Below are 144,179 nucleotides of genomic sequence, written 5' to 3' on the forward strand. Positions count from 1 at the left end.
GAGCATATCATCTAACAGGCACTGCGTGAAAGGAATGTCCGCCAAAATTGCATCCATTTTTTGTTGCCAAATGGCTGGGGCGGAGGCTACACCAAACACCATCAGATTGTGTTCATACAGTCCCTTGTGAGTGTTGATGGTTAGAAACTTGCGGGAAGAAGGATGGACCTCAAACTGTAAATATGCTTGTTTGAGATCAAGTTTGGTGAACTTTTGACCCCCTGCAAGAGAGGTAAAAATGTCATCTACTCTGGGTAAGGGATACTGGTCTATCTCCAATTGAGAGTTCAGGGCCATGCGGAAATCGCCACAAATGCGTAAGTCCCCATTCGCTTTCTTAACTGGTACAACTGGTGATGCTCACTCGCTATGCTCTACCTTTGAGATGACACCTTGTTCCTCCAGCCAACTTAGTTCAGATTCTACTCCTGCTCTTAGACCCCTTTTACACCGAGGGCGTTTTGCAGGCGCTATAGCATTAAAAATAGCGCCTGCAATTCGCCCTGCAGCATTGTCTCCAGTGTGAAAGCCCGAGGGCTTTCACACCGGAGCGCTGCGCTGGCAGGACGGGAAAAAAAGTCCTGCCAGCAGTTTCTTTGGGCCGGTGAAGGAGCGGTGTGTTTACCGCTCCTCCACCGCTGCTCCCCATTAAAATCAATGGGGCAGCGCTGGGATACTGACGGCAAAACGCCGCTATTGCGGCGCATTGTGGGCAGTTTTAACCCTTTCTCGGGTGCTAGCGGGGGGTAAAAGCGCCCCGCTAGCGGCCGAAACGCGCCGCTAATCTGATGGTAAAATGCCGCTAAAAATAGCGGCGTTTTACCGCCGACGCTATGGGCGGCCCGGTGTGAAAAGGCTCTTAGTGCGAAAGGTACTGTCCAAGCTTTGAAGAACTTAGGTTGAGCGTTGGGTTTCAGCTTGAGTCTCACACAGTCATGCTTTATTTTCCCCAACAGGTTACCAAAGATCTTTGGCAACCGCTGCTTCAGGGACACCACCCATCCCTCATTATCTCCTAATGGAATTGTAACGGTGTTACAGGGGTTCATGGCAATGTCTGGCATACCAAAGTGAGCAATCCAGTCTCTCCCAAAGAGAGGGGGTCCCCCATTTTCTAGGATATATAATGGCAGTCTCTTTGTCTGACCCTTGTACAATACCTGTACTTTCTCATAACCCAGTGGGTGAAGTATCTGCTTTGAGTATGTCTGCAGTTTGATTGGTGTTGGGCGGACAGTTGTTCGGGTCTGAAGTTGTCTCCATTGTTTCTGGGTGATAACTGAAACTGCTGCTCCTGTGTCTACATCCATCTTGAGTTTCTTTCCCTCAATGGTTACCTCTACAGTCATTGCAGAGGGTGCTGAATGCATATGATGTATGTCTAATCTGTGGAGCACCTCCTCATCCTCTGACTCAGATGATGATGTATATCTTTCCACCATATATGTCTTTGTCTTGGGGTTCAGAGGTTGGTTATCTCGCACCTTCTTGCTACGGCACACTCATTTAAGATGGTCTGTCTTACCACAATTATGACAGGTCTGATCCTTAACCCGGCAGACTTTGTGGTCATGGTCTGTATTCCCACAACGGTAGCAGGCTGACTCCCGGCTTGGTGGGGGTCTGTATTTCCAGCTTGCGGCAGTTGGCTTGACTGCTGTTCTGAAAACCTCCTGTTTCACCTCTTCCCTTCTGTCCCGGGGGATTCAATCCGTCTGTATCCTTCACAGCCGTTTACAGTTAAAGTAGCACAGCGTTGAATAGCAAAAAATGCTCTCGCCATGGGGGGGGGTAAAACCTTTCAGTGGTCAAGGGGTTAATGTAAAAGTTCTGTCCCGCCCCCATCCACCACACTCGCCTAGGCAAATGATGTGCATTATGCCCGCTGTGCCTCCTGGGAAATGTATGTCACCTACCCCAGGGGACACAGCCCTTCATTAGGAAAGGTAGAGAGGAGTGGGCCTGAGGCCTCCCAATGATGTCATACAAGATGGCAGCACAGGGCTGAGCAGGGAAAGAATCCTGAGAGGATTGTGCAGGACAACCCTGGATCTGCTGGGCAGGGGAGTATCTGAAATGTTCAGAACCCACAAGGTGGGCGGGTGAAAACAAATGGGATGGCAGGCTGGAGATCATAGTAGAGTATTGTGGTGCATTGGTCAGAACTGAGCCCCAGGGACCTCACCACACACATAACTTTATTAAAACACTTTGGAAATAAGACACCAGAATTCAGGAAGAATCAGCTGGACTATGATTGGTTGATATCTCTGACTCTCGCCTCATCTTTATTCAAAAGACACTGAAAAGAATACTAATGAATTCTGCCAGCACAATTCGTCCCATTAATTCAAACGTTACCCTACCCTGATGTACCAATACACACTGCTACCAATGACTGCTCATTGTCTACATCGTATTAATAAAGCTATTGAGGGAAAAAAAGGAACGCTGAAAGAATCCACTACACTACAGGATGTTAGATATTGGCTGCTCTGTAGACACGCCTTCTTCCTAGGTTTGCGACATACGGCAGCAGTGGTGCACGCCCATTTGGCTGGACGTCACCGAAAGGAGGGGCTGCGGTGAAGTGCGGCTGCGCTCCGGTGTCGCTCTTGTCTCTGCGGTCGCTCATAATAACAGCAGCTTCATCATGTTGGTGTGCAGTGTCAGTGCTGGATACTACCGTACTATGGAGGGACAGCCAGGGTGCTGAGGACACCGCGGAGGGATTACTGCGGCCACCGCACAGCCTCTTCTATTACCTACAGCAGGAGGACGTGCCCGGGCACTGGGGGCAATCGTCTGAGCACCAGCTGGAGGGCTCTGCCTGGCCTCCTTCCTTCTACTACCCGCAGATGTAAGTGACTGGCACCCTCCTTCCTCCGTACTTGTGGGCAGCCCAACAGCCGCTACTGTGTGCACCCTCACCCCCCTACACTGTCCATTCACTGTGCCCTCCCTCTATACTGTCCATTCACTGTGCCCTCCCCTCTATACTGTCCATTCACTGTGCCCTCCCCTCTATACTGTCCATTCACTGTGCCCTCCCCTCTATACTGTCCATTCACTGTGCCATCCCCCCTACACTGTCCATTCACTGTGCCCTCCCTCTATACTGTCCATTCACTGTGCCCTCCCTCTATACTGTCCATTCACTGTGCCATCCCCCCTACACTGTCCATTCACTGTGCCCTCCCTCTATACTGTCCATTCACTGTGCCCTCCCCTCTATACTGTCCATTCACTGTGCCCTCCCCTCTATACTGTCCATTCACTGTGCCATCCCCCCTACACTGTCCATTCACTGTGCCCTCCCTCTATACTGTCCATTCACTGTGCCCTCCCTCTATACTGTCCATTCACTGTGCCCTCCCTCTATACTGTCCATTCACTGTGCCCTCCCTCCCTATACTGTCCATTCACTGTGCCCTCCCCCCTATACTTCCCATTCACTGTGCTCTCCCCCCTATACTGCCCATTCACTGTGCCCTCCCTCCCTATACTGTCCATTCACTGTGCCCTCCCCCCTATACTGCCCATTCACTGTGCCCTCCCTCCCTATACTGCCCATTCACTGTGCCCTCCCTCCCTATACTGCCCATTCACTGTGCCCTCCCTCCCTATACTGCCCATTCACTGTGCCCTCCCTCCCTATACTGCCCATTCACTGTGCCCTCCCTCCCTATACTGCCCATTCACTGTGCCCTCCCTCCCTATACTGCCCATTCACTGTGCCCTCCCTCCCTATACTGCCCATTCACTGTGCCCTCCCTCCCTATACTGCCCATTCACTGTGCCCTCCCTCCCTATACTGCCCATTCACTGTGCCCTCCCCCCTATACTGCCCATTCACTGTGCCCTCCCTCCCTATACTGTTCATTCACTGTGCCATCCCCTTTATACTGCCCATTCACTGTGCCATCCCCTTTATACTGCCCATTCACTGTGCCCTCCCCCCTATACTGTCCATTCACTGTGCCCTCCCCTCTATACTGTCCATTCACTGTGCCCTCCCCTCTATACTGTCCATTCACTGTGCCCTCCCCTCTATACTGTCCATTCACTGTGCCATCCCCTTTATACTGCCCATTCACTGTGCCATCCCCTTTATACTGCCCATTCACTGTGCCCTCCCCTTTATACTGCCCATTCACTGTGCCCTCCCCTCTATACTGTCCATTCACTGTGCCCTCCCCTCTATACTGTCCATTCACTGTGCCCTCCCCTCTATACTGTCCATTCACTGTGCCCTCCCCTCTATACTGTCCATTCACTGTGCCCTCCCCTCTATACTGTCCATTCACTGTGCCATCCCCTCTATACTGTCCATTCACTGTGCCATCCCCTCTATACTGTCCATTCACTGTGCCATCCCCTCTATACTGTCCATTCACTGTGCCATCCCCTCTATACTGTCCATTCACTGTGCCATCCCCTCTATACTGTCCATTCACTGTGCCATCCCCTCTATACTGTCCATTCACTGTGCCATCCCCTCTATACTGTCCATTCACTGTGCCATCCCCTCTATACTGTCCATTCACTGTGCCATCCCCTCTATACTGTCCATTCACTGTGCCATCCCCTCTATACTGTCCATTCACTGTGCCATCCCCTCTATACTGTCCATTCACTGTGCCATCCCCTCTATACTGTCCATTCACTGTGCCATCCCCTCCATACTGTCCATTCACTGTGCCATCCCCTCTATACTGTCCATTCACTGTGCTTTCCCCCCTATACTGTCCATTCACTGTGCTTTCCCCCCTATACTGTCCATTCACTGTGCTTTCCCCCCTATACTGTCCATTCACTGTGCTTTCCCCCCTATACTGTCCATTCACTGTGCTTTCCTCCCCTATACTGTCCATTCACTGTGCCCTCCCTCCCTATACTTCCCATTCACTGTGCCCTCCCCCCTTATACTTCCCATTCACTGAGCCCTCCCCACTTATACTGCCCATTCACTGAGCCCTCCCCCCTTATACTGCCCATTCACTGAGCCCTCCCCCCTTATACTGCCCATTCACTGAGCCCCCCCCCCCTTATACTGCCCATTCACTGAGCCCCCCCCCCCTTATACTGCCCATTCACTGAGCCCCCCCCCCTTATACTGCCCATTCACTGAGCCCTCCCCCCTTATACTGCCCATTCACTGAGCCCTCCCCCCTTATACTGCCCATTCACTGAGCCCTCCCCCCTTATACTGCCCATTCACTGAGCCCTCCCCCCTTATACTGCCCATTCATTGTGCCCTCCTCCCCCCTATACTGCCCATTCACTGTGCCCTCCCCCCCTATACTGCCCATTCACTGTGCCCTCCCCCCTATACTGCCCATTCACCCAGCCAAGTGTGCCCACCAAGCTATGCTCCCTCTTCCCTAGCTATTCAGTGTGTGCCCATGCATTCTGCAGTGTGTGCCCACTAAGATGTGCCACTCTAACTATACTGTCCATTCACCCTGCAGTGTGTGCCCACTAAGCCATTAAGATGTTTTCTGTTGTGCCCCCTCCTTGCACAGTGTGGCCACTAAGACATTTAGATGTGCTCCCTCTAATGCTGTGCATTCACCCAGCAGATTGTGCCCACCAAGATGTGCCCCCTCCCCCCTTCAGTTCACTCTGCACTGTGCCCCTCCTTCTTGGCCATTCAATGTGTTCCCACCCAAAAGGTGTGATGTGCCTCCCTTCTCCTGTACTGTCTGTGCATTCCGCAGTGTGTGCCAGACTGTGCCCGTCAAGAAGTGCCACCTCCTTCTATAATGTCCATTCACCCTGCAGTGTGCCCACTAAAATGTGTCATTTCCTCCCATACTGTCCATTCACCCAGCAGAATGTGCCCACCAAGATGTGCCCTTTTCTCCCTGTCAGTAAACCCTGCACTATGCCCCTTCCTTCTTATGTTGTCCATTCACTCTGCCCCCTCCTATACTGTGCATTCAGTGTGTACATACTGACATGTGCTCCCTCCTCCCTGGCACATTCACCCACCCATATCTTTGCGGGCAATGTGCCCTCAAATATATGCCCCTTCTCCCTGTCAGTTCACTCTGCACTGTGCCCCTTCATCCCTGACCATTCAGTGTGTACACACCAACATGTGCCCCTTCCTCCCTGTCCATTCAGTGTGTACCAACATGTGCCCCTTCCTCCCTGTCCATTCAGTGTGCACCAACATGTGCCCCTTCCTCCCTGTCCATTCAGTGTGCACCAACATGTGCCCCCTCCTCCCTGGCCATTCAGTGTGTACCAACATGTGCCCCCTCCTTCCTGGCCATTCAGCCAACAGTCCCCCCTCCTTCCTATACTGTCCATTCACCCTCCAGAGTGTGTCCACCAATATGTGTGATATGCCCCTTCGTCTCTTTGCTCTCAATGCATTTTGCAATATGTGCCAGACTGTGCCCACCAAAATGTGTGATGTGCTCCTTCCTGTATTGTTCATTCACACTGTAGCATGTGCCCACCAAAATATGCCCCCTCCTCACTGCCCATTCACCCTGCAGTGCACACATCTCCCTATACTGTCCATTCACCCTGCAGAGTGTGCCCATCAAGATGTGCCCCCTTCTCAGTATCTATGTACCCTGCAGTGTGTGCCCACCAAAATATTTGATATGCCCCCTCCTCCCTATACTGTCCATGCATCCTGCAGTGTGTGCCCACTAAGCTAGTAAGAGGTTTGATGTGCCCCTTATTTTATTCTCCATTCACCCTGCAGTGCATGCCCACCAAAAGGTGTGATGTGCCCTTCTTCCTGTACTGTCCTTGCATTTTGCAGTGTGTGCCCACTAGGCCAGTAGGATGTGTCCCTCCTCCTTGTATGCTCACCCTGCAGTGTGTACCCACAAAGCAATTAAGATGTCTCTTGTGCCCCCTCCTCCTTGTACTGTCCATCTATCTTGCACTGTGTGCCCACTAAGCCATTAAGATGTGCGATGTGTCTATTCTTTGTACATTCAGTCTGCAGTGTGTGCCCACTAAGCCAGTAGGATTGTTTGTAATGTGTCAGTCTTCCATATATTACCCATTTATTATGTGCCCCCTATTGCACTATGATGTGAAATGTTCCACCTTTTCCATATATTTGCCATTCAAACTGCTATGTGTGCCCACCTTGATCATTACATTCACTGTGCAGCATTTGCTAGACTATATGTCCACTAAGGTACTGAGGTGGATGATGCACCCATTTACTCGTGTAATGTCAGGTGTGCGCCCAGTAGGGCACCAAGATAAGTTATGTGATCATTTTCTTTATGTACGGCCCACTAGACCACTATGATGTGTGATGAACCCCATACTCCATGTACTGCTCATTCACTCTGCATAACCCAGTGCATGGCAGTGCTATGTGCCCAGTAGGACACATACATCTGATTTGTACCCCTAGCACTTCTCCATCTAGTCTGCAGAACCTTGTCCATACTAGTGCTATGAGCCCACTAGGTCACTAAGATGTGTATTTTACTCCTTCATGCATGTACGTTTTATTCAGTATGCAAATCTCCATTGTGTGTGCCAATGCTTTGTGTCCACTAGGCCTTCTATATCTGATTTACCCTACTTCCATGTACTTTCCATTCAGTCTACAGAACCCAGTGTGTGCCCACTAGGCGCTAAGATGTGTTCCTCTACCCCTCCTTCCTCCATGTATTGTCCATTTGTAGTGCAGAATCCTGTGTATGCCAGGGCTTTGCCCACTGACTCACTAGGTTGTGTGGCGTACCTCTCCTCGAAGGACTGTCTGACTATTCACAATGAAGAACCCTGGGTTTTTGCCAGGGTTTTGCCCACTAGGTCCCTAGGTTGTGTGGTGTACCCCTCCTCCATGGACTGTCCATTCACAATTCACAATCCTGTGTGCCATGGCTTTGCCAACTAGGTCGCTAAGGTATTTGAGATACCCCTCCTCCATGGACTGCCCATTAATAATGATGAATCCTGTTAGTGTCAGTGCTGTGTGCCCCCTGGGGCATAAAGATGTGTTATTCTCGCTTTCCCTATATCCATTCAGTTTGCAGAATCCAGCTGTGTGCCCCTGGAGGAGTAGCTGGGTTGATGTGTACCAGTGGTTGGGTAATTGTACTGCATAGCTTGTAGAACTGTACCTTCATATCACTGCACTGTTCACTTCAGTGATCCCAGTATGGCTGCAAGGAGAGTGAAGGCACTCCTAGAAATGGGTATTTGTGTTGCCCAGTCTATAACATGATATCCCCCCCCCCAGCACAGGGCATGAATTGTGTACTGATAATGTCTACCCACTAAAGCCATGAGATGGGTTAGATGACCCCTCCTCACTGTGTTTCCCAATCCTTCTTGTAGACCCAAGTGTGTACTAGTTAAATGTATCCACTAATGCCATGAGATAGATGATGAACCCCATCCTCTCTGTGTTATCTATTCCCCATTATGTAGCAGTAAAATGTACCCACTAAAGCCATGTGATGGATAATGGACCCCCTATTCCCTGTGCTGCCCATTTCCCAGTATGTACCAGTGCAGTGTACTCACTGATGCCATGAGGTAAATGATGGACCCCCTCCTCTGCGTTGCCCATTTCCCAGTATGTACCAGTGAATTGTACCCACTAAAGCTGTGAGATGGATAATGGACTCCATTCTCTCCTTCCTGCCCAATCCCCCAGTATGTACCAGTGCAGTGTACCCACTAAAGCCATGAGATAGATAATGGACTCCCCCCTCCCTATGTTGCCCATTCCCCAGTGTGTACCCACTAAAGCTGTGAGATGGATAATGTACCCCCTCCTCCCTGTACTGCCCATTCCCCAGTATGTACCAATGAAGTGTACCCACTAAAGCCTTCAGATGGATAATGCACTCCCTCCTCCTTGTGTTGCCCATTCCCCAGTGTGTATCCACTAAAACCGTGAGCTTGATAATGTACCCCCTCCTCCCCGTGCTGTGTATTCCCCATTATGTACCAGTGAAGTGTACCCACTAATGCCTTCAGGTGGATAATGGACCCCCCCCCCCGTGCTGCCCATTCCCCAGTATGTGCCAGTTAAGTGTACCCATTAAAGCCTTCAGATGGATAATGGACTTCCCTTCTCTCTGTGCTGCCCATTCCTCAGTATGTGCCAGTTAAGTGTACCCACTAAAGCTATTAGATGGATGAAGCCCCCCCCCCCGTGTTGCTTATTCCTTCTGTATACCCCAGTGTAAGAAAAGGGTGGGCGATCTGATCCCATGTGAGTAAAATGGGAAGCTGTGGTTGGTAAGAGCTGATTTGTATGTGAAGGGAGCCATCTCCATTCAGATAAGCCATTACACACCCATTCACACAGCAGGTCTCAGTTCTTTCCGTGTTCTCGGATTAGTATGTGTCATTTCATTCTAGATCTTGCAGGTAAGCCATGGCGTTGTAGGGAAAATCATGCCTGAGGTATGCACAGCCTGATAGTGATCTATGCAGGGAATGTGCCAATTATCTGTGCTGTTCGCAGCCCTTCATTAGTCACACCTGTGACACATGTGTACTTAAGGGTACATTCACAGGTTCCTGCTATGAATGGAATGCAGGCATGTATGGCTTTGTGTGGCGATAACAGACAATCATATTACTGTATCAGTTGTAATGTATAGGGGATAGGGACTGCAGCAGCAGCTTGACATGTAGATGCCGACATCCTTTTCTTTTTGTTTATTGTGTGCATATCTTTGCTTATTCTGCATGGCCAGGAGCATTTCATAGGTGTGGTGATCAGTGAATAGACAAATGTTTACCCTTTACATTGGGAACACATTTCTCTGCATACAGGTGGGATGTGTGAGATCATTTCTCTCCACATTTTTTTTTTTGTTTGATATTATTGCCTGGTAGCAGATTGTTATCCTGCTTGGGGCATTTTCTATTTCCCATGACTGCATATTTTGACGAAGACAGCCGAGCTGATGCAAGATTTCTGCTACTGTGTCTATATGGGCTGTAAATACCTGAGTATCATTTTCTGTGCACAGCGTGTGTGTGTGCTTTTCGTGACATGACTTTTACACTGTGCTTCTGTACAGATATGCTGTACAAGTTTATGTTCATATGCATGAGAGAGAATGCATTCCAATCATTGACCACAGATTTCACTGATCCCGGCTGGCACATGTACAGTAAATATGCTATCTGAGTAGCTGGCTTAAAGAAAGCTGCTGATCACTGCACTGTATATATTATTGCTCTGACCATATGGATGGATTTGTAATACATAGGTGCCAGTAGCTGTACAAACAAAAACTGTATGTGTGTATGTATGTATATATGTGTGTGTGTGTGTATATATATATATATATATATATATATATATATATATATATATATATATATATATATATATATATATATATATATATATATATATATATATATATATATATATATATATTCACAAAAGTGAGTCCACCCCTCACATTTTTGTAAATATTGTATTAAATCTTTTCATGTGACAACACTGAAGAAATTACACTTTGCTACAATGTAAAGTAGTGAGTGTACAGCTTGTATAACAGTGTACATTTGCTGTCCCCTCAAAATAACTCAACACACAGCCATAATTGTCTAAACCGCTGGCAAAAGTGAGTACACCCCTGAGTGAAAATGTCCAAATTGGGCCCAATTAGCCATTTTCCCTCCCCGGTGTAATGTGACTCATGTAGTGTTACAAGTTCTCAGGTGTGAATGGGGAGCGGGTGTGTTGAATTTGGTGTCATCACTCTCTCATACTGGTCATTGGAAGTTTCAACGTGACACCTAATGGCAAAGAACTTTCTGCGGATCTTAAAAAAACAAACAAAAAAAACTAAACTGTTGCTCTACATGAAGATTGCAGAGACCCTGAAACTGAGCTGCAGCATGGTTGCCAAGACCACAGGACAGGTTCCACTCAGAACAGGCCTCGCCATGGTCAACCAAAGAAGTTGAGTGCATGTGCTCATCGTCATATCCAGAGGTTGTCTTTGGGAAAGAGACATATCATTGTTGCAGAGGTTGAAGGGGTGGGGGGGGTCAGCCTGCTGGTGCTCAGACCATACGCCGAACACTGCATCAAATTGGTCTGCATGGCTGTCATCCCAGAAGGAAGCCTCTTCTAAAGATGATGCACAAGAAAGCCCGCAGACTGAGGACATGGATTACTGGAACCATGTCCTGTGGTCTGATGAGACCAAGATAAACTTATTTGCTTCAAATGGTGTCAAGCATCTGTGGTGGCAACCAGGTGAGGAGTACAAAGACAAGTTTGTCTTGCCTACAGTCAAGCATGGTAGTGGGAGTGTCATGGTCTGGGGCTGCATGAGTGCTGCTGGCACTGGGGAGCTACAGTTCATTGAGGAAACCATGAATACCAACATGTACTGTGACATACTGAAGCAGAGCATGATTCCTTCCCTTCGGAGACTGGGCCACAGGGCAGTATTCCAACATGATGAACCCAAACTCGCCTCCAAGATGACCACTGCCTTGCTAAAGAAACTGAGGGTAAACGTGATGGACTGGCCAAGCATGTCTCCAGACCTAAACCCTATTGAGTATCTGTGGGGCATCCTCAAATGGAAGGTGGAGGGAGTGCAAGGTCTCTAACCTCCACCAGCTCCGCAATGTCGACATGGAGGAGTGGAAGAGAACTCCAGTGACAACCTGTGAAGCTCTAGTGAACTCCATGCCCAAGAGGGTTAAAATGATTGTAAAGGCTGTTTGTTATTTTAAATAAATAAAAAAAAAACCATATACTTACCTCCACTGTGCAGCTCATTTTGCACAGAGTGGCCCCAAGCCTTGACTTCTGGGGTGCCTCGGCGGCTCCTCCTCGCTTCAGATAACCCCCTAGGAGAAGCTCTGTCCCGGGGGGTTACCTTGCGCGCGCTCCCAAGTCCAGCATTCGGCGTCCATAGACACGAATGCCGGACTCGGCCCTGCCCCCCACCCCCCGGCGCCTGCATCATTGGATTTAATTGACAGCAACGGGAGCCATTGGCTGCACTGCTATTAATCTATCCAATCAAGAGCTGGGACCCCGTGCAGAGAGGGAAATCGCGTCTCCGCTGAGGGAAATACTGGGCTCAGGTAAGTAAAATTGGGGGGGTGGGGCGGCTGGGGGCCGGTGACTGCCATAAGTTTTTTCACCTTATTGCATAGGATTCATTAAGGTGAAAAAACACGAGGGTTTACAAGCCCTTTAAGGCAGTGCTGGAAAATAATGGTGGCCACACAAAATATTGACACTTTGTGCCCAGTTTGGACATTTTCACTAGGCGTGTACTCACTTTTGTTGCCAGTGGTTTAAAAAATAATGGCTGAGTTATTTGAGGGGACAGCAAATTTATACTGTTACACAAGCTGCACACTCACTACTTTACATTGTAGCAAAGTGTAATTTCTTATACACACACACACACACACACACACACACACACATACATACACATATATATATATATATATATATATATATATATATATATATATATATATATATATATATATATATATATATATATATATATATATATATATATATATATATATATATATATATAATATAAATAATATTATTACAATTGTGACAAAATTTTAGTTGGTCTACCTGACCGTGGTTTGGTTTCAACAGAATCCCTCATTTTCCACTTCTTGAGTTTGAACACTGCTGATTGCTCATTCTCAATTCCTTGGATATCTTTTTATATCCCTTTCCTGTTTTATACAGTTCAACTACCTTTTCCCGCAGATCCTTTGACAATTCTTTTGCTTTCCCCATGACTCAGAATCCAGAAATGTCAGTGCAGCACTGGATGAAAGGTGCAAGGGCCTGTCAGGAGTCCAGAAACTCATTGACCTTTTACTCTCACACACACTCTCACACACACATTATAAGCAAACAGATCACAGGTGAGGATGGTTAACTTTAATGGCCATTCAAACCCCTTTGTGTCAACTTGTATGCATGTTATCAGGCCAAAATCACCAGGGTATGTAAACTTTTGATCAGGGTCATTTGGGTAGTTTCTGTTGCCGTTATGTTTTAAAAAGAGTAAACACAGTTGATTGATAATAAATGGCTTCAGCCAAACACTAACCATGAGTGAAAGAAATGTTTTTGTGTTATCATTCATATTCTCTGAAAAATGGCCAAGAAATCATAAATTCTGCTAGGGTCTGTAAACTTATGAGCACAAATGTGTGTGTGTGTGTGTGTGTGTGTGTGTGTGTGTATATATATATTTGTGTGTTTACCATGCAAAGGAGATACCTGTCTGAATATATTTACTCTTTTGATAATATTTGTATGTTCTGTATCACATAAAGGATACACGTGACTGAATATATTTAATATACATATTATCAAAAGAATCTTGTATGTGTTTTGTATTTAAGGGATAAACATGCCTGCTTTTTTTTTTTTTTTTTTTTTTTTTTTTTTATTCCCTGTAACATTTTGTTGTTCTACTACAAAGCTTTGTTGGTTCATTCATGATTCAAGGCCTTTGTGTTTATTTGTAATGTTTACAGCAGTATTTGGTAAATGTGACAATAATACATTTTGTCTAAAATTTACTCTAGGCAAGGCCTTTTTGGATGAAATTTGTTTACTACGTTCATGGTCAGTGCACAAAATTCAGCACCCTTTATCTGTTTTGATTTTGTTGAATGGGATGGAGAATACAGTAGTAAGATTTTATTCACGGGAAGCTTATAACTTGGGTTGGCTTAATGTTATTTAGGTTTACATGTGAAGGACTATATCGGTGGTCTCCAAACTGCAACCTGGGGGCTGATACACTGATACAAAGCACTATTCCTTCTACATCAACATCTGGCCACTATTCCTCCCACTGACCCCCCAACAATGGAGCACTATTCCTCCAACTGACACCAATGATGGGGCACTATTCCTTCTACACCAACATTTGGGCTCTATTGCTACCACTGACCCCAACAATGAAGCACTATTCCTCCCAATGACACCAATGATGGGGCACTATTTCTTCTCCCAATACCAACAATGGGGCAATATTCCACCCACTCGAACCAATGATGAGACATTCTTTATTCCCATTGATGCTAAGGCATTTTCTACTCGTGCTGATCACATTTCTAAAAACCTTGCTCTTGAGTATAGTTTGTACTTGTATTAGGCCAGGTTCTCACCAGTGCACTGCTGTTTGAGTGCAGGGAGTTTGTGCATTCTACATGCGATTTTTAGGTGTGATCCAATTTACTTCTATTAGACTGTGCATCAAAGATGCAGCATGCAGGGCTTTGATGTCCTTTCAAGAAAACACATGATCTAATGGATTGCACAAAGGAAAAAAAAATAAAAAATGTGTAAAATGCGCATGCAGTTATGCTGTGCTAAACCACAGTGCACAGGTGTGAACCTGTCCCTGAGGGTATGGAAGTAGCCATGTGGACTCAGTACATTAGTAGGTTTTATGTTCTGTTTTGTATATCTTCTCATCCCATTGATTAGGTCTAATTATGAATAATAAACTCTCTTTAGTCTATAATGAAGGCAAACGCCCACAGTGCTGTTGTTGTGTTTTTTTTTTTTTTTTCCTTTATTTTATTATTAGAAATGTGTCCACTTTAAAGATCAGGCTTTCTAGTGTATGGCCAGTATCTTTGTGAATTTTCAAGAAGTACAGAGGATCCATAAGTGATATGTTGACTGTAACTCTAGGTTGGTGTCATGTGTTAATGGCACAGTTTAAGAAGTCGACCGGTTTACAATGATTGGCAAGGTTAGGGAGGGCTTACTTTTGTGTTAGAGGGCAGACAGCCATCTGGCTTTTCTGAGCACGGATATAGTGCTAGAGCGACAGGATAACTTTGCTTCCTGCTATTGTAATAATGCAGACTGTGTCTTAGCTCAGTGTGATTCATTTACATAATTTGGAAGGAAAAAGAAGTGGAAGGGTTGTCTATGACAGCAAATTGTTTCTGTTCATTGTATAATGCAAGTTGGATAATAAGCAACTTGAGCAGTGCTGATTTAGTGTGTATATACAGATACATTGCCTTGCAAAAGTATTCACCCCCCCCTTGGCATTTTTCGTGTTTTGTTGCCTCGCAACCTAGAATTAAAGCAGAGTTCCACCCAAAAGTGGAACTTCTGATCATTTGTCTCCTCTCCCCCTCAGGTTCCACAATTGGCACCTTTTTGGGGTGAGGGGGGACAGGATACCTGTCTTTGACAGGTATCCTGTTCCCACTTCCGGTAGTCCAGGCCACGGCCCGTGACATCACTGCGGGGCTCCCTCGTCCTCCCCTGCTCCTCTCCCTGTCGCCGAGGCCAGTAGGAGAGAGGAGCGGGGCCTTGCACATGTGCAGTAGGGTTCCCGGGTTGAAGCCGTAAGGCTACACTGCCGGGTACCATTACCCGCAATGGCGGCGGCTGCACCCAATAGTTGACAGAAACATCAGCTGCGGTGCCAATATCGCTGGACTCCAGGACAGGTAAGTGTCCTATTGTTAAAAGCCAGCAGCTGCAGTATGTGTAGCTGCTGGCTTTAAAAAATTATTTTTTCGGGCGGAACGCCGCTTTAACATGGATTGTTTGAGGATTTGCATCATTTAATTTACAGAACATGCTCACAACTTTGAAGATGTGTGTGTTTTTTTTTTTTTTTTTTTATTATTGTGAAGCAAACAACAAATAGGACAAAATAACAGAAAAAGTCAGTGTGCATAACTATTCACCCCCCTAAAGTCAATACTTTGTAGAGCCACTTTTTGCGGCTATCACAGCTCCAAGTCGCTTTGGATAAGTCTCTATGAACTTGCCACATCTTACCACCAGGATTTTTGCCCATTCCTCCTTGCAAAACTGCTCCAGCTCCTTCAAGTTGGATGGTTTGCGCTTGTGGACAGCAATCTTTAACTCTGACCACAGATTTTCTATTGGATTTAGGTCTGGGCTTTGACTAGGCCATTCCAACACATTTACATGTTTCTCCTTAAACCACTCAAGTGTTGCTTCAGCAGTGTTTGGGGTCATTGTCCTGCTGGAAGGTAAACCTCCGTCCTAGCCTCAAATCACACACAGAGTGGTACAGGTTTTTGCTCAAGAATATCCCTGTACTTAGCACCATCCATCTTTCCCTCAACTCTGACCAGTTTCCCAGTCCTGACTGCTGAAAAACACCCCCACAGCATGATGCTGCCACCACCATGTTTCACTGTGGGGATGGTGTTCTTTGGGTGATGTGATGTGTTAGGTTTGCGCCAGACATAGCGTTTTTCTTTGATGGCCAAAAAGTTAAATTTTAGTCTCCTCAGACCAGAGCACCTTCCTGCATACATTTTGGGAGTCCCCCACATGCCTTTTTGCAAACTCAAAACGTGCCATTTTGTTTTTTGCTGAAAGGAATGGCTTTATTCTTGCCACTGTGTCATAAAGCCCAACTCTATGGAGCGTACGGCTTATTGTCGTCCAGATACTCCAGTCTCTGCTGTAGAACTCTGCAGCTCCTCCAAGGTTACCTTAGGTCTCTGTGATGCCTCTCTGATTAATGCCCTCCTTGCCCGGTCCATGAGTTTTGGTGTGCGGCCGTCTCTTGGCAGGTTTGCTGTTGTGCCATATTCTTTCCATTTGGTTATGATAGATTTGATGGTGCTCCTAGGGATCATCAAAGATTTGGATATATATTTTTTTTTTTTTTTATAAACTAACCCTGACTTGTACTTCTCAACAACATTGTCCCTTACTTGTTTGGAGAGTTCCTTGGTCTTCCAGGCACTGTTTGGATAGTGCTTCTTGCTTAGGTGTTGCAGCCTCTGGGGCCTTTCAAAAAGGTGTGTGTATATGTAATGACAGATCATGTGACACTTAGTTTGCATACAGGTGGACATCATTTCACTAATTATGTGACTTCTAAAGGTAATTGGTTGCACCAGAGCTTTTTATGGGCTTCATAACCAAAGGGGTGTATACCTACGCACATGCCAATTATCAGTTTTTTATTTCTGAAAAATAGTTTTATGTATATATTTTTCAAATTTTACTTCACCAACTTAGACTATTGTGTTCTGGTCCATCACATAAAATTCAAATTTAAAAAGGCTGACCAGAAGATACTAGGGAACATCCTACTATTTGTATAGCCAGTGGCATCTATAGTTGGACACCTAAACCAGACATGCTTGTAGCCTGCTGAGTGATCTTTTCATGTAATTTGCTGGAATTGTAGCATGACCAGTTGTCATTGTTTAAATGATTGATGCTTGTGAGGTTTTCCTGTGTGCATGCTGCAGGCCACGTTCACTTTAGTATAACCTTTTGGGCCTCCTCTTTGTCAGGGGGAGTCTTAAACTCAAACTTATTCTGTCTGCCGAAAAAGGGAAAAGTGGGATGTTTGTAAGCATTTTAGGCCCTAAAGCTTCCTACTGCACAGCCTCTGGAAGTGCCAGGGCACCTGGTTTTCTTACATTGAACCTGGGTTCACACTAGTGTGATCGGCATCACAGGTACTTGTTTTTTCCCTGCACTAGAATCGAATCGCATGGGTGTTCTCACCTTTGCGATCCGATTCCTGTGCCAGTTCACAGTTCGCACTGCACTCTGAACCAATCTGGGGGTGTCATTAACACTGTATTGACACCTGCAGCAGTTCGCAGAAGGAAGTGTGAACTGCCCGCGGGAGAGGAGCGATGCGGAAACCGGCGCTGTAATCGCTGTAATTGTTTTTTTTTTTTTTTCCCCTTCAATGTGTTGTGGAGGATATTATATTATATTTATTTACTGACGAACCGATTTGGTCCACCTGTCAGTTTTTCAGGTGAACCTGATCAGACCATCCATAGCTCTCTATGTAGTGGCGAATGTCAGCAGACGTCTCCGCTGACACCCGCCGGCATCCGATCTGGTCCACTAAAAACAGATGGGCGAGGATCTGTTCCCCATCTATCTGGGTCGGATTCCCCATCTATCTGGTGGGTCGGATGGGTTCCATCGGACTGCCTCGTAGGGAAGAGCGGGCTGTGTCCGTGTTCGTTTTGCATAGCGGAGCAGACACAGACCTGTCATCTGCCTGCTCAGTGGGGATCAGTAGACAGATCCTATGCTTAGCAGGCAGATCTGCTTGGTGGAGTCCGCCCATCTGCAAGGGGCCTTTGGATGGAAAGGGTTCAGTTGCTGGTAAAATAACAATATTCTTCAGAGCTTCCTTTCAAACCATAACATACCAAACGTCTGTTAAACATAGAAACAAGGGAAACCTTAAAAGTTTTAGGATCCACAGCGTTTCAATACCATGGACAGCAGTAGTAGGTTATCCTGTTTTTAACAATTGACCTTGGTTTTAAAATCCTTTAAAGTGTATGTAAACCCTTACAATGAACATATCTTATTTGCTCTGATCTATTTCTGATCTGTTAAATATAACATTGAAAGTGTTTGGTTATATTTGTTCAATAAGACCTCATTCACACTTTTGTGACATGACCTGTAACTTTGGATATCAAAGTTGCATGACAAGTTGTACCCCATGTTTTCCAATGATAACCATTCATATGTGCGACTTAAAGTCGTGGCTTCACAGCCGGGTGACCACTGCGCGAGCGGCTCTGCTCTCCGTGACTGGTCCCGAAGTCTTCTAGGACCTGTCATATGTCCCAGAAGACTTCGGGAAGGAAAACTTCCGCTTCCACTCGTCTAAGGTGACCGAAACAGAAGTGGGAGCAGGTGCCTGTCAAAATCTGGTACCTGCCCCCCCCACCCTCCTCCTCCCATAAATAATCTGTTTTACAAACAGGAGCCAGGAAGGGGGCCTTAAAGTGGGTGGAACTCCGCTTTAAAGTTGCAGCGACTTCAAAGAAGTTCATACACTACAAAGGGTCCAAATTTCATGCAACTTGAGGGCCATAGACTTCAATGTTAACCCTCAACAGTTGCATGAAACGTATCTGAACATTTTACATTTACACTCTATGCATTAAGGTGAAAAGCCTTTTGTAGTGCAGCAGCCCCCCTTTTACTTACCTGAACCCGATTGTTCCAGCAATGGGGACGATCAGAGCAGTTCCAGCCTCTGTCTCAGGTTCGCATTGGCTCCCGCTGATGTCAATCAAAGCCGGTGCCGAGTCCTGCTGTCTGTGTCGCTGGACACAGCAGCAGGACTTGGGAGCATGCCTGCAGGAGTGCCCCCAGGGAATACAGGTCTCCATGGGGCACTCAAGAGGAGGAGCCAGGAGCGCCGCTGAGGGACAGCAGAAGAGAAGGATCGGGACCCTCTGTGCAAAACCCTTGCACAGAGGTGGCAAGTATGGCATGTTTGTTATTTAAAAAAGCAATGCTTTACAACCACTTTAAAGTGAGCCTGTGCTTTGCCCATACAACAAGGTCACTTTACCTGGAGCACCACCAATTACCTATATATGGGTTTCTATCTGCCTCCTGCTACTGGGAGGCAAGAAAAATGCTGGTATGTGGATCAGATGACTCACCCCTTCATCTCGTATAATGGTGATTGGCCATACTGCCTTGTGGGTTTAAGAAGAGAGTCCTTAGGCCCGTGTAAGCTCCAAATGGCTTCCTCTCTTTCATGGAAACAAATGATGTATATTTTTACAATTTTGTTTTCCTTTGTCATTCTAACTTGTAAGCAGAATCTTCACAAACATAGGCACAATAGGGGTCTTTAGTTTTTGCTAATAAGATTATAGCAAAAGGTGTTACATGGATGATTCCCCAGGGCTGTCTGGGTCTGATCTGTAAGGACAAGTTCAGGAAGCTGCATGTCGCCTTCAGTGACTTGGAAGTTGTCTTCCAGTTTTTAATCTTCAAAGACAGGGCAACGCAGCAAAGGGTCATAATGCAGAGCAGCAGTTTGTTTCTAATAAAAGCAAATTGTGGAGACATTGCTGCTGGGTGCAGAAGTACCTATTAAGCCAGCATCCTGCTGGTCTTTTATTCCCTCTACCTTTAACTTCTCTGACGTGACTCCTGGCAATAAATCCATGTAATTTAGCTTGTCAAGCTATGCAGTCAAAACTAATCAACAGAAGTGTTTTTAGCTTAAAAAAAGGCATGTTTTTCATGCAGAAGAACCAATGTGAACTGTTTGTTCTTTTATATACAGTATACCATCGGCACAAAACTCAAACTTATCGCTCCCAAAGACCATACCCCATGCATTGAGAGCTGCACATGTGTACGAATAAACCTATAAAGAGGAATTGTGCAAATGTATTTAGTGTGTGTGTATATGTATGTGTATATATATATATATATATATATATTATAAATTCTAACTATTTTAAACTAAATATTCTAGGCTCAAAGTGTCTCACTCTAATCAGCTAATTAAGCCATAACACTAATATATATTATTATTATATTTTTTTTTTTTTTTTGAAGGTGTTTTTTGGTTATTTAGACCTGCAACCTACCTACCCCCCATTATCTATTGATCTTTACTGTGCTTGGCTGCCTGCCTTTCCAGCGCCTGGCTTTACTCTCCAATGGTTAAGGTGGATTCCAGCCATTCAGTAAAATAGTTTTCTTTTGGTGGTATTTGATCACCTCTGCAGTTTTTATTTTTTGCTAAACAAATTTAAAAAAGACAAAATTTTGAAAAAAAAAAAAGTTTTTCTTAGTTTTTTTTTATAAAATTTTGTAAATAAGTACATTTTCTCCTTCACTGATGAGGCTGCACTGCCGGGCACTGATAAGGTGGCACAGCTGATCACGTGGTAAAGAGTCTGTCAGAGACTCTTTACCCAGATCGGAGTTGCGGTGTGTCAGACTGACACGCCGCAACAATGATCACCCCAATGCACGCCCCCGGGGGCGCGCAACAGCTTGTTATCCTGACCACATCATTTGATGTCCGGTCAGGATAACGCAACCACTTTGCCGACGTCATTTTGCTATATGGTGGGCGGCAAGTGGTTAATCTCTTCCCGCCCGGCCTATAACAGAATAACAGCCGGGAAGTGGTTCTGTTATCCTGACTGGGCGTCATATGACTTCCAGCAGGATAAGATGCTGGCGCGCGCCCACGGCGTGTCAGCCTGACACGCCACATCTCCGATCGTGATAAGAAGCCTCTGACAGAGGCTTCTTACCACGTGATCAGCTGTGACCAATCACAGCTGATCATCGTTAGAACCAGGAAGTTCCGGTAAACGGCATTCTTCTGTCGGTCAGCGGGAGAGCCGATCGGCGGCTCTCCCTGTCGGGGGGGGTGTCTGTGCTGATAATCATCACATTGATTGGCACATCTAATGGGGCTGTGCTGATAATCAGTGCCCAGCAGTGCCCCAAAAATAAAGTCTGCCAGTGCCAATCAGTGTCCATCGCAGTGCCAATCAGTGCCCAGCATTAATACCTGTCAGTACCTGCCCAATCAGTGCCATCTATTAGTGTCCATCAATGCCACCTGTCAGTGCCCATCAATTCTGCATATCAGTGCCACCTCATCAGTACCCATCTGTGCCACCTCATCAGTGCCCATCGGTGCCGCCTCATCAGTGCCGACTCATCAGTGCCTGTCCGTGAAGAAGAAAACAAAATTTTATAACAAACGAAGAAAAACTTTTTTTTTTTTTTTCAAAAATGTCGGTCTTTTTTCGTTTGTTTAGCAAAAAAATTAGAACCGCAGAGGTGATCAAATACCACCAAAAGAAAGCTCTATTTGTGGGAAGAAAATTATAAAAATTCAGTTTGCGTACAGTGTTGTATGACCGTGCAATTGTCATTCAAAGTGCAACAGCACTGAAAGCTCAAAATTGTCCTGAGCAGGAAGGGGCGAAAGTGCCTGGTATTGAAGTAGTTAGACAAGACCTTCTAGATGAGACAGTAAGTCCAAATCGATAAAGAATTCAATTTATTACACTACAGTGGAGAGATACAACAGAGACCCAGCTCAGGTGAGCCGAGCAAAGAAATTAAGTATCTGTCTTCCAAACATCAAGTTAAACCATTTATAGTTATGAATATGCATAAGGACTAGGCGTGTTTTGTAATCTAGGTGTGACTGTATAGTTAGTCCAATCGGCATTCATATCTTCTTAGTAGCAAGCGAACAGTTAAATGGGTATATACATTATGTGACTGATAGAGAGTTAAACTGGACATGGATGCCGCCATGACAGTTCTAGTTTAGTTTAAAATAGTTAATAAATATATATATATTATTCTAATATAATACATTTTTCTCTCTATCAACATTATCCTACTCGCTGGCATGTTTGTTACCTTTCAATTAACTGTCAAGCCATCGATTTTAGCTGGTGTCATAACTGATCACATGTACAGCACTATGAAAACTGCCGATCAAACCGAGGCCAAGGTGGCAACTTTCTCGGTGTATAGGTTAGGAGGGTTTAGTTCCGCTTTAAAGTGGTTGTAAAGGCTGACGTTTTTTTTTTACTTTTCTTGCATTCTATGCATGCTGTGTGCAGCATCCCCCCAATACTTACACAAGCCCCATTTAGATCCAACGATGTGCACTAGACAGGGGCGGATCCAGAGTCTAGTCTCGGGAGGGGCACTGCCAGAAAATATATTTTTTTGGGGTGCATCTATCGGGGAAATGGCTGGTGTTGGCGCTTCAATCATCACGGCACCATGGTTGTTATGGTGTCAGGATGATTGAAGCGCATTATTACTATTGCATTGTTATAAAAAATTAAATAGTTTAACTCACCATGATGCAGAATCAGTGGGAGCCCTGAGTGTGTCACTTGCCACGTCACCTGTCACCAGATGCAGATTGTCACTTGCCACGTCGCCTGCCACATGTTGCGGATTGTCACTTGCCACGTCGCTTGTCACCAGATGCAGATTGTCACTTGCCACGTTGCCTGCCACATGTTGCAGATTGTCACTTGCCAGGTCGCCTGTCACCAGATGAAGATTGTCACTTGCCACCTGCTAAGGTGGTCTCTTGTGTCCCAGAGACAGGCAGCTGAGAGATTATGTAATCTCTCTGCTGCCGCAGCTGCCTGCATGGTGAGGGGGGAACTGCAGGGATGCCGGGCGGTGAGAGATGATGTCATCTTTCTGCTCCCCCACCCGCCGGCTCCCTGATTGGCCAGCAGCCACCAAACACATCGAGCGGCGCCGGCACATCTCACCAACTGAGCCGCCGAGCCAGCCCACTGTCTCTCTCCTGCGGAGCCGCTTGGCGGCTCTCTGACTCACCCGCATTTCTCGGAGGGGGCAATTGCCCCGTTGCACCCCCCCCCCTGGATCCGCCCCGGCACTAGAGCAGCAGCTATCTTGGGTCTCTACATCCTCATTGGCTGAGATGCAGCAGCGGGCCTCTTGATACTTTTCTGTCGTGCCGTTTGCAGAATGGACTGGACACTACAGTTCTGCACCACCTAGCTGCTGCGTTCAACTGTTCAAACTGCACTGAGCAACCCCCTTCTGTCTTGCCGTTTTCAGGATGAACTGGAAAATACAATTGTGTGCTCCTAAATGGCCACAAAGGACTGGTGAAATTTGTAGGAGAGTGCACTGCGCATGCGCAAAATTAATGGCCCACAGTGGCCGCTAGCGATGGGAATTGTGGGGCCAGTGGTTTTTGCAGAGAGAGGCTCCCCACAGCTGCATATGCAAGCACCATTTGAAAAGGGAGGAGCAACGGTGTGTACTATTTGGAGGATTTGGTATCATGTAGGGGGCTTTTTGAAAAAAAGCTGCTGAGAGTAACTTGCTTTTTACCTTCCTTTTCATATGCTGCCACATTGAGAAGAGCTTTGCGGAAAGCTACAACCATACAGGTTTCCTGTGTATTTCCTTTTACATTTTTTTTTTCTCACTGTACTCCCTGTTTTGCCATGTACCCTATGTGACCTAGTGAGTGTTGTCAGGAGTTGCAGACTGGCCTAGACTTTATCTTGTTTGGATATGGGACTTTTATTAATGTGCTCCTTTTTATATAGCACAAGTATGACAGAGTACTTTAGAGAACATTTTGTCCATTTACATGAGTTTCTTCATCAAAGAAGCTTACTATCTATCTAATGTGCCTACACAGTCATTCATGCACACTCTTTAGTTTTGATGGAAATCCGGCCTCCACCCAACCAGAGACATTATATAAAATTCATGCAGATCATATCTGTGGTGGGAATTGAGCTTTGAAAGGCCACATTACTGCCTAAGGTCTATTATTTCCTGTATCACTCTACATTGCTATGCCAACTGGTCTAGCCTTGCACCTGTCGCACATGATGCTTTTGTTAATTTATAAGATCATTCCTAAAATATAGATTGGATGTAAGGAGGCTATAGGGCCTTTTTTTTTTTTTTTTTTTTTTTTTTTTTTTTTTTTTGGGGGGGGGGACGGACTATTGCAACTTCAGGCTGTTCCTGGGGGATTTCACTCCTAGGACAGCTGGCAAATCCTTTTAGCTTTTCTTTGGTCTACTCTGGGTTCTCTCCTGTTGTGGTTGTGCCTGGAACACAATGGAAGCTTTCCAGGGGTCATACATACAAGTTTTCAGAAAAACATTGTTGGACTTGAATGTCACTTTGCAATGTATCTGAACTTGTCCAACTAATCATAATCTTTTATTTGTTTATAAACCTATTGATAAAATCTGTTTGTTATTTAAGAAGGAAACGAGATATAATTAGGATTTTCATGTTTGAATTCAATTTTTTAGCAGATAACCTGTTTAGGCCCCCTTTTTTTTATATGCAAGTGGTATTGAATTAAGATTCACGGAGGTCCAGTCAATAAAATTTTCTTTCAGCAAAAGTTTGAATTGCATGTTTGTACGATGACTGCAATATATTTTTCACATCACAGCCTCCTTTTCCTCCCAGGCTAGGTTCCTATCTCTGCAGCTAAGGAACTCACTTGAAATCGCACATGCTCCTGACCTGCAGAGGAGCGTGCTGCTCTTTAGCAGGGGTGCCATAAATTCTTAATGGTATCTCTACACATAGTCACCCGTGGCACATTTCTGAGTACACCAAGCCACATGTTGCCGCAGCACCATGTGGCCTGGTGCGGCACAATTTTAAAAAAGGGAAAGATTTCTTTCCCCACTTTTCTCAAGGGTAGTGTAGCCTGTGAGAAAGTGAATGGGCTGGCTTACCCACAATGTGCGCATGCACAGATCTGAACCAAGCCTCCTATCCCAATCCTGTTCTTACATCAGTGTCCTCAGTCCCCACTGCACAGCACAGTTCCCTCCCCTTCACATCAAGACCCCCCTCCCTTTTCACAGCAGAGTTCTCAGCTCCCCCTCTCCACCCCTTTTTACACTCCCTTGATATCAACCCTCCCAACAGTCCTGCCCTCTGCCCCTCCCTGCAGTGTACTCTTCCCCTTTTCATTACATCATCCCCCACATATTACTGCCCCTTTTCACTTCACTATCCTACCTGGCACAGAAGGTCTGGACATATGGGAGCTGCAAGCTGGTGATTCATTTCTAGGACTGCCCTGCATCCTAGCAACCAATCAGCTGCTTGTAACTCTGGCAGCTCCCACCCTCCATCCAGAACTGTCCTGCCTCCCACTGTTAGCTCTGTGAGGATGACAGCGGTGATGTCTGGGGAAGTGCTGGCTCCTAAATGGCATGAGTGTGGCAGTCCAAATGGGACAGTGACTGGACCACGGTCCGCCATTTAGTAATGCTTGTTTTATATACTGTAGTTTGCTTGGTCCAGTGGTGTCCTGTACTGGGGCCACATTGCTATTGCTATAACACATTGCTATTTTGCAATAACTGCAGTTACAGTATTGCATCTTGTGGACAACTTGGTAGTCATGCTATCTGATAAAGCATTGTGCTGCTTGTATAAAGCAATGTTTTCAGCCACTTTGCTATCCGCTCGATGCTGCTTGTATTTAAAGGCCCAGTTCGCCTTTAAGAAAAAAAATAAATGCACATGTGCATTGGACGGGTGATCTGTCTATCAAAGTGCCCGGACAAGGGGGAGGGGCTGAATGTGACGGCACGCAGCGGGGAACACGCAGCTATTGAAATGAAAGCTGTGATGTTCCCGGCGCTGTAATCAAAAAGGCGGCGGCACCTGGGGCAGGGCGGAGCCCCGCCCCTGCCCAGGCCCCACCTTGTTCTGTATCGGCAAAAATTCTCTTTCGGCTTTTTGCCAAAAGGGCCATTTTCGGCCGATATGTTGCGGCGGCCAAAATTTTGGTGCATCCCAAATATAAATATAATATATAATATTCTCAAATATACACCATGTGTTATGACAAAAAAACAAGTAAAGTTCCATTGTGCTCTTTAAATCAACTATACATACAACATTGTAATCCTCAATTCATGTAATACATTAAAATACTATAGAAAAAGGTGAAACCTAGCTTTACCGCATGTGATAAGGGTATCATATTACTCATTTGCATAAATTATCGCATGCGGTAAAGTAAGTCCAATTCACAAAAAAATAACGAATATACGGTATTTACCAAAAACAATATATATTATATTGTGAAAGATAATGTTACGCCGAGTAAATTGATACCAAACATGTCACGCTTCAAAATTGCTCCAGCTCCTGGATTGGCGACAAACTTTTACCCTTAAAATCTCTGTAGGCGACGTATAAAAAAATTCTACAGGTTGCATGTTTTGACTTAGAGGAGGTCTAGGTCTAGAATTATTGCTCTCGCTCTACTGATCGCGGCATTATCTCACGTGTGGTTTGAACACCGATTTCATATGCAGTCGCTACTCACTTATTTATTTTTTACCTTTTTTAATTTTTTGTTTTCACACTGTTCTTTTAAAAAAAAAAAAAAAATGTCACTTTTATTCCTATTACAAGGAATGTAAACATCCCTTGTAAAAGAAAAAAAGCATGACAGGACCTCCTTAAAGATGAGATCTGGGGTCAAAAAGACCTCAGATCTCATTTACACTAAAATGCAAAAAAAAAAAAAAAATTGTCATTTGAAAAAATAAATAAAAATGGCTCTTTTAAAAGCTATGGGCAGAAGTGACGTTTTGATGTCGCTTCCGCCCTGCAATGATATGGAGACGAGTTGGGACCATCTTCCCCTCACTCGTCTCCATGCCAAGCCAGGAGAAGGATCCAATCTCCTCCACTGCTACCGATGACTCTGGTAAGTGGTGGACAGCACCGGAGTGCGGCACGAGCAGGGGTCCCTCTCCCGCCACAAATTAAAAGTGATCTTGTGGTGAATCCGCCACAGAGACCACTTTTAGCCTGAAGGGGACTGCCCGCTGAAAAGGAGGATATCGGGGTTATGGCAGCTAGCGACGTATAAAGACGGTGGGCTGTCCGTAAGTGGTTAATAAAAACTGTCTGTGTGTTTTATTAAGAAACTTTTTTTGGTAAATGGCTAGGGGTACGATGTCTCTTCTTAAAGGGGGCTTCCAGATTCTGATTAGCCCCCTGCCCACAGACCCCCACAATCACCGGCCACAGTTGTGGGGATGAGGCCCTTGTCCCCATCAACATGCGGACAGTGTGCTTTGGGGTGTCCCAAAGCACCCCCCCCCCCATATGTTAAGGGCATGAATGCAATGTATTCTCTGACTGGACTGAGTGGATGTGATGTCATGATCTCCATCTTGTCCTGTCAGAGAATGCCTTGTGTTCATTGAGAAAAAGGCATGGCGCTTAGTGAAAGGCACCTGGCACAGGACCCAGAAAACTGTTGTAGAGGCGAGCACTACTGTGATTCTCCGTTTCCATAGTGATCCCTCAAATATGGTATTTGTATACTTCCACTGGTCCACACTGGACAAATGTAGCTATGCAATAAAAACTATACCCTGAGCTCAGCTTTACACGTTTATTAGCAAACCAAAGATTGTGTTAGTAAATATAATAATAATAATAATTATTATTATTATTATTAAAAAAAGGGATGATCGTTCGTCCAGTGATATCATTGTGTGTACCAGGCATAACTTTGGCAAAGCATTAGAAAGTTGGAATCCTGAAACTGATGATGCTGGGTTCAGGTTTTAATTTTGTGTTTCAGTCTCTAAAATGAACTTTAATGTAAATTGCAGTAATGCCCCCAAGGTGAGTAACTGACAACTGAAGCTTTACATTGCTTGGTATTTCCTACAGGGCCATTGATTTCATTACCAAGAAAGGCTTGCTGCATTGATGGATATAAATTGGAGTGAAAGCCCAGGCCATCTGTTGCAATGTTTTACAGTACTGCATTAAGTATTGCATAATAGAAAACCTATTAAATAGACTTGCTTTTAAAAGGGAACTTTTATGTGTACGTTTTTATATACATATTGATATAATTAATTTATATAATCTTTATTTGTCAATTTTATACAAATAACTTAATCTTGTCAATGTGTGTTTAAAGTGGTTGTAAAGGCTAAAAACAGATACTGTTTTTTGGTGTATGTAGTCCACTAAGTCTCTGGTCACTGGTGTCCATAGCAGCTACTACCTGTAGTAAGCTGTTTCCACTCTATGGTGATTGAGGTAATGTTGTGTAAGATTTGTGTGATTTATTATTAAAAAAAAAAAAAAAAATTCAGAATTTTTTTCCACCTTTTTAATGTGACCTATAAACTGTACAACTCAATTGAAAAACAAACTGAAATCTTTTGGGGGGGGGGTAAAAATAAAAAACGAAAATATTGTGGTTGCATAAGTGTGCACACCATCTTATAACTGGGGATATAGCTGTGTTCAAAATGAAGCAATCACATTTAAACCTATGTTAAATAGGGGTCAGTACACACCTGCCATCATTTTAAAGTGCCTTTGATTAACCTCAAATAAAATTCAGCTGTTCTAGTAGGTCTTTCCTGACATTTTCTTAGTCGCATCCTACAGCAAAAGCCATGAGAGCTTCCAAAGCATCAGAGAGATCTCATTTTTTTAAAGTTATCAGTCAGGAGAAGGGTACAAAAGAATTTCCAAGGCATTAGATATACCATGGAACACAGTGAAGACAGTCATCATCAAGTGGAGAAAATATGGCGCAACAGTGACATTACCAAGAACTGGACATCCCTCCAAAATTGATGAGACAAAAACTGATCAGGGAGGCTGCTAAAAGGCCTACAGCAACATTAAAGGAGCTGCAGGAATATCTGGCAAGTACTGGCTGTGTGGTACATGTGACAACAATCTCCCGTATTCTTCATATGTCTGGGTTATGGGATAGGGTGGGAAGACTGAAGCCTGATGCAGCTGTAAATCATAGAGTTTAATAAATAAGGATAAATAATAAGGAATGTTTATATCGAAATTGTGTGCCAATGAAATATAATAAAACTTCTAACAATTTATATTAACATATAAGAAAACGGCACTCTGATTTTAGATTTTTTTTTTTTTTTTTTTTTTTTGGGCGTTTGGATAACCTTAAACTTTTAGCCATTAAGTCCTTTAGGCACTTGAGTTGGGGTGGGGTCAATTGCGTTTTTTAACCTTTGTTAGTTCTCAGAATGTGTTGTGAAGCAGTCTGTAATGTAGGCCTGTTTAAAGTTTGTTATAATTGCTCTTCTGTCTGTTCCCAGTAGCAAGTAATTCCCCAAGCAAAGCAGGACTGCTATTTTTATTGCTGGAAATTTCCACTTGGCCACCTGGTTCAGGTGAGCAAAAAATGTGAAATTGCAAACTCACTTAAATGAGTGCTTAAACACTTAAGCACGAATGTTTTTTTTGTTTTGGGATAAAAAAGTTTTAAATGATTCTAAAGGCTCTTATTTAAAAAAAAAAAAAAAAAAAAAAAAAAAAAGATTATGCTTTCCTGCTCTGTCCCATTGCTATGGGGGCATCTGTGCTGGTGTGATCTCAAGCGCTGTGCATTCATAGACACACACAGCACTGGTCATCCATACTCCCAGCTCCCTCCTCACATGAGTTTGACTGACAGCAGCAGGAGCCTATGGCTCCCATTGCTGCCTGTGTCTCTAGCATGCAAGACCAAGAAGTGGTAGAGCCGTGCTGGAGTGGTGACTGGAGCCAGATAAATGTTTAGGGATGGGGGTTACAGTGGGATATTTTTACAATAATGCAGGGAATACATTAAGGTAAAAAAAAAGTTTAGAACACTTTAAGAGAATCTCCAAGCAGAAAAAATTATAACTATTGCCTATTGGTAAAATACTTGTTTTTTTTTCTTGACAGTTGTGTGTTTTTTTTTTTTTTTTTTTTTTTTTTTATGTTGATTCTCTCACGTGCAGTACGGCAGCTTCTTTTAGCCAAGGTTTGAGGCTTTATTCTAATATACATAGATCAGCCATTACTTAGCCAATGGTATTCATATGTTAATGGTCAATCTCATGACAATGGCAACTGAAAAGTGGGTGGGATATATTTGGCAGCAAGTGAACATGTCTCTGAAGTTGATGCGTAGGCTGCAGAAAAAAAATGGGCAAGCGTAAGGAATTAAGCAAACTCGACCAGGGCCAAATTGTGACGTTGACGGCTGAGTTCAAAACTGCAGCTCTTGTGCAATATGTTCAATCTGCAGTGGTCAGGACTTGCCAAAAATGGTCAAAGGAAGGAAAACCAGCGACAGGGTCATGGGCATGCTAGGCTAGCCTGTGTAGTCCAGTCCAATAGGTTCCAATAGAAGGATGTCAGAACACACAGTGCTTTGCAGTTTGTTGCGTATGGGACCGCATAGCCAAAGACTGGTCAGGGTGCTCATGCTGACCCTTGTCCACAGACTGAAGTGCCAGCAATGGGCACGTGAGCATCAGAACTGGACCACAGAGCAGTGGAAGAAGGTGGCCTAGTGTAATGAATCATGCTTTCTTTTACATCATGTGGATGGCTAGGTGTGTGGCCATCACTTACCCGGGGAAGAGATGGCATCAAGATGCACTATGGTAGGAATATAGGCCAGCAGAGGCAGTGATCTGTTACTGCTTGGTGCCAGATACCACAGCATACCTTCAGAGGTCTAGTGGAGTCTATGCCTAAATGGGTCAGGGCTGTTTGGCAGCAAAAGGGAGACCTACTTAATATTAGGTGGGTGGTTATAATGTTATGGCTGATCGGTTTATCTGTGGACTCACCTGGTCTAAACACCTCCCACTCTGATGAGCAGTGCATTGGCTATGACTAAAATTGCATAAGCTGATGTTACTCTGGCTTTTCTCATCTTTTGCAGATTCAAGCAGGGCTTTTGCAGGTAAGACGCACAGCGTTTTCTAGTGTAGTGTTCGGATGATAATATTTTAAAACTCTTTGGTCAGTTCATCATCCAATCTACCAGTGTGTAGCCCTGGCTCTTGTGTACTCAACTAGCAGAGGACTTTGTGCAACATTCTACAACCCACTGGATGATATAGTAATTTAGGTCACTCATTTGGGTTCCATATGTAGGTGTGAGTTGCATGATTTCACCAACATAATCTAATTAAAAAAAAAAAAAAAAAGGAACTGCAGTCTTTTAAATATCATTTTAATACAATAATATCTTAGTACTGCGCAAAAGTTTTTTAGGCAGGTGCGAAAAATGCTGCAAATTTTTAAGACTGCTTTTCAGAAATAGAAGTGTTAATAGTTTATTTTTATCAATAGCATATTGAAAAGTAAATGAACAGAAGAGAAATCCAAATCAATATTTGGTGTGACCATGCTTTGCCTTCAAAGCCACATCAATTCTTTTAGGTACATTTCCACAAGTCACCCAACCATAGAAGACTCATCAGAGGATCCAAGAGGACCCCAACCATAGAAGACTCATCGAGGAGCTTCACATTAAGCTCTGGAACAGGACAGCATCAGCCTTTATGTCCTTTCATAGGGAATGAGTGAACATCATTTCGTACAGAGGATACCCTGATTAGAGAGTCCGGGAACATCTAGTCATCCAAGCACAAAGACCCAGGGCTGGGAATAAAAGCCACAGGCATTTACGATCTCCTTAAACAAAGAGATCTGAGAAGCTGGTAACTGTATATTCAGTGGAACTTCTTTTTAAACAGCTCATCAGAGTGGAGTAAGGCCTCTTTCACACGGATGATCCGTATGTCCGTTTTTCATCCATCCGTTTTCGGATGAAAAACGGACATACAGTCATCCCTATGGAGCGTCGGATGTCAGCGGTGACATGTCCGCTGACATCCGACCCCGCTCCGATCCGAAAAGTGTAACGGAGGAAAAACCTACTTTTCCCTCCGTTTTCGGATCGGATCGGATGACGACGGACACTACGGACCGTCATCATCCGATCCCCCCATAGGGGAGAGCGGCGCTCTGACAGGTCCGTCGCTGCACAGCGTGCAGCGATGCACCTGTCATCTTCCTGCTCAGCGGGGATCGGCGGAGCGATCCCCGCTGAGCCAGCGTGTGTTCACGGGGCGGATCATGACTGATCTGCCCCGTGTGAAAGAGGCCTTAATCTTTTTTTGGAGAACTGTTGCCAAAATCATTTTTCTTATTTTTTATTTATGTTATTGCACATTTCATTTGTGGTTGCGTACAATATATATGTATTAGTTATATCACTTATATGTCATATTTTCTGATCACCATAATCATACAGCACAGCTTTCTTTGTTATATGATATTTTAGTGTGTGTGTCTCACATTATAGTTGCAGCTTTTTTCTAAATATTAGGATATCGCAGTAAAATTACTTTTTCTGATTTGTGTCCATAGACACAGAATTCTGGACTCGGCCCTGGCGTCATTGGATTTGATTGACAGCGGCAGGAGCTAATGGCTGCGCTGCTATCAATCTATCCAAGAGCTGAGACAATGGGCAGAGAGGTAGAGCGTGTCTCCGCCGAGGAAATGAACGGGCTCAGGTGAGTAAAACGGTGAGTAAGACTTTTTTTCACCCAAATGCATAGGATGAATTAAGGGGGAAAAAACAAGGGTTTACAACCCCTTTTAAGGGTGTGCACTCTTATGCAACCATATTATTATTTTAATTTATTTTTACTTTCTCCACCTAAAAGATTTCAGTTTGTTGTTCAACTGAGTTGTACAGTTTATAGGTCACATTAAAGGTGGAAAAAGTTCTGAAATTATTTATCATTTTCACAGGGGTGTGTAGACTTTTTTTTTTTTTTTTTTTTTTTACATCCACTGTACGTGAAAGCAGTTAACTTACAGGAGAAGTCCAGCCAGCCTCCAGCTTTTTAGGCTGGGCTTCTCCTATGAGTCACAGGAGTGCAATTAGTTTTGCACTCCTGTGACCCGTTTTCAGCGGAGAGCAGTCTGAAGTACGCTCTCCGCTGACGTCATTGGTAATCAGTCGAGGCAGTGCATCATCCCAACTTCCCAAGTCTGGATCCACCAGCTGCAGCTCAGTTTTAAGATTTTGGCAATCTTCTTATAGCCTAGGCCATCTTTATGTAGAGCAACAATTCTTTTTTTCAGATCCTCAGAGTTCTTTGCCATGAGGTGCCATGTTGAACTTCCAGTGACCAGTATGAGAGAGTGAGAGCGATAACATCAAATTTAACACACCTGCTTCCCATTCACACCTGACACCTTGTAACACTAACGAGTCACATGACACCGGGCAGGGAAAATGGCTACCCTATTAGATTGTAAGCTCTTCTGAGCAGGGCCCTCTTAATCCTATTGTATTGTATTATATTATAACTGTATTGTCTCCCTTTTATATTGTAAAGCGCTGCGTAAACTGTTGGCGCTATATAAATCCTGAATAATAATAATAATTGGGCCCAGTTTGGACATTTTCACTAAGGGGTGTACTCACTTTTGTTGCCAGCGGTTTAGACATTAATGGCTGTGTGTTGAGTTATTTTGAGGGGACAGCAAATTTACACCGTTATACAAGCTGTACACTCACTACATTACATTGTAGAAAAGTGTCATTTCTTCAGTGTTGTCACATGAAAAGATATAATAAAATATTTACAAAAATGTGAAGGGTGTACTCACTTTCGTGAGATACTGTATATTTAATGCTGCTGGGCTTTCCAGATAAGATGGTGCAAAGCTTATTTCTGATTGCTTACTGTGGGTCACAGCACCCTATGGCTGTTTTCATTATCTTATTTAGGCCACTTATTTGAGAACAGTTAAGTCAGCTTGGTTCTTCTTTAGAGTATTAAAGGTTTTGTGGTTTGCCTGCTGGGTTTTTGGCCTTGAGCAGAATGAATCATAAGTAAACCAGCTGTGATGTTTGCCTTTTTTAATTTTGCATGTTTTGGGGTCACAGTTCAAGCATGACTTTGTTGACACAAAAAATCATACATAGCATTTTGTTTTATTTAGTTGAAAGCATCTCCCAAAAAATGTTCTCTGCATGGATTTAATTTTGTTCCAGTAGTGTTTGTGTGGGATTTCGATCACCTCCCAAGAGCATTCTAGTTGTTTGACATCTCACCCAATTGACCATAGCGTGTATCTGTGTAATTGGTTGCAAATTCTAGCAAATGTGTTTGGTCTGCATTAATACTGGAAATGGTAACTATGTATGTAAAAACTTCAGGGAGCAGCAATTTTATAAATGGCCAATAAGCAAAACAAAATGTGCATCTAGTCTTAGCATATGGCACTGGTTGGAGATGACAGGCAATCCTATTTCGGGCTGTGCATGCACAGCAAGAATATGGGAAGGGTTACTTTTGGGTTCAAAAATCTGTAAAAATCCAATGCACTGTATTTTTACCTCTGCATCTGTCACAGCTCTCTGAAAATCTCTGGTCCGTGAGCCGTAGAGTGGTTCCATCACTGGCTCCACCTCTCATCTGTACACCCCACCTCCCAGCAGGAAGTGACGCGCACGCTGCTAAGCCAGTGCTAGTGTGTGAGGGTACAGCTGGGAGGTGGTGGGGCCAGTGAAGATGTCATGACTTTGCCACCCAAGCTCCGGTCCAATAATAAGCCCACGGACCAGAGATTTTCAGAGAGCAATGCAGGCTTAGAGATAAAAATACTGAGGTAAAAACGCAGCACTTTGCATTTTTACAAAAAATGTCTATAGACTGGTGCATGTAATTGAAAACTGATGCAAATGAGGTTTACAACCACTTTAATGAATCGTTTTGTTACTTCATGTGTGAGTACTTTTAATTGTGGCCAGTATGGCAACAACAGGCATATTTTACAGTTCTATTCCCTGGGGACACCTTAAAGTGGTTCTAAAGGCAGAAGTTTTATTTATCTTAATGCATTCTATGCACCAAGATAAAAAACCTTCTGTGTGCAGTAGCATTCTCATCACCCTGTAATACTTACCTGAGCCCCATCTCTATCCAGCGATGTTACACAAGAGACTTGGCTGTCCGAGACTTTTCGTCCTGATTGGCTGAGACACTACAGCGGTTGCCATTGGCTCCCGCTGCTGTCAATCAAAGTCAGTGAGCCAATGTTTTTATTTTTAAGCAAAAACAAAAAAAAAAAAAAACGAGACTTTAGTATCACTTTAAACCCTAAGGCCCCTTTCACACATTCGGACCGTTCAGGTCCACCTGTCCGTTTTGACGACGGACTTGAACGGGCGCTCCATGTTAGCCTATGGAGCGACGGATATCAGCAGAGACATGTCCGCTGACATCCGACCCAGTCCGATCCGCAAAAAGCAGACGGATGGCCCTACGTCCGGATCCATCGCTATCGGATCGGGTGAGGTCTGATGGAAACGGACATGCTGTCCGTTTTCATCCGATCCCTCCATAGGCAGCAACGGCGCCTGACAAGCCCTTCCCCGCTCTGTGAGCAGAGAGGGACCTGTCATCCGCCAGCTCAGCGGAGATCAACGGGGAGATCTCCCGAGGCGGACTCCGTGGAAGCAGAGTCTGCCTCGTGTGAAAGGGGCCTTGGAGATGACCATACAACCTACAATGAAAAGTTTACAAACAGTCTTAGCACTGTAGTATGGAGAAGGCTGTTTTTCACCACATGCAAGAACATTGATGAAGCACTGCCGGGCAGATTTTGCCTGCTGGCACCAGACTCCACCCGATGCATATTCAGGTAATGAGAGATCCCAAGAAGTCTACTATGGTGTCTCCACGAAGAGCTTTCTAGAAGCACCTTCAGCCTCCACTAGCAAATTCCATTTGGCCTGAGCTGCTCTTGTCGTGAATATGGGATATATCTAATATTAATATGTATTTTTTTTTTTCTTCTGCACAGTCTTGTCTCTCCAGTGTGGATTTCTAGCTTTCTCCTGTCTATTGTATTTTCTATGTTGGCAAAGAACTGCGTATGGCTGGAGAATGGTTGGGCAGCCTTTACTTAACATGTGTATTTGTCTCTATAACTTGTGTAACCCAGATGTGACAACTCTTAACTATCTGAGTCCATGTTCTTTTCCAAATGAAGTCTTCTTAAAAACATTTAAAAGGCAATGGATACTAGAGGCTAAGAGTAGTTAGGGAGTGTCATATAAATGGATCCTCTCCATTTTGGGCTGCAAGGTGTGATTACAGCGAGTAAATTAGTTGAAAGCTTTTATTAAGGGGAACGTCTTTCCAATAGTGATGTTTGAGTTATGGTAGAAGATGGGGAGTTATACCACCTGACAAGTTCTTCTCTGAAAAACGGACAGGCAGATCTGAGCGGGCCTGCCGTGTGAGAGGGGCCTTGGGGACACTGTTGGCCCACAGACAGGTCTGCACATGTTTTGTGGCTGCCATGAAGCAGTTCCACTTTCTTACTGTTTTTTTTATATGACGTGTGTAGTCGTAGTACAAGACTATGCAGTAGATTGGAACTTGCGCTCGGGGATGCTGCATTTATGCAATATGCATTTAGGAAATATCAGGCTTTATGGCAGTAGAATGTGTATTTCGCTTTTCTGTACTGTTATAGAGCTGCACAATTCTGGCTAAAATAAGAATCACGATTTTTTTGCTTAGAAGATAGATCACGATTCTCTCACGATTTGTGCGGCGTAACATCATCTTTCACGTTTAAAACAGAAAAATTGGGCTAACTTTACTGTTTCGGGGTTTTTTTTTTGTTTTTGCGTTTGAAAGACCGCTGGGCAAATACAGTGTGACATAAAATATTGCAGCAATTAGCAGGGTCTCTTACATTATATATAATTTTTGGGGGTTCCAAGTAATTTTCTCGCAAAAAATATTGATTTTTAACTTAACAAACAAGTGTCAGAAAAAGATTTAGACTTTAGGTGGTTAAACGTCCTGCATTTACAGGTTGTTAAAAACTTGGCAGATTGCCTGGATTTTTTCTTTACACACAGAAGGTTATCCCTTTGACCTAAGAAAGAAGAGTTAGTTATAATGTTTCATGTTAAAAACTTGGCAGACTGCTGGGATGTTTTCTTTTGACAGCTGAGTGAGCAGATAAGTCTCTCCACTTGTATATGAAAGAATCTGCAAACTCTGCAATAGAGATCATCGGGGGGGGGGTTGAATCGAGATCACGATTTTTTAACGATTAATTGTGCAGCTCTACTGTGCTATACGTTATGTTAGAAGTAATGCAGTGGGCAACATTCATCAAAGTGTCTGAAGTAAGCATGGGTACCCATGACAAGTAATACAGTAACTGAATTCTCATTATTCCTTTCTTAGAAATCATTTTTGGGTTGCTACAAGCAACACAGGCATTTCCTCACCCATACTACCCATGTCCAGTCTATTGGTTGAACTGGATGGAATTTTGCAACCAGACCCACCATGTACCATACAGAGGATGGTGGGTTCACATAGCCTGTGAAAATAATAATTGGCTGACCAAAATGAATTTAAAATGCAGGCTGGTAAAATTTTCCTATCAAATTTTTTATTTTCCTTCTCTTTTTGAAGCAGTTGTTTTATAGATATAGTATATTTCTTTTCCTGCATTTAATGCAAAAAGTAATGTGATTTGCATGGTAATGCAATCTGTAGTTTACAGCAAACTGGGCAACGTGAGTTAAATGCCAACACAGAGATGTCTTCAGTCCACATACACTAATTGTTAGACTCCTAAAAACACAGGTAGCTCCGTATCCATAAATGACAACAGTTAATAAAACTGCATTTGATTCCATCCCCCACCAACAGCTAGGGCCTACTTTTGGTTGATGAGGTTGCCATCATTGCATTTTTAACAGTAATGAGGTGCTAGAGACAAAGTAAAGTCGGTGTTTGCAAATACGACTCGCCCTGGGTTTTGGGCCGTGTGCAGCACTGTAATAATTACAGCTTGCTGACAGTTTAAAAAGGAGTGATCTTTAGTACAGGTCTTCTTCTTACTTTTTTTTTCCCATGCATGTTTTATGATGTTTGTTTTGTTTTTGTTTTTTTGTTTTTTTAAATCGGTGAACAAACTTTACTGCAAAAAAAGGTCCTCTTTATAGAAGATTAGTATTTTTCTTTCTAAAAAAGCGATATAGCTAAAAAAAAAAAGAATGACTACCTCTTCTTTGTGTAGGGAAATTGCTTTGGTTCCCTGTTGATCTGAGCAGCTTAAAGCCATTTAATCCAATTTAAGGTCAGGCAACCTTGCTGAGATCCATAGTATAAATGGGTCAAAGCTTCATTTGTGTGTCATTCATTGCTTATGGTTTTTGCATGCTGGGTGCATGTCAGTAAAATGTTTTTGTTATCCCATTGGTGCACCTTAAATGATAAATGTTCTTCTCAGGGTCTGCAATGAAATGGATCTAAGTGAGATTGGCATTATTGCCCTTTAGATTTTCTTTCAGGTTTTACCAATTTTGTTCTTTAACCAGCACTGGGAAATGAGACCTGGACTCTTGGTCCTATTTGCTTTACAGTGCATCACTTTTTCCACATTTTGTTATGTTACAATCTTATTCCAAAATGGATTAAATTCATTATTTTGCTTAAAATTCTACAAACCATACCCCATAATGACAACATAAAATAAGTTTGTAAATCTTTGCAAACAAATTTATTAAAAATAAAAAACGAAAAAAATCAGAGTTACATAAGTATTTAACAGCTTCTGCTCAATACTTCGTTGAAGCACCTTTGGCATCAATTAGAGCCTCAAGTCTTTTTGAGTATGATTCTACAAGCTTGGCACACCTATTTTTGATGTTTCCCCCATTCTTCTTTGCAGGACCTTTCAAGATCCATCAGGATGGATATGGGTGGGGGGGTGGGCGTCGGTGCACAGCCATTTTCGGATCTCTCCAGAGATGTTCAAGTCTGGGCTCTGGCTGGGCCAGTCAAGGACGTTCACAGAGTAGTCACTCCTTTGTTATCCTGGTTCTGTGTTCGGGTTCGTTGTTCTGTTGGAAGATGAACCTTCGCCCCAGTCTGAGGTCCAGAGCACTCTGGAGCAGGTTTTCATTGAGGATGTCACTGTACATTGCCACATTCATCTTTCCCTCGATCCTGACTAGTCTCCCAGTTCCTGCCACTGAAAAACACCCTCACAGCATGATGCTGCAACCACCATGCTTCACTGTAGGGATAGTCTTTGCCAGATGATGAGCGGTGCTTCGGTTTTTCTAGACATGACCCTTGCAATTCATCAGACCAGAGAATTGTGTTTTTTTTTTTTTTTTTTTTTGTTTTTTTTTTTTTGTTTTGTGGTTTTTTTTTTTTTTTTTTTTTGACAGCGGTCAGCTGTAAGCAGTGAATGACTCTGCACTGAATCGTGGAAATGCCAGATTAAGATCATGAGGGGGAGTTGAATTGAGATTGTAATTTTTTTTTTTTTAAACGATTAATCTACATCTCTTTAGTGTACATGTGATTGATAGATATATATATATATATAATACATTTACAAAGATTTTAAACAAACTTCTTTCCAAAGGCAGTACCTTGTCTTTGCACATTACAGCAGAAGCACTAAGCCGGATTCTAGATCAAAACACTAAACAAGCAGGGCAGTGCTAAAGCCGTAAACTCTGTTTCAAGTACAGTAAAACCTTGGTTTGAGAGTAACTTGATTTGAGAGCGTTTTGCAAGACAAGCAAAATGTTTTAATAAATTTTGCCTTGATATACAAGCAATGTCTTGATATAAGAGTAGTGTCATGTCACAACTGAGTATAAAAAAGAAGAGAGGAAGCCTCTAAGTGTAGCAATATGGTTACATTTAATGAAGGTACAACATTTAGCAACTTATTGCTACACTTAGAGGTGCTTTTCTACTCTTTTATACCATGTAAAAAAAATGCTTTGATATACAAGTGCTTTGGATTACAAGCATGTTTCTGGAACGAATTATGCTCTCAAACCAAGGTTATACTGTACTGTTTATCTGCCTGTTTACTTTTTTAAGGTAAGGTGGTTACCCTTTATAGACATTGTAGACCTTTTCTGTGTATTATTTTTAATAATCTATGCATGAAAGGCTTCAATATTTGCTCATTACATATCAGGGGTCTACTTCCTTCTTAGCAGTGCTACGCAATGGTTGTGCTTTACTGCTCCTCCTCACAATAGAATCCTGAGCCATTGACCCATTAGAGATGGTGTGCTCTCTATGCGATTGATATCTCAGCAGATGGTTAGAGAATAATTGCAGTAAACCATTAAAAGCTCCCACTATTTGCTAATCTACATATCTCTAATGCAGTAACAAGACTATAAAAGAGCAAAAGTCTATAATAAATCAAAAGAAATGCTCCCTGAGAATATACTATTCTTTCCATTTATGAAAGATATCTGGTCCCCGTGGAAAACATTCAATTTTTTTTTTCTTTGTGGTGGAGAATATCTTCTTTCTGGCAATATAGCATGTATGGAAAAGCTTTGCATAAAGATAGAAATATCCTAATGTTGTATAGAACAATTTCAATAATTAACCAGTATTTGCAAAATCATTTCAAAGTGATGGCTGTTAGGCTTTCATCTCTGATGTCCAGACTGCTTCACTCCAATAGATCGGGCTTCTTTGTAAAAGGGATATTTGTTATAATTTGCATTCGTAGAATTGTAGTGAAGAGAGGCTTTACCCTACGAATGGGAAAAGTGATGTCTGTAATCCTTGTTGAGAAGACATTTTTAATACTGTCACCTGGGTGCGTCTGAAGAGAGTGTTAGCCGATATATAGCAGGTTTTTGCAACCAGAATTCAGCAGAATCCTAGGGTTCCTCCACAGGTTGCTAGAGGATTGTTGAGCGATTTCTGTCTCTCCAATAAGTAACCGCAGACGTCGGTGGTCTTTTTAACTGCCAGTAAGGGGGGAATCTAACCACTGGTCACATATTTAGGACTATGTTTCCTACTGATCATCACATAAATGAGATGTAGATATAGTAATTATAAGCAGAGGTTCCCCAACGAAGGGTTCCTCTGTGGTTTAAAAGGTTGAGAGAGGCTGCAGTACAGCATTTAAAGTGCTTCTAAAGGCAGAAGGTTTTTTTTTTTTTTTTTAACTTGAAGCGTTTGTTGCCCCCAACACTTCATATTCCTGATATGTGCCTGCTGTACCGTGTACTTGTATGAGAAAGTATCCTCTTCACTTTGTATTGCTCCCTTTATGTGAATTTCCTGCCTATTAAAAACTGACCACACTAAGCAGGAGAGCACACCGGTGGTCAGTTCTCAGCCTGCTCTCCTCCAATGATCGGACCTGTCCTGACACCCCCAAACCCCCCTATCCCGCCCGCTGCACAGCCATTCACTGGGAAGCTCAATGTGCTGCTGCTTCAGCACCCCGCAGCTCTGTTGCACCTGAGAACAGAGGAAATGTGATCACTTGTAAAAAAAGGGGAAAAAAAGTATTTACACACGTTTTGTCTTTCATTTCCATTTTAAACTGAATGGGTTATTTTACAAGATGATTGTTTACAATCACTTTAATGCATTCTCTGCATTAGGATCGAAAAACCTTCTGCTTTCAGCCCCCCCAAATACTTACCTGAGCCCTCTCGAACCAGCAATGCGCACAAGAGAAGCGTCTCTCTCCCTCCCTATTGGCTCCTGCTGCTGTCAATCAAAGCCAGTGAGGAGGGAGCGGAGGCAAGGCCGAACGGCACTCTGTGTGTCAGTGGACCCACAAAGTGGGGCTTGGGAGTGAGCACACAAGAGCGCCCCCCAGAGCAAGCGACTGGCTTTGGGGGCACTCAGCAGAGGGAAGGAGTGCTGGCAGGGGACCCAAGAAAAGGAGGATCTGTGCTGATTTTTTATTTATTTAATTTTTAAATTAACCACTTGCTTACTGGGCACTTAAACCCCCCCCCTCCTGTCCAGACCATTTTCAACTTTCAGCGCTGATGCACTTTGAATGACAATTGCGCGGTCATGCTACACTGTACTCAAATGAACGTTTTATCATTTTTTTCCCCACAAATAGAGCTTTCTTTTGATCACCTCTGCAGTTTTTATTTTTTGTTAAAAAAATTTAAAAAGACCGAATTTTTTAAAAAATTTGTATTTTTAAATTTTGTTATAAAATATTGCAAACAGGTAATTTTTCTCCTTCATTGATGTACGCTGATGAGGCAGCACTGATAGGTGGCAGTGATGGGTTACACTGATAGGCGGCAGTGATGGGTTACACTGATAGGCGGCAGTGATGGGTTACACTGATAGGCGGCAGTGATGGGTTACACTGATAGGCGGCAGTGATGGGTTACACTGATAGGCGGCAGTGATGGGTTACACTGATAGGCGGCAGTGATGGGTTACACTGATAGGCGGCAGTGATTGGTTACACTGATAGGCGGCAGTGATAGGTGGCAATGATTGGCACCACTGGTGGGCATTGATAGGTGGCACTGGTGGGCACTGGCAGGTGACAATACGTGGCACTGGCAGGGGGTACTGGTGGGCACAGATGAGGCATAATTGCCTCTTCCTCTTCGGGACCGATGTCCCTTGCAGATGAGCCGGTGATCGGCTTTTTTTTTCTCCTCAAGCTGTCAGCGTGAGGAGAAAAAAAAGATTACCGAGCTTTTGTTTACATCATGTGATCAGCTGTTATTGGCTGACAGCTGATCACGTGGTAAGGGGCTGCGACCAGCCCTTTACTCATCTGTGTTCACCCTAGTCTCAGTGAATTGGTGATCACAGTGCGTGCCCTGCAGTGGGCGCGTGGGGCATGTGCAAAGGGGAGGACGTCATGTGACGGCCTCCCGGAAATTCAGGTCAGTGCTGTGGCCGTCATTCGGCTATAGCGCGGATGGCAAGAGGTTAAATATGTTCTACTTACCTGCTCTGCACAGAGCAGCCCTGAACCACCTCTTCTGGGGTCCCCCACTGGCAATCTTGGGTCCTTCTCTTTTGTGTCTGCCCCCATAGCAAGTGCTTAATACGTGGGCTCAATCCAGAGCCAGGCTGTGTGTGTCTATTGATGCACGCACCACTTCTCAGCCCCCTGCTGCTCTCAGCCAAGCTTGTGAAAGGGGGGCGAGAGGAGCGAAGAATGGCAGACGGGCACAGAGCTGAATCGATAAGGACTGGGGGTAAGTATTTGGGGGGGGGGGGGGAGTGGGGAAGGGCACGGCAAGTGGCAAAACATTTTTTACCGTAATGCAGGGGATATATTCAGGTAGAAATTTTTTTTACTTTTAGAACCACTTTAAATAAACCCGATCATAAGGATTTTCCGTTTAAGCCTCCCAGATAAATTATTCTGGAACAATTTTTTCAGTTTTGTCCAACATTTCTACTTTTTATGTTTTAAGTTTCCAAATGACCTTTTAAGGCATGACTATTTGCTTACCTTTTATTTTATTTTCACGGTTTTTTTCTTTTTTACAATTTTTTTTTTTTTTTTTTTTTTTTTTTTTTATACTCCCTTGAAACATGTTGGCTCATAACAAATAGGTAATAGAAATGGCCTGAAGGTATCTGTGCATTGCTTTGAATGTTTTGTATCATTAAATAAGGTGTGGTGCCAAAAGGCATTTTCTGCATATGTTCTGTGATAATGGTTATCTCCCCAGGATAATGTGATTTATACGTGATAAAACTGTTAAAACATGCAAAAGAATAGTTGCTGTTTGCTGTTCGGACAGTCTTTTATGCATGTTGTGAAACTTCGAACAATACAAAAGCTTCCAGTACTATGCTTGTTGAAGTTGATCATTATGGGTATTGGAGTGGGCTGTTTTATGAGCGTGACTTTTGATGTTGCTGGGTAACTATTCTCTTGCCCTTGATTTTGGCATTTGAAGCAGATGTTAACGAGCATGGCTTTGCTCTGCAGGCTCCAGAAGCCAATGATTATTTACCAATGATGGCACAGTGACATAGTTTATAAAGTGGCGGCAAGAAAGATAGGCTTTTCGCCACGATAGAAACATTTCTGAAATGTCACCCAACATTTCGAGTTTGGCGGGGAGGTTTGTATAACATTGACAGCTCTTGGCATTAATGGGTTATTGCAGCAGTGAAGACTTACTGTAATGTATAGTCACTTGATGCAGGTATAGGTGAAATCACTCAATATTTATTTTTGTTTTTTGTGCACTACTTCGCCACTGTTTGGTATTGCTGCTCCCTCAGGCCTAAACCATGGAATTCATGACTTTGGTGGCTAATACTGATAGGATCCTACAACCTTAAAGTGGTTCCAAAGTTTTTTTTATCTTAATGCATTCTATGCATTAGGATACAAAAACCTTCTGTGTGCAAAAGCTGCACTAATCCTTACCTGAGCTCCCTCTCGATCCAGCAAAGTTTGCATGAGAGACTTGGCTTGGGACTCTCCCTCATTTGCTGAGACACACAGCAGACACCATTGGCTTCCATTGCTGTCAATCAAAGTCAGTGAGTTAATCAGGAGAGAGGGGGCGGGGCCGAGCCACGGTTCCATGTCTGAATGGACACACAGAGCAGCAGCTCGGCTTAGGTGCCCCTATAGCAAACTGCTTGCTGTGGAGGCAGGAGGGAGGGGCCAGCAGCACCAGGGAGGGACCCGAGAAGACAAGGATCAGGGCTGCTCTGTGCAAAACCATTGCACAGAGGAGGTAAGTATAGCATGTTTGTTATTTAAAACAAAAAACAAGACTTTAAAGTGAAACTAAAGTAGAACTATAGGCAAAACTTTTTGTTTTCATTTTGGATAGAGTAAGGAGGGTTATAACCTCTGTCAGATTTTTTTTTTTCTTCTCCATCTGTGTCCCATTGTGGAAATTTCCCTTCATTTGCTGCTGTCCCGTAGCCAACCAGGAAGTGAAAGGAAATCCATGAAAATTTAGGGCATTTTTTGGGGACCCCCAGGTCACCAGAACTAGTGTCCCCATTGGAAGATTTCCCCACTATTACTTTTCTGGGGACAACTCAAAATGTGGCTTTTAATTTTTATTTTTTTTACTTTCAATGATCATGGCAAACAGGACAACTAGAGAGGGAGAATCTCCTAAACGGGGGAACAGACAGCAATAAAAACGGACAGGTGCTCTAGTTCCTCTCCACTTTATCCAAAACTAAAAAAGAACAAAAGGCAGAACATTTTTTTAAATGTATTTATTTATTTAAAGCAATTATGCACAAGTGGAATGAATGACTCTCTTCTAAGCCTGGCCATACACATTTAGATTTTCTTTCATACAGCCTGCAGATTCCTCTAACACTATGCAGCAGGAATGAACACATTTCCCACGGGAGCAATTGAACTCTGACTGGCGCCAGCTGCTCTCAGAATACCCAGACATCAGCTGCATCTGATTTGCTGTAGCCACTGTTCAGCCGGTAATTTTTCACCCAACTCCTTCCATGTTTCAGTCAAAGGATATTGGGCCCACCTACTAAGTGAGTTCATCAGGAGCAGGATGAAATACAAATGGTGTATGGCCAGCTTAAGGTTGTATCTGCAAAAGACAGCATCAACAAATCCCAAAAGCAAATTCTGTTGTCAAGATACACACCTGTTCCTTGGTGCATGGAAAGTCTCTGCTGGTTCCTAAAATGGACTTGCTGGTACCTAAGTTTTATGTTAATACATCCACATCTGCAATAAGGCGCTAAATTAGATAGTTGCATGTTTATTCTAGAATCTTCTCTTGGATTATGTTTTACAGTGGAAGTGTTGTGTACTTAAAGAGACCCCGATAGGTTTTACTCCCTCTTTTGCTCCCCGCAAGGCCTGCAAATTAAAAGCATATGGGCTAGTATGCATGGGCTAGACGTAGAAGTGCCTGAGATCAGTCCAGTAGTCTGTATGGCTGGTCGTCCACAGATGGATGTGCAGCAGGCAGGCTGGTGAAGGTTGGGCAAACCAAAGCTGTGGCAGGCTGGGATCACAGCTGGAGCAGGAACCAGATGAGATTTGCAGAGCGGAGCTGTGGTAGGTTGGATGAGCAGGTGCAGGGACAGACAAGCCAGGTCGGTAATGTGCTGGTAGATAAGAAGAGCAGCAGGCAGAAGAGAAGTCCAAAACAAGCCGGGGTCAGGGTATCAAGTAAACAAGCGTTGGTAAAAGCAAGCCGGATCAAGATCAGAGGTCAGCACAGGTAACGGGTCAGAACACAGAAGCTGCAGACCAAACAAAGAATCTCTGGTGCACTCAGTTTAAATAGCCCTTTTGGCGCCAGCGTTGGTGACAGGTGTGTGTGCGTGTATGCCATGCAATTCTTCATGTACGGACATGCCTTTCCTGCTAGCCACTATTGGTGTGAGAGACAGTCATTCCGACCTCCTGATATTAGAAATGACAGTGCATATGTTTGCTAAGAACAGCCTTGATGCAGGTATAGGTGAAATTTCCGTTTTCTACTTACGGCCAATGGGCACTTCAAATGCCTTTTACCTCTTAAAGCAAAACTTTACCCATAACAACTTGATAAAAAAAATGTTCTTTAGCAAGGAACATACATTCCACATTATTGTGCTACCAAAATCTAATCTAAATTGCCATCAGCATTGCTCATGTCTCTTCTTGCTGGAGGCTGGCATTTTGCTGAAGCCCAGAGCCCCTGAACAGCAGTAATTCATAAAGCGGAACTAAACCCATCAATTTAACGGTTTCAAAAAACGGTTGCATTCCATTGCTGTCTGGCACATTTCCTTGTGTCCTCTACCAAACTATCAAACCATCAAATGACTGGTGTCATAACTGATCACATGTGCAGTACCATGGCAGTTGCAGATCAAACCGAAGCAGCTTCCTTGACTGTAAAAGATAGCGGGGTTTAATTCTGCTTTAAAGCTAGCAGCAGCTGACAGAGGCACTTATATTAATTTTTTTTACATAGTGATACCTGCAAAAGGGGCCATACTGAAGTGATCTAGCAGGACTTAATTTTCTGACTAAAGTTCCACTTTAAGGAAAGAAATGAGCTTTAATTTTTATATCTATATCACACACACACTCACACTAGAAAAAAATGAAAATCTGGATAGAATCTTCTTTTGTGTACAGAACCTTTTTACAGTGTGTGTGTGTGGTTTTTTTTTTTTTTTTTTTTTTCTTGGCAACCTTGCATTATAGCAACTAATGTGGAAACCGTTTATTTTTTTTTTTTAGTTGTGACAAATGCTAATGTCCAGCTAATTATAAGGCCTTTTGCACATGGTTCTTTTGATTGAGCGTCTGCTTTTTTGAAATTACTTCAGGCATTTTGTTTTGCATGTATTTATGCGTGTTCACGCACACGATACATTCATAGGGAAAATAAACTATTTATGCTCCATATGTGCGTATTTGTGTGCATTTGCGTGTACCGGCGCAAAATACTGACCAAGAACGCTGATTTTTAAAAAAAAAAATTTTCCCTCAAGAATATGCAGCGCTTGTTTACATGCCTGTGTGTACAGGAACATTGTAAACAATGGGCTGCATTTTAGATCAGTAAAAAACAACTGCTGTTTCAAGCTGCAGTGTAAAAGAGGCCTAAGGCCCCTTTCACACATGCGGACCGTTCAGATCTGCCTGTCAGTTTTTTTCAGGCGGATCTGAACGGTCGCTCCATACAGCTCTATGGAGCGTCGGATGTCAGCGGTGACATGTCCGCTGACATAAATCCAGACGGATGGATGTCCTATTTTCCATCCGTCAATTGGATCGGATGAAAACAGACAGGAGGTCTGTAATCATCCGATTTCCCCCCCCCCCCTATAGTGGAGAGCGGACTCTGACAGGTCCGTCCCTGCACAGTGAGCAGAGACAGACCTGTCATCCGCCGGCTCAGCGGGGATCAACGTAGCGATCCCCGCTGAGCGAGTGGAGTAGTGTAAACGGACAGCCCCGTGTGAAAGGGGCTTAAGGCTTGATGCACACTGGCTTAAAAATCACTGCTTCTACAGGCGTTGTGTTCTGCCTGTAGAAGCAGCTCAATGTTATCCTATGTGTCCATTCACATTAGGACGATTACAGGCATATTTTAAGCTCAACATTTAGAGGCCGGGAAAAAAAAAACCTGGTGGTTTGTGTATTCTGATTTTTAGTTTACTGGCAGAAAACGCAAAACTTGTCTAAACTCTGTACAAAAAAAATGCTCTATATGAGCGTTTTTTTTTTCCCTGCCAGGACAACTGTTGGTTTTTTAAGCCCATTGTGCATAGAGCCTAAGGGTGTTTTTAAACTCTCGTTTCCTGATGAAGAATTTTAATATTATTGTTTTTACATGTATTTACTGTAGTATACATTTTGATGTTGTTGTAAGTAGTTTTTACATAATATTCAAATTTATTCAATCGACAGTAAACTATGATGTTCAGTGTAGAGTTTGTGTATTAAAGTGGAACTAAACCCATCTATTAGAACTGCTTCCCAAAGCAGTTGCATTCAAATGGATGGGGGGAGCGTTGACCCAATGAATAAGGAGAACAAAAAGTGTAAAACCCTCTGAATCAAATGAACACGTAAAAGCAGGTTACACCTGGCAGCAGAGGAACAATAAATGTTATTTTAATAAAAGTTTATACCTTAGTGTTACACAACCTTATAGGCTGATGTTAGGAGGGCAAGCAGCAAATGGGTATATATATATTTTTTTAATGTAAGTATTCTGGGGTGTGTGTGTGTGTGTGTGTATATACTATTAAAATCGAGGTAGCCATACACATGATGTTATGTGTATGGGTTATAAGTGAATCTAGTAAAGAACATCTGACAGTTTGTATGCTAATGTTTGTACCAGACTCATAATGGTGAATCTCAGGGCTTTTTTTTCAGGGGGAACTTGGTGGAACTCAGTTCCACCACCTCCGGTTTAAACCTTTGGGAGGGGGGGGGCTGCTCACCATAATTACTTGTAAACAACGAAGTTCGGTTTCTGTGTTTACAAGTGACAGCTCTGCACTCTGTGTGTAACCTCCCTGAACGTTGCATTCTGTATGTAATGCAATCCTGGTATTTAATGCCCCTTTTAAGACCCTTCTACTGTTCGTGAAATTGAAACTGACCACACCCACTATTTGATGTGATTTGGAGGGTGTGTGTGGGTGGAGGGGATTTGGGGGGTCGTGGTTGAGTTCCAGCACCTATTGTTTGAGAAAAAAAGCCCTGGTAAATCTAATTGAGTTTTGAATTCATTGGAATAATATCAAGATCTCTTGTGATTATGGTTTATTACCAAAAAAAACAAACCAAAAATATATATGTACAATTGTTTATGTCTAAAAAAGACTTTTTATGTGCAACGATCTGTACTCGTGTTTAGTTCATCTCCGCCAGTTGGCCATTTATGTACTGCAGCAATGACATCTGCTGTCACCACCCTATCTGAAAAAACACAAGAGTGTTTGAAGGGATGTTTTTGTGGTTTCTAGACCAAAAGATGTGAATGTATGTCCCAAAACCTCAGTTTTTGTGCACAATATACTTTTGGTTCCAAAGCAGAAGAGTTGTCCACATAGAGCCCATAAATCTACATAGAGCCCTGGTGACATTCAGGGTTAATAGCTGATGATAGATTTAAACATGGCCAAATGTAAAGCTTGAAGAAGTATTATAGATAAAATACATCCTTCCTGTAGACTGTTTTCTTTTTAGCTTGACATGCTACATGAGATAATTTGGCAATTATTTCCTTTTGGTTGCTGCACCTCCTTACAAATGTTCTACAGCCGGGGCCAAAGTTTTGAGAATGACACAAATATTAATGTTTACAAAGTCTGCTGTTCCAGTGTTTTTAGATTTTATTTTTTTGTCAGATGTTACTATGGTATACTGAAGTATAATTAGGCATTTCATAAGCGTTAAAGGCTTTTATTGACAACTACATTTAGTCTATGCAAAGAGTCAATATTTGCAGTGTTGACCCTTCTTTTTCAAGACCTCTGCAATTCGCCCTGGCATGATGTCAACCAACTTCTGGGACACATCCTGACTGATGGCTGCCCATTCTTGCATAATCAATGCTTGGAGTTTGTCAGAATTTGTTTTTTTTTGTTTTTTTTTTGTTTACCCTCTCCTTGAAGATTGACCACAAGTTCTCGATGGGATTAAGTTCTGGGGAGTTTCCTAGCCATGGACCCAAAATTTCGATGTTTTCTTCCCCAAGCCACTTGGTTATCACTTTAGCCTTATAGCAAGGTGTTCCATCATGCTGGCAAAAGCATCGTTAGTCACCAAACTGTTCTTGGATGTTTGGGAGAAGTTGCTCTCAAAGGATATTTTTTGTACCATTCTTTATTCATGGCTGTGTTCTTAGGCAAAATTGAGTGAGCCCACTCCCTTGGCTGAGAAGTAACCCCACACATGAATCATCTCGGGATGCATTACTGTTGGTATGACACAGGGCTGATGGTAGCGCTCACCTTTTCTCCAGACAAAGGTTTTCCGGATGCCCCAGACAATCGGAAAGGGGATTCATCAGTAAATGACTTTACCCCAGTCCTCAGCAGTCCAATCCCTGTACCTTTTGCAGAATATCAGTCTGTCCCTGATGATTTTCCTGAAGAGAAATGGCTTCTTTGCTGCCCTTCTTGACATCAGGCCATCCACCAAGGGTCTTCGCCTCACTGTGTGTGCAGATGCACTCACACCTGCCTGCTGCCATTCCTGAGCAAGCTCTGCCCTGGTGGTGCCCCGATTTTGCAGCTGAATCAACTGTAGGAGACGGTCCTGGCACTCGCTGGACTCTTGGGTGCCCTAAAACTTTCACAAATGCAGTGGAAATGTTTTTTTTTTATGATATGGAGTTCATTTTTCATGGCTAAGAGGGACTTTGCAATTAACTGCAATTCGTCTGATCACTCTTCATAACATTCTGGAGTATATGCAAAGAGAGATTGATAGAGTGATTGATTGAGAGCCTCTCCTCTCTGGTGTCCCGCTAGTCTTTCAAGTGACCCCCGCCTTTTCCCTCTCAAGTATCCCCCTACCCTCCTTTCAGTGCCCCTACTTATCTCAGGTGTCCCCCTTTTCCTGCTCTCTCTAGTGATCTCCCTCCCCCTGTCAGGTGCCCCCAATCCCAGGATCCCCCTTTGTTAGGTTTCACCCTTGCTCTCAGGTGTCCTCCCCCTCCCTGTCTCTTCCTCTGTCATGTGTTCCCCCTCTGTCAGGTGTCACCTCACCTGCTGCTGGATCTTGCCATCCTCTGTCCCCACCCAGTGTGTTGTGGCCCCAGTAGGACACACCTGGCACAGCAGGCAGAGCACCCTGAGCAGAGAAACCCCTATCCGGAGGATCCGGGCGGTGCCAGTCAGGGCTCCGGTCTCGCGGGGGGGGGCTGTACAGCCCGCTCCTGCTCTCCGCCACGTTTCCCATTGACATCACACGCTCGGATGCACACAGGAAGAGGAAGCGCCCACCGCCATCTCGATAGAGGCAACGTCCCCTACCTACCAACACCGGAGGGTGGGGCTGTCACTCTGACATACTTACCGACCAATCACATCCTTCTTTGCTGACGTCAGACGTTTCATGCTGGCTCAGACAGCTTCCCCTCCGCTCTGAAACAGGCGTGCGCTTTGAATGGTCAGAATCATAGAATCGTTCAAATCCGGAGTTGCGATCCTGGCGGGTGGAGAATCGCGATAACGATTGTCCGCGATTAATCATGCAGCTCTAGTCTGTGGGTAAGGGGCTTATCGGAATCTGGAAGCCCCCTTTAACAACGGCGCCCCCTATGTGAATGGGTATTGGGTACATTGTACCCCTACCCATTCACCAAGAAATAAAAACCACAAGAGACCATTTTTGACAAGTACTTTACAAGTTCTGTGGTGTAAATCCGCCCTCAATGGATGCAACCAGGTGACACCGCCCCCTCCTAACGTGATGTCACCGGGTGGCCCTGCCCTTGCCTATATAAGAGCTGTCAAAGTGAAGAGACAGTAAAAATCAGTGGGAGGCCTCCCGTGGAGGCGGAGCATTTTGCATTTTTCAGGTCCGTCGGATGGCGTGATTGACGGTTGATTTATATTGCGGGGGGACTTTTTTTTTCTTTCTTTCGTTTTTAATACAGGACTTGTCAAAAACTGTCTCTTGCGGTTTTTACCTTTTGACACACTTTTGGTGAATGGCTAGGGGTACAATGTACCCGATACCCATTCACATAGGGAGGTGGGATCTGGGGGCCCCCTTCCGGATTCCGCTAAGCCCCCCCGCCCGCAGACCCTGATAACCACTGGCCAGGGTCGTCTGAAAGAGGCCCTTGTCCCCATTAACATCAACAAAGCACCCACCCCCCATGTTGAAGCAATGTGGCCTGGTGCGGTTCGGGGGGGGGGGGGGGGATGGCGCTCGCTCGTATTCTCCCCCCCCCTTTCCTGAACCGGCCAGGCTACATGCTCTGATGAGGTTCAGGTATGGATTTTGGGGGGGACCCCATGCAAATTTTGTTTTTTTTTTTTTAATTTTGAGGTGGAGTTCCCTTTACAATCAATACCAGACCCAAAGGGCCTGATATGGCCTGGGGCGGTGGACCCCACGCAATTTTTTTCATACTTCTTGTTTTTTTCCATCTATATTGCCGGGAGCCGGAAATACGTTACAGCCGCAAGCAACTTTCATTATTGCTGTGGCTTGTTCTACACATCGCACAGATGTGGCACTTTACAGGCAGACTAATGGGACCCCCCCCCCAGGCTATTTAACAAACATTTTATTTTTAGTGTTTCACTTTAAGCATCTTTAAAATCACTGCTCCTTTAAAAACATTTTTTTGCATTGATGCATGGTCCCAGGTCCCCATACACTTTTTTCTTTTTATGGCAATAAGTTGCATATAAGCCTTTAAAATGAGGACTTTTGATTTCTCATGTTCGTGTCCCATAGACTTTAATAGGGTTAGCATGTTCACTAGAACCTTTTGCCTGTTCGAGGTGTTCTGGTACGAACCGAACCAGGGGTGTTTGACCCATTCCTATTTTTCACGATTTAGGATCCCCGTTTTTACAACACTGTAAATGTCTGGAAACTGAGGAAGACCAGTTGCTCGAGTTTTAGGAGATGAATGTTGTCCCATTCTTGCCTCATTTAGGATTCTAACTGCTCAGCAGTCCTGGGTCTTCTTTTGTTGTATTTTTCAATTCAAGATATGCCCGATATTTTCAGTTGATAAAAAGTTTGGACTACTGACAGGCCAGTTAAGCACCTGCACTCCTCCTATAAAAGCCATGTTGTTGTCATAGATGCAGGCACCAGGAAAGAACACAAGCGTCAACGAAGTGAAGCTTTGTGGACTTTAATAAAGTTAAGAATGTTACTAACACACTAATACACTGGTCATCAATCCCGTCCTCAGGGTCCACTAACAGGCCAGGTTTGCAAGATAACTGAAATACATCACAGGTGATATAATTTGCTGCTCAGTGATTACAGTATTCTAGTCTGCATCTCGCCAAGGTAATACATAAAACCTGGCCTGTTAGTGGGCCCTGAGGACAGGATTGATGGCCACTGCTGTAATAGATTCACAGGCTTGTAGTGAATGACATGCACGTCTGGGTAAGTCATGCTGGAGAGACAGGCTTTCTGTATGCGCAGTGTCATTCACTATATGCCCGTGTATCTATTACGGTGTGAGTAACACTCTTTTAACTTTATTAAAATCTGCAAAGCTACACTTAGTTGGTGCTTGTGTTCTTTCCTAGTGCCTTCGTCCTGAGCCACTTCTTGCTCCTACACAGAACTGCCACTCCAGTGGGCTTTATATAGACTATATCAGATTTATCTGTTGCCCCATTGAATCTTCCCATCTAGAGCTCCAAACTCAGGCATAGTGTTTACATTTGCGCCAATTGTTCACCTGTCGTCATAGATGCAGCATGCACTTTAGCATTGTCCTGCTGAAATATGCAAAGCCTTCCCCGAAAAAGACATCATCTGGATAGGAGCATATGCTGCTTTAAAACGTTGATATCTTTTAGCATTGATGGCGCCTTTCCAGATTTTTTTGTTTAATACGTTTTTATTAAAGGAAAATATAACAAAGATATAAATACATCTCAAAATAGGTAACATTTTCATATTAGCAATAACATGGATTACAGTACTCATACAGGCCAGCGAATCTGTGTAAGTCAGATACAGTATTTATCAGTATAAATATACAAAGAATCAAAGTTCTGCCTTATTAAACAGAAGATTTTTAACATGTGAGCACTATAATCCAAACACATTTGAAACCAGAAAAAAGAGAAATGTAGTTTTGGTTTAATGAAAATAATGAATATGGAAGGAAAACAGGGGAGAGGTAGAGAAAAAGAAAGAATAAGGAAGAGGGAAGAAGGGAAGGAGGAAAGAGGGAGAAATAAAGAAAAAATGTTAGAAAGGAAAAAAGAAGGGGGTAGAGGGTTGCCAGCATGCAAAACTGCATAATGAAAAGGTAGGCAAGGTATCAGAAGTCCAAGGTATGATAGCTAAGGTTGATTAACAGTTTTTAAGGGGTTTGTGCAATGAGGTCTCTATATGAGGAGGTGGTTTGAAATTTTGTCCAAGGATCCCATATTAATGAATGTTTCTGGGAGGTCCCTCTAACATTGTGGGTGATATTCTCCATGAGATGAACATTGTCAACTGCTTGTAGCCAGACTTTTATGGAAGGAGATATTGGTTGACCCCATAACGTGGGGATTAGGGCCTTGGCGGTATTTAACAAATGAGGTATGATTGAGCGTTTATACACCCTTATAGGAGTGTTTGTAACATGAAAAAGGATAGCCCAGGGGTCATCTGGTATATTGACATCAGTAATCTGGACAATCAAATCGCGTATGTCATCCCAATATGATCGAATCAGTGGACAAAACCATGAGTAGCTTTGTTCTCACAGTTCCTCCAGCACAATGGGGAACTGGCGGGGAACATTTGGTGCAATTTAACTGGTGTGTAATGCCACCTAGTGACCAGTTTATAATTTACCTCTGACATTTTTGAGACTAAGGATGAAGTGTGGGCTAATTGTAGGATCCTATCCTTTTGGTTATCAGTCAAGGTCAGATCTAGGTCGATTTCCCATTTAGTCAGGAAAGGTGGGAAGCCGGGGGTTTGGAGAGCAATGAGGGCTTTATAAAATAAGGAAATACTATGTAAGGGGGGGTCTTTGGGATGAAATATTACCTCTATATCGTTTAGGTCGCTGACACCCCTAAGCGGAGTAGGAAGGGTTCTTAGGAAGTATTGTAGTTGGTGGTATCTCCATTTATCTAGAAACGTGACTGGGTTAGGAGCGAGGATCCTATGTAATGGTTTAAGTTTGTTGCCGTCCAAAATATGATGAAGCAAGAAAGGCTCTTCAGGCCCCCATGTTTTAAAGCCTGTGTCTAGAAGGCCTGGCAGAAAATATGTATGGTTAAGGAGAGGAAGTAGGGGGGAATCATAGTTCCAGGAAAATTTTTTATGTATGGCGTCCCATACATCCAAAGAGGATATGGTAAGAGCCGAGGTATTACGATCAAGGTTCCTGTGAGAGCGGGGTATCCAGGGAGCCACTGAGAGATCCACTCCACTTAGGAAATACTCTAATTGTACCCATAACTTCGAGTTAAGAGCATATTTCCAATCAGCTAGTCTGGCTAATACTGTCGCTTGGTAGTATGTGCCAGACCACCTGAGCATTTAGGACGAAACAATAGCCCCCTGGATATTCTTGCGTGACCGTTCCTCCAAATGAAGCGGGAAATCATGGATTGTAGAATAGTAAAAAAGCCCACTGGAACACACAATGGGAGCATTTGAAAGAAAAAGAGGACGCGAGGTAGTATGTTCATTTTAATTATATTTACCCTCCCTAACCATGTGTGGGACAGGTTGGACCATTTTCGCAGGTCACCTCTAATCTTGTTTAGCAAGGGAATATAATTATATCGGAAGAGGGATTGGAGATTAGGGGTAAGATAAATACCTAAATATTTCAAACATTTTGTTTCCCATTTAAAGGGGAAGAGGGGCTTGAGAGAGCGAGCATCGGACTTAGGAATATTGATGTTTAAGATTTCGGATTTGGATAAGTTTATTTTGAAGTTAGAGATTGAATGAAACGTGGAGAATGCAGACATTAAATTGGGAATCGAAATGCGTGGCTGTTGGATGAAAAATAGTACATCATCTGCGTAAGCTGCGTATTTATGGGATCTGTTGCCTATTTGTATACCTTTTTAATATTAACATTATTCCTAATTGTAGCTAAGAAGGGTTCTAATGTTATAGCAAATAGGAGAGGGGAGAGGGGGCATCCCTGTCTAGTACCATTGTGTAAGGCAAAGGGGTCACTTAACGTACCATTAATTCTAATTTGTGCTGAGGGATTGGAATACAGGGATGAGATACGATGAAACATTTTAGGACCCAGCCCCAAGTGTCGTAAAGTCAGTTTAAGATATTCCCAGTCCACCCTATCAAAAACTTTTTCTGCATCAGTGGAAAGGAGTAGGGTGGGCTGGGAGCATCGTTGGACATATTGGATTAGAGAGATTGCACGAAGGGAATTATCTTTTGCTTCTCTATGGGGTATGAAACCTGACTGGTCAGCCGATATCCATCTGGGTATAAGGAGAAGTAATCGGTTTGCCATTACTTTGGCGAATAATTTAATGTCGACATTTATTAGTGATATTGGCCTGAAACTATTACACAGGGTAGGGTCCTTATCTGGTTTGGGAATGACAGTAATATGAGTTAAAAGTGACTCTGGGCGTAGTCCGGAGGATTGAGAAATAGAATTTGCATATGCAGCAAGACGGGGAAGTAAGATGTCACTGAATGTTTTGTAATATAAAATAGTGAACCCTTCTGGTCCGGGGGCTTTACCAGATGGGGAGGACTTTAATGCTGCCTGAAATTCCTCAACCGAAAAGTCTTCCTCCAATTCTTTAAGGATAGAGATGGGCAATTTAGGGAGATTGGCATCTTGTAAGTATGAAAGCATGCGGTTTCTTCTCTCCTTGTGAGGAAGATGTGAAAGGTCGTTTTTAACATTGTATAGGTCAGAATAATATGCTCTAAAGGCTTTAGCAATGTCCGGAGTCGCATGAGCCAATTCACCTGTTGAGAGTTTGATTTTGGGGATAAATGACTGCGACTGTTTAGTCTTTAATGATCTAGCTAATAATCTACCTGGTTTGTTCCCCCATTCATAGAATTTCTGTGACATACGTTGGAACTTTCTTTTGGTGTCTAAATTAAGAAGGGATTTTAATTCCTCTCGCTTAAGTGTAAGGGATTGGAGGTGATCAATATGCAAAGAGAGTTTATGTTGCTTGTCAAGAACCGCTATCTGTTGTAACACCTGGTCAATTTGTTGGCCATATTCCCTTTTCTTCCGAGCACCGAGCTCAATGATTCGGCCTCTAATAGTAGCCTTATGAGCTTCCCATACAATAGAGGGGGAGGTGTCAGAGGATTTGTTTTCCTTAAAGTATTGCGACAGGTGAGAGGCCAGCATGGAAACCTCAACTTCATTAGGGAGAAGGGAATCATTAAGTTTCCAATTGGTGGAACGATGTGGTAGGGAAGGCATGGTCAATGTCATCGACACAGGTGCATGATCTGAAACGGATGCGGTACCAATGTGAGTAGATTGCAGAAGGGGGAGATGGAAATGGTCTAAGAATATATTGTCTATTCTAGAGTAAGATTGGTGTGCTGAGGAAAAATGTGAAAAATCCTTCTCTTTGGGATGAAGGAGATGCCAAACATCCATTAATTGGAGATCTAGAAGCCTTTTTTTAACAAACTTCAGCCGTTTAAAAGAAATGTTAGAGCGGCCCTGTGACGTATCCATAGAGGGGTCCAGTGACATGTTTATATCCCCCGCCAAGATAGTAAGTCCCTTAGCAAAGTGTGACAATTTAGTCAGTATTTGGGAGAAAAAAGCAGGTTGATTATGGTTTGGACAATAAATATTTGCAAGGGTGCATTGGGTGTTTCCAATAAATCCTCTAAGAAAAAGAAAGCGGCCGTGATCATCGGCCAGCATTTCAGACAACCTAAAGGACACATTTTTGCCAAAACCAATGGCTACACCCTTGGCCTTATTGGTGTCCGATAAGCTATAATACCACTGTGGAAAATTAGGTGATGTTAGTTTAACAGGTGTCGTGTGGGTTAAATGCGTTTCCTGAAGAAAGGCAATGGAACATGTGGCCCTCTTCAGTTCCCGAAAAATTTGATGTCTTTTAGCAGCGACATTGAGACCCCTAACATTATAGGATACAATCTTTACCGTAGCCATTGATAGGATAATATATATGCTTTCAGCCTATCCTGCCATGCATGCCAGCCAGGAGGGGGAAGTAAAGGGGAGAAAGAGGAGAAATAGAGAGAGAGATGAAGAAAGAAATAAAACAACAAGCGTATACATAGAGTATACACATAAAACAAAAACCTTGTGGGAAACATATGAACATCACGCAGGAACCTGCAGTGGTCCCATTGGGGGAAGAGAGAGCGAGAGGCCATCCCAATCCCTAAGCAGGGATTAAATAGGATAACTACAGGGCCCCTCACGCTCACCAGCCCCAGAAGGAGGTGGGGGCGGGGTTATGCTGTAGGGGAGAGGCAGCGAGGGAGGTGCACCTCTACAGCACATGGCCTGTAAAGAAAAACAGTTAATTTGTAACTACAAGTAAACAATTAGTGCCAGTTAGGAATATGAGACACTGTTCAAGTGTATCTAGGATCATTATAAACCGTATACATCCTACAAGAAAACAGAGGTAGACCAACTGGGAAAGAAAACAGAAGAAAAAGAAAAAATTTTGAACATTGTCGGTATAATGATAGGTCTGCTTTGAGCATATAAAAACAAATAAAAGTAGAAATGAAATAAAAAAAAAAAAAAAAATTAAACTACTGCCAAAACCGGACTCTATATTAAAGTTCTTGTAGGAGAGAGGTCGCGTTCATTATTGACATTGGTATGGGTAAAAGATTAAATGTTTCAACCATGCTTTTGTGCAGATCCTGGAAGTGAAGTACTCCCCTTCTTTGAGGGGGACTTTTTCCAGAGAGGATCCATTGGGCATGAAAATTTGGGGATTGGATCCTGCCAGCCTGGAAGCTCCATAGGTGAAAGATGAAGATCCTGCAAGAAAGTTGGGAGTTCCTCAGGAAACCTTAGTGTATGTGAACGGCCATTTTTCGTGGCGATCAGGCAGGCAGGGAATCCCCATCTGTATGTGATCCCATCAGAGCGTAGGAGGTCAAGAAGCGGCTTTAAGGTTCGGCGACGATCCAGAGTGTCTTTAGAGAGATCTGGATATATGGTGATGGTAGCCCCGTCTAAGTCAATATTAGGTAGACCCCGCATCTTCGTCATAATAGCATTTTTATCTTCAAAGTAGTGTAGGCGACAGATGACATCTCTGGGTTGGTCTGAATTAGCAGTACGGGGTCTCAGAGCCCGGTGCACATGGTCAAAACGTAGCGGAGCAGTAACAGAGTTACCCAGAATGGTATTAAAAATGCCTCTTATGGAAGGTTCAAGATCCGAATCTCCAGTTGCTTCCGGCAGACCTCTAACACGTATATTATTTCTACGGTTACGGTTCTCGAGGTCTTCAAGCTTATACAAAGATGCCCGATGAGCAAATGCTAGTTGGGTAACAGTGTCCTGTAATTCTTTAATGGCTACCGCCTGTGTGTCTTGCCGTTGTTCCGTCTCCTCCACTCTGGCCAGGATATGTGACATATCAGTTCTGACAGCAGTGATTTCTTTTTTGATGGATTTCTCCAAGCTATGAAACATACCAGCCAATTCTTTTTTTAGACCGCTCATGAGTGTAGACATTTCAGAACCTGCGGGGGAACCAGGATCATCAACAAGGTCCGAACAATAAGAGGATGCCGGAGAGCTCTCTCTCATCGAAGCCGCGTGGGACGAAGGAGAAGCACTTGTTCTCGAGGTTCGGGCTTGGTTGCCACGTGCGTTGGCTAAGTATTGCTGAATGGATCCTGCGGAAACTGGAGTAGACTGTGATCTCTTACTTGGACGTTTGACTGTGGCAGACCGGAGTTTCTGCGTTTTGCTGGGCATAACTGGAGCTATATGGCCGATAGCTGCAAAGGGCACCTCTTACTCACATCCAATCAATATTGTGCCAGCATTATAATGTTGCTAGCATGTAAAGGAAATCTCATAGAGATTAGGAGCACGGAACTTTAAATGTTCTCCAGCAGCTTTTTTTATTTTTTTTTATTTTTATTTTTTTTCCCCCCCTCTCCCCTATAAGCTGCTGCGTAGGTGATGCGTCTGATAAGGGTGAATTAGGTAGCACTGGGAGCAGAAAAATGGCCGCTGGCTTCCAGGATTGGGCTGAAGCTGTGGGTTCTCCTATCTGTAATGGCCGGCTGTGAGTATCAGTGCTTCTAGGTTTCAGCAAACAATGAAAAGATCCAGGTGCAGATTCACAGCAGCAGGATTAATGTACAGTGGTGTAAGAGAGGGATTTTGCTGATGCAGGAGTGTTGTGAGAGGGCTCTAGTGAGGCAGGCAGCGGAGCAGAGCAGAAGGGGGAGTGCTTGGAGTACCAAGATGGCCGCCGGGCTCCAGTAATAGGCCGAAGCCGCGGACTTTCCTAATGGCCGTGTCCGGCCGAGTGAGCGCCGCCACTGATGTGCCTAGAGCGCTGTTATAGGGCCCAGAGAGCAAAGCTCTATTAGTAAGGCAGTCCGTGGGCCCCTCCACTAGAGCCGTTTGGGGGATGGATGTGTGGATGGAATGATACTCAGTGTCCCAGTGCTCTCGAGGCCGGTGCAGCAGGCCACTGAGTGACTTCCTGATGAGGGGAGCCGGCGGCAGCGGAGATGGACCTCAAACGATGCGGCGCCGGAACACAGGCCCTCCGTGCAGCTTAAAGCAGTCCGATCTGGTAGGCAGTTTAGATAAGCCTCTCCGCTCCCCTAAGCCGCGGGAGATAGAAGCGGCAGACCCCGGCCTCCTAGTAGGCCTCAAGATGGCGGCCGGGTCGTGGGGCCTGAGTCTGCCTGTAGGCCGTGGTCCAGAAAGTGCACCAAATACCATTAATATCCTCCAAAACCAGCTGTATAGGGGAGCCAAGCACTGAAGGCAGTGATAAAAAGCTGGAAGAGCCTGAGATGGCAATGGATTTGGATGTACAGGACGGAGCTCAGCTTCTACACGTCCTCTTCGTAGCTAGGTTGGACACGCCCCCGGCGCCTTTCCAGATGTGCAAGCTGCCCATTCCATATGCACTAATGCACCTGCATAGCATAAGATATGCAGGTTTTTGAACTGAGCACAAGCCGGAAGGTCCATCTCCTCTTTAGTCCTGAGGACGCAGCACCCATGGTTGCCAAAAATAATGTCAAATTTTTATTCATCTGACCACAGAACAGTTTTCCACTTTGCAACAGACGATTTTATATGTGCTTTAGCCCAAGGAAGATGGTGGCATTTCTGGATCATGTTCAGATATGGTTTGTTTAACCTGCATTTTTGGATTGCATGGTGAGCTGTGTTCAGACAGTGATTTTTAGAAGCGTTTCTGAGCCCATGCAGAGATGTCATCACAAAACCATGCCTGGTTTTTCATTCAGTGTCATCTGAGGGCCTGAAGATTTCTCTAGATTCTTGGAATCCTTTGATATTATGTACTGTATAGATGATATACTGTATTTAAAGTCTTTGCAATTTTATTTTTGGAGAACATTATTCTGAAATTGTTCAACAATATATAAACACAGCTTTTCACAAATTGGTGAACCTCTACCCATCGTTACTTTTGAGACACTGACTCTAGGATGCTTATTTATACCCAGTCATGTTACGGACTTGCCAATTTACCTAATTAGCTGGAAAATCTTCTTCCAGCTCTTCTCTGTTAGTACCATTTACTTTGCCAATTTTTTTTGTTGCCCTGTCCCAAATTTTTGGCGACATGTTGCTACCATCAATTTCTAAATCGACTTATTTTTTTTTCTTAAAATTGAACATATTAAGTTAAACATTTTGATATGTTTTCTATTCTTGTGAATAAAATATGATTTTGTGAGATTTTCAAATCCTTGCATTCTGTTTTTATGTGGATTTTACACAGCATCCCAACTTTTTTGGAATTTTGGGTTGTAATTAGGGGTTGACCAAGATTTTTTTTTACAGGTCCGATTCAGATTTTTTTTTTTTGGCTGCTTTTCAGGCCGATAGCCAATATCAGGTGCCGATATTCTTTACATGACCCTAAACCTCTCTTCTGTACTTCAAAGTATTCAAAACGTCAAGATTGTCATTTTTGAATGTTTTCTATTTTTAAAACTGGCGCCTTTGGGATGCCAGTAATCTGTAAGTGATGTCATGACATTGCTTCTGGGTTACTAGACCCGAGACCCAATCCTGGCTTTGTTTGGGTTTTCCGCCAGCCAGCGGCAGAAGGTGTGGGGGGGGGGGGTTCCCTCCTGCTGCTGCTTGTAATAACAGCCGAGTGGCTAATAAGCTGCATCGATTGTTTCAAGAAAGTTGACCGTCTGCTCTAAAGAACAGTACTGGGGTAATGCCTGCAGCTGCAGGCATCACCCCAGTACGGCCCTTTGAAGCAATATCGGCAACATTGGCAAGTTTGTTACCAATGCTTAAAAAAAACAAAAAAAAAAAAGTAACTATCGGCCGATTAATTGGTCGACCCCTAGTTGTAGTACAATAATGTTGTCTGGTATTTTAAAAGGTTGGATGTAAAAATACACACACATACAATTGCTACTTTTTTTTTTTTCGTCTTCTTCTGCCAGTGGTTTCTAATAGTGAAGTTCATGCTCTTAGATTGCTGGACATACATGTCCAATAAGGAGGTGGTGTTATTGAGAATGTATTTAGTAGTGTACATATGGACATGCATACAGCAAGCATTTAGCAGCTTTGTTGACGCCTATTAGGCATTCTTCAGCTCCTGTTCCAGCTCCATTGTGGACGGTCACTTTTTAAACCAGCAATTTTAAATGTTTCGTTAATCTTCAGCATGCTCTGATATTCATCATTTCCCGTTATGATCTATGTATACCATTCCCAAACTGGAGGCTTGCTTTAAAGTAGTGTATGTAAATACAAAACCTTCTTGTAAGTTTTTGTTGCACTAGATTTCACCTCTGGTTTTCGTGACCATTTTCACTGATAAAGTAAGGGATAATCCAAATGTTGTCACCAGAGTAAGAGATTGGGGCAAGTCTCACAAAGTGGACTTCAGTTCTGAAGACCACTGTATAAAAGGAAAATCCCCCTCACTTTGGGGAGACTTCCTCTTTGTCCTTGACCTGTCAAGGTTTTAACCCCCCCCCATTCAATGTGGGGGGGTTTGAGCTATTCATTCACGTATGCATTCACATTCAGTCATTCCCAAAACATATATATTTTCAGAAAGCAGACACCCTGAAGAATAAAATATTAGTTGTTCCAATTTTTATGTTGCAATAAATTTTTTTGTAAAATATAGAAGATGAGGTTGCGCCGAGTAAATGGATACCCAACGTGTCAAACTTAAAAACTGTGTGCGTCCGTGAAGTGGCAACAAACTTGGGTACCCTTAATTTTTCATGGGTGATGCATTAAAAGCCCCTACAGGTCATCCGTTTAGAGCAGGGATATGCAATTAGCGGACCTCCAGCTGTTACAGAACTAAAAGTCCCATCATGCCTCTGCCTCTGGGTGTCATGCTTGTGGCTGTCAGTCTTGCTATGCCTCATGGGACTTGTAGTTCTGCAACAGCTGGAGGTACGCTAATTGCATATCCCTGGTTTAGAGCAAACCGCAAATAATGGCCTAGAATGATTGCTCTGACTCCAGCATGCACAGCGATATGTGTAACACAATTGATAATTTTTTGCGTAGGCGCCCCTAATGTGTGTTTATTCATTATTATGTATGTGAAGGCGCAGGCTCACTTATGCAATACATCGATGGCAGGAAAAGGTTTAAATGGTTCAAAAAAGTTGCTTGCAATACATTCTAAATGCTTACTGCACACATTGGGGGGGGGATTTACTTAAACTGATGCAGATAGACTCTAGAGCAGCAGGTGTCAACCAGTGGTCCATGAGAAAATCTTGGTGGTCCCCAGGGTTTCTGCAAATTGACATTGTGGTGGATTTATAATGTTTCCAGTGTTCTCAATGCAGACTGAGTCAATACTGTCAGTGCGCATTGATACCAGATATCTCCTCTGCATTTCCAGCCTCCTGTGAACTCAGAGAGAGTGGCCGGGACTTCCAATGGCAGCTCTGATTAGACTGTGGGAGGGAGCATGAAGCACAAGCACATGGCTGGATAAGGAGTTCAGATCCAATGATGAGTCTGTAAGGCAGCAGTGTGATGCAAGGCAGTGTGTGAGTGTGTGTGTATAAAGTAGCAGTGTGGTTGGGGGGAGGGCAGGGAGCCGCAGCAGTGTGGTCCGAGGGGGCAGAGAGCTGGAGCATTGCGTATATAAAGCAGCAGTGTGGTCCAGGGGGAGGGGGGCAGAGCCAGAGCATTAGAGCATTGTGGGTATAAGGCAGCAGTGTGGTTGGGGGGGGGGGGGGGGTCAGCAGAGAGCTGGAGCATTGTGTGTAAGGCAGCAGTGTGGTCCAGGGGGAGGGGAGCAGAGCCAGAGCATTGTGTGTGTGTATAAGGCAGCAGTGTGGTCCAGGGGAGGGGAGAAGAGCATTGTGTGTATATAAGGCAGCAGTGTGGTCCAGGGGAGGGGAGAAGAGCATTGTGTGTATAAGGCAGCAGTGTGGTCGGTGGGAGGGGTTGGCAGAGAGCCGGAGCATTGTGTGTGCGTGTATAAGGCAGCAGTGTGGTCCAGGAGGAGGGGAGCAGAGCCGGAGCATTGTGGGTATAAGGCAGCAGTGTGGTCCGAGGGGCAGAGAGCCGGAGCATTGTGTCTGTGTGTGTGTTTTTTATAAGGCATCTACAATTCATGTTAGTGGTCTGCAGAAATCAAAATTGTGAGTTTATTGGTCTGAGATCTGAAAGGTTGGCGACCAGCTGTTCATAGTAATCAATCAAATTCTTAATTCAGCTTGTTTAGGTAAAGCGTAACTGAACTCTGAATTGATTTTAACTGCTTCCAATACTGTTAAAGGCATGCCGTGAATACCTGTCACAGTTTCTTGTGCTCTCAACCAAACTGTCAAGACATCAAATGGCTGGTGTCGTAATTGATCACATGTGTAGCACTATGGCAACTGCAGATCAAACCTAAGATGGCAGCTTTCTTGGCTGTAAATGATAGGATGGTTTTGTTCCACTTAAAGCTTTGAAAATGAAGGATAGAAGCCGATCGGTTGCCATGCACAGCTGCTCCAGATTCTGTCTAATGGCATTGGTTGATATTGACTATTGCATTATGCACATCATTACGTTTTACTTTACTTGAGCTATTTGATATGAATAAATGGGGTGAGGAAGTGGTGGTTTACTCTTTTTCACTTAAACAAAAAAAAAAAAAAAAAATACACAAATCGAGATGTCAAAAAGCTACAGCATTACGGTATGTAATTCTAAAACATGTCACGCAAAGTATACTTTTATCATCCATTCAGCTAATATTCTTATGATAGCAAAATTATACACTAATGTATTAGATTTAATTATAAGATTAAAAGAGAAGTATGGCATTAAAAAAAGTTATACTCCCCTGTATGGCTGCACCATCCATCTGATGCTACAGTTGTCCCCTGCCAGCTCTACACTAGGGAACTGGGTGATCAAAAACCACTGATTGCTCAGTTCTCGGCTATGCTCAACATTTTTCACTTGAAAAAACGTATTCAACAAGTCTTAAATTCTTAGTTACAGAAGATGTATGGCCAAAGCTCTTTTGGCCATTTTTCTCCTGTGGGTCAAAGGAATGCGCTCAGCAGACAGCTGTGTAAAGTCCGCTGTCGGCTGAAGTCATGGAGCCAGTCCAGGCTCTGCAGGAATCCCAACAATAATGTCAGTATCCACCCAGATGCCTGACCGGCAGCTGGCTTAGCCTCTCGGCACACCTCTGAAAGCCTGAGCCAGCCGCTCCTGCCCCCTCATACAGTCCAGCGTTCAAGTGAGTGCTGGAGGGGCAGAGCACAGAGCCGGCGACTCTCAGCTCAGCTCTGAGAACTGTCAACTGAGCAATCAGTGGTCTTTGATCGCCAAGTTCTCAGTGTAGAGCCGGCACGGGATAGCTGCGGCATCAGATCGATGGGGCAGCCATATAGGGGAGTATGACTGACCGTGTTTTGGGTTTGTTTTTTTTTTAATCTCATACTAGTTTTATTCTAATTGGTGTATAATTTAATATCTGAACGGATGTTAAAGGTAAACTTTGAATGACATGTTTTAGAATTACATAACGTAATGTTGTGGCTAAGGTTTCGATTTGTGTGTTTTTGTTTTTAGTTTTTTTGTTTTTATAGGTTTTGAAGTATACATTTTATAATTTGCCAATCGAAATAACTAAATATATACATTAGTACTTCCTGTGAATGTTTGATGTCCACTCACTCTTGGCACAAATAGAGTGACTCTTGAAGAATGAAGCAAATGTAAAAATAGCAGTTAAACAGGATGATATGAATTCTTAAGTCAGTTGCCTTTATGTGTCAGCAGTCTGCAAACATTCTCCCTGTTCTGCAGCTAGTAAATGTTAACCCACATGGTTCCAAAGGTTCACTCCATTATGGAATCGCTCAGATGGAAAGTCTGTACTTTATATATATTTTTTCTAGTTAATATTTGTAGATTAGCTCAATTTTCAGTGATTTATGGAAATCTGCAACAGTTTGTTGAAATATTGCATAAAAGATAACAGGATGCAAGAATGTTTTTAGTTTTTTAAACCTGCTTTTCCTGTTGCTAAGTAATGTGAATCCTAATACAGCAACTGTGATCCATTAGCATGGAAGATCTTTATTTGCATCAGGCCCAGTGCACAGCTAGCGCCAGCGTGTAGAGTTCTTTATTAGCACTAGGCCTGTGCACAACCAGTACGGGGAATATTAATTAGAGTTAGGTCAGTACATCACCAGCAATAGGGAAACTTCATTAGCGTTAGGCCTGTATACCAACATGGGGGATCTTCAATGGAATTATGCCTGTAATATAAAAAGAAAAAGGCAAAACAGCAGAACTATGTAGAAACCTTAGCTAATGTTACACCTCCCTTTTTTTTTTTTTTTTTTTTTTTTTTTTTACGTGGTGTTTAATACTTATTTTGGTCCTAAAAAAAAATAATATAAAATAAACACTGACCTACTAAAATTGAGACTTTTTTCGAAGATTTGGACAGTTTAGGAGGAAGGAGGAATGCAAAAAAAAAAAAATTACTATTTTAACACAACCCTGATTTGTGTCAAATGAGGCAAACTACCACTGTGGCATTAATAGTGTAGGTATTCTTAAATATTAAAACCGTATAGTGTGTGTTTATTTGGTTTTTTTTTTTTCCTTCTTCTTTTCGGCAGACATCCATGAATACTTGCATTCATAACAATAATTACTTTATTACTAGAACATGGGACATCCATGCATAATGGGAGCTCATCTTGAATGACCAAACCTGCTTATTATAGAAGAACAGACCAGCGTTGATGAAAATAGAATCTCTCCCTTTGTCTTCATGGCTGGTACAGATTTGTGTATTTTTATAAAGAGACCAGCTCCATCAAAAAAACACATATTTTGTATGAACTGTATTTTCTTGTCCTGTGTGTTTGTTTTTTTTTGGTTTTTTTTGTTTTTTACAACCTGGGTTTTGAGAAATGACCTTTCTTGTTGATGTTCATAGAGGATTTTTATTTTTCGGCCTGTTAAAAATATCTAATTATTCTTATCACATGAATATTCAGATGTTAATTAAATATACTTCCCTACCAAGTGAAATGAGTAGATAATAATGTTGCATTTGCATGGTATAATTGTGTATTTTAAATAAATATCCATAGTTATTAGGTGATGGCACAAGGGTTGCGGAGATCTCAGTGGTGACTAAGCCTCAGGGATGAGGCACTGTGGTGTTGCTGTCTCCTTTGCTGTTGCTCTGACTGCTGAATGTGATGCCACCATTTGGTAGATAATGTGGAACATCCTCCTTCAGTTGTATTTAATTTTTAACGAAGAGATGCTCAAAGCCTTTTACGAATCAATGGTCAAAAGGTCTGAATTTATCTAGTAGCTCTGTTCCTATAGGCCACAGAAGCAAAAAGACAGATTTTCTCTTTATAGTTATTGGCCTAAGTTTTTTTTCTTTTTCCTATCATATGCAGAAATATAGTTCTCTTTTATAAATGTATTTACACAATGGGGTTTATTTACTAAAGCTGGAGAGTGCAAAAAGTAGGCTCACTTCTGGATAGAAACCAATAGGCTTCCATGTTTTATTACCAAAGCTTAATTGAACAAGCTGAGGTTAGAACCTGATTGGTTTCTATGCAGAAGTAAGCCTGATTTTGCACTCTCCAGCTTTAGTAAATAAACCCCACAGTCACAATGTCCTAAACTAATTGCGTAACAAGTCGGGGGGGGGGATTCAGTCATAAAAATCCCAGCCCTGATGATCAGAGATGTTAAGAAGCACTGTTGCTGATTGCGCTCATGTAGTGTGGTCAAAGCAGGAATGGCGTGTCGGGCCAGCTGATTGTGTAGAATTTTTATACTACTGTACGGGGAGCAATAAATCCTAAAGCTAGCAATACACGATTGAACCGAATGGAAAATTATCGGTAAAACAGTAACTACATCCAATCAGATGCTTACTGATTGGGTATTCGGGCAACCACGGCTTTTTATACAGTAGCAGCAGAGGAGATTTCTCTATCCATGCTGTTTAGCAAAAATGGAGGAATCGATTGATTTTTCTCGTTCAGCACTCCAGGCTGAACGAGAGAAATCTGTGTATGGCTGATCTATGACTTGTTCATTTGAACTTTTGGCTTATTAGTAAATGTTTCTCTGTACTTTCTGGTAAAGCTTCATTTGGGCTTTTATTTTTCCTGGTCTGCAGCATAGCAGGAGTGTGTCATTTGCATATATAATTTGTTTTTTTTATAGGTATATTTTTCTCCTAAAGTTGGGAGGTGTGTAACAACACTAAAACTAAAATGGAGGATATGAAATGGTATGTGCTCCCTAGAGCCCAAAAAGTGAGAGTTGTATTTTTATAGCCATGTGGTATAGTTGCATGTATTCTTAATGGGTGTCAAATACCAGCTTGTAAATGGATCTTCCATTGCAGTACTGGTTTTCATGGCTTCCTAATTTTAGTGATTTTAACATGTATTTATTGTTGGTTTTCCTGTAACTTTTTTTTTTTTTCTCTTTCTCATTCAGATGTGCCTAGCGGCAATGAAAATGCATTCCTTGTTGGCATCAGATATTCTTTTATGAAAGTCATCTAACGGTTACAACCTGAGGACCTAGCTGCCCTTAACAGCATGGCTGGTTTCAAGAGAGGATATGATGGGAAGATTGCTGGACTTTATGATCTTGATAAGACATTGGGCCGAGGACATTTTGCAGTTGTCAAGCTTGCTCGTCACGTCTTTACAGGTGAAAAAGTAGCCGTGAAAGTCATCGACAAGACCAAATTAGACTCCTTAGCTACTGGGCATCTTTTTCAAGAAGTTCGATGCATGAAACTGGTGCAACACCCCAACATAGTTCGTCTGTATGAAGTGATTGACACACAAACCAAATTGTATCTCATTCTAGAACTTGGAGATGGAGGCGATATGTATGATTACATAATGAAGCATGAGGAAGGCCTCAGCGAGGATCTGGCCAAAAAATACTTTGCTCAGATTGTGCATGCGATATCATACTGCCATAAGTTACATGTGGTGCACAGGGACCTCAAACCAGAGAATGTTGTGTTCTTTGAGAAACAGGGCCTTGTGAAACTGACTGATTTTGGCTTTAGCAACAAGTTTCAGCCTGGGAAAAAGCTGACCACAAGCTGTGGATCATTAGCTTACTCTGCTCCAGAGATACTTCTTGGGGATGAATATGATGCTCCTGCAGTAGGTTGGTATATAAACAATTTAGTTTTTTTTACCTAATACTTGTTTTGTAATGATGGTTTTCCTCCTCTTTTTTTATTTTATTTTATTTTTTTTAAACAATTCCATAAAAAAATAATAGGATAAAAATAAGCAGCCCATTAAAAGATATAAAAACCAAAGCCAGGTTTTACGTGACTATTTAGCTTCAGTACAGGGATTCCCCTCATGGTACTTTTTCTCTGATTCTTGATGTTCTCAGTCTGATGGCCAGCATCATGATGAAACCCACTTCCTCTAAACCAAGGTCATCCTGCACCTGTCCCAGCTTGTTACTCAACAGTGAAAAAGAGAGAAGCCCATCTCTCTGTCACTTTGCTTTCTCCTCCTATTAGCATGCTTTTTGTCAGTACATTAACTGGGATGGCTTGTACTACTACTTCCTCTTCCAGTCCAGCTCTGATGTACAGGGACTGCAAGAGGCTGGTACCAGGTCAAATCTGTTTATGTACACTGCTTGAATATAAACAATAGATTTCATGATGTAATAATGTTTACATAGCTGCATTACTAAGGCCCCATTCACACCTCAGCGTTTTGGAGCTTGAAGCTCCAAAACGCTGGAGGAGAAAAAAAAATCAGCAATTCTCAATGGAGATGGTTCACATCTCCACTTCATGTCGCGTAAAGCTTAAAAAAGTACTGGAGCTTTTTTGTAACTCAATTCGGGTAGATTTGGGCATTTTTCTGCTTTTTACATTGGTGACCTTTTTGACCTGTACAAAATCACGGCAAAAACATGCGACTTTCCGCCTGAAAACGATACGCTCAGGTGTGAATGCAGCCTTAGTCTTTTTTATGTCTACCTAAAGTTCAGCTTCACAGGGCTGTATGTAGACCCTTTTTTAAATTTTTTTATTTAATGCATACCTTTCTGCGCTCCCCTAGCTATGTACCAGCCTCATCTGTATATCAGTAAATGGTATGCTGTACCTTTTTTATTAAATGCAACCATGGTCTTTGGACCACATGGTTTGAACCGTCATTGTGTTTTGTTTACAGTGCATGCTCCTGTCACAATCACTCCTACTCATCCCTACTCTTGGCAAATAGGCTCTGTGATTGGGTGTCAACAGATCTCTCAATTTCTCATCTGTTTACTAGAGGCAGACAGGAGCAATGCCACTAGTTTATGGAACAATGCTTCTGGTCAGGTTTGATGCAACATTGCAAGACTTTTTTACGTACTTCATTGCACGCTCTTACCAGATCCTTCCCTGTAGATACTGACAAATGCATTGTAATCACTTCCAATTATTGCTATAGTCCTTCCTGGGAGGTACCTACTAAAATCATATGGCCAGTCCCATTGTCATAATGGGGAAAAAACAAACATGGAAAATGTGAGCAGGAAATTACAATTCTAGGAACATGCTGTAAGCAAATCCTTGCTGGCTGCAGACTGGAATAGGTAGGACATTTGTAAACATCTTGTATTACATAATGTATGTACCAGTTAATATATGTTGTATGTTGACAGGTTAATATTTTAATTTTTTTTTTTCTTTCTTGGAATCGTAGTGGATTATTACATTTTTGAGCAAAACCTTCCATTTTCAATTTTATCTTAAAACCGGATTATGGTAAAGTTCAATGTCCAAAGGAAGGTCTTTTTTTTAATAATAAATTACAAATTAATGCACCAAGTGAGGTATGTTTTCCTTTTTAATGAAAGAGAATTTTAATTTTAAAACTTTCCAAAGCAACATCCTAATCTTTACTGCATTACTCCAAATTGATAGGCCAGATTCTGATCTTCCTTTTTAAAGAACAGCAGGAATTCTTTTTGGAAATGATGTAAATGTATTGTGGTAATTACATGTAACCTCTTGCTCTCCTATCTGAGAAAAAGCCCCTCAAAAACTTTGATGGTACTTTTGGCTCACTGTCCAAAGCAGCAATATGCCTTTCCTGAGGCCTGTGTGTTGAAACACCACTGCTTTGCTTCTCCCCAGATGCTGCAGATGCTCAAAATTCCAGGTGTCTAACACTCCCCAACAACACATTTTGGTTCCTCTTGCTGGCTCGTACTTCAGTACACAAAGTACATGCTAACAGGACATCCTCAGCTGTGCATGTTTCCCTGTAAAATTGTGTAGCGGGGCGAGTCCATTCCCTCCACTTAGGTTTCAGATTATACTTGGCTCCCTGTTCTATAACGTGCAGTGTGTTGTGTCTGATCACTGTCCACTGCTTACTGGAGCTGAGAAAGCATTTTATCTGTGTTTTAGAATGCTGTAGAAAAGAGAGGGCTGCAGGTAAACAGGCACAACCTACGTAGGAGGAGTTGGTTCAGCTTTGTGTTGCTTGTCACGTCAATGGGTCTATGTAAGGGATTACAACAGCTTTAAATGCCTGAAGTGGCTGGGCTGGGACAAAGCGATGGTGTTGCAATGCATGTGGGCTGCTGGAAAGGTAAGTATTTTATCTCTCCTTCGTTTTTTTTTTTTTTTTTTTTTTGAAAAATTTTTTTTTTTTATTGAGTTTTAATTTCATTCAAAACAGAACTAGCCCACGCAGGGGCCAAACTTTCACAGTAACATGCCTTAACATTGATACTATGTTCAACTTAACACAAACCTCAAACACTACTACCCCAAGGTGGGGAGAGGCTCCAACTCAGGGGAGATCTGTGCTCTCCTTGGTTTTTATTGTGTAGCTTTGACCTTGTGTTGACAGCCACGTTAACCATTAGCTTTAATCATTCTTTTGTTATATTTTTTTTTTACTTTTATTTTTATTGTTGGGATAGAGTTGATGAGGCCCCTTTCACACCATAAGCCCGCTCGGATCCGCCTGTCCGTTTTTCAAGTGGATCCTAGTGGTCCACCCATTGACTCCTATGGGCAGGCGCATTTCAGCGGAGATGTGTCCGCTGACACCCCTCCTGCCATCCGATGCGCTCAAGACAGACTTATGGCGATACGTCTGCCATCCGTCTTGGCGGATCGGATTGGATGAGATCTGATGAAAACGGACATGCTACGTTTTTCGTCCGATCTCCCCATAGAGATCAGCGGGACTCTGACTGGTCCCTTCCCGCTCAGTGAGGAGAGACAAACCTGTCATCCGCCAGCTCAGCGGAGATCAACGGAGCAATCTCCCGATGAGCTGGCGGACTCCACTGAGTGGATCTGCCCCGTGTGAAAGGGGCCTAAGGAATAAATCCTTTGTATGGCTGTTATTGGTGTCTATGTCCCAGCTAGGTAATATTACCATCTGTATTTGAGCTGGTGACAATTGTTACTGAGACACAAAGGGATGGCAAACACAAAGTTTTTAACACCAGTACAAAATCTTCCGGTGGGGACACCTATTCCAGTGCCAACCGTTTTTCAGAGGTTTCCTCTCACTTCCTGTTGGCTATCTAGGGCACTAAAGGCTCACGTTTTTTAGAAAACAGCCTGTGTAGTCAAAGGGGCCCCAGTAGGTATTAAACAACTGTTCAGCTATGGAAAATGTTCCTTTAATTTTATTGTTGTACCTGTAGGCCATAACCTACTTTGTTGCTAAGGCATTACATTTGTTGAACTCCCAACATTCGTTTTCACATTCTAGCAAAAAGGCAGGGCATGGGGATTGCTAAATGGAAGCCTTCAGTAAGGTTTTCAGAGGAGGGTCGAAATGTTCTACAGCTATGCTAATAAAATAAAATGAATGCACATTAATACAAAGCTGCACAGTCCTTTATTACCTACTGTGGCGGGGCCCCTTTGACTGCATAGACTGTTTTCTGGAAAAGGTGAACTTGGCCTTTTAAGTGAAGGAAAACTTTCCTAAAGGCACACACCGCAAACAATAGATGGTGGTTTTAACATTTTGTGTACATGTGTGACAAGTACAGTAAAGGCTGTTTGAGCTTCCAGTCAGGAATGTTTAAAGTCTTTTCCTGTGGAAAGCAGAAGTCCTCCCTTGCAGTAGAGCTGCCAATGCACCACAAAGTTTAAATTATTGGATTCTTGTCTGTCCCCACTCTTCTTCCCTACTCTTACTCATGGGTGCTCAACCATTGGCCCTCCAGCTGTTGTGGAGCTACAAGTCCCTTCATGCCTCTGCCTTTGGGAGTCATGCTTGTTGCTGTCAGCCTTGTGTGTAATGCTTCATGGGATTTGTAGTTCTGCCAAAGGTTGAGCACCCGTGCGTCTAACTTGTGCACTGCATGGTTAAGGGCCCTGCAATGTACTTGATAACATCAGAGGGAATGCGACCACTGGAATGTAGAAAAGGATGTGGGCAAAGGTCCTAGCCTTGCACTGAGCCTGTGGGAGCAGGGGATCAGTTAGGAGAATGTGTTTTATTCTGGTACCCTGGATAAATACGCATTTAACCCTTGCAGTGGGGGAGAAACCCCACTGCAAGGGGAGGATTTTTGTTTTTCTCCAAGATGAGTTATAGCATTATGAAATCTCCCGTTGATCAACATAGCTTACAAATGTATATCACAGATGATATTGGATTGTATAATGTTACCCGTTCAAAGTACGTTATTGACTGCTTTATAAACAAAAAGATATGCACATGGGTCTGCCAGCTAAGCTGTATCCTATGCGAGATTAAGTATATTATCAATATATATTAAGAATATTATCAATATATGTCCTTGCATAAAAGAACAATATAGGACATTACAGTTTTTGAAATTCCAGTAAAAAAACTAATGACAGTATAGCCATCTTTATTCTGTTTTCTGCAGATCACAGTATTGATGAGTTTGCGAATGCATGTAGACTGATATAGTATACTTTGCCACGCCACTTTTTTTTTTTTTTGTGATACCGCAATGCTATTTGTTCATCGCTTGGCTTTATTCTCATGAGTATTTTTCAGTCCATAAAATTTATTCCAGTGTTTATTTTTTTTCCTTTTTGATTGTAATATCATGTTGGCCTTGCAGATTTCCATCTCCTTAAAGGAGAAGTCCAGCCTAAGCTCTTTTGGCTGGGCTTCTCCTATGGGTCACAGGAGTGCAATTCATTTTGCACTCCTGTGATCCGTTTTTAGCAGAGAGCGAACTGAATTCTGCTTTCTGCTGACGCCACAGGAATCAGTCCAGGCACTGCGTCATTGTTACAGTCTGGATCCGCCAGGTGCCTGGACTTGATTGTTGCCCATCTTAGCCTCTCAGCGAGCTGCAGAGAGCCTGAGACGGCCGCTCCCTGCCCCTCCACAGCCCAGGCGATCCAATCCATTGAGTGTGGAGGAGCAGAGTGGAGAGCTGCTGATTGACAGTCAGCACTTACCGCTCGGGGAGCTGTAAAAGCCGAGCCATTGGCGACGTTCGATCACTGAGTTCTCAGTGTAGAGATGCCCAGAGGACATTCTGCATCCACCTAGGTAAGTATGATGGGGGGGGGGACCCCAGACCCATACTTCTCTTTTTAAAGCGGATCTTCACACTCTGTGTTGACTTCCCTCCTCCCCTCCTCTATAGCAATAAGGCAGTGTTTGTGTTTTGTTTTTTTTGTTTTGTTTTATTACAAATCGTGCCACCCAGCCCCTCCATTCATAGTGCTTGCCTGGCCACCAGGGATATTCACGTCGCATATCCCAGGAGGCTTTTAGTCTTTCAATTAGGAGGGGGTTGGGCCTAGAGAAGCATCATCGCAAGGCCCCACCGGGTGAACCCAGAAGAGCTAGTGTGCCTCTCGATAACATTAGAAGTAAGATGGCAGCGTAGGACCGAGTGGTGTCTGTTGACAGAATAATGTCAATGCAGACATTGCCTCCCAGTAAGTAGGGGTATTATTTAAAAAAAAAAGTGGATTGAGGCTGAAGGTCCTCTTTAAATTAATGCATATTGTTTTCTATTGAAACTGTGCTTGGCAAGATTCTGAAACTTTCTTACTTTCCTGTATAAAGAACAATAAATATATATGTGTGTGTGTGTGTGTGTGTTGTTTTTTATGTTTGAATGCGCTGCTCCCATCTATACACCCTTTTTAATATTCACATACCCTACCTATTAATTATAGAACTAACCTATATAAAAAACATATACATGTGAAAATTCACCACATTAAACCAAAACCATATAACAAAAATCCGATGACATATATCACATATGTAACAGAGTCCCCAAATATATGCTTTCAAATCTTCTATCAATTGGCGTGATCCACCACCACCTGTAAGATTGGCCACTCACCAGATACTTCTTTAATAATACACCTTTGGTTCATTCATGGGATAACCACTCCACTTAAGAAAACCTCTTCAACGACTATAATTGGACTTTAGTGTTCCTCATATAAAATATGGATAAAACAATCATCGCGCGGAGCTTCCTGATGACGCATATTATGATGCGAAACGCGTAGAGGCTGCTGGGAGTTTTTTTTGCCCACGTGATCGGAAACGGTAGTGGCTGGTGAGGACGCGAACGGATACGAGGGGTGGAACGCAAGCGGAACACGGAGGTCGCATATTGCACATAGGCGAACCAGGCTACAGTTCCCACACCCGTCCCTAACTGCTGGATAAGCTGTGTGCCGGCTCGAGGGCACTTTTAAATGTGAGTGTACACTTCTTTTTTTGTTTTTACATAATAAACAGTTTTAAAATGTATTGCGCGATGATCGTTTTATCCATATTTTATATGAGGAACACTAAAGTCCAATTATAGCCGTTGAAGAGGTTTTCTTAAGTGGAGTGGTTATCCCATGAATGAACCAAAGGTGTATTATTAAAGAAGTATCTGGTGAGTGGCCAATCTTACAGGTGGTGGTGGATCACATAGTCACTTTATGAATATTGAAGGAACACAGGAGCACGCCAATCACGGCAATTGATAGAAGATTTGAAAGCATATATTTGGGGACTCTGTTACATATGTGATATATGTCATCGGATTTTTGTTATATGGTTTTGGTTTAATGTGGTGAATTTTCACATGTATATGTTTTTTTATATAGGTTAGTTCTATAATTAATAGGTAGGGTATGTGAATATTAAAAAGGGTGTATAGATGGGAGCAGCGCATTCAAACATAAAAAACAACACTTTTAGTCCTTTCCTATGAAAGGTTTTTTTTGAATGCAGCAGCCAAAAAAATCACTATTAAATTGATTGAAATATTGGTTTTGCGCCGGTGACACACACATATTAGTTTATATATATATATATATATATATATATATATATATATATATTAAAAAAAAGAACCCTTTTAATAGACGCCTTTCATTACGTTGTGTTTTGTGTTCTGTCATTGTTGCTTGCAGGCTGCTTGCCCATTTTGTCAGCCAACTTCCAAATAATACAGTAATCATGCAAATCTAAACACTTTCATATGAATATAATGAACATTTTGTTAGCTTTATGGTGTAAACATTATATTTAATCTTCATTTATGTATCACTTATTAGCACGCCTTCAAATGTAATTGATTTTTTGGCTTTCTGTTTAGCAAGTGCAGTTTTGTTGTCTTTTGGAGCAGAGCCTAGCTAGATAAGCAAATGCAGAAAAACCAGTGCATTCATATTTTTCAGTCTGCTTTGCATGACTTTTCTGTGCTTGCTGTTAATGTAAGGAGAGTGACATCATTTGTTGCCATGACAACAGCTGCTGCATGTGCTACATTAGCTGATATCATCTGAAATGATCGCATTGGAGTGTGTTTGTGTGTGTGTGTGTGTGTGTGTGTGTGTGTGTGTGTGCTTTGTTCTGGAAACAGTGTTTAAACATTTGCATTCAGGCTCCTAGCTTTGCAGGTTTTAAAATCTGACACTTATACAGATGTAAGATATAAGCACATATAACTAGGAGAGGTCCCCAAATAGTATTCTGTAGAATGGGATGAGCTTATGATGTATGGTTTCCATCCCTACCACACATCCTTCCCCAGGTCCAATCCCAATTACCCTCACGTTAAAATTTCCATAGGCATGTCGTCTGCCTTGATGCTGATGTCAACTGTGTATGTGTTAATCTTCTCATCTAATTCAAGAAATGGTGATTGAGTTGATGGAATCCCAGGAGTATGTAGTGAGACCCATCACATGAGTGTATGTATTCATGTCCCATGTCAGCCTTTTTTAACCAGGGTGTCTTTTTGGATCTTCAAGGGTGCTTTGGCAAATTGCCCAAAAATGGTCCACAAGCCAGCAAGTGGATCGAGCCTGCCCAAAGCCACAGGGTTTTATTGTGAAGCATTCCAGCCAGCCATCGGTGTCCTAACAGGCAATGATGTCATCGGTTGATAAGTAGCATGTCGGGGGCTCCTTGTTTGCTCCTTCCCTGCTCTTCGCCTTCAGTATTGGGGTCAAGTTATTAGAGTAAGGGAGAAGAGAAACACTGGAATACTAATCATATTTGCTTTGTAAAAATAAATATCTTCTAATGTTGTTTGTCCTACATATAACCACATAATTTCTGGCTTGTGATTTCGCCTTTTTCAACCTTCAAAAATGAATGCCTCCCCAATTATTAGGATGTACCCTTCTAATAAGTACCTTGGTTTCCTTTTGGGCTTTATCTAAATTGCATTTTCTACATTCTGCAAACAGATGTGAAGAATTAGGTGCTATATTTAGAATGGGAACATTAGAGTCTATCATTGAGAGAGACATTCTTATAAAGCTTTCTGACTATACACATTCATTAATTTTAAATTAATCTTTTTGTTCTGGCTTCTCTGAGAGCCATGCATTTTATAGCCTTGTGGCTATTTTTACAGCCAGGAATTGAGCTATATAGGTGGTTTGTATGATTTTTGTGGACATAGTTTGTAAGGCTTTACAAATTATAAAATGTACTATGTGTTGTACAAAATAAAAAGTTGTATTACAATAACCTCCCCTCTCATTAGACACCCCTACCCTTGATTTGTTAAGATCATCCCTGATACTCTTCTTGCCCTCTTGAACTTCAATGATATGTCTTGGAGCAGAGACATTCTACTTTTTCTTTCTCTTCATTGCTGAAGTAATTACGAGGGCAGAGTGGGAGGGGTGGGGGTGAAATGAATAAAACTCTTGGAGTTTTGTTTGGGGCATTGTAGGAGGAAATGGACCCCTTGGTCATACGACTGCCATAGTCTACTCTTCTTGGACTTGTAAGTCTGCCTGTTCCACCTTGAGTCAATTTCCAGTCTGTGTGCAATCAGTCTGTACAGGCCCAGGGTCTTTCTGTCTTGCAGCATTTCCAGGTATGGGACCACACTTTGTAGTCTCTCTGTAGTGACCAGTAAGAAATTAGTTTCTGGAAGTTTATTTCAATTCTCTATTCTGTGACCTATTCTTCTTCTTTGGATTTGTGTCCTTTTACTTTAGCTTGGGTGCGTTGTTGAAAGCTACATGATTAGGCTTGTCCTTGTTGGTCAATAAGGTGGTCCCAGTACGATAGTGCTGTTTCTCTGATGCAAGCAGTAAAGGTAGTTTGCCCAGCCAGCATTGTTGGACTGGCTTCGATAGACTTTGAGTAGTTGCTTGCAAAATTCCAGATAGAATATTTCTGTCGGGCTGAAATCCATTTGGGTTGGTCTGGGTAGGTTACAGGATCCCATACTTCATTGCCACGAAGGAGGCATGACAAAGATTTTAAGCCAAACCCTTAGGCCCCTTTCACACAAGCAGACCGTTCAGGTCTGCCTGTCAGTTTTTTCAGGCGGACCCGAACGGACACGCCATGCATCTCTATGGCACGATGGATGCCAGCAGTGACATGTTCGCTGACATCCGATCCACTCTGCTAAATCCAGACGGATTGGCGGTCCTTTTTTCCATTCGTTTATCGGATCGGATGAAAACGGACAGGCGGTCCGTTTTTTTATGCAATCTCCCTATAGAGGAGAGCGGAGATCTGACGGGTCCATCTCCGGACAATGAGCGGAGATGAACCTGTCATCCGCCGGCTCAGCAGGGATCAACAGATCGATCACTGCTAAGCAAGCGGAATCCATATAACAGATCCCCATGTGTGAAAGGGGCCTAACTGATTTGGTTTTGTAGTTTTTGTAGACGCTTTCTTTTGCGCAAACCAATCAATATACGCGTATTGTGATTTTTTTTTTTTTTTTTTTTAACCAAAAATATGTAGAAGAATATATATCAGCCTAAACTAATGAAGACTTTTTTTTTTTTTTTGTATATTTATTATAGCAAAAAGTAAAAAATATATATTTTTTTTTTACCTTTTCAAAACTGTCAAAATGATAGCGCAAAAAAAAAATTTGTCGACCACGCAATTGTCAATTAACCGCTTGCCGACCGGCTCACGCCGATATACGTCGACAGATGGGCACGTACAGCAGATTAACGTACCTGTACGTTGCCCTTTTAAGAAGCAGTTTGCGGGCGCACGCCCGCCGCGACCTCCGTGAGTGTGATCGCGGGGATACCCGCGATCGACCCATGGAGAGAAAGAACGGGGAAATGCTGATGTAAACAAGCATTTCCCCGTTCTGCCTAGTGACAGGACACTGATCACAGCTCCCTGTAATTGGAAGTGGTGATCAGTGTCGTGTCACACATAGCCCCTTCCCCCCACAGTTAGAATCACTCCCTAGGACACACTTAACCCCTTCACTGCCCCCTAGTGGTTAACCCCTTCACTGCCAGTCACATTTACACAGTAATCAATGCATTTTTAATTGCACTAATCGCTGAATAAATGTGAATGGTCCCAAAATCACGACAAAAGTGTCCGATCTGTCCTCCGTAATGTCGCAGTCACGATAAAAACCGCTGATCGCCGCCATTACTAGTAAAAAAAAAAAAAAAATATTAATAAAAATGCCATATAACTATCACCTATTGTGTAGACGCTATAACTTTTGTGCAAACCAATCAAACGCTTATTGCGATTTTTCTTTTACCAAACATATGTAGAAGAATACATATCGGCCTAAACTGAGGGAAAAAAATGTGGTTTTTTTTATATATTTTTTGGGGATATTTATTATAGCAAAAAGTAAAAGTAAAACCGCAGAGGTGATCAAATACCACCAAAAGAAAGCTCTATTTGTGGGGGAAAAAAGTATGTCAATTTTGTTTGGGAGCCACATCACACGACCGCGCATTTGTCAGTTAAAGCGACGCAGTGCCGAATCGCAAAAAAGTGCTCTGGTCTTTGGGCAGCCAAATGGTCCGGGGCTTAAGTGGTCAAAGCATCGCAGTGCCGTATTGCAAATAATGGCCTGGTCATTAAGGCGGCAAATCCTTCCGGTCCTTAAGTGGTTAATGTAAAAACTCTTTGGAGCGCTGACGCTTTTTTTTGTGTCCACAGGAAGTGTCCATGTCACATTGTTTATCTACAGCGCTTCCAGGCTTTGTAGGCGTTTCTCTGTTGGTGACAGTAATAGATCACCTGCATACAGCAGGAACTTCATCTTGATATCATATATAGAGTTAGTTTTAATGCTTAGGAGAATTCTAGGGTTGTATCCAGTTCATTGATGTACAGTGAGCGGAAAAAAGTATTTGATCCCCTGCTGATTTTGTGTTTGCCCACTGACAAAAATGATCAGTCTATAATTTTATTGGTAGGTTTATTTTAACAGTGAGAGACAAAATAACACAAATATCCAGAAAAACACATTTCAAAAAAGTTATAAATTTATTTGCATTTTAATGAGTGAAATAAGTATTTGATCCCCTATCAATCAGCAGGCTTTCTGGCTCTCAAGTGTCTTCTATACTGGTAACAAGCAGAGATTAGGAGCACTAGCTTAAAGGGAGTGCTCCTGATCTCAGCTTGTTACCTGTATAAAAGACACCTGTCCACAGAAGCAATTAATCAGATTCCAATCTCTTCACCATGGCCAAGACCAAAGAGCTGTCCAAGGACGTCAGGGACAAGATTTTAGACCTACACAAGGTTGGAATGGGCAACAAGACAATTGCCAAGCAGATTGGTGAGAGGGTGACAACAGTTGGTTTCAATGATCATGAGAACGGTGAGGAATCAGTCCAGAACTACATGGGAGAATCTTGTCAATGATCTCAACGCAGCTGTGACCATAGGCACCAAGAAAACTAATGGTAACACACTACGCCGTGAAGGACTGAAATCCTGCAGCGCCCGCAAGTTCCCCCTGCTCAAGAAAGCACATGTACAGGCCTGTCTGAAGTTTGTTAATGAACATCCTAATGATTCAGAGGAGAACTGGGTGAAAGTGTTGTGGTCAGATGAGACCAAAATCAAGCTCTTTGGCATCAACTCAACCTCAAGAACACCATCCCCACCGTCAAACATGGAGGTGGCCAACAAGGGTTTTGCCACCAGGTACTAAGTCAGGTTTTGCGAAGGGGTCAAATACTTATTTCACTCAATAAAATGCAAATCAATTTATAACTTTTTTGAAATGTGGTTTTCTGGATATTTTTGTTTTGTCTCTCACTGTTAAAATAAACCTACCAATAAAATTATAGACTGATCATTTAATTTGTCAGTGGGCAAACGTACACAGTCAGCAGGGGATCAAATACTTTTTTCCCTCACTGTGTATGTTACCCCTTCCCACCAAGTGTACGCATATGTGGCATCATATATACATATCGTGTGTGTCAGCACATAGACAGTGATCTAAGCGCTCCACATCTAATATGAACAATCGGGAGTCTGGGGGACTAGCTCTCGATTACTGTGATAGGCTATCACAGTGATTGGTCACTGTACAGCCCGTCCCTGTCTTTCTCCTCTTGAATAAAGAAAAATATACATTGGGTCTTCTCCTTGCTAGAGGAGAAGGTTATAAACAAAAAAACTTGTGTAAACGAAATAAATAAGGCTAGGTTCACATATCTGTGAGTGTGGCGCACGCACAAAATTGTGCGTGTTCCTTAAATGCAGAGAAATGTTGTGCACTTTGAGGAACACAATGGGACAACCCCATCTATCTCCAACCACGACAGGCGATAAACTGCATGGTCCCACAGCATCATGCGAATCAATGTGGTGTGATTTTACCCATGTTTCTGTGGTTAGGGCAGCCCATTGAAATTGATGTACTGCTTACATGCAGAACACAGATCTGAACTTTAATAAAAGATAAAATTGCCAGATCAGAATCTGATCTGGGTTAGGGTCAAAGGTCGGGGTACATATGTTTTTAGGTATGATTTAAAAAATAAAATTGTGTCAGTGTGTTTTAGGTAGGATAAAAAACCGTGAAACAAACCACAAATAACATACACGTGTGGTATTACTGTGATTGACAGCAGGAGAATGTTTTGGGTTGTTTTTTGGTAGTTGGTAATGGAAAGATATATACAGCTAAATGTTGCAAAATATTTATTTACAATTGTTGGCCGGTTACTAACACATGCCAAAGTTTAAAAATTGGGTTCAGGTGTTCAGATTTGTTTTTTACCTATGTCACAAAGGTTTTAAAAGGAGTTGGTTCTCTGCAGGCCTGCTGGAAGTATTTTTCCCATTCACCTTCATTCTGAAGCTTTTCTTACAATGTGAGATGTCTTATGTTAATGTGTTTTCCCTCCTGTTCCAGTCTCCGGTATTTTGAGGAACAGACCTGGGCGAAATCAAAGGCGTTCTTAAAGTTCACAAAGCAAGCAAATGTTGCCCCACGTTTTTGTACTGTGGACATGGTTGTTGATGAAACTATACAAGGTATATATGTGGTTTTGTGGTGTGATGGTTTAGCATGAACCTTGCTTGGCTTCTCCTACGGACATTATGCTCTGGTAGGATAGGTGAAGGTTCTTGTTCAGAATACTGTTGTCGTTTTCCCAGAATGCTGCTGACAAACATCTAGTAGTTGGCTGGATCAAACTGGTTTCCAATGTTTTTTGGATTGGTTCTATGAAGCCTTGGCTCCATACCTGAGGGTAGTAACCTACCCTTTTCACCAAGTTGAACACTTTACATATTTCAGCATGTGTATCTGGGGGACTGCGTTTAATCACCTCTGGCAGAAATCAGTCAATACTGTTGGCTTATTACTCTGCATGAGTAGAATATTCCCAGTTATTTTTTAAAAAATGTAATTGTATATCTTGTGGGCTTTTATGTTACCTCAACATTTCCTATTCCTGATATGTACCTGATGTACCATCTATTTGTATGAAAAGGTATCCTGTTCACTTTGTATTGTTTCCTTTATGTGAAATACCTGGTGATCCTGCCAGTCACTATGCTTTCTTACGAAAAACTGACCACACCAGGCATAAGAGCACAGGGTGGTCAGTTTTCTGGTTGTGCTGGGAATTCAGCCTGTTCCCCTCCAAAGATTAGACTTGTGCTGACAGGCCTCCACACACAGCCATTCACTAGGAAGACTAGTGTTTCTCCTCTTCTGGCTCTCTGAGCTTCTTTTGCAGATGAGAACAGAGATTGTGATCACTTCTCAAAATGGGGGGGGGGAAAGGGGATTTACAGTTTAGTTTTTTCTTTTTAAGGATGTATTTGTATTATGTTTGTAGGATGCCATGAGCTATTATTTGATTAGTGTTGTTGGGTCTCTAGCTGTATTTTAGACTGTCTGTAAGGTGTCTTAGCACCTTGCGGTCTTTGCCAAACTATTTCTTAGGTTGTTTATTGTGTGGTTTCTTGTAGTTGACTTGTGTGTTTTGTTTTTTCCCATTTGGGATGTGTCTGCAATAGTGTATTTTTTATTTTGTGGTGGTTCTTTGCTGCTCATTTCACACTTTGTGGGCTTACTTCATAGCTGTTTTGGAAGTTTTCTTGTTCAATGATATTTATTGAAAATTTTCTCAGTGCAAAAAAAAAAAAAAAAAACAAGGAGGGGCATTTGCAAAGGGCCATATACACAAGTTTTCAGCATTGCAAAAACAAGTTCTGCTAAAGTTTGACAGAATACATGTCATTTGACCTAAATCCCATCCCACAGTTCCATGTGTATTCTAATGGAAAAAATAAATACAACCCATCTCTTATCTTTATTTAAGTATTATAGAGATTGGTTTATATGCAGTATCTCACAAAAGTGAGTGCACCCCTCACATTTTTGTAAATATTTTATTCTATCTTTTCATGTGACATCACTGACGAAATGACACTTTGCTACAATGTAAAATAGTGAGTGTACAGCTTGTATAACCGTGTAAATTTTGCTGTCCCCTCAAAATAAATCAACACACATCCATTAATGTCTAAACCGCTGGCAACAAAAGTGAGTACACCCATAAGTGAACATGTCCAAATTGGACCCAGTTGGCCATTTTCCCTCCCAGGTGTCATGTGAATTGTTGGTGTTACAAGGTCACAGGTGTGAATGGGGAGCAGGTGTGTTAAATTTGGTGTTATCACTCTCACTCTCTCATACTGGTCAATTGTTGCTCTACATAAAGATGGCCTAGGCAACCTTGGCCCTCCAGCTGTTTTGAAACTACAAATCCCATGAAACATTGCAAGGCCCTAACAATCACAGGCATGACTCCTAGAGGCAGAGGAATGATGGGATTTGTAGTTTCACCACAGCTGGAGGGCCGAGGTTGCCTACCCCTGGCCTAGGCTATAAGATTGCCAAGACCCTGAAACTGAGCTGCAGCACGGTGGCCAAGACCATACAGCGGTTTAACGGGACAGGTTCCACTCAGAATAGGCCTTGCCATTGTTGACCATAGAAGATGAGTGCACGTGCTCAGTGTCATCCAGAGGTTGTCTTTGGGAAATAGACGTATGAGTGCTGCCAGAATTGCTGCAGAGGTTGAAGGGGTGAGGGGTCAGCCTGTCAGTGCTCAGACCATATGCTGCACACTGCATCAAATTGGTCTGCATGGCTGTGGTCCTAGAAGGAAGCCTCTTCTAAAGATAATGCACATAAAAAAGCCTGCAAACAGTTTGCTGAAGACAAGCAGACTAAGAACATGGATTACTGGAACCATGTCCTGTGGTCTGCTGAGACCAAGATAAACTACTTTGGTTCAGATGGTGTCAAGCGTGTGTGGTGGCAACCAGGTGAGGAGTACAAAGACATGTATGTCTTGCCTACAGTCAAGCATGGTGGTGGGAGTGTCATGGTCTGGGGCTGCATGAGTGCTGCCGCCACTGGGGAGCTACAGTTCATTGAGGGAACCATGAATGCCAACATGTACTGTGACATACTGAAGCAGAGCATGATCCCCTCTCTACTGAGACTGGGTCACAGGGCAGTATTCCAACATAACAACCCCAAACACATCTCAAAGGTGACCACTGCCTTGCTGAGGGAAAAGGTGATGGACTGGCCAAGCATGTCTCCAGACCTAAACCCTATTGAGCATCTGTGGGGCATTCTCAAATGGAAGGTGGAGGAGCGCAAGGTCTCTAACATCCACCAGCTCCGTGATGTCGTCATGGAGGAGTGGAAGAGGACTCCAGTGGCAACCTGTGAAGCTCTGATGAACTCCATGCCCAAGAGGGTTAAGGCAGTGCTGGAAAATAATGGTGGCCACACAAAATATTGACACTTTGGGCCCAATTTTGACATTTTCACCTAGGGTGTACTCCCTTTTGATGCCAGCAGTTTAGACATTAATGGCTGTGTGTTATTTTGAGGGGACAGCAAATTTACACACTCACTACTTTACATTGTAGCAAAGTGTCATTTCTTCAATGTTGTCACATGAAAAGATCTAATAAAATATTTACAAAAATGTGATATAGTGTGTGCGTGTGTGTTTGAAAATCCCTCTTCACCTACGGTTCTATGCTCCTTTATCAACACATGGTGTACTGTATCTGCTCTAGGTACAACCGAAAGCTAGTATTGATTACAAACAGCTGTAGGACTCTTTTAATGGCTCTGTCACTTAAAGTGGAAATCCACCCAAAGTGGAACTTCCACTTATTCGTGTCTCCCCCCCCCAAAACCGGTGCCACATTTGGCATCTTTCAGGGGGGAACGGGGTCCCCTTCCCCACTTCTGAAAATGGCGCTGCCAGGCCAATTAGAAAGCACAGTGCGCATGCACAGTAGAGGTGCACAGTAGAGGACCGGCTTCACTGCCGGGTTCCCTTACCGGCAATGGCGGCGGCTGCACCTGACAGCCGATCCAAAGATAAGCAGGGGTGCTGACATCGCGGGCTCCCTGGACAGGTAAGTGTCCATATATTAAAATTCAGCAGCTGCGGTATTTGTAGCTGCTGACTTTTAATTTACCGTGGGGTGGGCGGACCTCCACTTTAAGTTGGCCCACGCACTGGACGCATTTTGGACCGTTCCTGACAAACTGACCTAAATTTGCTCAGTGGATGCCCCTCTGTCGGCTGACATCTACCCAACATCTCTTGATTGAAATATTGAAGGAGATGAGCATCAAATGGTTAGCCAAAAAGCAGTTGCATCCAGTCATATGCATCTGCGGTTTGAGTATTTTGACAGCTAGTGGGGCTGATTGTCAAAATACAGTTGGCACAATGGGCGATTCGCCCAACTGTGCTGTATAGGCTGACCAATCAATACTATCGTATTTTGACCAGTTTTTAAGTTACACATACGAGTTAACATTCCCACACAAGTAATTTTAGATCTAATTTGCTGAAAATTGTCACTTAAATCTCCCTTTCCCTCCCTCTCCGGGTGATGGAATACCCAGAAATTAGGGCTGAATGAAAACCTTGATTGCATGATGACCAGTCATGGTGCTCCTGTTGTACCTGCTCAGTCTCCAGAAGTTTGGCTGGTATGCCTAAACTTTTGGTTCGCAAAATTTTGTTGCAATAGTTTTTTATTGCTTTTTTCAAACCATATAATGCAGATTATGTGTCATAGAAGCATCACATCAACAATCCATCCAGTCAACATAAATGCACTATATCATAGTTTTGTATCTTTGCCATTATATCTCTGCCCTTTAATAAAGTTCCATATCAACCTAGAATATAGCTTAAAGGATAAGTTTACCTTTTGTAACATGTTACACCCATATTCAGGGTGTAATATGTTATAAACTGACCTTCTCCCTCCCCGCTAGCTGTCACAATTTAAAAAAAAAAGTGGGCGAGCGGGACTCAGCCCACGTCACTTATTCAGTGTGAATGGAAAACTACAAGGTCCGGCAGCCTTTGTGGCTGTCGGCTTGTATTTTTTCAATGAACTACCATGGAACTTTGGTAGTTGATTCGTTCTTCCTGTCAGCATGTATCAGCAGCTTCTTGCAAGGTACAAGCAAGCCAATAAACTGATAGATCTTCAGGAGACCTACATGGCATCATGCAGATCGCTGGTGCAATACTTTACAGGCTTCTGGAACAAAAAAAATAAATGCACATTATTTTTAACTGCAAAAAAAATGGGCTTTTATTTTATTTTTTTTTTAAAGTGAACTGCTCCTTTTACCTCTTCAATACCGGGCACTTTTACCCCCTTCCTGCCGAGGCCAATTTTCGGCTTTCAGCACTGTCAATTTGAATGACGATTGCTTGTGCAACACTGTACCCAAACAACTTTTTTATCATGTTGTTCACACAAATAGAGCTTTCTTTTGGTGGTATTTAATCACCGCTGTGTTTTTTTGTTTGTTTTTTTTTTTTTTTTTTTGATAAACGAAAAAAGACTGAAAATTTTGAAAAAAAAAAAAGTGTTTGTTTTTCTTTGTTTCTGTTATAAAATTTAGCAAATAAATATTTGTTTTTCATAAGTTTAGGCCAAAATGTATTTTGCTATATTTCTTTGAAAATAACCCAAATCAGTTTATTATTTAGTCTGTAAGAAGGTTATAGAGTCCACAAACTATGGGATATATATCTGAAAATTTGGTCAATCCTGATGTACTGACAGCTCTCATCTCGATCTCATTTCTTGAGACCCAAAAATGCCAGGACAGTACAGATATCCCCTAAATGACCCCTTTTTGGAAAATAGACAGTCCAATGTATTTAGGAAGAGGTGTGGTGAGTTTTTTTTGAAATTGTAAATTCTTGTTATAATGTTTTGGAAAATGAAGAAATTAACATACTGTTATCAGTGCAATACAGTGTCATAACTGGTGTGGCGGTGATCAGGGACAGTGACTTTTTTCTTTCTTTTTGACCAGGGCAATATAATGTTACCATATGTAACATGTCACCTTTATGATTGTTTTATAGCAGTGAATGTCATTACTATAAGCAAGCATTTTACTGAATTAAATCGATTTATTCAGTTTGTTCTATTGTGATTGGCCCTGTCTGTATCATGTGATCACTGTGACCAATCACAGCTAACGACACAATTGCAATGAGCCGGTGCACTGATGATTCCTTGGCTGTGTCCGCAAGCAACCCCCCATACCCACAACCATCCGTACTGATGGATTATAAAAAGAAATGTTCCACTGGGGGTGGGGGGGGCTCTGCTTCTATGCTAGATATTTCATCCAGGTTTCCCAAGTCTGTTCAAAGAAATCTTTTTTTATAATTATTGATAGCTCATTTTTTCTTGTATCCTGATTCAGGATAACTCCTTCTTTTTTTTTTTTTTTTTTTTTTTTTTTTTTTTTTTTTAATTTAAGGCTTCTCACAGAAGTTTTCCATGTCTTAGTGATAGCTATTTTGGCATCTAGAAAAAAAGTCTCAGCGGACGTAAGAATAACAGGGATGGATGTATTGAGTAAGGCGATTGCAGATGTTTTCTGGACATTTGCTGCGTTATTGTGTATATAAGGGTATAAGCTCGGGTCCAAAGTCGCTTCACCTTAGGGCAACACCACTGTACATGAAAATGATCTCCTATTTGACCACACAGCCAGAAATAAATGAGGAGAAGAATCAGGGACTCTCATTGGTTCCAAGAACCCTCCTGGAGGGGGGGGGGGGGATAATTTACAATTTGCTTCCACCAGAATAATTTAGAATACCCTGAATAATAAAATTTGATCATAGTCTTTTACGTATTAAACATCTATTCCCTAAGCAGACCGGACAGTAATATGGTTAAATATGTGAAACAACCAGTAAACCAAATTCCACAGCATAATTGTCTGCTACAGAAAAGAAATCTGGTGTTTAGATGACTTTAGCTAGATAAGAAATGATTTCATGTAATGTTAATTTTGGTTGGCGTATAGACTCTATAAATGTATGCATGTGTAAAAGGGAATAGCATAAGCTAAGCCTAAATGGCAAAACCTCGACCACATTAATACCCTGTACTGTGAAGTGTGGTACTTACTGAATTGCAAACAGTCTAAACTCCTCTTTCTTGCCTTTTTAGACTTCTGCTCACGGCTGCAGTGGGCCCTGGACTTCAAACTAAGGTCTACAACAGAGTTGTGCTTCATGTGCAAGCTTTTGAAATTTTTGTACGCAATATGTGTTGTATTAAATGTTCTACATTGGGACTCTTGTGATCTGTAGCTATCTACTTGCTTTTGCTCTGATACCAGTGGGAATTTTGGCTTTGTCTTCACAGATGCGACTTATTGTCCATCAGTATAAAGAGAAACCCCGCATTCTGAGTATTCCTTTATTGGAGGGTCATAGCAAACAATAGTCACAAATGTTTGAGCACCCAGCAGGACCCTTTTTTCTAAGCTTGAAAAGTTGCTGTTTCAACTACAAAGTGTTAACCTTTTTTCCATGGATCAGAATACACCATAGCACCTGAAATTCTAGTTGAGTCCACAGAGGGTATTTCTGCAGGATGGCCTGATGGGCTACTATTTAAGAGCGCAGGCTCCAGGAAGAGCAACCTTGGTATGTTTGAAGAACTGTGTGGAATCTTTGGAAACTATAGCAGTTATTTTTTTGTAGTAGAGTAGAGAAGGGTTAAAGCCTCTGTCAATGTGTTTTTTGCTGTCTTTTACCCATTGGGGAGATTTCACTTCCTCTCCTGGAGATGCAGGAAGTAAGAGTAAATCTCTACAAAGTGTGAGAATTCCCCTCTTAGACAGTTGTTGCTGGAAAAGGTTTCCCCATTAGAAGATACAACCTTGGCTCTTGTTTTAGTGACAGGATAGATTTACTGTCCGGTAGATAATTACCTTCAGGATAAATAGAAAGTCTACCCAGTGGGGATACATACAGCAAGAAAAGCCTGAAATGTTATACATACAGTTTGTCAACATTTACATTATTTTCAGGATAGCGTTAGGAGTTCGCTGGGTGGTTTTACCAGTTGCTAGTAACTGTTAGGTCTAGTTGTCATATTTGCAGTGCTAACTGTTGCGTATCAGCTTTCTTTGTACATTTTTTTTTTCTGTGTGTGTTTAATATTTCTGGCATTATATGCATGACCGTTTGTGTGGAATGAGGGCTTCTCATTTGTAAAGCACTGTTTTCTGCCTTTGATAAAGCTGTGGTGTTTCCTAAAGAAAAAGAGTTATTGTGAGACTATAAAGTTCATGTCCACTAAAGATTATGGACTCATTGAAAATGTCTTCAGGCTTGCCTTTGCTGTAATCTCCTTCTCAATATACTAGTTCCCGACTGGCATGTTAACCCAATGGCTTCAATACGACAGTTACCTGCCTTGGAACAAGTATGAAGAGTTTTAACTTTACTCTTGTTCTCCTGATCGACATGCTTGTTTTGGGTTCGGGCTCCTCCCCATCAACTGGCCGTGTTGGTGTCATGGTTGCCGGTGTGCACTGTAAGAGGCAGACCCGATGGGGAGATCCCCGCACATCACACTCTACTTTTTTTTTTTCCACAGAAGTTTTTTGAGATGTTACAATTGACTCTTCAATAGAGATCAATTCACTGCAGCGACATTGTAATGCGGTGGTTCATATCGCAGCCTACTGCGCAGAACAAACAACTTCTGTGTTGTGAACTGACAACCCTGTTTAAAAAGAAAAGACCTTTTACATTGTTTAATGTGTTGAGCATAGTTTCCAGTGCTGTCCCAATGCATCTTGTGTGAACGAACCCTTGATATCACAAACCAATTGAAACCAGACAGCTAGTGTTTTTAGATGGTCAGCAATTGCATCCATTTGTTTTCCTTTTAAAGGTAACTACTGGCCACAAGCACAGTGGCAGCTGATTTTCAGGTCCAGTACAGCAGAGGGTGAAACCTAAAATATATGTAAACTCTAAAGGCTTCATGTACACAGGACGTTTTTACAACCTCTCCTGAATGCTTTAACTTGACAGATAGTAACCCACGTTTAAAACTTGAGTTTTGCCGCGTTTAGTGGCGATCAGAAAAAAAGGTTGTTTTTTTTAAATGGCCAAAAATGAAAAACGCCTGTAAACGAAATGTGAGTTACGTTGTTTAGTCGCGTTTTAGCCGCGTTTATAAGCATTTGGCGCTTGAAATGCCTCAACTCAGCTTCTAAACCCATTTTTTTGCTAAAAAAGCCTCTAAACTCAACTGCCTAGAAACGACTGTAAACGACCCTGTGTACATGTACTGATAAGATAACATAGAGGAGAGTTCAGGAGCAGTTGGAAAATATGCCCAACTGCTCCTAAACGTCCGTTTTACCACCAGCAGTGTACATGAGGCCTAAACATGAATGTCCCTTATATGCTGCTTTTTGGTCTGTTATATACCATTAAAGTGGTTGTAAAGCCTAAACATTTTTAATCTATTGCATTTCTTGCATTAAGATAAACAATGTTTAGACGTCAGCATCCCCCTTCTTGGCTCCCAGTGCTTTCAATCAAAGCCAGTGGCGGGAGGGCCCGAGCAGCAGCAGGGCTCGGGTGCGAGCGCACACGAGTGCCCCCGTGGGAAGCTGGACAGAGGGGAGGGGCCAGGAGTGCTGGCATAGGACCTGAAAAGAGGAGGTTTGCAGCCACTCTGTGCAATTCAATTACACAGAGCAGGTAAGTATAGACATGTTTGTTTAATGTATTTATTTTTTATTTACTTTTACAATTACTTTAAATTGAAGATGAAGAAGTATTGGTCCATGTAACCTGGGACAAATATGTCCGATCCTCCCCAGAAACTGATTTATAGGTAAGATCGGGTACTTGTAGGATCACCTTAAAAGTAATGTTTATACAATTAGATGGACAAACCAGGTTCACTAAAAAAATAAAAATTGCAAAATGTATGAAGTCTAAAGGATGCTGATACAGACTTATGAACATCTATGTTGGAAAGAAAATTGTTCCTAAAGTTCTGTGCCAACCATTGAAAATTAGAAAATATTGGAGGTTTTATTTAGTTTTGTGATGATTAAGCAACAGTAAGCTGACACAGCTTGTAACCTCTATGGGGAGTTTGCACACTCTGCACTCTTTGCTGGATATGTGTCAGGCGAAAAACATCAATGATCATTCTGAAATGACAATTGCTTGTGTATTGTGACTCGTAAAACATACCTCATAACTTCAAGCCAAAAATGTAATCTAGTGCAGCTTCGTCTTTAGATGTGGTGCATTCGTTTTTCTTTTTGTAGGCCTTTAGCCTTTGTCACCTTGTAATCCTGTGACTACTACAATTCTTGCCCTAGGGTGGCTACGCTCACTTACTCCGCTGTATATTTGCAAGGAGCTAGGGTTGTCTTTCAGGCTGCTTTCCTAATTTAAATTACCAACAGGTTTTCCTCGCCATCTCCATTGCATATAGATCACATGCAAATCACATGCAATGTCCGTGTGATGCGATTTCAGCCATACAGATAGTATGGCTGATATCCCATTAGGACCAAACTCGACATGAAACTTTTTTTGGTCCGCACCAGAATTGGATCACGTGGGTGTTCAGTTCACAGTGCGATATGCGAGCTGATTTGGGGGTGTCATTAACATTGTATTGACACTCCCAGCAGTTCGCATATGGCAGCGTGAACTGCCGTGCGAGTCAGGTGCGATGCGGGAACCCGCAGTGGATTCTCAGGGTTCCCGCATTGCACAAGTGTGAAGCAGCACTAAGTGTCTGGAGCTGCTTGCAGCATCAGCAGTTGGACGCAGGCAACACCACTCCAACAATGCCACATAACTGTCTGAATCTTGAGCTGCCTGGTGCCTAGATGCTCTGGATGCTGATAGTGGTTTGGCATTGTTTGAGTTGTTTTGCCAACTTTCCTCCCTCGGTCTCTCCAAGTCCTGGAGAATAACATTGAAGCAGGATATCGAGCACAGCTGCTCAAACTGTGGCCCTCCAGCAGCTGTGGAACTACAAGTCCCATGAGGCATTGCAAGCCACTGACCGATACAAGCATGACTCCCAAAGGCAGAGGCATGATGGGACTTGTAGTTCCCTAACAGCTGAAGGCCCACAGGTTGAGCACCCATGATATAGAGTGATAATGAGAGGGACAATTTAAGTCCATCGGAGTGGGGATCTTGAGAATTCCCCATTAGCCGCCTTGCCACATTGGCACTGCCTGCCACAGGACTACAAAAGGTCAGTGAGGAGTCACGTCATCCATAGTCGGTAGGTTGGAGTGATCAGTCTCCAGGGCAGAAAATGTATACCTCGTTGATGTCAATGGACTAAAGCATTATTAAATCCAAATGCAAACATTTATTATATGGCAACTTACCAATTCTTTGATGTGGTGGCTGCATTGGTTTTCTTTTTTAGGCTTTTGTTCCTTTATTTTCACCTGATGGTCCAGCCAGTAAGGCTGTTGCTTTCCAACAGAGTAAACTGTCCTGTAGATGTATCAGTTTATAGTGTTGTGACAAACCATTTAACACTGATGGGGGGGCTTACAATGATCAACGTATATTTACTTATGTAAAACCTTTATCCCAAAAAGAACAAAACTGTGCAGTTACAGCAAGTGTGAGCTGGAGTTTGGCTTTAAGTTTGTTAGTGTATCTAAATCTGCTAGTCCATCTAACACACCATACCCCCCCCCCGACAATGCTGCTGTCCAAAGTGCCCTCAATATGGATGAAGGAGCACAGGGGACACCTCTAATACAGGAGGTGTGTTACTGGCCAGATCACCAGGAGATAACAGAGGGAAGAAAGCCTAAAAAATAAAACTAATACAACCACTACATCTAATCATTGGTAAGCTGCAATATTTTACATTTTTTGGTTTTGGATTTAATACCAAAACCAATAGTACATGTTAAAATAATTAAGTTAAAATCATCAGCAGATAAGCTGCCTACTAAAAATCTTATGTCGTGTTTGGTAAACGTGTAGAGAGGTGAAGTGGTGCTCACTGAACGGTGCCCTGCAGTTGTGTTGCGCAGCAGGGGTATAAAAAGGTGGCTCAAGGAATACCCCTTCCCTGCTGGGACGTTGTATTCCGACAGCAGCACCTACAGCTGTTAGCAGCTGCAGCTGCTCATCAGAGTATTCTGATTGAGAGAAGTCTTCCAGCATGTCCCTTTCGACAGAATTCAGTCAAGCAATCAACTTCTGTTGAGTGCAGACAGCCACATACTAGCATCTAAGATTGTGTCTTGCATGGACTTGATGTGTGTTCATTGGTGTTGGGTGCTTTGGTTACATGCATAGGATGTTGAGGATACACCCAAGGAGCAGCTGATTTACTGGCTTTTTAAAGTGTTACTAAACCCAGGACCCTGCATTCGAGATATCTGGTCTCCCATAGTACACAGAACATGGAAATGCAATTATTTTAGTAAATATAAACTGCTAAATACCTTTTCTCATCCACAGCATATAGCAGTCTTGTGACTTCTATTAGTGTCCAGCCAAGCACTGGAGGAGGAGTTTTCCAACTGACCTATGAGAGACTGCAAGATCCCTGACCCTCTGTCTGGACAGTGCTGATTGGCCCTGTGCTGATCACATGCATCCTCCCAGGAAAAAAAAAAAAAACGCTCTAGCAATACTCAAAACTGAACATGTGCAGCCTTTCCCCTGGCTCTGTATTATGAGGAAATTATTAGGATTCAGTGGAAGGAGGGGAGGATCAGAGAAGACCAGATCAAACAACCTTTATTCAACCTTACTAACTATGTAACTATTGTGTATAAAGACACCAGTCCATCCAGTTCAACCTGAGTGAGCAACCACAATTGTCCCCATCCCCACACACTGCGTCCCATCAAGATGCCCATCCACTTTATATATATATATATATATATATATATATATATATATATATATATATATATATATAGAGAGAGATATATATATATATATAGAGATATATATATATAGAGAGATATATATATATATATATAGAGAGAGAGAGAGAGAGAGAGAGAGAGAGAGAGAGAGAGAGAGATATATATATATAGATAGATAGATAGAGATATATATATATATATATATATATATATATATATATAGATAGAGATATATATATATAGATAGAGATATATATATATAGATAGATAGATAGATAGATAGATAGATAGATAGATAGAGAGAGAGAGAGATATATATATATATATATCTATATAGATAGATAGATATATATATATCTATATAGATAGATAGATAGATATATGGTACCCATGTAGCGCCATCAATCTACACAGCGCTCCACCACACCCACACCGGTCCCCACCCCCAAAGGGTCTGCAATCCAAGGTCCCCAACTAATGCGGAGGATTAAACCCTTAGGTTCTAGAGTGAATATAGCAAGCATGCTTTACTGCATATATGGACTGATTTTACTGTTGTGGGTTTAGTAACCCTTTAAGGGAAAGTGCATTTATGGATCTGTCCTTTGACTGAGTAATTCCCATTACAATAGTGGTCAAGAGTGTGCACCTGCCTCATCGTAGGAGATCTGTTGATGGCACCGAGGAACCCCACCCTTCATCTGTTACAACAGTAGTGCCTCGTGGGCAATCAGTGTACCTCCCACTCAAGGTGCAGATCTGGAGGCTAGAAGTTCTGTCTCATCTGCCCATCTCTCTGCATGAAGGTGTGCCCCCACTTTTAAAGATGGTGCTATGTATGTTTATCCTACTGGCTCCCTTGTTAGTTTACCACCTCACAGTTTGGATACTCAGGGCACTCCTTGTGGCTTCTATTCTAGACCCTGGGGCACCTTTTTTTTCAGCCGTCCCTCCTTAGCCTTTTGGTATTCTTGCACTTAATTGTACATTTTCCTTGGTTTGTTTGGGATCCTCCCATCCTGAGATCTGTGATTCTTCTTCTGATAAGGCTCTGTTTTGGGAATTATATTTTATTTGACTTTGCGCTCCTTTTTGCAGGGGAAAACTATTCAGTGTTGTCCAGCAATTCTGGACCCTGCTTGCAACATGGCCCCTTCTGTCCACCCTAGTGCCTTTATCTGGATATCCCATTGTGAAACGCTTAGGAGACCTTCGCTGACTAAAGTCCATTACCCTTTTGTGGTTTTGCACCAGAGTGTGTCTCCTTTTTATCCTTGCAAGGAAGTCTAGATCGCTGTAAGGTTCTGCCCTTCTTGCGGGTCTGCAGGCAAGACAGTCTAAGTGGGATAGTGCAAGTCTGCAGATCTTCTTGGGTGAATATTCTCATTTGTAAGTGCTAGGATTCCTACTTAGTCAGGAGCATATTCTGCCCTTTTTATAGGGGTAGGTTAGACGATTCCTAGAATCATATCTTCGGGGTTATAACTCTTCCTTACTTCAATCAAACTTGAAGAAAAAGTTTTGCTTTTGAGTCTACTTTTAACGGTAGTCTACTTAAAGTGACCTTCCATTTTTAGGTGCTTTCAGCAGCTGATTTAATCACTCACTTACTGATTATGTAGCTTCTCTGTCTATTACTCATTGCCTATGTTCCAGTTTAAGCTGCCCCAGGTTTTGGGGTGATGTCTTTTTCTTACCGTATCCTAGTCCTTGCATGCAAGACTAGGGTTGTGCCCCCCTACACTGTGTGTGCATCAATAGATACACACAGACCTGTAGCGTGGGATGGCAAGGCACTCCCCTGTTCCTCCCCCCTCCCTTCTCCAAAGAAACAGGCTTGTGATGGCTCTGTCCACTGTTGACTCTTTCCTGTAAAGATTAGTGTACTTTCTATAAAATATTTTGTCCCTCGAGGGATACTCATCCTGCCCCTCTGTTGGCCTTCTGTACTGATTGCTTACAAAACTTGTTCACATTAAGAACTTGATGGTTGGACGTCAGGTTATACTGTGAGTGGCTTAACATTTTTTTGCCAGTGTCCCAACTTCCTAAGTTTTTTTGTTCCCTAATGGGGAAGGATTTGTAGTAAATGCAAACATATTACTTTCCCTGTTCATGGACAAAAGTCCTGTTTTTTTTGTTTTTGTTTTTTTGTGTTTGTTGGTTTTTTTGCTCAATTGTTTTGTAGGCAGTGTATTCATTGTATTTGAACATGTCCATGCAAATGTCTAGGAATTGCGTAAAATGCACATAACTGCATATGAACAATAAACAACACACACATAGACACAGAAAACTTTAAAGCCATAATAGTTTGGAATAAGGTGGTCTGTGGGGTGTCTGACCAGTGGAGTGTCTGTGAGCTGTAAGGAGCATGTGCTTTCTTTGTCACACTTGAGTATAATTAACATTTTGAGAATGTATTTTTCATCTAAAAGATTACATTGTCAATCTGCGCATTTAACTTCCTCTTTGACAATAAAAAATATGCATGCAAGGCTTTAGCAAGAGGAATGTTACGTAGATGTAAGAAGAAATTGGTAATGTGCTATCGTCATGAAGCCATCTGCCTAAACCACACTGTTCTTCTAACTCATAATGTACCCATTTCCATAGAAGTTATGCTCACTTATATGCAACAATACTAACTTGTTAACATATATTATTTAGCAGCAAGTAGATTTCCCTATTAAATTACCTCTTTTGCTACAAGGTCTTTTCACCACTGATCATCGAAAAATCTTTACTTATGCAATGTAATTATTCTGAAAAAAGGGTTTCCAGAATTATACACGGACATTTTAAGTGTGGTACGTGGAAAGTCCATGGAATTATAGTGAAATATTTTAATAGAACTGTTTCTTTTTCAGATATTTGGAGCCTGGGTGTAATCCTCTTCATGCTGGTGTGTGGGACTCCTCCATTCCAAGAAGCAAACGACAGCGAAACGTTGACTATGATAATGGACTGTAAATATACTGTACCCAAGCATGTGTCCAAGGAGTGTAAAGAGTAAGTGATGGCTTTCTCTATCACTGTGAGATCATATGAAGGTTAAAATATCAGAGACATGTTTACAGTCATGTACAGTTAAAGCAAATCTGTTCGCTATTCCTAGACTTTTAACCTAAACCTCTTCCTTAAAGCAGGTATCACATGATGCCTCTTATTACTTTAATTTTGCCAAAACTCTTTTGTGTTCTTGAGGATCCCATCTCTATTCTGGTATTTTGAACTTGATTATTCTGACCTTCCCATATAAATCTCAGTACCAAAGTCCCATCCACTATCAGTTTAACCACTTCAATACAGGGCACTTTCACTCAATTCCTGCCCAGGCCAATTTTCAGGTTTCAGCTCTGTCGCTTTTTGAATGACAATTGCGCGGCCATGCGACACTGTACCCAAACAAAATTTTTATAATTTTTTTCCTACACTATGAAAACCAAAAAAGTAATAATTAACGCCTTACCATTTGATTAGCTGTGATTGGACACAGTTGATCACGTGGCAAAGAGCCTACGCCATAGGCTCTTTACTAGGATCAGAGATGCGGCGTGTCAGACTGGCACACCACCCTGCACGCCCCTGTGGCTTATCCTGCTGAACGTCATATGATGCTCAGTCAGGCTAATATAACCACTTTCTGGCCGTCGTTCTGCAATATGGTGGGCGGGAAGTGGTTAAAGCAGTGGTGGTCAACTCTCTCATGATATAAGGGCCTTAAGTGTGGCCCCATGACTTCACCAAAGGACTGCACATAATATTAAGTAATTGTAATGTTACAGAACGTTGTCGGAGACTGTAGGTGTGATGGTCAGGGACTACAGGCATGTTTTAAGACAGGGCTCACTCCAGCATCGAGTCCTAACATTGTACAGGCACAACACTGTGGGGTGGGCGGAGGCTGGGGGGAGAATCAGCAACCCGTTCAACGCTTCCTGCCATAAAGCACCCACCCCACCCCTCAGATGCGGCTTCACACACTCTCCCTCAGCTTATTTCCACTCACCATATGTTAGCAGGTGAGTGGTATCTTTGAGGGCTGTTATAAAAGATGGTGGTAGACTACAAACTTGATGTAGGAATTGATGGGGGACATGCTTTAGTCTAGGCAAGACATTCATAGGCTAGCCAACATGTTGAAGAGGACAGTCGCACAAAAAATAAAAAAATTACATGACTTCCAGAGATCACTGCTATTGCCTCTTTACAAATTTGTCCTTTAACATTTGTACTCCCTACAGACTCATTAAAAAGTTCTTGTGCCATATTTGATATTTCTCTTAGGAAGATTCATTATATAAGATCAGAAAAACAAAAATGGAAAACCCAGAAAAAGTAAGCTACTTAAAAACTAGAAGCCAGTCTAAAGTATATTTATTTATTTTTATTTTTTTTCCACTGGCCTGAGCAAGCACCTCGGTAAGACTACAGTAAGTGCCAAACTGCTGCATGTTGGGCACCAGGGGTTTAGAAGCTTGGCAGCCAATAGTGGCACTCAGCTGATAGTGGGATGGGGGCTGGCCAGAGCTTAGCTGAGAAGTTGAACTGAAAACCCTACTACTTATCCAACTGCACCTTTAGCGATACTTACAATTCTACTTCCTCCACTACTCTTCCTTTCTCTGTTGGGGTCCCGCAAGGTTCTGTTCTTGGACCTCTCCTATTTTCAATTTACACCTCCTCCCTGGGTCAGCTGATGGCCTCCCATGGCTTCCAATGCCATCTCTACACTGACGACACCTAAATCTATTTCTCTACCACTCAGCTCACTCCCTCAGTCTTCTCATGTATCAAAAATTTACTAACAGATATACCAGTCTGGATATCGCACCAGTTCCTCAAACGCAATCTATACAAAACCAAACTTATAATTTTTCCTCCACCACATGCCCCTTCCCCTGATCTCTTTGTCAAAATTGAGGGCACAACTATCAGCCCATCCCCATATGCCAAGATCCTAGGTGTAGTCCTGGACTCTGAACTCTCCTTTAAACCCCACGTCCAATCACTGTTCAAATCTTGCCGCCTCAACCTCCGCAACATCTCCAAAATGCTCCCCTTCCTAACCAATTACACAACAAAGCTGTTAATTCACTCCCTGGTCATCTCTTGCTTCGACTACTGCAACTCCCGTCTCATTGGCTTCCCTCTACATAGGCTATCCCCCTTCAATCCATCTTGAATGCTGCTGCCAGACTCATCCACCTTACCAATCGCTCTGTCTGCCACTCTTCTGTCAATCTCTCCATCCAACAAATTCAATTCAAAATACGAGCAACAACTTACAAAGCCATCCGCTATTTAGCCCCCAGCTACATCACTAACCTTGTCTCCAAAATACGAACCTAATCGTTCTCTTCCTTCCTCTCAAGATATCCTGCTCTCTATCTCCCTCTTCACCTCCTCCTATGCTCACCTTCAGGATTTTTGCAGAGCCTCTCCAATCCTATGAAAATCCTTACCCCAATCTGTCTTATCTCCTCTGTCTTATCTCCTCTATTAGCTTTTAGATGATCCCTGAAAACCATCATCTTCAGAGAAGCCTATCCTACCCACACCTAACAACTGTATTTTCATTTTCTCCATCGGTTCATCCCCTCGCAGTTTTTACCTTAAGTTTCACTTGACCCTCTCTTCTAGATTGTAAGCGCTAATGAGCAGAGCCCTCCGATTCCTACTATATTGAATTGTATTGTAACTCTACTGTCTGCCCTCATGTTGTAAAGTGCTGTGCAAGCTGTTGGCACTATAAATCCTGTATAATAATAATACTAGGCTTGGGCACCTCCAGGTACACAGCATAGGGTTTGCAGCTTCATGGTCCATGGTGGCGTTTAATACTTTGAACATTGGGGGCGGGGTGTTCAAACTGCTGTGTCTAAAAGTGTGTTGTGTGCATCAATAAAAAGTGAGATTCCTGTTTGAACTTACATACAGCCTGCCTGGTGTTTGTTCTGAGCTATCACAACTGGATTCGATCGGCACATAGCTGTAGTTCGAATCCCGGAGCATTGGATGATCGAACCATCAGGTGTTGCGATCTGCAATCTGATTCTATAGCCACAGAGGAGTGTCGGGAGAGTGAAATCGAGCGAGCAGGGGCTCGTTACAGATGCCACAAAGCTTCTAATTCAATCCCTAGTTATCAATCGCCTCAACTACCGCAACTCCCTCCTCATTGTATTACCTTTAGATAAGCTATCTCCCCTTCAGTCCATCATGAATGCTGCTGCCAGTCTAATCTGCTATTTTAAGTGTCTGCTACAACTCTCCACCGTTCCCTCTGTGACTGAATGTCCCACACTCCGCTTGAGTGCTTCCGTCACTAGGCTCTGGAACATGAGACCAGTGGATCTGGCTAAGTTACCCAAGAGAACCAGGCATCACCAGTTTTGGAGTACACCAGAAATGGAACTGTTTATTTACTAGAACAAGAATACAGTCTTATATACACCTGAGAAGGAGGTTCCCCCTTCCTGATCATATTACCCTAACAAATCAACTGTAACAAGAAACATTAATTAACATGAGCTAATTAACCATTTAACCAGCCTAGGTGACTCAGAGGTTTGACCTTTCAGGTCAGGCTTGCTGTCTTCTAGCTCAGAAGACACAATCCACATTAAGTATAACACAGGACACCTTCACACAATAACAGAAGCCCACCAGTAGCAGACTATCCGTCTCCTACATTGTACAGAGGCCAATGTGATCAGCTCTTTTAATTAACATGTATAGTTCAGAATCAAACAAACCAGGAATAGTCTTTGTATATTTCGTGGGAGATATTGTGGGTAAATATTACTGTTCCATTTTAAGTAATCCAAGCCACATTCTTAATGTCCATTATTTTTTGGTCACCCTGTGCCCCTAATACACAGGGTAACTTAGACATAGGAGGTGCATAGGGAGCTGAAGCAAGGGTTTCCCAACCTTTCCAAGGGATTCTGGATTCCACCAACCCCCCACTCAAAGTGACTCCCATCACACCCTCCATTGCCTTTCCTCCCCCAACGAATAAAATTCAAAATATTAGCAACAACTTACTAAGCCATCCACAGCTCTTCCCCCATCACTAACTTTGTCTCAAAATACCAACCAAATCATTCTTTGTTCTTCCCAAGGCCCCCTGCTCTCTAGCTCCCTTGTCACCTCTGTCATTCTTGCCTCCAGGACTTCTCCCGAGCCTTTCTCATCCTCTGGCACTCCCTACCCCAATCTGTCCAACTCGCGATCCCTGAAAACCCTCCTCTTTAGAGAAGCCCCCCTCCACCTAACAACTGCCCTTTTATTTTCTCCATCAGCTCTTCCCCCACAGTTATTACCTTTTTTGTATCTCTTGACTCTCCCTTTAGATTGTATGCTCTGAGAAGGGCCCTCTCATTCCTCTTGTACTTAATTGTATTGTAACTGTACAGTGTGCTCTCATGTTGTAAAGCACTGTACAAATTGTTATATATGTGTGCTATATATAAATCCTGTATTATATTAATAATACTGTGCATCCCAGAGTTCTGCAGTAGTTTATAATTGTCACTGGCCTTTGCATTCTCAGGTGCTTAGTGTAGGTGCCATCAATCCTTCTCAATTGTAAATTTCCATCATCCCTTGCATAAGAGCATATATTACATTTTCAATTTGAAAGTTGCGACATTATTGTGGCTGAAATATAGGAAAAAGCTGCAGGAAATGATCTTGTCTATGTTCTCTTGTATTCAGCTGTAATAGCATGGTGATATTGAACTGGCACTTGCTTAGATTACAAAAAAGTCAAAGAATTGTAGAGATAATAATGGCAGTATCACAAAATAAGATTGATTTTTTTTTTTCAGGGTAAATTAGTTTATGTTGGGGGAGGGACTGGTAAGGTTAAAAGGAATGGCTATCAATTAAAAAAAAAAACATATGTCACAAAGGTAATGATCATATGCAATTAAATAATATGGTACTCGGCAGTTCTAGTTGTTTGGCCCAAGATGTGCAGTTCCAGATTCGTTCTGTTTCCCTGCCCTGCCTCTGATTGGGCACCACCTCCTTGTAATAGTGCAGTAAGCGGGGCAGAATGAATGACCATTTCAAAAGGGCAAAAAACTCAAAGTGAGGAAAAACTGACATTTTTATTTTAAAGGAGACCTTTAGTCATTTTTTCAACTTTTCATCTAATAAAGTGGTTGTTAAAGCGGGGTTTCACTCAAATTTTTAACTTAATCTTACCCCCTTCAGTTAATTGCATAAATGTTCAAATGCCGCACGAAAATTTTTTTTATCGCTGTAATTACCTTTATATTGTACTTTTATTGTGGCACTAACTGTCTCTCCTCCCATGGGAGTAGGCGTGTTTATTGCCTTTCCCCCGGCGCCGCACTGTCTCCTGGGAGCTTAGTGTCAGGCTTCCCAAGATTCAGTGCGGGAACAATGATCATGGGTGTGAACAAGCTGTAAATGAACAGCATTCACCACATCCAGGAAATCAATGCTTGTGGGCTTCACATACCCACAAGAAAGATGGAAACAGCCAGCATCACATTTTTAAAGTTATTATTCAATACGAAAATAATCAGAGGCGGAAATATTACACCCAAACTGTGAGTATTATTTTGGGATTAGCAAAGTATCTCAATGACCTAAAAAAAAAAAAAAAAAAAAAGATTGGTCGCCAGACTCCCACTTTAAGCCACTCTAACCTGTATACACCATCGGCACTGCCTCCTATTGTAGTATCCCTGTCTGTGTGTGGTTTATAAAAATAAATGCTGCAAATACCTAATTTCACTGCCGAGATTGCGAACACATGACTGGCCAGCTTTCTCCTTTCCTCCTCTGAGAGATGCAGCGGGCGGGGCTGAGATTTCTCTGCTGATATCAGTCTGGAGGGGGAGGTGGAGAGAGCTGGCTGGTCATTTGATTGTAATCTCGGCTCTTAAATTGGGTATTTACAGCATTTATATTTATAAATCATTCACAGAGGGGGACACTGCAATAGGAGGAAGTGCTGTTGGTGTATACAGGTTAGTGTTATGAGAGCAGCAGGAGGGGGAGGGGCAGCTCACACACAGAGGGGGGAGGAGGACACAGGAGCAGAGAGGAGAGCAGATAGCAGTCTGCTGATGACAGAGGCATGTAAACTGACCACTGTGTCTGGTCTCAGCAACCACGATACAATGTGGTCAGTTTACAGAGGTGTGGAGAGAAACTGGCAGGTCAGCCAGGTTTTTTAGGTGCTACAAGGGGCCAAATGACACAGCACACGCACTTTGTCATATACCATGCTTTAAAGGAGCAGGATCCATTTTTTGTATTTTGGGGGGGGGGGTTAACAAACTCTTTAAATCCTCTGCCCTTGTTATAAATTTGTATAGTAAATATATAAATATATATATTTTTTCTGCCAGTAATTACCTTATAGAGCCCACTTCCTATTTCTTGTTTGAGCCTAGGCTGATGAGCCTAGGCTGATGACCTCATGCACAGCTCTCTCTCACTCTCGTGAGAGTTTGCCAGGAAGGGGGGGGGGGGGGTGAAGAGGGCCAATGAGGGCTGCAGAGCTAGAGGTGTGTCTGTGTAAATCTAGGAAGTGAACAGGCAGCAGCTTCAGCTGCCCACAAAAATGGCTGCAGCCAGACTTGGTGGAGGGAGATTTCTGCAGCATATTTGGCAAGTACAGAATCACGGTATATATAAAATAATATGCAAAGTGATTGGAGGGAAGCTTCAGAATGGCAAAGATGTTTTTATTACAAATTATGTGAGCAGACTGCAGTTCCCATTTAAGTAAAGACTGCCCTGCTTGTTTAAATGTTTTAACAATATAAACAGGTGAACCTCTTAAGTAGAAACTGCTAAATGTTTTATAGAAATGACAAATATTGTTTAAAGCGGAGGTCCGCCCACCCCACGAAAATTTAAGTCAGCAGCTACAATCACTGCAGCTGCTGACTTTTAATATATAGACCCTTACCTGTCCAGGGAGCCTGCAATGTCGGCACCGCAGCCAATCTTCGAATCGGCTGTCAGGTGCAGCCGCCGCCATTGCCGATAAGGGAACCAAAAGGCTTCACTGCTGGTTCCCTACTATGCGCACTGCACTTTCTAATTGGCGTGGATGAGGGGGGGGGCGAACTTCCAGGATGCAGAGCCACGGTCCGTCTCCTGGAAGTAGGGAAGGGGATCTGTCAAAAATGGTCCCCCCCCCCCCCCCGAAAGGTGCCAAATGTGGCACCAGAAAGGGGGGGGAGACAAACAAGCGGAAGTTCCACTTTTGGGTGGAACTCTGCTTTAGTACTGGCTTTTTCCTTGCCTTGTCAAAGCCTTCTTATTTTTTAATAATGTAATAGATATATACATGGGGGAAAAATGTAAGCAGTTGTAAAGCTTCCCTTTTTTCTTTTTTATTATTCTTGGGAAAAAAAAAATTAAAAATTAAAAAAAAAAAAAAATCTTTTACATACCTGCTTTGTGCAAGGGTTTTCCACAGAATGGCCCCAAACCTCCTCTCCTGGAGTCCCCCGCAAGAGATTTTGGCTCCTTCTCTTCGAGTACCCCATAGCAAGCCACTTGCTTGTTTTGGGGCACTCATGTGGGCGTAACCCTGAGCCAAGCTGTGTGCGTTCATAGATGCACACAGCACGGCCTGACTCTTCCCGCCCCACTCCCTCCTCCCAGAACTTGACTGGCAGGAGCCAAAGGCTCATGTTGCTGCCCAGTCTCCTGTCAGAAGAGAGAGAAAGGAGAAGAGCTGCTGCAGACATGCACATCGCTGGATCTAGATCAGGCTCAAGTAAGTTTTTTAAGTAGGGGTGTTGAAAATAATCGTTTAATCGATGCATCACGATTCAGCCTCAAACGGCTAAATTGCGATTGCACCAATGACGTCATCCCGGCGTGTCCCTGTCAGAGTCCTCCTTTCCTCCTCCTCTCCCTCCCTCCTTCCCTCCTCCTCTTCGATGTTATCTCACTAAACTTGCATCTGAAATGCCCAGGGCGGCAGCTCACCAGTGCCTGAATGGATCATGCACAGAGGGCATCTCCCGCTGTGTGACAAAGCTTTGATCTGAATATTCCGGCACGCTCGTCATTCTTCTCCCTCCTCCTCCTTCCTCCTCCCTCCCTCCTTCTCCAGCAGCCACAGTAACAATGTCCCGTCTCCTAGATGGGTCCTGTGATAGACGATGGGGCACAGTGACTCTGCATTGATGGAGCACAGTAAGTCTGTATTTGCTGGGCACTGATGGGTTTTTGATGAAAACCATGGGCAGTAATCGTGATTCATCTTGGAATCGAATCGTTGACATTGTAATCAAATCGAATCGTGAGACCAGTGAAGATGCGCAGCTCTGGTTTTAAGTGGGGAATGGGAGGAGCAGCTTTTAAAAGGTGTGTTTTTTTTTTTTTTTTTTACCTTAATACAAAGAATGCATTAATGTAAATACCTTTTTCCTTTATAACCACTTTAAAATACCATTCTTGTGTTAATCTGTTTCAATAGTTGTAACTTATATTAGACATTCTGCTAGTCTGTTTTATATATATTTGTCAAAACATGACATTTTAAATAGCTCAAAGGTACAAAGATATTTGATAAATGAGTCACTGGGTTGTGTTTTATGTTCCTTTTTGCTGTCATGTAGAATCCTGCAGCATGTCAGACACTCATAAGTTATCTGTAATATGGAACAAATCTTGGCAGGGCAGGTGAAGGTGTGTACAGACCTAAGAGAACTTTGGGCCAGTCCATCCATCCAGCTATTGCCGGTCATACCTTGCAATATTTGTATGTCTGCAGACGTTTCTCATGCCCAAGTGTACTCAAAGACAAACGGTCTATCCTCTGTTTTTCTTGAGCAGCCACTTTATGGAGCTCATTCTTGCCCTTTCCACAGGCATAAGCATGCAAGTTCATCTGATTCGAACTTCTGCTTTTGCATGGTTGGATCTTAACCAACTTTCTGTTGCCTAAAATTAGCATGTTCTTTTAAACGAATTGGGTCTCCAATCTGGCTGTGCTATTGTTATAGGGATTTGGTTTTCAAGCTAATATGCAGAGTGCATAGGGAAGCGTGCATTGTGATAGTATTATATACAGTAGGTTAAAAAAGACAGCAACCCCTAAGTGTTTTATAATCTGGGTACCAGCAGTTTGAGAGGAATGGGAACAGTCTACAAAAACAGACTTGTGCAGATTTGTAAACTGGTGTATCTCCTACAGTGCTTTACTATGTCCTCTTATGTCACATTTCTTTGCCTTGACCTGTATGGTGCTCAGGATTATTGTTTTTTATTCCCAGTCTGATCACTCGGATGCTACAGCGAGATCCTAAGAGAAGAGCATCTTTGGAGGAGATTGAAAACCATCCTTGGCTCCAGGGAGTTGACCCATCTCCTGCAACAAAGTACAACATTCCTCTAGTGTCCTACAAGAATCTCTCTGAGGAAGAGCATAACAGCATCATACAGAGAATGGTTCTCGGTGACATAGCAGATCGCGATGCCATTGTAGAGTAAGTTGCTGCTTTGCTGCCATTCATGGGTTTGTTCCAGGTGATGCGCTTGCTGTGGGTGATCTGTTTCTTTCTGAGATATTCAGATGGCCCCACAGAAGCTGTATTCCATAGTCCTGCATACTTGTGGAATCCTTTTTTTCTTAACTGTTACACTTAAATGCATTATACAGCTATGACTGACCACTGTTACAAATTCTGTGTTGGATGATTCCTACAGGAAAGGTTCTAGTAGTGATAAAAAAGAAGAGGGCACACCTGCCTTGTGCATTATCCCAAGATAATTTTTGATAAAAAAAAAAATTAAAAAAATACTACTCGCAAACATGTGATGAATAAAAGCCTGTAGAAGCCAGTAGGCTCTGAGAAAGAAGGTACTTCTTCATAACGCGTCAGCCAGCAGTGGGCTGAGGTCTTCCCCTCTGGAGACGTTCGGTTCAAGGACTGATTGCCACATTTTAGTGGCTTCTACAGGGTTTTATTCATCACATGTTTTGTGAATAGTATTTTATTGTTTATTATCAATAAATTATCTTGGGATAATGCACAAGGCAGGTGCGCCCGCTTCTTTTTATCTTTTTTGTGACTATTAGGATACCCGCTATCCAGGAGGGCAGCAAGGCCAAAGACACTACCCCTTGAGTCATTGATCGCCTGGTTATTGCACTTATGCGCAGAAGTGTTTGCTATAACTCGTAGTGTTCGTGGAGTATAATATGTATGAACTGTACATATTGTTGGCCAATTTTTGATATATAAAAAAAATATTATTTAAAGCCCTAATATGCGTAAATTTACTTTTCTATTTTAAATTAGAATTTTAGAGCATATTTAAGGAAATTACATTTAAGAATTATGCCGTGTACACACGAGCGGACTTTTTGACAGCAAAGGTCCGACGGAACGAATCCGCCGGACAATTTGATCGTGTGTGGGCTTCATCGGACCTTTGCTGTCGAAAAATCAGACAAACTTTAGATTTAGAACATGTTTCAAATCTTTCCGACGGACTCTGAAGTCGAACGTCCAGTCAAAAAATCAGTTCGTCTGTATACTAGTCCGACGGACAAAAAAAGGACACAAGGGCAGCTATTGGTTACTGGCTATAAACTTCCTTATTCTAGTCCCTTCGTACGTCATCACGTTCAAACCAACGGACTTTAGTCTGTTCGTGTGTGGGCAAGTTCGGTCGTTCGAAACTCAGTCGAAAAGTCCGCTCGTGTGTACGCGGCATAAGCCTTGATTTAAAGGAGCATTTGGCACAATCTGTGATTTTTGTCGTACAGGGGGTCCCCTAGTTACAAACATCCGACTTACAAACGACTCCTACTTACAAACGGAGGGAGACAACAGGAAGTGAGAGGAAATCCACCCCTAGGAAGGGAAATTCACTTCTGTAAAAGCTATTATGGGGAAAAGGTACCTCCACTGATGCTTTATCACCAATCCTTGTTTCCACAACAACCCAAAATTTTCAAAATCCAATTGTCATTGGGACAGAAAGTGAGGTGAAATATTCTGAACAGGGGCACAAACAGCAAAACAAATGTTACAGGGGTGTTAATCCTTCCCTATGCTATCCAAAAAGTTTAAAAATAGTTTTTTTGGCTGGAGCTACACTTAAAAAATATACCTGTTCCGACTTACAAACAGATTCAACTTAAGAACAAACCTACAGTCCCTATCTTGTTTGTAACCCGGGGACCCCCTGTATTTACTTTTGTGATATTAATTGCAAATTGGAAAACACAGCCATTACAGCAGTGGTTCTCAACCTGGGGGTCGGGACCCCCTCGGGGGTCAAATGACTATTTGCCAGGTCACCGAAGCCTGGGCTGTTCCTGAAGCCCGCACCGCTCTCCCAGCCTTCTCGCGTCTGCTCAGCAGGGCTGTCCCTGGAGCCTGTGGCCGTCCAGCTGGGCTGTTCCTGGAGGCCGCCCACTCAGCCTCTTCGCAGCCGCCCATTCAGTTCACGGCATGGCTGGGGGGCAGAAACTAGAGGTCAGCTGACTGGTGAGGAATGTGAAGTGGGAGGGGCTGGAGGAGACCCTATCTCCTGATTTCGGCATAGGCGTCACTGCTGCGAGACACCACAGAGCTAGAGACACAGTGAAGCTGGAGACACAGTGAGTAACACTACCTGTGTTTAGAGTTACCATTAAAAGTCCCCACTACATTTCTCAGATCAGCGGATGACCTTGATGAAGAGCACCTATGTTGGCTGATCAGAACTCCCCCCCAGCACTGCCACTGATCCCACCCCCCACCAGCACTGCCACTCATCCCAACTCCCCGCCAGCACTGCCACTCATCCCATTCCCCCCACTCCCCACCAAGGAGTAAGAGAAGGAATACAAATAGAGAATACATGGAAGGGAGAGGAAAAGAGGGTGAGGAACAAAGAAAAAGGGAGAGAAAGAATAAGAGACAGAATAAGAAAGAGGGCTAGAGAGAGGGATGGGAAAAAAAAAACAAGACATTAGGATAGAGAGAGATAAAAGGGAAAGAAATGAGAACAAAGAGAGAGTAGTACATCCTAAAATGTACCATAAGGGGTTTTAATACTGTACGAGGGGAAGGGACTCAGGGAGTGTTAAATGTCCGTGGGTTAGGGGCGCAAATTACCGTATTTATCGGCGTATAACACGCACCCCAAGTTTAGGAGGGAAGTTTAGGGAAAAAACTTACATTTAAATGCCCATCAATGCAGCCTTATCAGTGTCCATCTGCAGCCTTGTCCATCATTGCAGCCTTGCCCAGTGTCCACTGCAGCCTTGCCCAGTGCCTCTGTATCCTTGCCCAGTGCCTTTGCAGCCTTGCCCAGTGCCTCTGCAGCCGCTTATTATTTAAAATTGGTGCCGATCTCCGCTGACTGTGAGTGGAGAGGAGTGAGCGCCGACGAGATACATAAAGCCGAGTGTACTCGGCTAGTTTCGGCTCCTCTCGCAGTCTTGCCCATCTCCACTGATTGTGAGAGGAGAGGAACAAGCGGCGCCGACAAACACATAGCCGAGTGTAATCGGCTAATTTCGGCTCCTCTCGCAGTCCCGCCTCTGACTGTGAGTAGAGCCGAGAATAGCCGAGTACACTCGGCTATGTGTATATCGCTGGCACTCGCTCCGCTCACAATCAGTGGGGATCGGCGTATAACACGCACCCATGATTTTCTCCTGATTTTAAGGGGGAAAAGGTGCGTGTTATATGCCGATAAATACTGTACTTGTCTTGCCTTGGGTGCTGACAACCCACGTTATGAAAATTTTACTGTTAGGGGTCCCCACAACTTGAGAAATTTTATCAAGGGGTCATGGCCTTAGAAGGTTGAGAACCACTGCATTACAGGATTAATACTTTGAATGCATGTTTTTTTACATCTAGTATTCTCAACCTATCATAATGCATTCCTTTATTTTGATATGGGCAGTGTGGATGACAGCTGAAATAAGCTTGTCGTGTGTGTGTATAGATAGATAGATAGACAGACATACACAAATGCACATACATACATAGACTTCCTAAGGAAAAATTTCTTGAGATGAGCATGGGGAGTTGCCTGGCTGTGATGCTGACCCCGGCTTCAAATTAGTCAGTAGCCAAGAATAAGTTTGCAGATGGGCTTTATCCTGACTTTTCCTGATCTGCATATGTGGTTTGGGTAAGCGAGTGAAAATATTGAGTGGATCAGCAGGCAGGCAACTGGATTTTCAGACTTAAATGCACAATATTTAGAGCTTATTGGAAGATTAAAGTATAAGTACACTTTTCGTATACTTGCCTTGCCCAGATGAGAGAGCCCTCATAGTGGGACTTTTTTGGCACTAAGTCAGAGAACATTAGGTCATGTGACTCAAAAACTGCATCAAAAAAACGTAATGGGTGTATTATTGATGCGTTCTTGCTGCGTTATCAATGGGGAGGTGCGTTTTTGTTTTTTTTTTTCACTAACCAGAAATGCAGCAAGCAGGATTTTTAACACCACAATGGAAGCGCAACAGACAGTGTGAAGACATACATAGAATTTAAAGTGATGCATTTTTCTTGAACTTTTCTTACACTAAAGTTGCCAATAATGGCCGACCAAAAAGATTCATTAATTTAAATTCAAGATATTAATAAAAAAGTTGAATATGATACAATTTTATATATAAAATTATATATATTTTTTTAAACTTTGTGCATCCTGCATTTTCAGCACCAACATTTCTACTCTGTGCACCTCTAGCGAAAACAGTATTTTACTTTACTCCCTAGTGACTTTTTTGTGTTTTCTGCTCGACACTGCACAGCACCTCTTCAAAAATATCAAAGTCCTGCATCTTCTTCCTGATACATGCATGTCCCCAACTTCATTGATTTGGATTGAAAGGCTGTCTGCAGCCCATCAATCTGTTGTCAGATATTCTTTTGAAGTGAGTCTCCTTTTATAACTTTGTTGTGTTTAGGATAAAGGGCAGGTTGACATTGGGTTTAAAGGACCATTTTGCAGGTGTGAAGGGCACAAAAGAGGATAAGTGCACACTAATAATTTCATGTTCCTCATGTGCACCCAATAAGCTTTTCCCTTTTATTTTTTTTTTCTCCTATGCCAGCTTTATAACCCTTGTTCTTGAGTGATGGGAAGAACTGGTGCTCCTCTTTCAATGTCCAGCATAAGTGCCTGTTCTTTTTCTCAGGATACAGCTCACAGCGAATCATATGCTTCACATGGCATACCCATGTATTTAGCCATTTGGTTGAATGCAAGTTAATGGCCCTGGCCAAATAGAAGTATGCATGTCTATGTTGTTACATAAAGTTTACACCCCTCCCTCTTAGTAGGCGTATTTCAAACTATAGCAGTCCCTTAAAAAGGCCATATCAAGAGGACTATTTGTATCCATAGATATAACCATCTTCTGAATTGGGCAAGGATCATTTTATTTTATGTACTGGAAGGGTCTATGCATTGCTGTCAGGATAGTGTACACCCTTATGCAGTAAAATCTGCTCTGTGGGGCACAGAGACACAGCTGTATGCGGTTTGTGGCCAATGAAGTCTAGCCTAGTTTTGTGCAACCTCCCCTTTTCCTTCCTAGAGGTTTTACTCTAGCATAGTACAGCCGGGTACATGTAGTTTGCTGTACCCAAATACAAATTAATGTCCCCCCCCCCCCCCAAAAAAATAGAGCTTTCTTTTGGTGGTATCTGATCACCTCCTGTGTTTTTTTTTTTTTTTTTTTTTTTTTTTTTTTGTGCTATAAACAAAAAAAGACAGACCATTTGGAAAAAAAAAACAATATACCGGTATTTTAATTTCTGCTATATTTCTGCTATGAAATATAATCAATAAAAAAAATCTAAAAAACCTAATTTCTTCATCAATTTGGGCCAATAATTACTCTGCTACATGTTTTTGGTAAAATAAAATCCCAGTGAGCATATATTGATTGGTTTTTGCAAAAGTTATAGCATCTACAAACTATGGGATATTTTTATGGAATTTTTTTTTTTTTATATACTAGTACTGTTAGCAACTTATAGCAGGACTGTGACATTACGGCAGACAAATTGGACACTAAGTGACACTTTTTTGCAGACCAGTGAAACTAATACAGTGATCAGTGCTAAAAAAAAAATATGCACGGTCACTGTACTAATGACACTGGCAGGGAAGTGATTAACATAAGGAGCGATGATCGAAGGGTTAAATGTGTCCCTAGGGGGTGCTTTAACTGTGGGAAGACCAAGATCCATGTTCCTGCTTGGAAACCCAGGATCTCTTTCTTCCCTACTAACAGAATGGCGGTCTGCCTCTGTCGGGAACGATCGGCGGGTCCCGCCGTACCCGCTGATAGGCTCCCGCTGTGTCCAACCACGTACCTGCAGTAGGTAGATTCTATTTAGTCTAAAGTATAAGCCGACTGAAACATGAATTCCATGTATACTTCTCAACAGTTGTGTATTCTGATATAAAGCTTAGTCCTACTTGTAGCTTTTTATGTGTGGATGAAACCGTTCCAGCTCTTTTAGCAATCTCATGTTTCCTGTTTTTTCTTTTTCTCGTTCAGTGCCTTGGAAACAAATAAATACAACCACATAACCGCTACTTACTTCCTGTTGGCCGAGAGGATTCTGCGAGAGAAACAGGAAAAGGAGATACAGGCACGTTCTGCCAGTCCCAGCAACCTCAAAGCCCAGTTTAGGTACTAATTTATGTATACCTTATCAGTGAGACTGCTGAGTGGGTGAATAAGGAATGTGCTAAAATATGTTCCATCTTAGCCTTTTTTTAAATTGGCTGTGAAAAAAGTTGTTTTAGCAGATCTGACTTGTAACATTTGTCATTCGATTTATACGTTATTTTGTATTTCTGTTCTGTGATCTAAACCACAGAGTGGCTATTTACATAAATGTTTGGGTTTTTAATATTTAGGTCCTACATGTGGTTTGACCACATTCACCTGTGTGGCATATGATGTAATTTAACATTTGTGCAAAGTTTCCAGCTATCACGGAGTTCCACGTTGCAGTTTTTATTATAATTATACAGGCTTTATATAGTGCTTTAAACATAAGGGCAGACACTACAAATACAATACTGTTTAATACAGTAGGAATCAGAGGGCCCTGCTTGTTAGAGCTTACAATCTAATATGTTTAAAGAGTAACTCCAGTTTTGTGGGGGGGGAGAGAATGTAAAAAAAATAAATTCTATTGTGTATATATAATTGCCACTCATACAAGTCATATTGTAATTGAATGTTATTAAAAAGACCTTCCCTTTTCAGTCTGCAGCTCTGCAATTTTCTGTAAAAGGCAATATGACAACCTAAAGGAGTTCTGTACACAGAATGCTTATACCGAACACCCCCTAGAAACATAATTTCCTGCTTGTGTGATTGGCTCAGTGATTTATCCAGAAGTCTGCACTAAGATACAAGGAAAACTATTCTAAAGGGATACAGAGCCTTCAATTTTCCTCATTAGAGCCCTGCAAGTGCAGCAGAAGATTTAGAATTCACTCCTGATAGATACACGTTCCACATTCAGAATAACAAAATGTAGGAATTTGCAACAAAGTTTGTTAAATTCCTTGTAATGTACTTAGATCACCCAAAGGATAATGTTTATTTTTCTCAACGTAAGGGGAGTTACTCTTTAAATTTAGACATGATTTGGACATGAAGTACACGGAAACCCTTACAGTAAGCTTCTGTTATTCGCTGACTTTTTGGTCTGTTAAATAAACCAGTAAAAGCACTTTATATATAAGACCTTACTCCGATTTGTAGCTTTAGGCTTTGTCAGGTGGTTCATGTGCAAAATTCACAACAGAGGCACAGAAATATTGTTATCTTATTTGAACAGTACAGGACACAGGAATTGTTTCTTGGACCATGGGTTTTATGTCACTACCTTCAAGTGATGGGACTGGCAAAAGCTTTGCTGGGACTGCCCTCCAGTGTATCCATATAACCCTTCCCACTCCATGAGGCTCCATTTTCTTTTTGCTAGTGTCCTTAGGTGACAGACGCCTTCCTCTGTAGGAAGGATTTTTTTCACCAGATTTCCCTCCCCTGTTTCCTTTTGTGATCTCCTTACTGCTTGCTAAAAAAAAAAAGAAGATGGAGCCCCACTTAGTGGGTGAGGTTAAATGGATACACTTGGATTGGTTCCAGCTTTTGCCAGTGTCCAGTCATCTGAAAGTAGCGGAACACAACCCATGGTCTAGGAATTGATTCCTGTGTCCTATACTGTACTCCAAGATATGGAATTTTTCGGTACGTCAAAATTCTTTTTTTTCGCTATTATTTCTATTGGACCAAAATCTTGACGGCCTGCCAGACTTCTAATGTACATACACAGCATGAGTTTTTACAGACTGAAACCTGACTTTAGAGCCTTCAGCTAGAGAGGCCAGAAAGTTTTAAAGCGGTTGTATACTGCTGGACGTTTTTTTCTTCTTCCTATGAGGTAAAGTCATAATGTGATAGTATTAACCCGCATACTAGCACATTATGTAAAACCTGCCTTAAAACGAAGCTGTTCCAGTGCCACGATGTCAGAGGTGCAGCCATATCCATCTTTAACTGTCTTGCTTCCGGGTTCGCGGGCTCCGGCTCTGTGACTGTCCGGAGCCACAATGATGTCACTCCCACGGGAGCCGCCATTCGCAGCTCGGAAGGAACGGCACGGGCGGCCGTTCCTTCAGATCGCATACGCAGAGATGTCAATGGCTGCATGCAATGTAAATATCTCCTAAATGATACACGTTTAGGAGATATTTACACTACCTATATGTAAGCCTTATTATACGCTTACCTATAGGTAAATGTCAGCAGAGGAAGTTTTACTTACTCTTTAAGAAGTATAGTTTTTTGTAGTTTGGTAACAGTTGCACTTAATCGTTACGAAAATTAGTGCCCTAAAGGTTTTTGTCAAGGCAAGACAGTCTATAATAGCCACGTTTTTAAAGCTAATTATCTGCCATTTTAAAGAGTCAGTTCATCAAAAAAATGATTTTAGTTAAAGGTGGACCCTTGTTTGTCAGCTCTTTGCTGATTACGTGTCTTTGATGCTCAGACAGCTCGACCTGCCATAGTTCCTCCCAACCTGTGACTTTTTGGGTGTTTCCGCCCAGCCTTGCATGGTCTAATGCTTCCTGCTGCATTCTCCATACAATAAAGCAAATAAACAATCAGAGATGGACCCCTTCATTACTGCACTACAGCATGTAACAAAAGCGGAAATATATGGTTTTTGAAGAATTAAATGTGGCCTGGTACACCCCGTGACACACCTCCATCACTGTTGTATTTATGTTTTTGAAGACTGGCACTTTAGGCAACTGAAAAATGCAGCAGGGTTTTATTATGCTATAATTGTCTTTAGATTAACTCTTTAGTGCTATGAGTGAAGATACTTGCTGTTAAAATCTACTAGTTGTGGGTAACTTACAGCATTAGCAGTCTTATTCTTCTGTGTATGCATCAAATCTTTGAAATGCAGATGCACATGTGCTTGCCAAGTCTCTGTAGTGCTTGTTTGTATCATAGCAACTAGACATGGCATTGCATGGCTTAGAGACTGGCCAGGCTCTCAAGACTGTCCCCATTGTGTGCAATGAGGAAGATTTAACACAAAGTTAAATAGAAGGCATACAAAAATAGAACACAGACCTTCAATTATATAAAAAAAATAAGAAAACAGTCAAAGAAAACAAATGTCCACTCATAATACTGTAAAGATTGTAAATGATTTACTTACAATTTTTAGTTGAACAATTTTATGTATGCAAACTGTAGGACAGGTGAAGCATAATTGCTTGTAGAAACAAATGAAAACTTGAATTAGAAAAAAAGCATCTCAAATCCAAATATTATAGCAATATACATCTCCCTATTGCTCCGGTATTTGCAGTTTCTTTTTAAATCTTTGTAATATAGCTTTTTTTTCTGCCTGCTGTCAAAATTGGAGATGAATTTTGGGCTTGTGTTGACAGACTTGTATTTCACATCAGTTTGAGAAGCTTCTGAGATCATTCAGAATTAAAGGTGCATTTAACCTCCTTCTGACCTGCTTTAAGTGTCTCTTGCTGTACATTCCTTGGAGAGAAAACCAATTTGCAAGTGAAAAGTGCCTGTCAACCATGGCCCTTGTAACAGTTTGACATATAATACTTTTTTTTTACAACTTTGCTTTTTTTTGTTTTTGTGTAGGCAGTCCTGGCCCACAAAGATTGATGTCCCTCAAGACTTGGAGGATGATCTAACAGCTTCTCCAATAGCCCATGTGGCTGTTGCACCTACTCCAGCTCGCAGCACAGAGAATGTGCTTAATGGACATAGAAACAAAGGTCTTGTGGAGCCCCTGAAAAAAGAGGATGTACCAGATTTTGCTGGTCCAGCAGCCTCAGGAATTCCTCCTGTGGGCCTGAACCCATCAACTAGTGGTAGAAAATGCCTTTTCAGAGTGGAAGAGGATGAAGAGGAAGATGAAGAAGATAAGAAACCCATTCCCCTTTCCACACAAGTTGTTTTACGGCGCAAACCTTCTGTTACAAACCGACTAACATCAAGAAAGAGTGCTCCAGTGCTGAACCAGATTTTTGAGGAAGGCGAATCTGACGATGAGTTTGATATGGACGAGAATCTTCCTCCAAAGCTTAGTAGATTAAAAATGAACATTGCATCTCCTGGCACTGTACATAAAAGATACCATAGGAGGAAAAGCCAGGGTCGGGGCTCAAGTTGCAGCAGTTCGGAAACCAGTGATGATGACTCTGAGAGCCGAAGGCGGCTAGATAAAGATAGCGGGTTTACCTATTCTTGGCATAGACGAGACAGCAGTGAAGGTCCACCTGGAAATCAAGGTGATGGGGGAGGCCAAAGTAAACCAAGCAATGGAAGTGGCGGTGTTGACAAAACCAGTCCAAGCGATAACAAAGGAGGGGGTAGCCCCTCCAATAATTCTAGTGGTAACACCAACAACTCATCGGGAAACACCCGCACCTGCTCTGGTTCTGGTAACCCAGTACAGCAGTCACCAAGAAGTGCAGGAGAACTTGTAGAGAGCCTGAAATTAATGGGCCTTTGCTTAGGTTCCCAACTGCATAATGGGGCCAAGTATATAATTGACCCCCAAAATAACCTGTCCTTCTCAAGTGTCAAAGTGCAAGAGAAGTCCTCTTGGAAGATGTGCATAAGCTCAAATAGTAGTGCCAGTAAAGCTGCCCCATCTAGCGGTATAAAGTTATTCTCTGATCAAATGTCAGACACCACTAATGAACTGGAACGTCTCAAGAGCAAGAACTTTAAGAATAATGTATTACAGCTACCTCTGTGTGAAAAAACAATTTCTGTGAATATCCAGCGGAATCCCAAGGAGGGACTGCTATGTACCGCTAGTCAAACCAGTTGCTGCCATGTCATATAACAATGGCTTAATGTACAGAGCAGTAAAATGCCATTGTTTGTGGCTGAGGACATTTGCTGTTTGTGTATTCCATTTTGTCGTCTTCGTTTTTTAAAGTGGGCTTCATGGGCAATTATTTATTATTATTTTTTTCCCCAGGTAGATCAGCAGCATGTTTTTTGTGCAGGCTGCTAGACAGCACTATCTCTTCTGCCGACTTTTTATTTTTTTTATTGTGTAACTTTAACTTGTTTAAAGAAAAATCATGTTGAGTGTGACCTACAAGCATACCGTGTGAGGAGCACTTAAGTCTCATTTTCAGCACTTAAGCTAAGGAGACCTTCCTGGATTTCCTTGTTCTCATAATTCCAGTCCTTACGCTTGTAATTGTGGTGTATTTGTGTGTCTGAGAGAGAACCAAAGCAATAATGTTTTGTCATTGAATCTGCTCCTTGGGGTGGATTGGCATATTCCAAGGCTTGCACAAATTAAAGATGCACTGAAAACAGTGTTCCAGCTGTAATTTCCAATAGCTGGCTTAGAAATATTGGAACATGTCTCAGACCAGTCCCAAATTAAACTAGTGTCTAAAAACATTAAAACAGATTTATTTTTTTACATTGAATAAGACAATCTTTCTTTCCACCATTTTGTATATTTTAACAGTCAAGTAAAGTGGTCAGTGCAGGTTTAATCCACCAGTTTTCCTGACTCATTGGGGATAACAATGAAACCATGTCCTATATAAAGCTGAACGGTGGTCTGGATACAAAGTGAACTATGTTGGTGTGGTTGTTTACAGAATCCTTGGTGCACATTTTGCATTAATGTTAGGTTTAGCATTTCTTTAGATATTTAATGTTCTACTGTAAAATATGTCTCCCTTTTTTTCTTTTTCTTTTTTTTTTTTTTTTTTTTTTTTTTTTTTATATATCAAACTTGTGTAGGATCGTTTAGAGTTACATATAGTAAATTATATATTTCTGGATATCCTGTAAAGATTGAAAAATATAATTTATCAGATTCTGAAACAAAAAGATTTATTAAAAAAAAAAAAAAAAAAACTGCCATCCAGTATAAACGGCAGTATATTTATTTTCCCATTAAGTGACCTGTAGTAAAACAAAAATTTGTTCATGCATTAGTTTTCTTAGTGAGGGGTTTTAAAGTTTGCCCTGTATGTAGCATCTGGATGACTAATCCAGCTAATGCCCAGGAGCTGGTGGCAAGACCTTTAGCAGATCTGGACATTCAAACCTGTAGTAAAATCTTAAAGATCTGGACAGTGCCACAGATCTCAGCAGCCAGACTTCAAAGACCACAGATTTAGTCCTTTTGTAAACAGGAGCTCCATCGTATTCAGTTTTCTTGAGAAGTACATTGGTTGGCCAGATATTGACTATATCTAAGATTTACATGGGCATAATAAAATGGGCAAAGGTCTGAATGTTGGGCACCCAAGTCAAATTTTATTATTGAAGAGCAGATAATACAACCAGTTATGCAATGTCTGTACACACAGAAGTGTTCATCAAACAAGTAACATCACACCCACTATTTTTAGCTTTCGTTGGCTGTGGAAGTGCTTTTTTGTCAGTAACTTCAGATTAAATATGAATGCTTGCTCTTTAACAAAAATTTGTAGCGGACAGCTGACTATTTTTCACTCGGGCATTAACAATTAGGTGGCTCTTGTAATTGGATCAGGAGTTCCATATTTGCAGTAACAGTGAACATAGAGCCATGGTAGTTCAACAACTTTACATCCATCCATAATATATATACACTGTTGGGTTTTTTCCTTTTATATCTGTAAACTGGTTGTTTAAATGGTCCAGCGACCTCAGTTAAACAGCAACATAGGTGCTATGTTTAGTCCTTTTTATTTTTCTGCTGAAGCTAGTCATTGACTTTACATAACACTTCGGGGCACAATCTGACTGGGAAATAGTTTTTCCTTCAATTCCATTATTTAAATGGTTGTTTATGGATGAAAAAAAGGGAGAGATGAGGTACCCTCATCTCAGGGGGACATAGTAAAGTGTACACACGGACCGGAAATCAGATGGTTCTGCAGGGACTGGCCAAATTTGAACTGTCTATCCCTCCCGGTTCAACAGAAGCCTGTTCATTACATCAACTACTATTGAATGGTCCTGCTGGAAAACCAGCATTTGATTAACCGCTGCAGCCAATGGCCTTTGATCAGTGGCTTGTAGCCAATCAACTGCAGTGCTGATCAGTGTATACCGACAGTGGAGGAGTTCCACTGTCAGAATACAATAGCACATTGGGAGATATTCCTGCATCCACCTCACTTGTGTTGAGGCTGGTTGAATGAAAAAAAAAGTCTACCTAGTTTAACAGTCAGCAGAAACTTAAGAAACTGCAGAAAACATAAGTAGCTTAGGGCTTCTTAACATAAGTGGCCAAATTGAGCTGCCCAGACTGTGCTTCTTTGATTTTGGGGAACTCACCTAGACTTGAACGTTGGAAGGATATATGAAGCCATAAAGCTCATAAACACAACTGCTTTACTACACATGGCTTTCCATTGCAAAAAAAATATGGCACTTGCACAGTGTAGCAGGCATGGATTCTGTAGCACTATTTTTTTTTTTTTTTTGGACAAATTTCGCCGAGATCTCATAGCCAGCTGAAAAAGTCAGGAGCCAACAAACTACAGCCATGGTCACCACGGCGATTGGTATTTCCCAGTCTTATTTTACCGACATATTCACAAACAAAAAGTAAGATGTGTGTGAATATATCTGTAAAACATGCCCATAATTTATATTTTTTTTTTTACTACACACGCACATAATACTGACCTATATGGTTTTTCACAGTACTGACCCATAATGCTTTCTCACTTTTACACACAACAAAAACACAGCGAGACCTGAGCCATATTGTACCCTAATACTAGAAGTCTTTTGTAACAATATACTGCCCCTTTAATTCTTAAGTCGCATGCACTGTTGATTGTTTGAAACTTATCCCTCTTCCTTGTTATGTAAAAAAAAAAATGAGAATCTATACAAAAAAACAGTGAGGAAGAAACACTTGCGACTGATTTAGGAAATCCCATTTCTACTAGGTGCCATCTAGTGGCACCTGGTGGAACTGCAATTAAGGAAACTACATACAAGATGCTCAATTACATGATTGTAACGTTTTAGATTGTTGATTTTTGTTGCTGTGGCGACATGATTTGCCCAGCCTTATGTTAGTATTATATAATCTGTTTTCTACCTGAACTGTACTTTTAGTGGGGCTGTGATAATTGATGCACAGGTAAATGTGATCTAGCATTCAGTGACCATAAGTCTGATAAATTAATTGGTTGTATTGTTTTACTACCTTCTTGAATTGAACCATTTGTCATGGAAAGACTCACTGTGCCAGATGGACATCTTTTAAATGGTTCTGTGGTACATAGATGTTGCCTCTAAATCAGGGCTCGACAAACCCCGGGCACCAGGTCGCATTTGCGACTAGAATTAGCGACCTGGCGCCTGGGGCGGCATAGCTGGGGGTATCCTGTCTCTGTGCGGACTCCGACCCCCCCCCGTGCGATCGCGTCGGGCCGCGCCGGCCGGTAATTGAGGCTGCGGCTTTGCGGCCTTCTTCGGTCCTTCTGGAGTCCTTTTGGAATCTGGCGCCATCTTGTGGTGGCCGTTGGTATTACAACCAGCAATGCTAATGCAATGCTAATGCGAAATACCTGCCTGTTTTCACTGCCCGCCCATCTCCTTCCCAAAGTGGAGAAGAGAAGGAAGTGAATGTGGGGATAGCATTTTTTTTTTTTCGTAATAGCTTTTATTTTTATTTATTTATATAAAAACTGTTTATTTATTTTGTTCCTAATTAAAATGAATTTGTTATCTCCCTGCTTGGCCCCTTTCACACGGGCTGTCTGATCAGGTTTGCCTGTCTGTTTTTCAGGCGGACCTGATCGGACCCTTAGAGCCCTTTCACACCGAGCCGCGGGGGGTGTCGGCGGTAAAGCGGCACTATTTTTAGCACTGCTTTACCGTCGTTTTAGTGACGCTATTCGGGCCTCTAGCGGGGCGGTCTTTCTGTGTAAATTTAGGATTAGTTATTTTTTATATTGAAAATAAAGCTTTGTCGGTCGTTTAAAAAAACCCGGCTCCTAACTTTTTTAGCTGGCTCCTAGATTCCAAGCAAATTTGTCAAGCCCTGCTCTAAATTAAATGATGGTGTGCTCAGCTTTGCAAGAAACAGAACCAGATATCCACTGGTGTAGATGAATCCATCACAATATACTGATCAGCACTGCAGCCATTGTCTGCAGCGGCTAATCAAATGCTCATTTTTCCGCAGGACCTCTTGACAGAAGCCAGTCTAACAACCAACTTATGTTGGGCTGACAGGGATACACACATACCAAAATTTGGACACTTCCTGCTGAACCAGATGCATTTTGTACGTGTATACCCAGCTTAAGACTGTGTTGTGACGGTTGGGTGTACCAGGAAATTCAAGCCACCAGGATGGTGAATTCAACTTAGTCTTGTCTGTTCGTTTTGGGTAAATTAACCTTTAAACTGGATAACTTCCAACACAGTAGTTTAACTTTTTCTTTGGCTTTAATGTCTTCAAGTCATAACTCTTCAACAAAGCTTAAGCTGCCCATAGATGGATTGAAATCCATCCAATTCAGCAGGGACCGGCTACATTTCAAACCATGTATGGGCACTGTCGTTGTACAGAAATTAATCTGCCGATCAACTCCTGTACAACCACCCTGTTTGAAAATTTCTGCTCTATCAGACTGACACCTCAAATACAATTATCTCGAATGTATGGATGGGGAAATCTGGTTGTTTTTTTTTTTTTTCTTTTTTTTCAATCCGCTGGCTCAACAAGAAAAATTAATTCATCTGTGGCCAGCTTTAGTTATGTACTAATTTTGTTGAAACCATATTGGATTGAACCTGTATGGCCAGCCTAAATATGTTCTCCACTTAGAACTATTCCATGGGCTGCATAGTTGAGAATTAAGTTAAAAATTGACTACCTTAATCAGTTTTTACCTGTAATAAAATCTAAAGTTTTAAGTGAAGGTCTTTTAAGGACACGTTCAGACTGTGTGAATAGGGTTGATACGATTTATTGTGCAATAATGCAGTCAAGGAAATGTGCCTTGAAGTTATAAAATGAATATCGCTGCAACCATGCATGAACATGTGTTGAAGTATTTTACTGCGCTTTATTCCAGTGCATCAACAAAACAATATGGGGTGACTAAATAGTGTCAGATGTATGGCTTATTATCTGCAGCAGTGTTTTGAATACTCCTCAAGAACAACTAATTGCATGTTTTACAGAATTGGCAAATAAGGTAATTACGCTGGTTCTTTGTGTTTCTCTAACCAAAATTATTTAACTTTTTGATAGATTAGTTTTTTGTTTTGGTTTTTTTTCTGGTGTCAGTGGCCTATTTTGGGAGATTTCTCTCGCTTTGTCCTGGTGACCAGAAAGCAAGGTTGGAATCACCGGGACACAATGACCATGAAACCAGGATTTACTAATAAGGAGAGTGAAGGCTATAACCTTGGTTGGAGGTTTGCCCTTGTTCCCTGCCACTTTGACAGCTTTTTTTTACTAGAAAAGGAAATGATGGAAACTCTTCACCACAATACAGACAACAGCAAAGAACGGATTTCAGGTTCTAGCTGTTTTTACTGTATCCAAAACTATTTTGTTTAGAGATCCACTTAATGTAACCATGCTCATACCTGAAAGAGTAGAAAAGGTACTTTAGAGTGATCTTGTCAGCACAGAATCGCTCTGTAATATAAAAGCATACCTGTAATAAGAGGCCATATGCTTACCTTTCTGGTGGCACATTTGTTGGACTGCTGCTAATATTCCAATTGAGCATTTCTAGGGTTTATGGACTTGCCTAATTCTTCCATCACTGTCAATGGTTTCTGCTACCTGCTAGTACATTGCTTAAGTACATATGAGTTGTCAGGAAGAACCATTGGAAGTGGCAGGGGAGACAAGTGTTCGACCCACCTGCAGCATAGAGGCATCAACAAACTGGCTGACGGTAAGTTATTTTGCCTCTTATCACAGGTATGCTTTTTTTTTTTTTTTTTTTTTTGTTTTTTTTTTTTTTTGTTTTTGTTTTACAAATTGTATTGATAGGGTCACTTTAATTGAAATCTGTAAGGGCCTTAGGGTATGGCCACTGAACTTTATTTTTTACCATGTCTGAGAGAACAATTATCGTAGTAAGTCTTGCTTGCTGTAAGCATGAATTTCTCCATATCCAAAGAAAAACTGTTTCAAACTGAAAACCAGGCAGTGACTGTACTTTGTATATGCTTTTAGATACTGCATGTTATTTTATCATGTGCACGTTTGCTATCCTGTGAGGTAGTGAATGTTATATATTCAACATAGCACATACATTGCCTAGCTTTCAGCCTGTTCTAGTTTTATACATGTACCCCAGTGCATTATCCTCCAATGCCCCAGCAGCTGCACAACCAACCAAAGACCTACAAAGTGGGCATGAATTCTGTAGCATCACACTGGCATACCACCCTCGTCCCTCCATCTGTCATCTTTTCTCTGTATTTTTCCTTTGGCTGTTATTAACCTGTATAGGTCTACATTTAGTTTTATCTATAGTTTTTATTACTGCATATTAGTTTAGACATTTTAGAAATTATTTATTATCTTTTAACATGGTGAAGCCATAGAGCAGGTTTTGCTGAGAAACCCTCAAGCAGGGATTTTGTAAATGAATAGAGAAGGCTATAACGTGTAACATGAAAAAACCTGTTATGTACAAAATGGCCATATTTTTTCCTAAGGGGCATTGGCAATAAATTATTTTGCAGCTATTTTTTTCCAAGCTTTGTAAATATGTTTGATTTTTTTATGTGCAGCCTTGGAATGGCACTTTTTAATTATTCCCATGTGTCTGCTGTTTCAAATTGTTTATATATTATATATATATACATATGTATATACGGTGCTGACTTAGGAATGGCTGTGTTGACAGTTTATGCTGCATATAGCTGTATTATAATAGCCTTATTATATATGTATGGTTGAGCCTGAGGTTGTACAGCAGTTAATCTGTTTCTACAATTGTGTATAGGTGAGCGTGTGCATGTCATGTCCGTCATGTTTCCTTGTTCTCTAATCGGGAGGGAGACCGTAAGCACTACATTAAGATAATCTTGGACCAAACTGTTAGCGTGCTCTAAACCTTTCTTGTACCCTTGATTTGTCTTCAGAAGTTGCATTTAGTTACATTAATGTACAGATTAATAATTGTGGAAATCAGTAAGTCTTGTATTTTTTCCTGTATGAGTATATGATGTAACTAGCAACAATATGTAGCTGAAGATCTAAAATCTTATGTAGATGTAAGGTTATAGCACTGCAATGAAGTCTTGTTGAATTATCAGTGTCTATACATATGGTGAGAACCAACCAACCGTGTGTACAAGGATTTATAGAGTAGAGTAGAGACTCTAGCCTTTACCTGTGTTTAGACAAAATGAATAAAGATGCCGTGGAACAAACCAGTCTTTTTTTTTTTTTTTTTATAATTCAAAATCATTTTTTTTCTGTGAATAACGCAGTATGTATGTTAGCCAACTTTAAAATTGAATTTTGCAGAATGCTTGAAACTTTTTTATTTATTTTTTTAATTGGATAATTTATGTTTTACATCATATGGTTATAAATAGAATACTCAATGTATGTGTGCAGGTCATCAGATTTAAAGGCCTACAAAAAGGTATTTAAACACAATGGAATCAGTTTCTTAATGTTGTGTTTCCTGCACAGGCTAGAATAATAAGAACTCGGTCCTCTTAGGGCCACTTTATACAAAGAGTAGGCCAATCTTTATTTATTTTTTATTTTATTTTTTTTAGCCAATCTAAAGTAGGTGAAAATCAATTGCATCTTCAGAAATACCACATAAGTTTACTTATTCCTCAGTGGAGGAATAGCTGACTTTTTGTCGGATGTAAATTAAAAGCTGGTCATCGGTGAGTAGGTTGGGCTGCTTTACATATGATCACTGTATAATGGATTCTGCCTATATGTTTCTATTACCAAGTCTAAGCTATATGATTATATAGTATTACATCACGTAGTCAGCATTTGTTATCAATGCACAGGCAGATGAGGATATCATGCATTTTTGGCTCTTTAGTTAGTATTTGTGTGGATAAGAAATGGCCTTAGAAAGTCTTGGTACTTCATGTGCAGGCTATTGACTGCAGATTAGATCTAAAATGACTGTTTTATTCTACAAGTCCATGGCTGAAGCCCTTTTCTGGTTCACTCAAGAAAAGAACAACTTGAAAGTCTATTGATGAATTACACTGCCCTATGCAAGCTTGCCGTCAGTACAGACCTGTAATTATTTGGTTAGGTCTTCAAGACTCATTAGAGGCCCACTGTCTCTAACAATCCTCTGTCGTCTTGCTACTGATACTAACCTCAAAACCAGGAACTGGCTGGGATGGTACTTTTTTCTGTTTCAAAGTCAGTTACATAGGAGCCACATCAACTAGCTTCTGCCTGAATAATCCCACCTTGCCATTTTTAAGATGAGGCACTGCGGCTGTCAGCGAACCGTCCGTAATTCTGGTTTGTACTGCAACTGCTTGACATACAAAGCTGAATTTTAAGTAATAGCATGCATGGCTATAATCTGGAAGCTTAAATCTCTACAGTGTACACAAAATAAACTATGATCTGTTGGTAAATGTTCTGCAAAATAAAAAGAGGCACCAACTTGTTCAACTCAACTCTGGTACAGCTCTAAACATGTGTGTGTCTCTTGAAATCCACAGCGAGTCAGTGGATCTTTTTATTCTAAGGGAACCAAATTGTTTGTGTAAACACTAAGGACTAGTTCACACCACATGCAGTCCAGTGCATTTTTTTTCCATGTCAAAAACACATGGAAAGTAGGTTAAATGATTTCCAATGACATTCACACCAGTGCTTGCAGTTCCAGTGCGTTCCAGAAAAAAAAGTAGAACATGCTGCATTTTTCCTGGACTGGAACGTTGTAAAACGCACTGGAACACACCAGAACGCGCCTAAACGTACCAAAAACGCACTGGAACGCTTTATTTAAGGTTAAGAAAAAAGAGGGGGAAAAAATGCACCGGACTGCTTTAAAAAAAACGTGCATACAGAAAAGCATCTGGACTGCATTTCTATGGTGTAAACTGGCCCTAAAAGTAATTCATTAAAGCGGAGTTCTGACAAAGAAAAAAAATTAAAAGTCAGCAGCTACAAATACTGCAGCTGCTGAATTTTAATAATCGGACACTTACCTGTCCCAGGGTCCAGCAATGCGGGGGAACAAAGCCCCGCTCGTCTCCCCCTCCTCTCTACGGCATCGGCATTGTCAGTGTGGGTGCCCGGCTGTGGCTTCACAGCCGGGCACGCACTCTGCATGCGCGAGCCATACTGTGAATGGCCGGGCAATCATCTGGGAACTGTGATGTGTCCCAGATGATTGCCGAGAGGGAGGTGAACTTGCTTCCGGTGCTGCGGTGCCCTGGGAGGAAGTGGGAGCTGGAACCCTCTAAAAAGAGGGTTTCCGCTCCGCCCCCGAAAAAAATGACATGTCAAATGTGGCATGTTAAGGGGTCACCTTCCCTTAAAGTGGAAGTTCCATTTTTGGGTGGAACTCCTCTTTTAACCATGTTTCCCTAAAATACAGAAAAAAGGAAATCTCTAATCACAATGTATTTAGCTCCTGTTCTTGGTGACTGTTGGGCCTTTCAGGCAGTGATGAGGTTAAGCTTATTAAACAGCTTCGGGGAAGTTAATTAGGATAAATGAATAGCATCGACGCCTAATTGTTCTTCAGCTTTGAAGTAGTGTCAGTTTGGTAATATGATGGGTATAAGAACAAGCACCTGTTTCTCAAGACTGTTATTTCACAGCAAAAAAAAAAACAAAGTAATTTTAAACGTATGGATGAGAGGTGAATGAGAGGTGTAATTTTAATGCTATAGTTTACTTGATCAATTGCTAAATACTTAATCCGCCGTTGTAAATTGATTTGTAATCTGCTTTTTACAGTCTCCCATAAGTGATGCAACATGTTCTTCTATGTACAGTGTAGAACTGTAGCATTTTATGTATTGACTATTCACTGGAAAAATTTGTGGAACATGAAGTCATTTGGGTAACAGTAAGATGACGTCTGGTTCATGCAGCTTGTTAGATATACTGGTTAAGCATCAAGTGGCACTTTTGCAGCTGCATCAGTGAGCTTCCATGAATGACCAAAATCACAATTTTAATAAAAGTTATAAATAAATCCTGTGTGCTCCTTCTTTATCGGCAGCAAAATAAACTGTTAGTTACAAAGTACAACTATCGAAAATCAGTGTTGCCTTGCCTTTTTGCCTGCTAAAGGACAATTTACACCTATAAAAATGCATTTAGTGACATGCTCTATTTGGAGAACATGAATATTTTGCAACCCTGTAAAATTAGTGTCACATGATTAATACCAACCTCACCCTGGGTAGTTATGAGCTATGCAGCTTCTAGTTCGCAGGAAGCAATGCACTTTAGTGTTAAGGTTTTTCTGCAGATCTATTTGTTTAGTGAATTTACGATCAAAAGTTTTCTTTAATGCGGAGTTCCAGTCACCTGTGGAAAAAATAAGTCAGCAGCTACAAAAACTGTAGTTGCTGACTTTTTAAAAACAGCCATCTACCTGTCTCACGATCCAGGGGTGTGCTCACCCCAGTCAGTCTCGCCTATTGTCTTCGGTCCCCGGCACCTTCACTATGGCCACCCAGCTGTGACAGCTTGCGGCTTCACAGCCAGGTGCCCAATGTGCATCACACTGCGCATCGTGAATAATGGATGCAGTCTTCTGGGACCTGTGTCCCAGAAAACTGCAGGGGGGAGGGAGGAGAACTCTCATTTCGGACTGCCATGACGGTCGGAATGAAAGTGGGATGCTGGTGCCTGTCAATCTGGTACCTGCTCAACCCCCCGCCCCTTTCCGCTCCTCCTAAAGTGCCACTTGTTCAAAAAGAGTGGGGAACGAGTCCTGAAAGCCGAACTTCCCTGTTTGGGTGGAGCTCCACTTTAAATTACCATATTTATCGGCATATAACACGCACAGGCGTATAACACGCACCTTCATTTTAGGAGGGACGTTTCAGGAAGAAAACCTAAAATTTTTAATCAAGGACTTTGAAGTAAAATAAGGGTCAGTGCCCATCAATGCTGTCTCACCATTGCCCATCTGCAGCCTGATCAATGCCATCTGCACCCTCACAATTGCCCATCATTGCAGCTTCATCAATGCCCATCTGCAGCCTCGCCATTGCCATCAATGCAGCCTGATCAATGCCTCACCTCAGATTACTGCTGCCTCGGAGGGGACAGGGAGGGGGGCGGGACAAATGCCGTCAGATTACACACAGCGGGAATCTCCTCTTTACTCTGTGGCCTCTTGAATACAAAGTCCCGCCTACTGGACCGGCTTCTGTGATAGACAGAACACTAGTCCAATGCCGGCCCAGGAGATGGGACTTCCTATTACAAAGGCCACCAAGTAAACAGGAGATTCTCGCTGTATGTAATCTGATGGATCTCGTCCCGCCCCCCTCACCGCTCCCTCCTAGGCAGCCTAAATTGCAATATCGGCGTATAACACACTCACACTATTTGCACCAGATTTTCAGGGTGAAAAAGTGCGTGTTATACTCCAATAAATACAGTAATAATTTTAAAAGTCCCTTTTGGCACTGACCATTTTAAAATAATAATGCATGTGCTGAAATACCTACAAGTGGCACCAACTATACCTGTTCTACAGCAGCTCGATCCTTCCTGACTGCTTCTAATTTACAGATGTGGCCAAGGGCTGGACTTCGGTTGGATAGAGGCACTACTAATTGACCGCACATGCATCCACCTATAGATTAACTTCAGGTTTGCTTTATTAAATTGTCCCTGGTGCCATTTAAAATCCACACCAGGACCCAGTGGCTGCTGCGGGTGCTGTCTGAACTTAGGGCTAAAACCATTGGCCGTCGGTGTCAGCAGAGGACCAGTGTGAAGGCCAGGAGCTGAATAAATGTGCTCCTGGGTGTCTGATACTGCTATACAGTGCTCTGTAGAAGAGACTGTAAATGTGATCCAGAACAATGCTTCCTTATGGTGTATAGAGAGAAATTAATGTGACGTCACAGCTCGTGATGTGTGTCCCGACACTAGAGCAGAGCTGAAGCAGTTGCCCTGTTTCTCCATGCAGCAATAGATCACTATTGCAGTGATTTTATTGCAGGCCAGTTTCAGCCACCAATAAATCATTATTAAAACTGCTCTTTTGTAGCAGAGCTGCATGAGATATTCTCCCCAGGTCCCTACACATACGGTAGATGATCTGGATTACATTTGCACTTACTGCATTAGCATCACATACAAAAGCGCAATGCCATTTGGAAGATTGGCAATCGAAAACCTGTAAACATGTTGCAGCCATGCTAATTTCTGTCCTTACAAGCATGACGCTAACAATCTGCTTGAACAGAATTTAGGTCTTTTTACCATTTTTATCTCCCCTGAAGTAAAATGCAAACATTCACTTTAACCATTAATAGGCAGACTTTGGTTAAATTTTGGAGTAAATATCTAAAGATGTAAAGGCTACTTTGCAAAAAAGAACCACAGTCTTGCATTTTTCAAATGTTTTCACTTTATCCAATTAAAACGTACAAAATAAAAATATATGTATCCAAATCAGCTGCCAGATTAAAACCCTCTCTGTCCTTAACCCTTACATAATAAAAAAAAAATGTACAGTATATTATGTAAGCGTAGCCTACAAAAGGTATAAGGGGTGGAACTGCCTTATCTTTAAAAAGAAAAGACACTCTGGTACTCCAAGGGGTATAGAGGAATGAAAGGCTTCATGGACTCATTTGGTTACGTTAGATCTATCTATTGAAGCTATAACTGACCAGAGGGTTGCAGGCCATCAAGCCATGTCAATATTATGAATACCCAGTTGTATGCCTACAGAAAGGCTGCAAAGGTAAAGAAAATGGCACAACTGCAGAAATTTCCCTTAAAGTGTATGTAAACCCAATTCATGAAATTTGAGCTGGGGACATATATCTGTGTAGTGCTTTCTTTTCCCTGTTCAAAGCCCTAAGTCCCATGGCTTTCTCCTGCTTCGTTCTTCTGTTATCAGCATGATTAACTTCTGACAACTTCTCTGTCAACTGTGATAAAAGCAGCCTGAATTTTGTGTCAGGGTGGATGCTATAAATTAGCAGAGAGCTGGTCTATTCACAGCACAGCTCTGCAAGTCTCTGCCTGTGTGTGTGTGTGGGGGGGGGGGGGTGCCTTTCCTCCAAGCTGTCTCAGTGTATGGCAAGAATCCACACCCACAGGTGAATCAGGAAGAGAAAATTCTAACAGGATGTGCACTTTCTAAACAGTATATAACGCTGAAGACAGCAGATATACATGTAAAACTTATGTAGGAGGCTGTTTCATCTGTGTATCATCTGAGGCTGTTCACTTCACTTTAAAATAAAAGTTTGCTTTTAAATTATAAGGTGAGTGCATCAAAATGTTCTAGATGTGGAAGGTCTACCATATGTACAACCCCGATAAAGAATAGCAGTTTTGAGATGCATGTAGGTTGCCATTGCAGATCTCTCTTGAAAATGCTTTTTGCCTAGATGCCATGTAGGTGGCCCTGGGTCAGTGATCCAGAAAGAACTAAAGCTTGGTTTCTGGACCAGGCATCTAGCTTTTTCAGAGGTTCACATGGCTGCCTTTTTTATACGTTTTTGAAAGTGTTCCCTTCTTCCCCTTTCAGCCTTTAATATGCCCTTGAGGACTTTAAAGATATGTTGCTTCTTAGTAGCCAAATGGTTTGTTGCCCACAAAAGCAGCTGCAGTGCTCTATGCAGTTTCTGTAGCATGCCAACACTGTGCTGTATAATGGCTAGGGCTATCAGTGACAACCTGTTAAGAACCAGAATTTAAGGTTGGGAGCTCTTTTAAAGGCATTTTTATTTTTTGTCTAGGAAAATAGATATACAGGGTCTCCCGTTAGTCGCCATAAATAAGGATAATAGGAAATTGTAGCTAAGTACCGTTTATTTGCAAAATTTTCTTTAGAAATGTTCACAATATATTAGTAATTTAAAAATATTAAATATTATAGTCGTTTGTTAATTTATCCTATGGGTGGAGACTTTTTGGACAACCTGTATTGTCATGCCATTTTAACATGGTAACTTGGGAACAAAGGGGTTAATGTGTCTGTTCAGCATAAAGAGATATACTTGGTTGCGTGCAAACTCAAGAAAAGTATAGTGTAGTTTCCGTTGCTTTCGGAAAGGAACACAGTATTCAGGAAGGCTGGGGTCAAGGTTATCGTTTTTTGCTTTGTATTAAGAGTGAACAAACCGTTCTGTAGTAGCAATGGTTTGTTTTCAAAACCAAAAAGTGACAACAGCTCAAAAATTTCTCAACTACAAAGTGTCCTGTTCACACTTGATTTGTGCAACACAGTTTAGGTTTTGCTGAATGTGGCTCCGATTTAATGGTACATTTACATTTTCTACCGTTATGAACGTGTGTTCACTAGTATGAACCGTATAGGTTTGTATTTAGGAAAAGCTGAAACATGTCTGCTTCAGTGTAATATATTTTGATCCACATTAGTAAAGCATGGCAGTGCATGTAAATCTTTACATATACCTAGTGAAGTGACTGGCTTCAGGTGCTACACAGATCAAACAAGTTCTCCTCCATAATTGGTACCTGTTTTCTGCAGTCTTCTATTCTCTATAGCCAGTCAAAGTGCAAAGTTTATAAAGCTTGTCTGAGCTTTCCGAAAGCAGAGGGTGGGGAGCTGAATTTACACCTAGCAGCACATTTTTATTTGCACACATACATTGGTTCACCCTGGGGTATCTCTTACATGATGGATCGCTGTAGTACTTGATGCTACTATCTGGGACTGGGCCCAGCAGCTGCCCCACTTTACACTGACCACAATAGGTCACTTACTTGCCACCACCTCCATTCACAGAATGCCTTGTATTCAATGACAAGATACTAGGCATTCTCTAATTGGATGCGGTGGAGTGGCAAGGGTAGTCACGATTTTCACCTCATCCAATCAGAGAGACTGTGTACTGCATTGATCGTGTGTACAAGGCTTTCCAATGGATGCCCACCATTCTCTCTTAACAGAGGTTTCAAAGACTGCTTCCCTGCTGAGTTGAATTAGAATGGAAACAAATGTCACATCTGCGATGGAGGAAAAAATGATCTAGGTAATCCCTATGGGTGGCCACATGTAAATGGTTTTTCATCATTTCATATCCGTTTACATCCGTTCCGGTCCACAAGAGCAGAGCTGTACACAAACTTATTGCATTCAGTCCAATGAACCTGAACAGACCTGGATGTAAACCGATGCACATCCTTTACACCCATAGTAGTACATTCCAGTCTGTATTTGAGCTATCTAATCAAAGAGACTGACAGGAACACTCATGTGGCAGGAACCTTAAAAGGATAGTTCACCTTTACCAAAAAAAAGTCTATGCAGATAAGGAATGTCTGTAGATAAAAACAAATTGTGCAGTTTTCACTAAAGTTGAATGCTCTTGCTGTAGGTGTAGGCCATTTACATACCTCATGAAGCCTGACCTGAAGGCTCCAAGAACATTGCTAAAGGGCCGCATATTGGGCGGCATTAGCCGGTTCAATAGAAAATGGCCAGCATTTGGCCCGTGTGTACAGCAGTTGGTCCAACAGAAGCCAGGCATTCGGCCAGCTTCTGTTGAAGGGGCATAACCAAAAAAGGTCTGCTGATTGGCACCTGATCAGCGCTCTTAGCCATTGGCGGGGGGGGGGGTGATCCCCCTGTCAGAACACAATAGCTCAGTGGGGGAGATCGCTGTGCTTACATCGGATCGTTAGTACAGTAGCTCCTCCTGAGCTCTTTTGCTTCTTGGGTTTTTTTTCGTTCAGGCCGCTGGGTTTACCAAAAAATAACTCTTATGCCGCGTAGACACGGTCGGATTTTCCGATGGGAAATGTTTTATGGGAGCTTGTGGTCGGAAATTCCGACCATGTGTAGGCTCCATCGGACAATTTCCATTGGAATTTCCGACAAACAAAATTTGAGATCTGGATCTCAAATTTTCCGACAACAAAATCCGTTGTCGTAAATTCCGATCGTGTGTACACAATTCGGACGCACAAAGTTCCATGCATGCTCAGAATCAAACAGAAGAGCCGCACTGGCTATTGAACGTCATTTTTCTTGGCTCGTCGTATGTGTTGTACGTCACCGCGTTCTTGACGTTCAGAATTTTCGACAAGATTTATGTGACCGTGTGTATGCAAGACAAGTTTGAGCCAACATCCGTCGGGGAAAAAAAACATGAATTTTGTTGTCGGAATGTGCGATCGTGTGTACGCGGCATAAGTGTGTACTAGGCATAAAAGAGGCCCAGCTATTACTGCTCACATTCACCATTACAGGAGTGTGCTCAGTATTAAACCCAGAGGCAAAGATTTATAATATTTATTCTTACCAATTCTTAGATGTAATGGCTGCATTACTTTTTTTATTTTTTAAAGTGTTCCTAAACCCACGACAGTAAAATCAGTCTGTATATGCAGTAAAGCATGCTTGTTATACTCACTGTGGAGCCTAAGGGGTTAATGCTCAGCATTGTGTAAAAAGGCTGTTTGATCCTGTATTCACAGATCCTCCTCTTCTTCCACTGACTCCAGAACAGGTCTGGATAAGACAGAGTTACTGGAGTCAGGCTGCACATGCTCAGTTTGGTGTGTATTGCTAGAGTTTTTTTTTTCTTTTTTTTCCTTGGGAAACTGCATGGGACCAGCACAGGGCCAATCAGCACTATCCAAACAGAGGGTCAGGGGTCCTGCAGCCTCATTAGACAGTCAGTGCAGTATGAAAACTTCTCCTACAAGCTTTAACCAGGCACTGATAGAAGTCACAAGACTGCGCTAACTGCTGATAAGAAGAGGTATTTAGCAGTCTATTTACTAAAATTTCCATGTTCTGAGGGAGACCAGAAATAGTGAATTGTAGGGTCCTGAGTTTAGTAACACCTTAAGCTGTCTTTCCACCTAGCAATCCAGCCAGTGAGTCTGTTGTTTTTCAACAGGACAAGCTTTACTGCAAATGTATTAGGTAAGTATTCAGACAAACCATTTACCACTGACCGGTGCTTACAATGATCAGCTTTTATGTATGTAAAATCTTTATCACCAAAGAAAAAAAAGTTGTTGCTATAGCTCCAGATGTAACTGTAGTGTGAGCTGGAGTTTGGCTTCAATTTTTAATGTATTTAAATCTGCTAGTACATCTAACACTACTCTTCCCCCATATTAAGAAGGTCGCTGTTTGCTATGCCCCCTTGCTCCTTCATCCAGTGTGGGGGCACTCCAATACAGGAGGTGTTACTGGCCAGAACATCAGTTGAAAACAGGCAAAAAAAAAAAAGAAGAAACTAAAGCCACCACATCTAATGATTGGTAAGCTGCAATAATTTGGTTTTGGGTTTAATACCGCTTTAAACTCTGAGCCCAGAGTTACTGCAGCAGGGGAGAGAAAGAGCATGTGGGGGTTTGAATTGGAGAAAGAGCTCACTCCTGTGACTGTATAGGTGAACAGTAACAGCTGGGCCTCTCTTAGCGCCATCCTGGGAGTTGTTGGGGCAGGCTTTATGAGGTACGGAAATGGCCTACACCTATAGCTTTCTTTTAACTACAGCCATCCCTTATCTGCATAGGCAGTTTTTTGCTAAAGGTGAGCTATGCCTTTAAAGCATAAAACAAATGAAGAAATCCTAACAGATGATCTGTAACCTCCCTGCATAGTTGAAACAAGTAGGCAGGGTTGGGATTCACAGCATGGTAATTCATGCCATCAGTACGTTTGTTTTTTAATTCTAGACATTTTCATAAAGATTTTTTCTACAACATGTCAAATTTTTATACGTGTAAGATAATCTTGGAGAACTAAAAATATTGCAGCCCTGTCCAGACTTTTATATGAAAAGGACCAAATATGTCTGTGAGTACATGACTCTGAGCTGGAAACTATTGAAAAACATGGCTGGTGATGGTTTGTTAAGGCTCTAAGAGGGGAATGGATTATGAAGAAGCCTTGGAAGACTTCCAGTTAAACAGTCCTAAAATAGAAAATGAACTTCAGTGAAATAACCAGAAGAGCAAATCTAAACAAAAACTATGGACGGAGGTTATTTTAAATACATACCATGGCATGGAAACATTTGGGAACCCTAGCAAGTACTTTGGATTAGCTCCTAAAATATCAACAAATTTAGTACTTAAAGAGTGACCCTGCTTTTGTGGGAATAAAATATAGCATATATATATATATATATATATATATATATATATATATATATATATATATATATATATAAATAGCTATGCAAGCCATATTGTAATTTAAGGATATTCATTTTTATTTTTTGGTAAATCTCTAAAATACTGTATTGTGGCACACTGGTGTGTTACATTAATGCATAATCATATACAACCTGTACATATAAAATCAAATTCCTGCTCTTAAAAGAAATAAAATGTGCATAAATAAAACATGCATGTACAGTAAATGTCCAGTGCATTAATAAATTCAGAGTGGTGCCTACACCATTTGTCATCTTCCAAATATTCCACCATTATTCTTCAGTTATATTCTCCTCCCAAAACTGCAAATTCTTTGTGCATTCTCCAGCGTGAGCTCACTGCAAAAAACACCCAAGGCCTATCCACACCTTAAAGCAATATTAAAGTCATGTTTTTTTTCCTGAAATAACAAACACATTATACTTACCTGCTCTGTGCAGCAGTTTTGTACAGAGCAGGCCCGATCCTCTTCTTCTCAGGCCCCTCCCTTCTGCTGGGTGCCCCTACAGCAAGCGGCTTGCTGTGGGGAACTCAAGCAGATGGACTACAAAGGCACAACTCTGTGTGTCCATTCACACACGGAGCTGTGGCTTGGCCCTCCTCCTCTGTCTCCTGATTGACTCACTGGCTGTGATTGACAGTAGCGGGAGCCAATAGCTCCTGCTGCTGCCAAAAGCTAATCAGGAGTGCGAGTCCCCAGAGAGGCAAGGCTCTCATGGACATTGCTTGATCGAGAGGGGGGCTCAGGTAAATATTAGGGGGCTGCTGCTCTCAGAAGTTTTTCTACGTTCATGCATTGAATATAAAATCCACCTTCATGCATTGAAGGTAAAAAACCTCGTGCCTTTACAACCCCTTTGAAGGATAAGTTCACCGTTTAAAAAAAAAAAAATGCACATCCTTTTGCAGGTAAAAAAATGTGCATTTTTATTTGGAGTCTGAAAAGCATTGCATCCACGCTCAGCAAATCGCGGGTGCCTTGCAGGACAACTGCAAACTTCTCTGTGTATCTGTCTGGTGGTCCTCATATGGGCAGGTGGATACACACTGACAGGAAAAGACTATGAACTACCAGAGCACCTAAAGTGGTTCTAAAGGCTGAAGGTTTTTTATCCCCATGTATTCTATGCATGAAGGAAAAAAAACCTGTGTGCAGCAGCCCCCCCCCAATTCTTACCTGAGCCCCCTCCGCTCCAGTGATGTTCACGATAGCCTTGGCTGATGGGAACTCTCCCTCCTCATTGGCTGAGACAGCAGCAGGAGCCCATTGGCTTCTACTGCTGTCAGTCACAGCTAGTGAACCAATGAGGGGAGAGTGTGGGGTGGCGGGGCCGAGCCACAGCTTATGTGATTTATGGATGCATAGAGCAGCGGCTCGGGAGCGAGCACACAGCGGTGCCCTAAGGGCAAGCAGCTTTCTCTGGGGGCACTGCTCAAGGGGGAGGAGCCAGGAGCCCCTGCAATGGACCCAAAAAGAAGAGGAATAGGGTCTTCTGTGCCAAACCATTGCACAGAGCAGGTAAGTATGACATGTTTGTTATATTAGAAGAGAAAAAAAAACAGCTTTAGTATTACTTTAACAGAGCCATGGTAATTGAGAATTACAAGCCAACAGCTGCAAAGGCTGTCTGTACTTTTAGTTTTCCATTCACAGAACTCTGTGAATGAATGGCATTTGCTGTCACTAGAGGCTGCGGCTGCAGGAGTGGGGACATGTTACATGTTCCACCCTAACAACGGGTAGAACGTGTAACTTGTTCTCAAAGATGAACATATCCTTTAAAGCAGTGGTCATCAACTCCTGTCCTCAGGGCTCACTAACAGGCCAGGTTTGCAAGATAACTGAAACACATCACAGGTGATATCCTTTGCTGCTTAGTGATTGCAGTATTCTAGTCTGCATCTCACCAAGGTAATACATAAAACCTGGCCTGTTACTGGGCCCTGAGAACAGGGTTGATGACCACTGCTTTAAAGAATGGGACCTACTAACTGACAGCTTCAAAAAGTGTTCTTTCCCACCTGGGGTTCATCACCAAGTCCTTCACATCAATGGTGTAATGATCCTGATGAAGTCACATGACGTAACGCAGCATGGCGCTACAGGTAACGTCACAACCATACCGGTGGTGCCTCCGAGAAGTGATTCGGGAAAGAAGAGTAACAAGCAATCAAAGCAAAGAGCAGCAATAATATGTTGCTTTTGAGCTTTGCTGGATACCTTGTAAGTGCTTTTAGTCTGTGTGTTTTAATAAGTGCTTGTCAAACAGAAAGCACCGTGAGTATCTCCGCTGTTTATTTTGGTCACTTGCACCATTGATATGATGTTGCATTAAAGGAGTTGGTGATTAACCCCAGGTGGGAAAGAGCACGTGGATAGGCACTCATTGCAGCACAGGAGCAAAAAATTGCCTTTCCTTTTCAATCTGCAGCACTGTAATTTTCTGTATTATTCAATACAATAGGGCAACCTGTAGGCCTTCTGTACACAGTGGGTATACAGAACTTCTCCAGAAATGTAATTTCCTGCTTGTGTGATTGGCTCACTCGTTTTCCCAGAAGTCTGCATTAAGATACAAACCAGATTTTAGGCATCCTCTCCCAAAGGGTTAATCACTTTTAGAGGCATGCAGATGCTGCAGCTTTCCTCATTGGAACACTGCATGTGCATCAGCTGATTGATAATGAAAAAGTCACTCCCGTTCAGATTCCCTCTGCACATTGACATATTAAAACAAAGAGCTTTTTCTTCAGATCAGAAACAGTTAGGGATCTGCAACAACGTTTGTTAAAATCCTTGCAATGTACATTGATCACCCAAAGGGAATTTTTTATTTTTTTTTTCTTAACAAAAGTGGAGTTACTCTTTTAATATACAGTATATGGATCATAATTTACAATGATTTTCATGATTTTATTTGAATAAACTTGGGAACTATGGGCAGTACAGGGAGTCCCCGGGTTACAAACAAGTTAGGGACTATAGTTTTGTTCTTAAGTTGAATCTGTTTGTAAGTCGGAACAGGTACATTTTTTAAGTGTAGCTCCAGCCAAAAAAACTATTTTTAAGCTTTTTGGATAGCATAAGGAAGGGTTAACACCCCTGTAACATTTGTTTTGCTGTGTGTGCCCCTGTTCAGAAGATTTCACCTCACTTTCTGTCCCAATGCCAATTGGATTTTGAAAATTTTGGGTTGTTGTGGAAACAAGCCTTGGTGATAAAGCATCAGTGGAGGTACCTTTTCCCCAAAATAGCTCTTACAGGAGAGAATTTCCCTTCCTAGGGGTAGATTTCCTCTTACTTCCTGTTGTCTGACTCCGTTTGTAAGTAGGAGTCGTTTGTAAGTCGGATGTTTGTAACTAGGGGACCCCCTGTATATGTAAAGGTACCTCTGTCTCCCACTCTGTGACAAATACAAGAAGGTGTTGTCTTCTGAGAATCCTGAGTCTTCCTTTTTCTTTCTTCTTTCCTTTCCTTTTCCTTTCTTTGACCTCTTGTCTGTGCTCTTCCTTGAGCTCCTTCTCTCTCGTCCTCTTTAAGCTATGACTGCACTCTGATCTTTTTGGATGCTTCTGCTGTCCTAAAGCAGTGGTTGTAGTCCACGTCTGGATTGATTTGTTCACTGCCTCTGATATACTGTACTCAGATTATGGGCTGATGTCCCCTCCGCCCTACTGATTTCTATGTACCCTGTATTGTGCTACTCTTTGACTACATGTATAGTGTCTGGCTTGCTGTATAACTTTGTTTAAAATCAATAAACCCCTTTGAAAGTTAAATATACAATATATATAAAAAGATATAACAAACACAATATCTTACGCAGTGGTATAGTAACCAAAGTGTTTATGCATCCCTTCGCACCTATCACAAAAGAGGGGGGAATTTGTGACTTTAAATGAGGCAATTTGACCTGATACATGTAACTTGATATAAGTTTAATGGTGTGTTGGCATAATGGATGGATATAAATACGTAGCATAGGCATATAACACATACACAGGTAATTTTTTTTATATATATATATATATATAAATAGCATAGAACATCATATTAACATCCATATACATACACACATAGGTTAGGCAGCACAGTCAACTTTGCAGTACACAGTTTTGGATACAGATTAATACCAGATGTGTTGAAGTTTGTATGAAAAATTATGAAATTGGTTGGAATAAAATAGTTATATATCGATGGGGTCTTTAAAAAGGATGTAGCTACATCCTAAATTCCCGATGAGTTTTGTGTATTAAAACACTTCTTTAGGTACGGATGTTTAAGAATATCTGCAAGAAATAGGGTATGAGTTTACCTAGCTTTAAAACTAACCTTTGTAAGAAGAAACAGGGTTCCCGATCCTAAATACTTACATACAACCAAAGGCAAAAGATATATGTAGCTGTGGGAAGATGGGACTGCCAGGGCTTGAAAATTTGTCTGTCCCGGGAGCTGAGGAGTTGAAGAGCCCCACAGCAGTGAGACGCAGGCACAACATCCCCAAACAAAGAAGTACCCATCTTCATAATGTGATAAGGCATGATAGCCAAAGGTAAGTTTGGCAGAAGAGTCTGTATTGGATAAATAGAATATCCATCAGATGTTATACTTGATGAAATAAGAGTGAGTGGAAACTGGATACCAAGGTGAGAGGTTGAAGAAAAAACATGTGCAAACAGAGTTGTGGTTGTAGACCACAACCTGTGTGGGGAGTGGGAGTGATGAGTGACCATAAGTGAGGACACCTTAAATAGCCCAAACCACAAACAAGCAATAAGGAAGGATAGAGAAAGTGTCAGAGAAAACAATGTATTGAAATCCCGAGGTAGTTACCTTAAGTGTCTACTAGTAAACAGATCCTCCTGCAAGATACAGTGTCAATAAATGTGCAGTTGAAAAGACTTTGACGGGGAGGTACCTTGTATACGTCTCACCCGCCAATGGGCCCATAACAGCATCACGCTAGCACGGCAATTGCGGGGAAGGGGCCAACAGACCGGGCGGTAACCACCACCCGCAGCTGCCGCCAGACATTCCCCTCTACGTCAGCTAAGAAAGAAAAACACGTGCCTCTGGTAGTGACATCACACAAGAGGCGTGGTACGTGGCGCCGATGAGCTGTGATGACATCCGCCCAGTCCCCCACGCCTCCAAGCAGGGCAGAGAAGAGGGGGAAAGTGAAGCCGCTCAGAGCTCATCGCAGCTCCCAGGTAACAGACATCAAAACGGCCTGGAGTGGAACCAAAGCATCCACAACCAATGACCAAAACTGCTATCTAGGTGCAAGAGATGCCACCGAATATAAGTAACTAATATTGTAGTGTCTTGTGTGTGTGTGTGGACCCATAAAGGGTTCACCCAGCATACAGGACAAACCTTACGCATAACAAAGATGGCAGGGGAACACTGCCCATCTAAGTCAAACTGTCTCCATCCCTATTGCATATGGAAAAAAAGGGGGGAAAGATATGGTGCTTTAAATGAAGCACATATATAAATCTGCCTACATCCCTAATCAAGTACAAAAGAGGGGGAGAATTTAACTTGATATAAGTTTAATGGTGTGTCGGCATAATGGATGGATATTTTATACCAACCAATTTCATAATTTTTATACAATATTCCAAACATCTGATATTAATCTGTATCCAAAACTGTTGTGTACTGCAAAGTTGACTGTGCTGCCTAAACTATGTATGTACAGTGGGGGAAATAAGTATTTGATCCCCTGCAGATTTTGTAGTTTTGCCCACTTACAAAGAAATGAAGGGTCTATCATTTTTATCATAGGTTTATTTTAAATGATTGAGACAGAAGATCAAACAAAAATCCAGAAAAAACGCATAAAACAAATGCTATAAATTAAGTTGCAGTCCAGTAAGTGAAATAAGTATTTGATCCCCAAGCAAAACATGACTTAGTACTTGCTGGAGAAACCCTTGTTGGCAAGCACAGGCCTTTCTTGTAGTTAGTGACCAGGTTTGCACACATCTCAGGAGGGACTTTGGTTTGGTTTAGCTCATGAAAACCCCAAATCCACAATCTCAGAAAATTAGAATATTACATGCAATCAATGAAACAAGGATTGTACATAGAACAATATTGGACCTCTGAAAAGTATAAGCATGCATATGTACTCAGTACTTGGCTTGGACCCCTTTTGCAGCAATTACTGCCTCAATGTGGCATGGCATGGAAGCTATCGTGGCACTGTTGAGGTGTTATGGAAGACCAGGATGCTTCAGTAGCGGCCTTCAGCTCTTCTGCATTGTTCGGTCTCATGTCTCTCATCTTTCTCTTGGCAAT

The 144,179-nt window shown here is 42.2% G+C and overlaps 1 protein-coding gene across 1 annotated transcript; it reads left to right on the forward strand.

Annotated features, from left to right (window-relative positions):
* The first annotated feature begins 2,556 nt into the window (after window positions 1-2,556).
* Window positions 2,557-119,983, forward strand: SNRK (SNF related kinase). The gene is made up of 6 exons (XM_073630310.1): window positions 2,557-2,860; window positions 69,405-70,097; window positions 98,840-98,981; window positions 108,260-108,472; window positions 114,520-114,654; window positions 118,171-119,983. Exons 2-6 carry the CDS (start codon window positions 69,509-69,511, stop codon window positions 119,384-119,386), a joined length of 2,295 nt encoding a protein of 764 aa, XP_073486411.1. The 5' UTR covers window positions 2,557-2,860; window positions 69,405-69,508; the 3' UTR covers window positions 119,387-119,983.
* The last annotated feature ends 24,196 nt before the right edge of the window (window positions 119,984-144,179 follow it).

The sequence above is a fragment of the Aquarana catesbeiana genome, linkage group LG05 (assembly GCF_042186555.1).
Source record: "Aquarana catesbeiana isolate 2022-GZ linkage group LG05, ASM4218655v1, whole genome shotgun sequence".
In the NCBI taxonomy this organism is placed as follows: Eukaryota; Metazoa; Chordata; class Amphibia; order Anura; family Ranidae; genus Aquarana; species Aquarana catesbeiana.

Excerpts from the sequence above, each read along its gene's own strand:
- SNRK (XM_073630310.1), top strand. The coding sequence starts at position 69,509 with ATGGCTGGTTTCAAGAGAGGATATGATGGGAAGATTGCTGGACTTTAT. Across the intron at positions 108,473-114,519 it reads GATCGCGATGCCATTGTAGA|TGCCTTGGAAACAAATAAAT; the intron begins GTAAGTTGCTGC and ends TTTCTCGTTCAG. Across the intron at positions 114,655-118,170 it reads AACCTCAAAGCCCAGTTTAG|GCAGTCCTGGCCCACAAAGA; the intron begins GTACTAATTTAT and ends GTTTTTGTGTAG.